This window comes from Rhineura floridana, chromosome 13 (assembly GCF_030035675.1).
Source record: "Rhineura floridana isolate rRhiFlo1 chromosome 13, rRhiFlo1.hap2, whole genome shotgun sequence".
NCBI classification, from domain to species: Eukaryota; Metazoa; Chordata; class Lepidosauria; order Squamata; family Rhineuridae; genus Rhineura; species Rhineura floridana.
Genome location: NC_084492.1, coordinates 10,241,727 through 10,365,568, shown reverse-complemented (window position 1 = coordinate 10,365,568; position 123,842 = coordinate 10,241,727). Strand labels below are relative to the sequence as shown.

Sequence of the window (123,842 nt, the reverse complement as noted above, 5' to 3'; positions counted from 1 at the left end):
TCTATGCTCAGTGCTTCTGTTGGTAAACATACTACATTTACCGTGCATTAATTCAAATCCTCCTCTCCTGCCCACAGCTAAGCTGGGCAGCATTATGCATTAAAAAGCTCTGCTCAACTCTTTGTTGGAATTGTTTTTTTAACAAGATGTTTTTAAAGATATTTTGTTTTAATATATTTTAAGGTCTGTTTTTATGAAGTTTTAGAGTGTTTTAGTTTGCTGCCCTGGGCTCCTATAGAGAGGAAGGGCAGGTATAAATTTAATAAATAAACTTCCATGCAGTGCTAGGAAAACTGAGGCCCAGTTCTCACAAACAGCTGAGCCTTCCCCCCCCCTCAAAAGCACCCTTCCATATGTTCTCTGAATGTATGGAGTGGAGCTGCCCCCACCCCCAGCATCAACATGCCTGCCAACTTCACCCCCTCACCCTTTGCATTCAGCAGAAAGTCTCAACTATCAGTACACATGTGAGTAGCAGTATGTGCAATCGGAGTTCCTGATTGTAAGATCTTCCACTAAACATGAGATGGTCAGGGGGGAGTTGGCAAACATGCTGGCATTGGGAGTAAGGTCATGGTGACTCACTAGCCCCACCTCCAACATCAGTGTGCCTGACAACGCTGTCACCTGACTTCCATATGCCACTTCTAAAAAAAGACATCTAAGCTGTACACTTCTGACTGCAGATAAAAGAGCATATGAATGTCCCTCCATACTAAAACATCCACTTTATATAGTGATACAAAGATATCTAGTGATATAAACTAGATGGCCTGCGGAGGGTTTTAGTATCACCTTCTCCCTGATATGGTAGTATTTTATGTGCAGGATCCCCCGCCGTCAATGGAGGATCATTCCATTGTAACTGAAGTTAGCAAATGTGATTACCAAACAGATTTAGCTATTGTATAGTACAGCTTTCTTCAAATCGGTGGTCAAGGTTTCTTTCCAGCTACTTATTTACTTAAATTACTCTAATTTATTTATAAAAAGATATTTCTTTACTCTGGCTTTAGGGTTTTTTTTTTTTTGTTTCTACTTAATTTTCATCAGTTTTAAGACATGTACTTCCTTATAAGCAATCCTTCCAAAGTTGGAAGCCCCCTCCCCCTGTAGCAAGTCAAGCTGACCCCCCCTTCTCCTTTCATCTCATTTTGGAGTTAATTTAACATAGTTATTTTAACCAAGCTGTGCCTCTGTGTATGTGTTACAAGTATCATGAAAAAATGGAAATGGACTGCCTTTAAGTCAATCCCGGCTTATGGCGACCCTATGAATAGGGTTTTCATGGTAAGCGGTATTCAGAGGGGTTTTACTATTGCCTTCCCCTGAGGCTGAGAGGCTGTGACTGGCTCAAGATCACCCAGTGAGCTTTATGGCTGTGTGGGGATTCAAACCCTGGTCTCCCAGGTCATAGTCCAACACCTTAACCACTACACCACTCTGACTCTCACAAGTATCATACACTGTGTAAAATATATTTTGCTTGCTTATTATGTACTGTTTACTAAATGAAAATGTATTTGTAAAAGTCTTGTTTTGTATTAATATATGAAACAAGTTTTATGCAATATATAAAGGTGTGTGTGTGTGTTGGGAATGAGAAAAATAGTTACACGAGCTCTCTTATGAACTCTTTTATGCATAATGATACAATGAAAGGTTATTTTAATGAGTTCATCAAAGTCTCAGATGACTGCAGAAGTACTTAGCTGTGCTGGCTTATGTCAACAAATGGTCTGAATCATCACCTGTATAACTTGGTAGAAAACAAATATATAAAGCTCTCAAGAGGTGGAGGAAAACAGGAACTCAAGCCATTCTTCTACCAAGGTTTGAAACACAGCATAGATATCTGCATGGATAAACAGGATTACGTGACTCCAAGGATAAAGCAAGACAATACAAATAATCATGTCAAAACTGTTAAAAGGTGGCAGTCTTCCTCGAATAATGGGTGCAATCTATTTGGAAGTTTTTGCATTACTTGGGGACACCACAAATTTAGATCCATTGCAAAATGCCTTCAGAATAAACAGTTTTCAAACAAAATTTTAAATAGTTGCATGAAAATGTGCAGATGGATCCTATGTATATTTACTTGGAAAGATATCAGTGGTCAAGGCTGAGGTTGGACTATCTTCAGTCCCTAGCCATCATCTAGAGCAGATGTGGGGGAACCTCAGGCCCAGGGGTCAAATGTAGCCCTCCAAGCCTCTCCAGCCCTTGGAACTCTTCCCAGACCATGCTCCTTTCCCAGGCCAAACTCCTTACTTGTCCTGCTGTGCACCATTTGCAAATACTTTTGACTGACTTGAATATGTCCTTGAATGATGTAGTAGTAGTAGTAGTAGTAGTAGTAGTAGTGAAGTTTAATACGGTCACAGACCAAACAGCATTAATATAATTACACAGACAACATCTGTCATTAAAATACAGTTTTAAAAGACCCAGTATGTCTAATAAACTTACGATTAACATTTCAACAAGGTAAAAATTTGTAGACTGAGTAGGACTCAGTAGAAGCAAACGTTTTACGGATAGTTTTAAGAGCCCCAGGAGCTTGAAAGAGTTACAGTCTAAATTAGGAAAGGACAGTGTACATCTTGAATAAGTTAGGGAGATAGCAACAACTTTCTAGAACGGATGGCGGCTGTGCAAAAGCTGGCTACCTTAGCTGTTATAAGGGAAATATGGTCAGACAAGAGGAGAATGATAAGAATGGCTCCTGCTTGCCTGATGGAGGATGGAGATGGTACAGTGATACCTCACTTAACAAAGTACATGTGGCCCTAGACATTACTTCTTTAACAGAAACTTTAGTACCAGAATACGAATAACATGGAAAGGAATAACATGGAAAAAATAGGGATAGGTTCCCTCGCCACAAAAAGGAAGAGTAGTTCAACATCTTTCAGCAAACTTTTTATTCAAAACTAACAATACACATGTCTGAAATCAGGGCCAGCACCAGAAGGCAGCCAGGTCAGGCCCTCGCTGAGGGTCCCTGCAGCCCAGAGGGGCCCCTGAAGGGCCCATCTAAAGGTGGAAGCGTGGTGCTCCCTTTCTGCAATCTGCGGCAGAGGTGACTCCAGACCCTGGCACGGATCGACTAGAGGCAGCTCCCAGGCACACACACCCATACAGATAGCATAGGCTTCAATAAGGCTGCACACACCCCCATCTACATCTTCTGTCGCTGTGAATGTCATATGCACTCCACGCACATGCCTCCCATCAACCAAGATGGTGGCAGGGACCACTCTAAGGGACTGACACCCCCCCCACCATCTGGGTTGATCGTAGACATATGTGTGCATCGCAAACAGCATTCACAGTGATGGGAGAGGTAGGTGGGACATGTGGGCGGGTGCCACGGGCCCATGGCAGGCTAGTGCCCAAGGGCCCAGTCATGCTTGGCACCAGCCCTGTCTGAAATGAAACAACCAGGTCAGGTAAGCGTTGCATATAGACCACTTGAAGGCTTCTTCGAAAATGCATCCAGGGATGCCTGCCTTGCCTTTTTTATCATGTAGCATATTGCTATAGCAGTCTAAAGCTTTGAGGACAGATCTCTTCTTCGTATACTCAAACAGGCAGGCAAAAGGCAGCCACTGCCACCGCCACCACCCTGTGCTTGCTCTCCTTCTCTGTGTGCCATCCTCCCCTCCACTCGAGCAGATGCATCTGCACTGAACTGTTCTTCCAGGGCACCCAAAGCACTGTTTACTGTGCCTGTGCCACCTGGCGCCATTTCAGCCGTGCGTGAGAGAGCGGCCTGCAGCAGCTGCAGTCTAGTAGACATGGAGCCACATTCTGACTATGTCAGAGGGTGTGCTGTGATGTTCCTATATTAATGTATATATGGTAAGTGTTGTTGTTTTAGAAGATACATGGTAAGTGGAGTGAAAGAGGAGGGGGAGTGAATGGGCAGTAGAATGCTAGATGATTGGCTGAGTGTTTAAAATGGCTGAATGTATAAAAGGAAGAGTGAGAGTGGAATCGGGGGGGGGGGAGAAGACAAAGAGTGGATTGCTTGGTGGGGTTTAGAGAGTTGTTTACCAGGAGGGAGGTGGAGTTCGGATTAGGATTGAGTAAAACCATATGCTTATGTGCCTTAAGAAGAAATCTTGTTAATCTTGTTAGCTTTGTTATCTTTAATAAATACTTAATTTGGTTTACCAAAGGCCTGATCCTTGGCTGGGGTTTCACAGACCAGAAGGGAGGGTAAGGTAATGACCAAGGCTGAAGGGGAACTGTAACAAATGGTGGCAGCAGTGAAGAGAATAACAATACCAGTATTCAGAGTCTCTGGGAATACTAGTATTGGGACGTTACTGGTGGTTGCCTAGCAGGGGGATCTGTTGAGATCTGTGCTAGAGCGGATAGGTAAACCATAAGAGAGTGCGGTCCGGACTGGTGGAGTCCCTGGAGGTGCCTAGTGACAGGCAGTAGCCACGCGCAGGTAGGAACCTGACAGGGAGAGCCAGGGAAGGACGCATCACATGTGCCCCCCCCCATACTCCCCGCACCCAAAAAATATTTTGTTAAAAGGGGATTCTTCCTGGAGAATTTGTTAACTGAGGTATTACTGTGTGTGTGTAGAAGCCTCTCACTTTTGCCTGGCTGGAGTGTACCCTACTTTAAAAGGTGTGAGTCACATCCATTGCTGTGTCCACGTTTGCCTCTGTCCTCACTCACCACTAGTATGCAGCCCCAAGGGGAAGGTTGCCTATGAGGGAATGTGACCCTCTGGCTGAAAAAGGTTTCCCAGCCCTGATCTAGAGACGGAGCTGAACAATGGACGCTTTTACATTTTTCAAAGGAACATCAACCATTTGTGCTACTAGGCATGGTATAAGCTAAAGTGTGCCCCGCTCCTAAACATTTTAAGATGGACAGCTTTCAGTATCTACAGGGATTTTATATTGTTTTATTTGTTCTAACTTGCTCATGCTTTTATAAAATTGATAATGGTGATGCTATTGTTTATTTAATTGTGTTTTTATGCTGTGTAAGCCACTTTGAGTGGGCTATGTAGGAACATAGAAACATAGGAAGCTGATGTATACAAAGACAGACTAGAGGTCCACTGAGCTCAGTATTGTCTACACTGACTGGCAGCAGCACTCCACGGTTTCAAGCAGGAACATTTTTCAGTCCTACCCGGAGATGCCAGGGATTGAACCTGGGACCTTCTGCATGCAAATCAGATGCTCTAGCACTGAGCCATGGCTATTGTCCATGTTTTAAAAGGCAGCCAGTGCATTATTTTTTAATTCCAATATAAATAAAATGTTCACTTGGAAGTAAGTCCCACTGAGAACAATAGGGCACTGAGTTCAATACTATATGCATAGTATTGAACCCCAAATCTGTGACGCACCCCCTTCATTTCATCTTAAGACTCACTCAATCTGCCGACTGAGTGCTTTTCCATCCACCTGCATCCTTTTTCTTACCCCTATTTTTCTTTGCTTATCATCAAACCTGAAAAAGAGTTCTGTGAACTCAAATGTTTGCTCACTTCTTTGTGTCATTCCAGTTGGCCCTAACAATTGTATTGCTGTTGTGAATAGGGCATTCCGGGTTAAGCAACACGTTCTGTTAAGTATGCTTTTAGGAAAAAAAGAGGAAGAGCAGTCCTTTACACTAACACTTCTGTTCCTATCTTTTCTACTTTTGAGCTCTGCTTAAGAAATGTCACTGACTTACTTCTTACCTCTTGCATTTCATGGCCTTTGGCCCTCCTCTGCTCCTCCCCCAAAAAACTGATAAAGTAGGTTTCAACAGTCCATGGACACTTTTGCCACAATATGAAGGTGTTGGCCTTTAAAATGCCTCAAGGCTCTTTGTTGGGTTTTGCCACAACAGATTCGTGTGGCTACCACCTTATGAGAATTTGTCACCATTCCATATAGGTGTGTGCTGTTGTTGTTGTTTTGTTTTAATCTGGACCTGGCAATTATTCAAAAACTTTGTTTCTCAGGAGAGAAGAACATTGAGGCCCATGAGAAGTTGCCTTAAATGGAATCAGACCCTTGATCAATCTAATCCAGCAGTGTCTGCACCAACTGGCAGTGGATCTCCAAGGTTTCAGGCAGAAATCTTTCCCATTCTTACCTGGAGATTGCAGGGATTGAACCTGGGGCTTTCTGCATGTTCTACTGCTGAACTAATGCCCTCCTCCACCTCCAATAAAGTAACATTCTAATCCTCAGGGTTCTGAATAAAGGGCTGACTTACACAGGAACACAGCAATCAGTTAGGGATGGAAGAATCAGTCAATTTGGGTTCTTTCTGTCTTTCATTTTTACAATCTTAACTTTGATTCTTCACATTTCTGCACGAATTTGCAATTTTTTTAAAATTAAAATCCTCATGAGAATTCTCCAGCATTTTAGTGAGAATTTTCCTACATTTTTATTATTATTATTATCTAAAATTTATTAGACGCCTATCTGGCAGGTAAGACCTGTCACTCTAGGCGACGTACAATAAAATACATATCGAAATACAAATTACAGCATACTAAAACAAATTACAGCATATAAGTAAAACAAAAACAACATAAAAATCAGAATGAAATTATGACAGCCAGTCCACAGCCTACACTGAATGGCTATAAGAGAATATCCCCACCAACTTAATCAAAAAGCCAGGTTTTCAGCTGCTTCCAAAAACACAAAAGTGATGGAGCTAGGCGAATGGCCACTGGCAGGGTATTCCAAAGTAGGGGAGCCGCAATAGAAAAAGCTTTAGACCTAGTGCCGGCTAGTTTAGCCACTCTAATTGAGGGAACCAGGAGAGATCTAGCTGCTGAAGATCTGGTACGACCACCTTCTCTGAGAAGAGAAAGTTTATTCTTCAAGTAAATCGGACCAGCATCACAAAAAGACTTAAAGGTTATAACCAGTATTTTGAACTTCACCCTTGACACTATCGGGAGCCAATGTAGTTCCCGAAGGATTGGAGTGATATGTTCTCTCCAATGGCAACCCTTAATGAGTCGTGCTGCCGCATTCTGGACAAGTTGAAGTTTACGCACGGATCTCAAAGGTAAACCTACGTACAAAGCATTGCAATAGTCCAGGCGTGAAAGAACCAAGGCACTAACAACCGTCGGTAGAAGATGCAGTTTTGACTATTGTACACGTTTTTGCAAGCAATGCCTCCTAACGTAGTGCATGTTTGTATGCTATTTTCACTCATATATTCATTTTATGCACACTTTCCCCTAATAGATGCATTTTTGCAAACAATGCTTAGCTGGAGAACTGCACTGCAAAATTCTGACAAGTGCAAATTTTGACAGATGGCTGCGTTTCGATTCTCAAGTTGTTTTGGGAAGTGCAGATTTGATAAATTCAGCAATTTCTCTCCCATCCCTACCTTATATCAAGTAAGACCGGGGGTATTGTTAGGAGATGCCCCTCTGATCCACAACAGGGCCCTAATCTGGCCCAGTTTGGTCCCAAGTCTATTGCAGGAAACAAAAACAACGGGCAAAACAATCCTATGGATGTTGGGGCAGGGGAGATAGTCTCTGGTGGAGGAACTGCCACTTCCAAAGCCCTACTGGGCTTGCACCAGTGAGGGAGTAAGGTGAGGGGAGTGGCTTTTTCTTTTTTCCTGTCACAGTCAGTTTTTTTTAAAATTCCTCCCATTGTCCACAGAATGTGATGATGGAATTAATCCCATCATCTCCAGAACTGGCATAGTTTTGCACCCGAAGCTGCAAAGTTGGAAGTATGTCTTGGGAGCAGAGGGCTTTGGATCCTGTGGCTTCCGCCCAGGTGCCTCAGACATCACCCTCCCCAACATGCTCCCTGCCTTCCCCTACTGCTGTTGGATCATCAGTGGCAGAGGAGCAATGGCAGCAGAGCTTTTTGTTGGAGGCAGAGGTTATTTCCATTCCGTATAGTTATGCTTGGTTACAGACAGTAGGTAATGGGGCTGTGCCAAATGTTTCACGGAATTGCCCCATCAAGCAAGCCACTGCAGATTAGTTAAAGGCTACCGTGAATAGCCTAAGTTATGCAATATCCACACTAGTATGAAAAGACATCAAACGCTCCATAGCCCCTGACCGTGGAGAGTCATACATCAAGTGTTCAGCGTTCTCAAAGCTCTGCAGTGTGTACTACCTAGTGCAGTTTTGTCAAAAGGGGAAAGAGTCTGCTGGGGCGACGACTACTAATCTTGCATTAATCCACAGCAAATATATCGAATGCTGCTTTGCAAGAATAGTTGGACGTAAGTTTCGTTAGCAGTACTGATAGAAAAAGAACAGCGATAAAATGTCAAAGTGGAGATGCTTGCTAACAGTCTAATTTGATTTAATCTTTTTGGGCTACAAAGGGCATGGGGGAGGGGGGAAGGAGAGTCCACCTAGACCATATCTGTCCTGAGTAGCTAAAAGCAGCAAACCAAGGACATAATTTAGTGGGGGAGATGCCTTGTTTAATTGTTTAATTACAGGATTGGAAATAGAAAAAGAACTGCAAAGCACAATGTGTTCCTCTGCCCTCACTTCCACCTTGCCTCGAAAGCTCAGCAGGGTGATGTTGGATAAGGTAGGTGAATCATCTTCGCCTTTTCCCTGGCCTTCAGATTGCATGAATTGTCTGCAACCCTATTGTGAGGTGGTGGGGAGAGATTTCATAGTGGTTACTCCACCACATCTATAGCCCCTCCAACTTCTTCCAGCCAAATTAACGATACCAGCTCCAGGCTTCTGTAATTTTGGGCTTAATTTAATGGGTGTGTCAGGAGTAGGGATGGGGGAGAAATTTGATTCTGTTCACATTGGTACATGAACCGATAACTCACATTTTCTGAATCAATCTGCCAACTGGAACACAGCCATCCTGCAAAATTCATACTACTCTGAATTTTGCAGTCAAGTAATATGCACCAAAATGCATATATTAGTGCAAATCACATGGAAAAATGAAAATTGCTCTATAAAAATGTGTATATTAAGCAACATTGTACACAAAGATGTATATATTAGCAAAAATTCACACTAAAATGCTGCTGAATTTTCATTAGGACCTGCTTTTTTAAACAAAATCACAAACTGATGTGGAAATGTAGAGTCCTGAACTTAAGAGTGGAAAAAATGAGAAACGGAGAGGACCAAATTTAACAGATTTGCCCATCCCTAGTCAGGGGAGTGATGGGACTTCAGATCTTGCAGATCCAAGGCCACCCCCATTCTCTTCCATTTCAAGCCTACTGCTGGTGTACATTTGCTTTGATGGAGTTTTCCAATGGCATTCTGTGGGCTGTTCTACAGAAATTAGTGCTGTCCCATGGATGGAGCTATTGACTGGTGGTGTGGCCCTCATACCACTTCCAGTGGCCCCTCAGCAGGCTTTTGGATTGCTCTGCCTGCAGCCAGAAGAATATTGATTCAGAGCAGCAGGCCCCCTACTCTCCAGCCTCCAAAAGTGCCACCCAAAGTAGGGTGTGGCATCTTGCAGCAACCTTCAGAAGAACAAAGGAGAGGAAATAGATCTGACAGCAACAGGCAACTTGTTCATTAATGACCTAGAAGTAGGAGTGAGCAGTGAAGTGGCCAAGTTTGCTGATGACACTAAATTGTTCAGGGTTGTTAAAACAAAAAGGGATTGTGAAGAGCTCCAAAAAGATCTCTCCAAACTGAGTGAATGGGCGGAAAAATGGCAAATGCAATTCAATATAAACAAGTGTAAAATTATGCATATTGGAGCAAAAAATCTTAATTTCACATATATGCTCATGGGGTCTGAACTGGCGGTGACCGACCAGGAGAGAGACCTCGGTGTTGTAGTGGACAGCACAATGAAAATGTCGACCCAGTGTGCAGCAGCTGTGAAAAAGGCAAATTCCATGCTAGCGATAATTAGGAAAGGTATTGAAAATAAAACAGCCGATATCATAATGCCGTTGTATAAATCTATGGTGTGGCCGCATTTGGAATACTGTGTACAGTTCTGGTCACCTCATCTCAAAAAGGATATTATAGAGTTGGAAAGGGTTCAGAAGAGGGCAACCAGAATGATCAAGGGGATGGAGCGACTCCCTTACGAGGAAAGGTTGCAGCATTTGGGGCTTTTTAGTTTAGAGAAAAGGCGGGTCAGAGGAGACATGATAGAAGTGTATAAAATTATGCATGGCATTGAGAAAGTGGATAGAGAAAAGTTCTTCTCCCTCTCTCATAATACTAGAACTCGTGGACATTCAAAGAAGCTGAATGTTGGAAGATTCAGGACAGACAAAAGGAAGTACTTCTTTACTCAGCGCATAGTTAAACTATGGAATTTGCTCCCACAAGATGCAGTAATGGCCACCAGCTTGGACGGCTTTAAAAGAAGATTAGACCAATTCATGGAGGACAGGGCTATCAATGGCTACTAGCCGTGATGGCTGTGCTGTGCCACCCTAGTCAGAGGCAGCATGCTTCTGAAAACCAGTTGCCAGAAGCCTCAGGAGGGGAGAGTGTTCTTGCACTTGGGTCCTGCTTGCGGGCTTCCCCCAGGCACCTGGTTGGCCACTGTGAGAACAGGATGCTGGACTAGATGGGCCACTGGCCTGATCCAGCAGGCTCTTCTTATGTTCTTATGTTCTTATGAAGAAGAACCGTGTATGCCATCCTGAGTTCCTTAAAGGATGAAATATAGCATAATATATAAATAAGTGATAAATATTTTTTTCGGTACCTGCCTGTGTCACGTTCTCTCTGTCCATGATCCTCCTTAGGCTCAGAGGCAGGGGATATGGCCTTGCCTCCAGGCATTTTTAAGTAATAGTTGTGTGTCCAAATGGACACCCAGTCTTAGCTTTTGGACACCCAATGGACACAACTGAACACATAAAATTTAATAAATGAACCAAGAACCCAAATACAGATTGAAAGCTACTGAAACACTGACTGGAGGTATGAAACGTCAGTGAAATTGAATAGAAACAGTAGAATACAGGGGCACATTACACAATTAGGGTTTACAAACAACCAGACTGTCAGAAAAACTTCTTAACAAAATCTCTCTCCCTGTACACTGTGATGTCTGGTTCTCTACATCTTTTTTTTTTTTTTGGTAAGAATTTTGCTGCAGCAGGGTGTGAATCATTATCAGAAGTTTTTAATTTTAATTTGCTTTTTAATGGATATATTTATTTTACTAGGCCAGTAACTTGTGTAAATGCTGTATTCACTCCCTGTGCCTTTTTTTTTTGTTTGAACCACTTCCACATCAATCCAAATATCAGGGCTTGTACATGGTAGAGAGACTTCCACATGCAAACCATTTGGATGAAAAAATGGACACCTAGTAACAATCCCTTTAAAAATGCCCCGCCTTGCCTGGCTTCTCTGGCTCAGAGGACACCACTACAATGCAGTCCTCACCAGCTCCAAGCCTGAAGTTACAGAATAGGGCAATGGCCATTTAAACGAACAGACAACACCTCCAAGGATGCAGAGCTAATAGGAGGTATCTGGCCAGCCAGTATTCATAAGGACTCAGAAGCCTTTAGCGTCTGGCTGAAGCAATAGCTCCCCATGGGAGAGGTCGTGTCAACATTAGCTGTAGGGCCTTGCCCTCCTGTCTGACTTTTGACAGCCAGTACCTCGACTGGACTACCAGATGTAGCATAGCACGAGACTTGAGTATCAGCCTTGCCTTGCCTTGTCCAGTCCCAGCTAACTGAAGTGAGGTGCAACAGCTTTGTCTTTGTCCTAACGCGAGTGTGCAGATAACTGTCGATAACTACAGTGCAGAAGGGACTGGAAGGACAGAGAGGAAATTAAACCTGATGTTTGCATCCAAGGCTCAATCTTCCAAAGCAGTTTAAAAATTAACTATCGCATTATCAAAGGAGGGAGAAGAGTCAAAAGCCATTCTCTTTCGAGAAGTATGCCAGAACCACAAATAGACCATTCTAACAAACACTGTTATCTTGCACATAGTGTAAATGCAACCCAGCATGACAATACATTGTAAAGACGAATGGCCAATATACAAAGAAGAATGCCCCCAACTGACATCATAAGACAAATGAAGTCATAATTGTTACCCAGATGAACAACAATAAAGCTGGGCAGGTTTATATCCACAATGAGGCTTTCCTTCCAATTTAGAGCTCGAGTATGTATTAAAAGCCAACTTTATCCGTAAGTGACCTGTGCGTTAAGAACCATCTGGTTCCAAGGAGGTGAAAGGAAGTGGAGAAGCAGGAAAGTATGCTCACTATGAGCAAAATAGATTTTGTTTATATCTTTGTACACATCCTGAAGTCTGTGCTTAAAGAAAAGGGCATTGTCAATCCTTATATATGTTATAATTTTCCACATGTCCCAGTGAGGAAAAAGTTACAGAGGGGTACCCTCATTAGCTCATTATAGTAATGACAACAAGGAGTGTTGTGGCACCTTTAGAGATGTGTAGGTAACTCGTGGCTGCAGTGCTTCTGCCTATTTCCTGCTTGCCCTGTTGATATCAATGGTTTTACTTATCTCTGTATTGAATGTTGTATAAAAAACCTCTGCATGAGATTTTATAAACTCCCAGTTCTTCCAAAAAGGACCAACTCTCCTCTTTCATTTTGACTTTAAATCTGCTGCCATTCATAATAAAATTATTATTTTAACTAAAGTTCTACCCAAGAGAAGACCTATTGAAATTCATGGACCTAAGTAAGTCATGTCCATGAATTTCAATAGGCCTACTCTGAGTATAACTAGAATGCAACCTATTTATTTAAAGTATTTTGCATGCTCTTTAGTTTTTTGTTTTTTAGAAAAGGCTGTCAGAGTAACAAGACAGTCCCTGTCCTAAGAATTGCATAAGGAAAAGGGTTTGGGAGGGAGGAGGAAAAAAGCAAAGTCAAGCACTAGTTCTTGGAGTTCTTAAGTGTTCTTTCTGACAGGGCGAAGGAGGCAAACTCCCTGCACCTGCGCCTCCTTTAATGGATGGGGCAAGGCTGATCACCTCTTTGCCATAGTATCCCCTCTGCAGCTGCAGAGCCAAAGAGACCAGTGAGGAAGTAGGCACAGGGGTTTTGGCTCAGCCCCTCACTACTCTGGCATTCTCATTGGCCTTGTGATCCCAAACGTGACATCTGATTGGCTGAGCTCGCTGCCATTGTCACTCTGGGGTCAGATAGCTGCAGCATCAGAGGATTTGGCCGTTGTAGTGCTTTGCTTTGCAGTGCATGCTGGCAAACAGCTGTACCCTCACCACCATTCCTGCCTGCTTGCTACCCACCCACCGAGCCCTGCCTGCTTGCTTGCTTGCTGCTACCTGCCCAACCCACCCAGGTAGCCAGGCAGGAGGAGAAAGAGATAGAGTAGCACAGCTGCCAGGTGACCACGGATGATTGAAAAACAACAATAAAGCAGTGGTGGAGAGGGAGAAGAGTAGGGTAGCCAGAGTGTGGGGAGGCCCGGAAAGCACCTCGTCCAAGAAGGGGGTGTCAAACCTGTTAACACTTCAGTATGCACCCTAACTGTAATTATGCACATTTGCAACAGGCTACAGATGCATTTGTTCTGAGGTAGCTCCAGTAAGTCACATCATGTTGCCTAATGGCACGTCAAGCAAGTTTGTCAGAGTGTGAAAAAGATTCTGCAAAAGATTGACGATAAGTAGAAAGTATGCAGGTTTGCACTGATGTAACTGATTCCTTGGGGTGTTCAGAAGATATCTTTCCTTGCTCCCAAAGGGCTGGGCAACACTGCTATCTGGAGAGTACAACTCTGGCAGGTCCGGCTAGTTGAGAGCACCAGGTTGACCACTGCAGTAGTAACTGTGTCCTGATGTGGGATGCTGTGCCAGAGCGAATAGGTTTACTGATGTTGTTGTTTCTATCCCACCTCATCAAAACAAAAGAAAACACAACCTTTTCCAAGGTGGGTCACACATAACCATTTAGAGCGAGACTATTTTATTTGAACTTAGCCCCCAACCCCAAAATCCAATGGGACAAGTTAATTTATTTCAATGGGTATTAAGTGGATCCAACTCAGTAAAAAAACAATAATAATCTAATCATCAAAACTAAGCAAAACCAAAATAGACCAGCAAGGTAAAACAGCAATTTTAAAACACTCCGAAGTTAGAAGAACTTAAGTCTGAAAATGGTCACCAATAATTTGTCACTTATATCATATTTTTGAGTGGTCAGCGCTATTATCTTTCAGTAATTCTTACAACAATATTATTGAATGGGTCAGTATAGTTATTCAGCCCTCAGCCTTGCATTTGCAAAATGGAAATTTATTTTATAATTAATTAATTAATGATAAACTAAAATAAATCCCCATTTTCCAAACAAAGGGCTGAGGCCAGGAGCTTGTGACTTGCATAAAGTCACCTAGCAAGTGGTAAAATTTGATCTGGGAATGACTTGACTTGCAGATCTCTTACAGCACCATTTTATGTGTTTCATTCACTCAGAGGTACAAGTCCCTCTGTATATCATAGCATCCTTCACCAACAAGTCCCATTGGCATCAGTCAGTATGGCAGTTGTGCCTGGGGCTGATGAGTGTTGTACATCTGGAGGGCATCACATTGGTGAAGGCTGGTGTAGGATTGTGGCCTCGGCCTCTATGGTATAGCAACTCTGTAAAGGATTCTCAATGAGCAGCTGTGTTGAGGAACAAGCTCAAGCATGCACTATTAGATTGTTTCCTCACTAGGCAAAACAGTTAGGCAGAAGATTGTCTCAAAGATCCATCCACAGTTCATGAAATTTTGGAAATCTTTCATTACCACCAATTTTTAAGTTGTGAGCAAAGTTTAGTATTTTCCTCTAAAACAAGTGCTTAGGTGACATTTTTACAAACAGGCTTTTAATTAAGGAAGGATTCCATTGGAATTAAACATTTTACAAGTACAGTGAAGAGGATTCGGGTTTTGCTCATGTGACACCATCCTTATAAAGAACAAGGAATGGACAGTTCTTTCCTTAGCCAAAAATCAACCAAGAATGATAACCAAGCCAAAGTTTCTTATCAGCCTCAAATAAGAATTCTTCAACACACTTATTTGCAAGGAACTGAAATAAACTCTGTGCAGACAGTCAAAGTGAGTAGAGAGGGAGATCAGGATTGTGCCATCTTGGCCCATCCTCCATGCTTTATGAATTAATTGGAACTTATGCACAGGGACCTATCTGTGTACACCTCAATACATACAGGCTTTGCATACATGATCTATACTTTGCAAAAGAAGAGGGGACAGATCATAAAAATATCAAAACAACTGGCATGTCTTGGTGTGTATGCGTGCAAGTATCCATGCAGAAATTAAAACCAATTGTGTGAAGGCTGTGAGACCAGCAGGTGCAAGCCTGAGCCTCCTCCACTCCAGTTTGACCATCTATATAGGGGTCTAATCAAGGGCAGAAAAAAAATGAAGCTGTTGTCCCAAAAGGATAGAGAACCTGTGGCCCTCAAGATGTTGCTGGACTGTAAGTCCCATCATCCTTGACCATTGGCCATGCTGCATCGGGCTGATGGAAGTTGGGAGTCCAACAATAATCCGGAGCAGATTATAAAGAGGTCAGTCTGTAAGCACCTTGAAAACAATGCAGTGGTTACTAGAAGCCAACATGGATTTATCAAGAACAAATCCTGCCAGACTAATCTTATCTCATTTTTTGGATCAGGTAACTTCTCTTGTAGACTGTGGGAATGTTGTGGACATAATATATCTCAACTTCAGCAAAGCTTTTGACAAAGTGCCACATGATATTCTGATTAGCAAGCTAGCTGAATATGGGCTGGATGGTGGATCCACAGTTGGCTACGGAATCATACTCAAAGAGTACTTATCAATGGTTCCTTCTCAAACTGGGGGGAGGTAATGAGTGGGATACCACTGGGCTTGGTCCTGGGCCCAGTGCTGTTCAACATTTTTATTAATGACGTGGATGAAGAGGTGCAGCAAATGTTTATCAGATTTGCAGATGATACAAAATTGGGAGGGATAGCTAATGCAGTGGAAGACAGAAACAAAATTCAAAGGGATCTTGATAGGCTGAAGCACTGGACTAAAAACAACAGAATGAAATTTAACAGGGAGAATGCAAAGTTCTACACCTAGGAAAAAGAATGTACAGTTATAAGATAGGGGCAGAGCTTGGAAAATTTACTTTTTTGAACTACAACTCCCATCGGCCCAATTCAGTGGCCATGCTGGCTGGGGCTGATGGGAGTTGTAGTTCAAAAAAAGTAACTTTTCCAAGCTCTGGATAGGGGATACTTGGCTCAGCAATACTACATGCAAGAAGGATCTTGGGATTGTTGTTGATCACAAGCTGAATGTGAGGCAACAGTGCGATGTGGCTGCAAAAAAGGCAAATGCTATTTTAGGCTGCATTAACAGAAATATAGTTTCTAAATCACGTGAAGTATTAGTTCCCCTCTATTTGGCAATGGTTAGGCCTCATCTTGAGTACTGTGTCTAGTTCTGGTCTCCACACTTCAAGAAGGATTCAGACAAACTAGAACAGGTTCAGAGGAGGGCAACAAGGATAATCAAGGGACTGGAAACCAAGCCCTACGAGGAGAGACTGAAAGAACTGGGCATATTTAGCCTTGAGAAGAGAAGACTGAGGGGAGATAGGATAGCACTCTTCAAGTACTTGAAAGGTTGCCACACAGAGGAGGGCCAGGATCTCTTCACTTCCCACTGTGCAGAACATGGAATAATGGGCTCAAGTTGCAGGAAGCCAGATTTCGACTGAACACCAGGAAAAACGTCCTAACTGTTAGAGCCATACGACAATGGAACCAATTACCTAGAGAGGTGGTGGGCTCTCCAGCACTGGAGGCATTCAAGAGGCAGCTGGACAGCCACTTGTTGGGTATGCTTTCAGTTGGATTCCTGCGTTGAGCAGGGGGATGGCCTCGATGGCCTCATAGGCCCCTTCCAACTCTATGATTCTATTAATATGTGGCTACAGGTTCCCTATCCCTGTTGTACAGGCATGTATGAACAAGGCTTATTTAGAATAATCTCAGAAGACTGGGAAGACTAGTTGACTGCTGCCACCCCAATTCCCTCAATGAACTTTACGCAATCCAGGCAGCCAAGTAAAGCTTTGGCACTTCCAAGAATTTGGGAACGCAAGGAGAGGGACGCAGTTGCTTCACTGTGCCTAAGGCTGGCTTCACCGCAAATCCCAGAAGAGATGTCGTTGGTGCAACAACTCTTTGTAGCAGTGAGAGAGGTATTTGAGTACTCAGAAGCTGGCTTACGACAATGTTGTTCATGGTTGTTTTATGCAGCAGGCTATTTTCTGAGAGACACCATGAGTTCAAACCTACTACTTCTTGACTGATGCAACTTCTGGTGTTGTGACATGTTTCACTTGGGTAGGAAAGTGTCCACTTCTCAAATCAGTTGCAATGTTGGTCTCTCAACTGGAATGATGAGCTTCTCAAGCTGCTTTACATAGGGAGCTGTGTGGAAACTGAATGTTATTCTGGAAACTCAGAGTGAGTGAGTGGCAGTATAATCTCCCACCCAGGACTGCTGCTACTTGAGGTGACAGAGGTCTTGCTCATGGGTCACCACAGATTAATGGTGGCAAGACACTGTGGAGGGGCTGTAACATAATGGACAAGCGCATGCTTTGCTTCAAGGCCGGCCCTACCATTAGGTAGAGAGAGTCGGTGGTTGCCAGAATCATCCCTTGTTAACTTTGTCTGTCTCAGATCTCCTCTTACATGCACCCTTCCTCCACTGCCTGCATGGCAGATGGAGACAAGAGAGTTCACACAGGCTGAAATTCCAATCCAGTTTAACTTCCAATGTCAGACAAGCTGTCAATATATATATAAGTCCTCCTGACCTTCCGGTCTTGAGCTAAACCTGGAGAACCGGCCTATGTTTGACATAGCAGGACTACAGATTTGGATCAGAAGTTGTGCAACTAACAGATGTTCTGCTCTAAGGAATTTTAACAAGTTCATGCAACAACTGCTGTAATGGTTTTGGCCTTTTGGTTGTACCCTCCTCTCTTTTCTGAAATATTTGGAAGTTTTTATGCCCAAACAGAGCAATCAATTAGACTCACGGTTTTGGCCGTTGACTCCAGCAAGATGTGGCCTGCACATAACAAGGCATGTTGCCAGAGAAATGCCAGAGAACTGCTGGCAGCTGTTCTGGCAACAGTAGAGTGGAATTTTTTCCAAAAAAGAGAAGCAGGATTTTGTACTTTTCCTAATAGTCTTCTTTACAACCCTGCACATAATCATTAAACTTGCACAAGTGATATTTTATTTATATTTATTTAGACCATTTTATACTGCTATAAAATGTATCTAATTAGTACACAGAAAACTTAAACAACAACTAGGCACCAAACAACTCAGAGCGCACCCCAAAAATCTCACAAAAAAGAGTGTTCCTGGAAACTGCTGACATCACCCTAGTCTTGCACTCTAGGCCAGGTGGGGAACCAGATGTCGCTGAACTACAACTCCCATAATTCCTGGCCATTTACTATGTTTGCTGGGGCTGATAGGAGTTGTAGGTCAGCAACATCTGGCAGTCCGAGGGTTCTCCAAACTTGCTCTTGGCTTAGTTTTATGAGCAGGCACCAAGGTGGATGGAGCTGCCACAGGCTGCCCACAGCTGTGTCCTATTCAGCAGTTAGCTGCAGGCCACATACCCCGTTCCAGGCTACAGCAAGTTTAGGTTAGTACTGAGGGCCAAACACTACCTTGTGTGGAGTCTGATATGCACCCCATCACATTTTTTTTAAAAGAAATGATTGCTGGAAGTTGTAGTCAGTGAAAAAAGCTGCTTGAATGGGGCAGGACTTGAGGTATTTCCTTCCGCACCCCTCCTTTTCTTGGTTTCTGATTGCGGCTTCCAGCAGGTACTTAATGCTCCCTTCCAAACACACACAGACAACCAACCAATCAGAGGAAAGTTACATGGGTGTTTTACCTTTAGTTCTGAATTTACAAAGTCAGTGACAGATTGTTATAGTACTGGGAGCAGAGCATGGTTTCTGCACTTATTTATTATTTGATTTATGTCCCGCCCTTCCTCTCAGTAGTCCAAAGACATTTTATGAATTCAACAGATCCTCGTCCTTTATGTGCAAACCGACACCGACCTGGTTTAACAACCCAATTCCATCCTTCAACTACAGAAAAGTTCTCTCCAAACAACTATTCACCTTCGATAGCCTCCCAGTTTAATATCACAAGTAGTGACATGGTTGTCTTGGATAGTTATAGTGATCCTGCTAGCCCGTTAGTACTGAACACTCATGTTCAACCACCATTAGAAACACCTATGCGTTTAGACCTTGGAGACATATTATCTATATCCTCGTATGATGGAACAGAGGAATTATTGTCTAACTTCACCAGCTTTTCTGACAATGCCCAGCAAGATATTATTAATAACTTGCAAAAATTGCTTTCTAATCTACAGGATAAGAGGTATAGGTCAGTTCGATCCTACACTGACCTTGGATCAGAGTCGCCATATAATACCCACATACCAGAGATACCAAGGAATGCTTTAGTGGATAATGTTCACCACAGTTTACACAATGTAGTTCTAGTCCATCAAGAGGATTCTGGATCTCACTGATGTCATAAGATTCAGTCAATTAGCTCACCTTCTCCCTCAGAAATGATGTTAGGGATTACCAATGAGGATGCTCTATTGACCCCAAGGGTCCTTGCTGATGGGGAAGTGATATCAACTTTACTCGGGAGAGGGAGATATGACACAAATAAAATCTCTTATCCCCTCAACAGGAATTATCGCCACCGTTGTTTATCGATCCCTACACGACTACCTCGGGCAAATAGACGGGTGTACTTGAACGACAATTCCCCTGGTCTATCAGTTTTGCTTCTTAACGCCAGGTCGGTTAATGGTAAAACTGCGACCATCCACGATCTTATCGTGGATGAGCATGCCGACCTGGCGTGCATTACAGAAACATGGTTGGATGAATTAGGTGGGGTGACTCTCACTGGTCTTTGCCCTCCACGTTTCTGTGTGCAACATCAAGCCAGACCAGGGGGTCAGGGTGGGGGAGTCGCAATAGTCTATCATGATTCTAACCCCATGACCAGAGGCCCTGTACCGTAATTGCCTGGGGTCGAGTGTCTTTACCTTAAACTTGGGGGTCGAGAGAGAATTGGGATTTTACTGGTCTATCGCCCTCCCCGTTGTCTGGTGGCCTCCTTATCCGAACTTACGAAGCTGATTGCTGAGTTGCTGTTGGAGTCCCCCAGACTTTTAGTTCTCGGTGACTTCAACGTCCACGCAGAATCTGTACTTCGTGGAGATGCCCGTGATTTTATGGCTGCTATGACAACCATGGGGATGATCCAATTAATATCGGGTCCCACCCATTCAGCTGGTCATACCCTTGACCTTGTCTTTTATGCGGGAAGGGATGATAATGACCATGGAGTGTTGGATCCTTCAATAGTGTCGTTGTCTTGGACTGACCATTACCTGGTCAAATTTAGATTAATTGCAACTCGTAACCGCCCCAGGGAAAAGGGTCCTATTAGAATGGTCCGCTCCAGGAGATTAATGGATCCGATTGGTTTCCTGAACGCTCTTGGGGAGCTTCCTGTCGTTCAAGTAAACGACCCTATCGATGCCCTGGTCAACCTTTGGAACAGCTCGATGAGCAGGGCATTAGATACAATTGTTCCTGAGTGGCCCCTCAGGCGCAACAGAGCAAAATCGGTTCCTTGGTTTTCTGATGAACTGATGGCGATGAAGCGTACTCGTAGGGGTCTAGAGCGTCGTTGGCGGAAAACTCGGAGCCGTTAATCAACCAGCGGAACTTTTCCGAGTGGTTAAGGGCCTGCTTAGTCCTGATCATCTGGATACTAATATGGACGCATCTCCATCTCGCTGTCAAGAATTTGCTTCTTACTTTGCAAACAAGGTCGATCAGATCCGTTCCGACTTAGAGGCCAATTTTGATGCAGTCTCTAAGGATGTACCTCGGGCTTCTGTCTGTCCTATTAAGATGGATTCCTTTCAACTTGTTCAATATGCAGATATAGAGAAATTACTAGGAGAGATGAGACCTACCACCTGCCCACTTGACCCTTGTCCATCGTGGCTTGTAAAACAAGCGAGAGGGACTTTGGCTACTTGGGTCTGCGGAATAGTTAATGCCTCCTTGCAACAGAGTTTCTTCCCAAGTTGCCTTAAAGAGGCATGTGTAAGACCTTTATTGAAAAAACCCTCCCTAGACCCTTTATGTTTGAACAATTATCGGCCAGTCTCCAATCTGCCATTTCTGGGTAAAATAGTGGAGCGTATGGTGGCTACTCAACTCCAACGGTTGCTAATCGAAACGGACTACCTTGATCCATTCCAATCTGGTTTCAGGCCTGGCCACGGGACTGAAACGGCTTTGGTCGCCTTGGTTGATGACCTTCGGAGAGAACTAGACAGGGGGAGTGTGTCCCTGTTGGTTCTCTTGGATCTTTCTGCGGCCTTTGATACCATCGACCATGGTATCCTTCTGGACTGTCTATCCAGGTTAGGACTGGAGGGTACTGTTTTGTGCTGGCTTCACTCCTTCCTGGAGGACCGGTTCCAGAGAGTAAGACTAGGAGATTCCTGCTCACCCCCTTGGCCTTTGACCTGTGGGGTTCCACAGGGTTCTGTCCTATCTCCACTGTTATTTAATATCTATGTAAAGCCGCTGGGTGATGTCATCTGGGGATATGGAGTTCGTTATCTCCAATATGCTGATGACACTCAGCTTTATTTCTCCTTCCCGCCTGATGCCAAGGAAGCCATCCTTCCCCTGAACCAATGTCTGTCTGCGGTGATGGATTGGATGAAGGCAAACAAGTTGAAATTAAATCCAGATAAGACAGAAATGCTCTACATCAATTGTGGGACTAATCTGGCAACGGGGAATTTACCTATGTTGGATGGGGTTACACTCCCCCTGAAGACCCAGGTTAGCAGCTTGGGAGTGCTCCTGGACTCTGCCTTGAATCTGGAAGCCCAGGTCTCGGCGGTCTCCAGAAGTGCCTTCGCCCAGCTAAGGCTGGTCCGCCAGCTGTGTCCGTTTCTGGAGACGCCTGAATTGACTAAGGTGGCACACGCCCCGGTTACATCCCGGTTGGACTACTGCAACACACTCTATGTTGGGCTGCCCTTGAAGACTGTTCGGAAGCTAAAATTGGTTCAACGTGCTACAGCTAGGTTGCTGACCGGGGCTAGTTTTCGTGTTCACACGACTCCCCTGTTACAGCAACTTCATTGGTTGCCGATTAGCTTCCGGACCCAATTCAAGGTGCTGATGATGTCCTTGGGCCCTGTCTATCTGTCTGATCGATTGTCTGTTTACAACCCCCCCCGTCCCTTGAGATCCATTAATGATTTTCTTCTTACAATTCCGCCAGTTTCACTAGTTCATCTTTCAGGGACTAGAGATAGAGCATTCTCACCTGTTGCTCCTAGACTCTGGAACTCGTTACCTGTGGACATACGTTCTGCCTCTTCGCTTTTGTCATTTCGCTGCCTGGTTAAAACGTTTTTATTCCGGGTTGCATTTAATTTAAATTAATAATTAGAGTTTTTAAGTATTGGATTGGGCTTACTGTGACCTCTAAATATAGAGATTGTAATTTTATTGTTGTATTTGTGCTTTTATCTACATGTTTTATTATGTTGTTCGTCGCTCTGAGTTTCTGTGAAAATAGAGCGGCTTATAAATATTTTTAATAAATAAATAAATAATAAATAGTTCTATAGTTCTAGATCCTGCTTGTGAGCATTTGAGGAGAGGTTCTCATCCATGGCAAGCACCCCCAATGATTACATCGGGATAACTTGACCACAGTTGTCCACACATTGATAACATCCAGCAATATGCCTATGTGGGGACTACCCTTAGGGTTGGTCCAGAAGCTGCAACTGGTGCTGAACACTGTGGCTTAGTTGCTTGTGTGGATAAACTACCTCCAGTATATCACACCTTGCTTACAGGATGTGTGCTACCTGGCCAAATTGAAGATGTTGGTGCTAACATATAAGGTCCTCTTCAGCTCAGGATCCTTTATATACCCAGTAGGTCACTGCAGTCTTTAGGAGTTTCTCCAGCAGGGTTCCAAAGATATCAGAAGTCCGGTCCGCAATAACTCAGAGCATGGCTTTAGTGTGGTTGCCCCTGCTCAGTGGAAGAGCATTCCTGCTGAGATACAACAGGCTCCTACTACCTGCATTTTCTGGCAACAACTGAAGACATTTATGTTCCAACAAGCTTTTCAGTTGGCTGAATAGATCTCTGCCAAGGGTGTCTACTTTGTGTTGCTTTTAAATTTATCTGATGTTATTTTTGGTGTTTTTAGCTGTGTTTGTTTTCTAATTTTGTTCATCACTTTGAGACATATGCATGGAAAACAATTAACAACAATTTTAAAATGCTCATGTCATCCCTAGTTCTTGTAAAAGAAGCCTCTGTAATTCTATTTTTAGTGTGTGTGCTAAAAAAACCCTCTCCTTTCCTTGCTTAATGGAATGTGAAATTCTACAAAACTTAGACCACCCATCGATTTCACGCTCCCCCAAAAGACACAGAGTCACTGAGGTGTTTCTTGCAACAGCCTGAGATGTTCCATCTCAACAGAAATATGTAGGTTACAGTTTTGGCACTAGTGCGATGATGCCTAGTTGTCCTAAGGGAGTTTAGAAGCAGAACATTAAACTGGGGCAAATTGTTGAGCAAGAGGAAAGTTTTACATATCCATTCTGCACTGATCCAGAGATACCTCACAGGTGTGAGTGCTCCAATGTGTATGTGGAGCTCCCCCTGCCTACTGCTTATTTAGCATCCATTCAGATCTATTATGTATCCATTTCTGATCAATCTCCATTGAATCCGCAGTATTTTGTAGCGTGGGTGTTCTAATCCATATGTGGAGTGCTGCGTGCCTGCAAGTAGGATTGCCAATTTATTCTGCTGTATAACATTGAGCCAACAACATCTTACAATGTGGGTGATCTTATGTGTATGTGGAATGTGTATGCTGAAATTCAACATCGTCTGAGCTCCTTGAGTGCCGCATTCTCCTGAATGAAGCGTAGAGTGTTTGAGGATCGGGATATTCGCAGGGAGACCAAAATGCTTATTTACAAAGCCATTGTACTACAGACCTTACTGTGAAACATGGACCATTTATAAATGGCACTCCCACCTTCTTGAAAGCTTCCACCAACGCTGCCTCTGGAAAATTCTGCAAATTACTTGGGAACACAGACGGACTAATGTTAGCGTTTTGGAAGAAGCAAAGACTACCAGTGTGGAAACAATGATCCTTCAACATCAACTTTGCTGGACCGGCCATGTTGTTCGAATGTCTGATCACCGTCTTCCAAAGCAGCTACTGTACTCCCAACTTAAGGATGGAAGACGGAATATCGGTGGACAGCAAAAGAAGTTTAAAGATGTTCTTAAAGCAAATCTAAAAAAAATGTAACATGAACATCGGCAACTGGGAAGTCTTGGCCCGTGAACGTCCCAAATGGAGGTTGGCTATTATCAAAGGTGCCATGGACTTCGAAGAAGCATGAAAACAAGGCGAACGGGACAAACTGGCTAAGCGGAAGGCATGTCAAACAAATCCTCATTGTGACCATCTTCCATCTGGAAACCTATGTCCTCACTGTGGGAGACTGTGTGGATCCAGAACTGGCCTCCACAGTCACTTATGGACCGACTGTTAAAGACCTTATCTTGGAAGACAATCTTACTCAGCCACGAGTGATCGCCAATGAATGAATGATTGAATGTGGAGCCCCCAATGCCTGTAAGTAAGATTGCTTTTTTAAAAAATCTGGTAGGGATCTTCTGACTCAATGTAGCTGGTGAAGTTTTTGCAGCCATGGATGACAAGTGATGAGAAAAGCATCACTTGCTGAACATTGATGTGTTGGACAATTGTTAAAAGCAGAAGAGTCCCTCCAGAGTGGGGGGGGAGGTTCAAGGGCTGACCCATTCATTTCAACAGTGCCTTCTAATCCACATACAGCTCTTGAGATCTCTTCATGGGATTGGATTAGGCAGCACATATGTGCAAATGGGCACCCAGGTCTCTGAAGCAGAGTGTCAGACTGTGCAGAGCATGTCTCAAGAAAATTAGGCATATCTACAAAAATAAGGGAAAGGACATCCCATTGGGCTGTTTTTGAAAATGGTTCAGAAGTTTCAATTAGTGCACAGTGAGGCTGCCCAATTGTTGACAAGTTCAAGGCGAACAGATAATATAATACCAATTCTGTTCTAATTACGCTGGCTGCCTGTACACTTCTAAGCCCGATTCAAAGTGCTGGTTTTGACCTATAAAGCTCTTTACGGCTCTGGACCCCAATATCTTCTGCAGTGATGGCAGCAGACACCCAACAGCACGTGTCACCTCTGCTGAAACATCTGCACTGGCTGCCCATATCCTACCAGGCCACATTCCAGGCTTTTGTGTTGATATACAAAGCCCTGAACAACTTGGGTCCAGGGTACCTTAAGGGCCACCTGAACCTTTTATATCCCAAGCCCAATCACTGAGATCATCCAAAGGAGCAGTGTTAGCTGTCCACTGTGTTAGGGGCCTGACTGGCCTCAACCAGAATTCAGGCATTTAGTGGCACTGGTCCCATGCTGTGGAACACTCTTGCAGCACAGATTCGGCAGGCATCCTCACGTTTGACTTTCAGGGATCTCTTGAAGACTTGTTCATGCCAACAGGCATATGCAGTTGTTTAAACATTTTCTTGAGCAGCCAGTCATTTTAATTATTGTTTTCTATTTTGCTTTTCTGTATATTGCTTTTCAAGTTTTTTATGTTGCTATACACTGCCCTGATATTTCACAAGAGGGCAGTATATAAGTACTTTTATAAATAAATAAGTTTAATGCTGAATTGTCCTATGCATCAACTTAAAAATCTACAAATAAGGGGAGGGATCTAAGTTCTACTCAGAGTAGACCCATTAAAATTAAGAGAGCTATGATACTCATGCCAATTAATTTCAATGGGTGTACTCAGAGTAGAACTGATGAACGCAACCCAGTGATTCTTAATGTTACAGCTAGAACCTTTATGCCCCACTCTTCCTAAAACAGGTACAGTGGGCCTTTTTCCTACTCCCTCTAATTGTGAGCTCAGGTCTTGCATGCCAACAGATGAAGAGCCCAAATGGGGTGACTGAGAAACCCGAGGGAGGTATCAGCACGCTCAGGGGAACCCCAAGGTTTGCAGAAGTGTTTTAAAAATATATATTAAAGGGGAAAAGCAAAGGGGAAACTACAAGCCCCAAAGAGTCCAATGAGAACTGAGCATGCTCATCTGCCACAGAATACTGTCTTTTGGGATGGGGTGTTTTGTAATGGAGTATTCTGGAAAAGAGCGTGTTTGGCTGGCTGGCTCCTAGAACAGAAGCACTTTACACTGCAACATTTTATTGTAAGTCCCACTTGTACAGTATTCTTATTTACACATTATTTTTTGAAGTAAATTTACATTGCTGTTATGGTTGGGGAAGAGCTACAGGTGGTAGCAGAGCACACGCCTTGCACGCAGAAGGTCCCAGGTTTAATCCCAGCATCATTCCTAGACTGGGCTAGGAAATGTTCCTAGTTGAAACCCCGAGAGAGCTTTGCCAGTCACATTCCTGAACCAACGGCCTGACTTCGCATAACGCAACTTCTGATGTTGATGCATTCATTGCGGAAAGGAGGGACGTAAATTTTAACAATGTGTATGCGTAATTTGCCCTAATCACTGTTGAAAAACTAAGCTTATTATTATTAATTACATTTGTTACTACATGTCTTGAAGCAACATTACCCTTAAAACATGAGTTAAGCTAGGGTTTAAACAACCATTTCATCACACGTTTATTAAGTTCCGTTATGATTTTACGTCATTCATGCTGCACGCTGTTTATCTACTCACACAGATTTGTTATGTGTACGGTCAAACCATAACACTTATTTAAAAATAGTTTAATGCAATCGTACATAAAATAGCCTCATTTTTACACAAACCATCCATTTAACAGTTCAGAAGGTTTTCCCACATCACATACGAGATTATATCTCTCTCCATATATCTGCACATATTTTTAAAAAACTAACCATTCCAAGTCAGGCGCCAAATATTTAGAAGGTTTCTATTTACATTATTAGAAATCACACAAAGAATGGGTTCAAATCCATTTTGTTCCACCCTGTCACTGGTCCCTCTTCTAATTTATCCATGTTGGAGCCTTTGGAAAGTTATCTTTATTGGTAATAATAATAAAATAATAAAATTTTATTTGTTAGTCGCCTATCTGTCCGAACTAACGGACACTCTAGGCGACGTATTTGCATGCATATTTTTAAAGCGATTGATGGCCGATCTCAATGCATGTTTAGTTATTGCTTGTTTCAAAAACTGCATGACTTTTTAAAATATCATTTTGTACACCATTGTGATATGTACTGGAAGGTGGTAAATCAATATTTTAAATAATTATATATGAACCAGCCTAGCCTCAGTAGCAGGTTGATCAAGGTGCCTTTAGGTGCCTTCCTTTTCATTCTCTTGGTCGCTGCATATGACCAAGTAAACAACACCCACCGCTAATATTAGCAGACACAGTTAGCTATAGAATGCTAAAATTCTTCACACTGGCATGTTCAAAAGCATTATTTCAGAACATTTACACAGCTGAAATTTCACCAAAAATAATTCGTTCAAGAAGACTTGAGCAAAATGCCTCATTGATTGCTGGAAAGCCTACCTGAACCTCAACCATGAATGAAAATGTCGCTTTAAATAAGGCACCTGCTGTGATGATGGTTCAGTTGTATTTTATTCTGCTCCCTTCAGCACCCTTTTCTCCATGTTTCATTGGGGCAGCAGCACTGCCTTTAAATGTCCTTTCCTTTTTTATTTACCAAGTTTTGGCAATCCCCTCTCGCACAGTATGAAAACAAGGGGTGCTGCAGTCTGTTCTCTTCAAGTAAGAACAAGGAGCTTAAGAGCCTAAACTTGACCAGCCACACCATAATTCCAGTACTGGGTGACCATCAGTATTAAAAGGATGCTGATGTTCCTGCTGCAGGCAATAGGCAACTTGATCTCTTAATCTAGCTCATGCTTCTTCTTTAAGCGAATAAGAGTCTCTGAAGTAATGCAAGACTCTCATCCATGCCAGAAAGTAACGAAGGCACGATTCAAGCCTATTGCAAATGACCAGTTCACAGACATTGTTTAATTAAAAAAAAATGCTGTGAGATAAATGATTTAATTCACTGCATTTGTCTGGATTCTTCGCAGCAAAGGGCTGCCTTTGCTGGCAGACAACACGGCCACCACAGTCTGGGCTGCCTTCTCCCCAAGGCCAAGGCAAGTGTCGAGCAAAGCACGGGCCCGGCCAGTCAGGGTAGGGAATGAAGTGATTGCTTCATAGTCCATCCTGGATAAGAGTTGCTGGGAGCGCAAGATGTCCAAGAGGTGATTCAAGCGCCCTTCCGTCATATAGTTCAAGATAGTTTCTCGCCCACAGGCTAGGATGGAGCAGTTCCTCTCTTTGCAGTAAGGACCTGGTTCACAAAGAAGTTATGATCATTTGATTTGTTGTTCATCTAATACAACAGTTACACCTTTGTCATTTTTCTAGCTTCAATAAGCTCCCCCCCAAACCCTTTGTGTGTGTGATAACTAACTCTAATGGGGTATTATTTATAGATAAAGCCCCTGCTCCCAACCCATGCCACTTCACACAGGTAGGCTAGGCTGAGAAGCACTGACTAGCCCAAGGTGAGCTTCATGTCTGAGTTGGGAATTGAACCCTGCTCTCTCAGGCCCTAGTCCAATACTCTAACCACTATACAACACAGACTCTGTACAGTTACAAATCACAGTAAGGCCACATTCACACCAGACATTTATTCTACTTTTCTTCCACTTTAAACAGTCATGGCTTCCCGCAAAGAATCCTGGAAAGGGTAGTTTGTGAAGGGGGCTGAGAGTTGTTAGGAGACTCCTATTCTCCTCATAGAGCTACGGTTGCAGAGTGGTTTAACAGGCAGTCCCTCTTCCCAGAGAATTCTGGAAATTGTAGCTCTGTGAAGAGAATAGGGGTCTCCTAACAGTTTTTAGTATCCTTCACAAACTACCCTTCCCAGAATGACCTGGGCATCAGTATTTTCCTCATTTATGATTCCCAATAACTGGTATTCAGAAGCATACTGCCTCCAACGGTGGAGGTACAACATAGCCATCATGACTGATAGCCACTGACAGCCTTATTCTCCACCAGTCTCACCTGTTCCTGGGCTTTCAGGCCAATTGTTCTGAAGGTTGCTGTATGGAGGGCTGTAATCAGGTCTTTGCACTAGTTGTGATAGTGGTGGCTGCAAGCCCTGTGACTCTTTGCCACACGGAGAAGTGCTTTTTACGCCTGTGCTTGAATCAGGCATAAGGCAAGTGGAAAAGGAATGTGGAGCACCTGAAGACCTTTTACTGCCACAGGTTGAATGGCCTACAGAAACAAGTACAAAATAATAAAAGTTACAACTAGTAATGGAAGGATTGGTCAGTTTCAGTTCTCCCAGTTTCTCATTTTGTCAATCCTGAAATTCTGTTCTCCAGATTTCTGCAGCAAAAAAAAAAAATCCTTATGAAAATTCTTCAGCATTTCAGTGCGAATTTCTCCTTAACACACTTTTGTTTGCAGTTTTGACTAACACACACATTTTTGAAAGCAATTTCTCCTAACTTCATGCATTTTTGTATATTTTCACTATTCATTTTTATACACATTTCTGGGCTCCTACTGGGAGAAACGGCGCAATATAAATCTAATAAATAAATAAATAATTTCCCCCTAATATATACATTTTTGTAAACAGACATTGTAGAACTGCATTGCAAACTTTGGATAAGTGAGCATTTTGAAGAATGCCTGTGTTTCAGTTCTTCTGCTGTTTCAGAATGTGAACATTTGATAAATTCAACTTTAAATGCAACCTGAATCAACTGTCCCCCACCCCTAGTTGCAGCATGAGGATCAGGAGAATCAAGAGACTAATGGGCAATGTATAAGTTTCACGTACAACAGACTCTAGAGCAGGGATGGGGAATCTTTTGCCCCTCCAGATGTGGCTGAATTACAATTCCCATCAGCCCTAGTAAGCATGGCCAATGGGCAGGGATGATGAGAGTGGTAGTCCAGCAACTTCTGGAGGACCAAAGGCTCCCCTAACCTGCCTAGAGACTACTTTATTAGCTATACTAGCGTGAGGTGATGCTGAAGCTATTCGTCTCACCACACCCATGGAATGAAACCCAGGTGTACTGCAGGAGGGTGGGGTTGGAAGGACAGAGGCATGGGGTGGAGCTGTTTCTGCTCTATAAGCCACAGAGAAAGGAGGACAGAGCAAAGAGAGAAGCAGAAAAATACTGATAAGAAAGTGTGTGAGAATGGTTCATGTTTTTAGTAGGGGGACTGGGAAGATCTGCAACAAAACGTGCTCCTGTTCAGATTTCCAGTCTCTTTCCCTCCCCTTCTGCCCTCTAACCCCGCAGTCATTGGGCTGTTTTAAGTTTCCCCATTGGGGGGGGGGTTGTATATGGGTGGTGCTATTTTAGCTACAAAGGGACCAGCATCGCAAAATTGAGTTTGCTATGAGTAAATGTAATTTATATAGTCAGGTGGAAGAATAAGGAATTACACAGAATGCCAACACCCTGTTCCCAGACTAAACCTTTAGCTACCCCACTTTTTTTAGATTTCTGCATCTGCTGCTAGTGCAGTCACAAGACTAGAAACTTGCATTTTATTAAAAAAAATTAAAGGTAGTATTCTCAGGAAGTGAAATTATGCATCCAATATCAATTTCTGTGCTCCTGTACAAAGCAACCCTGTTTAAGGTCCTCAGTGCCAATACATTTATTTTCCTGAATGCTATTAAAAAAGAACACTTTAGTTTCCTAAAGTACTTCTATCATTTTAATAGTGTGGAAGAAATGTTCCATTTCAGAATAAGAGCGGCTTCACACATCGTCTAATGACATCCTTAAGATGTATGAAGTGCAGGGAGAGGTTTCCTGCATGCACTTTGTTTTGCATATTTACATAAAGATGTGCTTCTTTGCCTGTTTCCCAAGCACTTCCCAATGTGTCTTAAAAACAGAGTAGAGGAGAAGTCAGATGGGAAGTGACTCTAAGATGACCTTCAAACTTTAGTCTTGTTTGTTCAGACTAGTTTTATATCCTGCTGAAATGTTGGGATCCTGTTAGAAAAATACTGCTATGGGACAAGCCAGGTGGATTTCAGCTACACCTAGTTGTTGGCTGTATAGCTAGACTTTGACTGGATTTAGTCATGTTGATAGATGCCTCTCCTTTCTCAGATCAACAGAACCAATTAAAGAGGAGCTGTCAGTGTTTGGTCAGCCAGAGGAAGGATGTGGCAGGTTGCAGCCATCCTTTTTGTTAGAGTTCCATAGGATATGCTGCCGTAGTAGCATTTGCTTTCTGGATACCAGCCTGGCCTGTGATTCTCAAGTTGTTTTTGGAAATGCATCTAACTGCAAATCTACAAACAGAGCTGGGATATCCCGCCCACTGTAGTTCTCCAATTGAGTTTTGAATGCAGCTCTTTTGCTTGCCAAGTCACCCCAGGAGATCTAATCACACTGGTGGCATCAAGCAGTCTCGGAAAAATTGTCTGAACTGCAAAACCGAGCAACTGGACCCTGTAACTGTGGTTGTTTCAGCAAATGAAAGTAGATGATGCACTATCAAGATATGGTGTGTCACAAACCAAGAAGAGGATTATTTTCACTAAAGACAATCTGGGATTCACAGAGGGCAGTCTTTCAAGCCACAGTAATGGGCAGAGCTTGGAAAAGTTACTTTTTTGAACTACAACTCCCATCAGCCCCAGCCAGCATGGCCACTGGATTGGGCTGATGGGAGTTGTAGTTCCAAAAAGTAACTTTTCCAAGCTCTGGTAATGGGCCTCCCCCCCAGTTTAGTAGGGGCCTAGGACCCATGGCCATTTGGCTCCTCCCATCTCAGGACAGCTTCCTGCAGTGGCCATTGCACTTGGGTCATTATGTGACTTCATTATCTGACAAAATGAAATGTGCTTATTTTCCTCTTTCCCCCTTGTTCCTTTTTTTTTTTTAAATCATGTCTCTTTGTAAAATTAGGGTGGGGAAACCTTTTGGCCTGACAGGCCAGATCTCTAATGGGCAGGACAACCACTGGTCAATCACCTGATGCCATTATGACATCATAATGTGTCCTGCCCACCAGTCAAAGGCCCATATACAGCACTTCCCAAGCACCCAACAGTCAGCTGGTTATCTGGGCACTTGGGAAACACAGTGAAAGGAACTTTGCGGCCCTGTGCTCAGTACAGTGCCAAACACAGGTCTGGCAAAGCTGCTTTTGGCAGGGATCAACTGCATGACCAACTTCCCCACGGAGAACTCGGTCGTGCAGCCAAGCCAGCATGGTTAAACTCACCACCCATCAGCCCGCTGAGCCCTAGCAAGCATGGCTAATGGCCAGGGATGATAGGAGTTGTCGTTCAGCAACTTCTGGAAAGCCAAGCGTTCCCCACACCTGGCCTAGATAAACATGTCAAAGGTGAGCAAAGAGAACAGGATGTTGGCTAGACATAAACAATTTGTATTTGGAATCCACCATTAGGGATGAATGAATCTGTCAATTTTGGTTGCTCAGTTTCTCATTTTCCCCCAGTCTTGAATTCAGTTGTCCATATTTCCACATCAGTTTGTGAAAGTTTTTCTTTAAAAATGAAAAAATAAGGCCTCATAAAAATTCATCAGCCTTTTAGTCCTAATTTCTTCCGTTATACATATTTTTGTATGCAGCTTTGACTAATATACACAATTTTGCAAGCAGCCCCCCCCCAATATAATGCACCTTTGTACATATTGTTTGATTGGAGAATTGCATCAAAACACTCAGAGAAAGGTAAATTTTGAAGAATAGCTGTGTTTCAATTCGCCTACCGATTCAAGAAGTGCCAATTAGGTAATTTCTCATTAAAATGCAAAGTCAAACTTCTCCCGCCATCCCTATTCATAGTTACGGTGGGTTTAAGAGCTCATAAAAATGCTACCTCTTTCTAATACTGTGTTATGAGTAGTACTGTTGGCAAAGACTGGCTGGCTGGCTTCTTTTCCTGCCCTTGCGGCAGCACTCTCAAGGTGAAGGCTCGACAAGCTTTGTGATTTTAGAGTCACTTCCTTGTTCGGCCTATTGTTGTTCTGAGGACAGACAACCTGCAACAAAAAAGAAACAGTAAAACTACTTCAAATAAGAATGCTAGTAAATGTGCTGCCTTTCAACAGCAGTACTCAGAGCACTGAATAAATTAAAGAGAGAATAACTAAAATAATTATGGGTTGGATCCAAACTTCCGCTGGTTGGGGGGGGAGAGGCAGTTTTTGCTGATTCCACCCTCCCTATGGAGCCTCCACAGCCTTCCATGGGCAGCAGGAGCCTTTCCATCTATGAATCCACCCAACCCCATGTTTGTAACTGATAGTATGTACACACACATGCACGTGCGTATGCAGAATGACAAGGGATGGGAAGGCTCTCCTCTGACTTTTTCTAGTGGAGAAAGTTCTTACAATTCACTGTAAGAATTGTTTTCTTTTAAAAGTAAACAAAGATAGCAGTCGGAAGTTTCTAAACATACTTTCCTAGGTGTTAAATCCCGAGAAGAGCAAAATTACCACAGGCCAAACCACAAGTGCCAAAGACACTTGAAGAGAGACACTGCTTACAAGTGCCTGTACGCTAATGCTAGGAGCCTCCGAACCAAGATGGGAGAACTGGAGTGCTTGGTCTTAGAGGCGAGCATTGATATAGTGAGCATAACGGAGACCTGGTGGAATGGAGAAAACCAGTGGGATACGGTTATCCCTGGATATAAACTATATCGGAAGGACAGGGAAGGACGTATTGGTGGCGGAGTCGCTCTATACGTGAAAGAAGGCATTGAATCCAGCAAGCTCGAAACCCCAAAAGAGGCAGACTCCTCCACAGAATTGTTGTGGGTGGTGATACCATGCCCCAGGAGGGACTTAATACTGGGAACGATGCTCAGGGAGACCTTGAGATGAGATATGAAATTGAGGAAGCATCCAAACTAGGAAATGTGGTAGTAATGGGTGACTTCAACTACCCGGACATAGACTGGCCGCATATGTGTTCCAGTCATGACAAAGAAGCAAAGTTTCTAGATATTCTAAATGACTATTCCCTAGACCAGTTGGTCATGGAACCGACCAGAGGGACGGCAACCCTGGACTTAATCCTCAGTGGGGACCAGGACCTGGTGCGAGATGTAAGTGTTGTTGAACCGACTGGGAGCAGTGACCACAGTGCTATTAAATTAAACATACATGTAACTGGCCAATTGCCAAGAAAATCCAACACGGTCACATTTGACTTCAAAAGAGGAAACTTCACAAAAATGAGGGGATTGGTAAAAAGAAAGCTGAAAAACAAAGTCCAGAGGGTCACATCACTCGAAAATGCTTGGAAGTTGTTTAAAAACACTATATTAGAAGCTCAACTGGAGTGCATACTGCAGATTAGAAAATGTACCGCCAGGGCCAAGAAGATGCCAGCATGGTTAACGAGCAAAGTCAAGGAAGCTCTTACAGGCAAAAAGTCTTCCTTCAGAAAATGGAAGTCTTGTCCGAATGAAGAAAATAAAAAAGAACACAAACTCTGGCAAAAGAAATGCAAGAAGACAATAAGGGATGCTAAAAAAGAATTTGAGGAGCACATTGCTAAGAACATAAAAACCAACAACAAAAAATTCTATAAATACATTCAAAGCAGGAGGCCATCTAGGGAGGCGATTGGACCCTTGGATGATAAGGGAGTCAAAGGTGTACTAAAGAACGATAAGGAGATTGCAGAGAAGCTAAATGAATTCTTTGCATCTGTCTTCACAATGGAAGATATAGGGCAGATCCCTGAACCTGAACTAACATTTGCAGGAAGGGATTCTGAGGAACTGAGACAAATAGTGGTAACGAGAGAGGAAGTTCTAGGCTTAATGGACAATATAAAAACTGACAAATCACCGGGCCCGTATGGCATCCACCCGAGAGTTCTCAAAGAACTCAAATGTGAAATTGCTGATCTGCTAACTAAAATATGTAACTTGTCCCTTGGGTCCTCCTCCGTGCCTGAGGACTGGAAAGTGGCAAATGTAACGCCAATCTTCAAAAAGGGATCCAGAGGGGATCCTGGAAATTACAGGCCAGTTAGCTTAACTTCTGTCCCTGGAAAACTGGTAGAAAGTATTATTAAAGCTAGATTAACTAAGCACATAGAAGAACAAGCCTTGCTGAAGCAGAGCCAGCATGGCTTCTGCAAGGGAAAGTCCTGTCTCAGTAACCTATTAGAATTCTTTGAGAGTGTCAACAAGCATATAGATAGAGGTGATCCAGTGGACATAGTGTACTTAGACTTTCAAAAAGCGTTTGACAAGGTACCTCACCAAAGACTTCTGAGGAAGCTTAGCAGTCATGGAATAGGAGGAGAGGTCCTCTTGTGGATAAGGAATTGGTTAAGAAGCAGAAAGCAGAGAGTAGGAATAAACGGACAGTTCTCCCAATGGAGGGCTGTAGAAAGTGGAGTCCCTCAAGGATCGGTATTGGGACCTGTACTTTTCAACTTGTTCATTAATGACCTAGAATTAGGAGTGAGCAGTGAAGTGGCCAAGTTTGCTGATGACACTAAATTGTTCAGGGTTGTTAAAACAAAAAGGGATTGTGAAGAGCTCCAAAAAGATCTCTCCAAACTGAGTGAATGGGCGGAAAAATGGCAAATGCAATTCAATATAAACAAGTGTAAAATTATGCATATTGGAGCAAAAAATCTTAATTTCACATATACGCTCATGGGGTCTGAACTGGCGGTGACCAACCAGGAGAGAGACCTCGGGGTTGTAGTGGACAGCACGATGAAAATGTTGACCCAGTGTGTGGCAGCTGTGAAAAAGGCAAATTCCATGCTAGCGATAATTAGGAAAGGTATTGAAAATAAAACAGCCGATATCATAATGCCGTTGTATAAATCTATGGTGCGGCCGCATTTGGAATACTGTGTACAGTTCTGGTCGCCTCATCTCAAAAAGGATATTATAGAGTTGGAAAAGGTTCAGAAGAGGGCAACCAGAATGATCAAGGGGATGGAGCGACTCCCTTATGAGGAAAGGTTGCAGCATTTGGGGCTTTTTAGTTTAGAGAAAAGGCAGGTCAGAGGAGACATGATAGAAGTGTATAAAATTATGCATGGCATTGAGAAAGTGGATAGAGAAAAGTTCTTCTCCCTCTCTCATAATACTAGAACTCGTGGACATTCAAAGAAGCTGAATGTTGGAAGATTCAGGACAGACAAAAGGAAGTACTTCTTTACTCAGCGCATAGTTAAACTATGGAATTTGCTCCCACAAGATGCAGTAATGGCCACCAGCTTGGACGGCTTTAAAAGAAGATTAGACAAATTCATGGAGGACAGGGCTATCAATGGCTACTAGCCTGTGCTGTGCCACCCTAGTCAGAGGCAGCATGCTTCTGAAAACCAGTTGCTGGAAGCCTCAGGAGGGGAGAGTGTTCTTGCACTCGGGTCCTGCTTGCGGGCTTCCCCCAGGCACCTGGTTGGCCACTGTGAGAACAGGATGCTGGACTAGATGGGCCACTGGCCTGATCCAGCAGGCTCTTCTTATGTTCTTATGTTCTTATGAACTGAATGGGCATACTTCCAATTAGACATGCATAGGAATGTGCTGTGAATGTGTTTTGAGAAGTCTCAGGTTTTTCTAAATTTAAAGAAAAATCTGAGTCTTGTTTTAGTGACGTATTTAAAAACTGCAGAAGTCACATCAAAAAGAGTGGGAGATGCACAACAGCACAGCTCCCAACCATTCAGCAGGTTTGCAGGAGAACTTCGCAGTGGATTATCTCACCCTTGCACCCATGTAAGTAAGAAAACTGGTGTTAAAATTTGAGATGTTTACATGTAATTATTTTATAAATCACTAGAGCCACCTTTTCTATTGATACGAGCATACATTTGTATTATGCTGGCTGCATCTGTCTCCTGCAAGGCTGCAGAATATCTATCCTTGGTAGATACTATAAATTAGGGCTGAGTGCAAATGGCCTCCCAAAATTCTCCATGGGATTTGTGGGTAGCAAAATTGGGGGGGGGAGGTAAATTAATTTCTCCAACAGATCCCTCCTGGCCCCCCTCAAAAAACCCTCTTGTCTTGTCTGAGAAATTTCAGCTTCATCCATGAAAGGAGGAGGGAAAAACTCACTGCTTCCTTCAACAATATTATTAGAATTGGATCTATAGTCTTTTGGTACTCATAGTGGTGGTGGTGGGGACGTAATGAATACTTGCACCCTCACTCCCCAACTCCTCACTGCTTCAACACAACAGAATGCACACCGATTCATCTGAACTATCCCACTCCTTTTTTAAGGAGGAATTATTTTGTGAATTGTGTATACATAACATCCAAAGTGCATATCATGATTTTATCTGCCTTTTTCTTTTTTTGGAGGCGGCGTATTTTTTCTATGATGTACACTACCCAGACATTGGCTCAAATGAAGGGCAACAAAAAACTCATTTCAAATAAAGTAAAATATTACGCTGCAGATGCATGAGTGTTTCCTGATCCCCAATACATGTTCCAAAGGTTGTGTGAGACCACCCTTGTATAAGGACTGGGTTAGAATAACTTTGAGCTAATAACTTATTTTAAACAAAATAGAAGTACTTATTATATCCTTACTAAATCTAGATTTATTCTCATATCATGTTATTATACAGCCATGAGAGTGTTTTGTCTCAAAACAAAACCCTACAAAACTTATAGTCCTGAACTCAAAAACGCTTGCTTGAACAACCCTCTAAATTTTCATGGCAATTCACAAAACAGCCAGAGTGAATTGAGAGTTCAAAGTATAAAAAGAGATAAAAAAAATCCAGACCCCTGATAGACTTTTTTCTGTCAGTGTTCTCATAATTTGTTGAAAAAAATCAACCATGTTCACAGAGTACCTGTAATCCTATTACTGACTTTGCCCCATACACTGACCTTCATCTGCTGCACTTTAAAAATTGAAAAAAATTCCTGGCTGATTTTTAATTAATTTAAGAAATCTAGCATTGAACTCAATGATAACGCCAGGCATGCTCAGTAAGAACCAACTGTCAGTGTTCCAAAAGCTAGACTCACAGCTGTTTCACTTGCCTAATCAGGGGGCCACACCTACACCAGACCTTTATTTCACTTGAGACAATCATGGCTTCCCCCAAAGAATCCTGGGAAGTATAGTTTGTGAAGGGTGCTGAGTGGAGACTCCTATTTCCCTGACAGATCTCCAGTGGCCAGAGTGATTTAACAGTCAGCTGCTCTGATTGAAACTCTGTGAGGGGAACAGGGCATCTCCTAGCAACTCTCAGCACCCTTCACTAACTATGATTGTCTAAAGTGAAATAATGGTCTGGTGTGGATGTGGCCAGGGACAGCTTTGGTTTAAATTTGGGTGGGAGATTATATGTGCCTGCTGTAGAATAAAAAGGTGGGGGAAAGGCTGAAAAACAATGATACTGTTCCACAATGTTTTCCTTTTGGAAGGGGCTTTCTCTCTGCTCAGTGCCCACCTACCTAATCTTCTCCCCTCCCCCTCCCTCCCTCCTTCTCCTCCCTCCCCACCCCTTCCCCATGGTCAGTTTTACCTATCTTAAGCATGATTGCATGATTGCATAAATCCCATGGAACTCAATAAGCATGCAAATGATCAAACCTGCCCTCCCCTCCTCCTGCCTCCCATCACCTCCCTTTTGCCCCTTCCCTCCCTTTGCCCCTCCCCCCTCCCTTACCAATTCTCTCCTTCCCCCTCCCCTTCTTTCTACTCCCCTCTCCCCTCCCCCTTCTCCTCCCACATGGTCTGTGAAAGACCAACCCAAATTGTGTTTGCATTTTTACAAATTTGTAGGGCAGTACAATATCTCAGAGAAGAGGTCAGGTCTCCTGCTCCCCTGGTGCATTCACTATAGCTGCCCAATTTCCCTGCTTTTTAAAGTTTGATAGAAATATCTGTTGGGTATAGGTGCATTCTTAAACTGCAAGGGTTTTTTTGCCCATTAGTGAATATAGATAACACAGTGAGGAGAGCCTGGCTGTGAGTCCAGAGTCCATAAGTTCAAATCCCCACTTGTGTCTCCTGGGTGTAAAGGGCCAGCTAAAGATCACCCCACAGTGAGTGGCTCACAGGTTACGTGCCCTGCCACCTGTGCAGCCGTGGGCAAGCTGCAGAGTCCCAAGGAGCCCAGTTGCCCTCCAGCTGGCAGTTGCGGACAAGGAAGGGGCTGGCTTGTGCAGCTGTGGCAAGCTGAGCAGGCCCTAGCCAGCTGGGAAGGACTAGCCTCTGAGGGAGGCAATGGTCAACCCCCTCTGAATACCGCTTACCATGAAATCCCTATTCATAGGGTCGCCATAAGTCGGGATCGACTTGAAGGCAGCCCATTTCCATTTTTTTCATTCTCCTCAGAGGGCTACAATTTCCAGAGTGGTTTAACAATAAATCTTCCCCTGGGAACTATGGGAATTGTAGCTCTGTGAGGGCATTAAGGGTCACCTGCCACTGTGGTGTAGTGGTTAAGGTGTTGGACTATGACCTAGGAGACCAGGGTTCGAATCTCCACACAGCCATGAAGCTCACTGGGTGACCTTGGGCCAGTCACTGCCTCTCAGCCTCAGAGGAAGGCAATGGTAACTCTCCTCTGAATACCGCTTACCATGGAAACCCTCTTCGTAGGGTCGCCATAAGTCGGGATCGACTTGAAGGCAGTCCATTTTCCATAATGTGACTCTCCCTCCCTCAGTTTTCCTTATTCATTTTTTTCAGCATTGCCTTATTTCTCTCTCTCTCCTGTTTTATAACACATAGATAGAACAAAACAAAACCTCCCTTTTCATCCTTACACAATGAGATCCAGGTAAGAGATAGCCCACATTAGTAGCTTTTTCAAAATATTGCAACACGTCTGGAAATCAGTGCTTTGACCTGCACCCCTTCTGCAGAATAGCCAATCCCTGGCATCTCCAGGCAGGCGAAAGACCCTTGTCTGAAACCTTGGAGAGCCGCCGCCAGTCGCTATCAGCAACACTGATGGACCAATGTGTCTGATTATTAAGCCACTGCCTACGTTCTAAGGCTCACCTCTAAATTGCGCATATCGGTTTCAAGTGCACGAGAAATTGGGCTTTTGGCAGAATCAATTGCACAGTCCTACAAGAGAAAGACAGCATGGAATTGAATTGCAGAAAGTGTGGCTGTGTCATACTCATACTGGAAAATATCACCTTGAAAATTATCAGTACTAGGTAATTCAGCGTTCTCTGCTTTCATGGGATTAACTCCTGCTCTGCAGTTTCATTACTTGCATCCTTGTCTGTAAATTTAAATTTACTACAAAGTTCATTCAAACTTGTATACACTTTTGGAGAAGCTAACCCTCCCACATTCTCAGCTGATGAGCAGAGGGTTCAGTCCTGCTCTCTGCAGGGGTCTGCTTCACCAGCACTTTCCCCACAGGGAATTCCCTGATGAAACAGCACCCAGCAGGACTGAACCCTTTCCCCCACCAGTGACATCAGCTGATTGGCAAGTGGGTGTGGTTTGGGGGGGAATGGCATCACAGGCCTAAATAGATCCCCTAGTGGGCCAAGACTGGCATGCGGACCAAAGGTTCCCCATCCCTGAATTACACTGAGAGCTTTTGAGCATCCCCTCATGTCTTAAAAATATATTAGATCTCGTCAGTATTATAAACATATACATTAGATTCAATGCTTCTCTCTACCTAGAATTATATGAATAAAATGTAGAATGTTTATACATATCAAGACAGGGTTAGATTCACATCTCAGTAAAATAAATGCACCTCACTGATATGTCTATATCTTTTTAAAAAATCTATTGTTTTTATTATAAATCTATTGGCAGACTTTATTCTATGCATGCCAAAGTAGCCACAGTACAGTAGGTTGTAAGGTGGACCGAGAGCTGGCTTCGGGTTCTGTCACACTGTATGGTCCTGGGCCAGTTACTATTTCTTATCCACATCACCATCTACAAAAAGGAAATAGCAGCAGTCTGAGGGCAAACATGCTAAAGATTGTAAAGCGTGCTGTGCATTAAAAGTGCTTTAAGTATTTGAGTGTTTGGGGGGGAAGGAGAGAGAGAGAGAAGATTGCATGAATCACCATAAAGGCATCCAAACACATCACTTACACCCTCCCCAAAATCCATATTTTAATAAGCAGCAATTTGCAACTAAGCCTTTTAATGTGATATTGAAACAGATAACCCTTGTCAAAGCAAAATTGGCACATTGGCTCAAACTGCAACAGGTAAAACAATCAGGTCTTGCAACAAAATGTTGCATCATGCAATGCTTTCTGTTCAGGATTCCAGCTACTGCATTCTGTACCCCCCCAAATCTCAATTTCCACCCAACGGTCAATTTAGCACATTCAAGTCCTCATTGGGTCATTTTGGGGGAAGGAGTCTTCTGGACTTTTTTTTCTTATAAACACTACTACAAACCTCTGGCTTTTTTTGTTGTGTGTGTGTGTGTGTGTGGTGCTGTTTTGGCTACATAGCAGACAGTATTTGGAGAACTGATGTCACTGTTGGGATGGACAACCCACCTTTGCATGAATCAAATTGTATATTGCATCAGAAATCATCTCCTTCCTAAATGTGGCAAGTATATCCTGTAGAAGTACTAAGCATTCTGTAAAAGGAAAAACATACGAATATTTATGTGTCTATATGTATACACACAAAAGAATGCGAGTTTTTGTACAATCACTGGTGAGAATCTTTCAGTTGCTAGCTTACATTTATTTTATTTTATTTTATTGGTCCTTTAAAAGACCAAAGCCCCTTTGGTATGTAAAATGGGTGCTTCTTCTAAGCAAACTCCCAAGTATACATAGTCTTCCACCCACATGGCTTGTACAAACACAATTTTCACATACCACATAGTTTCATTAAGGGCTACAGACAGCTGCTTCAAAATCAGCCAGAATGTTTTCTGTGGCTTCAGTTTAAAATGCATTGAAAATGCATTTGCCCATGGCTGGACACATCTCCCTGCCCCACCACTGATTAGGACTGCCTACAGCAAAGTGTTGGGCCAATCATTGTGTCTGCCTGAGTCTACAGAAAAGTGTTTTCATTGGACAAATATGGAGTGAAAAAGGGTTGATGGCCAATCAGTTTTGAAGTCTGTGTGAAGCTGACTTCATGATAAAACACACTGGAGCTGCAACTTTGGAGGTTTGGGAGTAAAGTGGGTGGCGTTTTACTAGCGTTGTGCATCCCAGCATTCGGGAAATGGAGGTAAAAATGCACTGAAGCCAGCAAAATGGCAAATGGGTCTATACCCTAGAACTCAGACAGCCCCTGTTTTAATACAGCTCCACTGGTTGCCAGTTCATTTCCGCACCCAATTCAAGGTGTTCACATTAGCGTTTAAAGCCCTAAACTTCTTACATGTCAAATATCCAAAAGGCTACCTCCTTCTCTACCGACCTTCTTGGGCGTTAAGGTTGGCAGACGGGACCCTCTTGATAGTTCCACCACCCTCTGTAGTTTGGGGAGGAGGTGGCGGAGAGGGCATTTTCTGTGGCAGCCCTTAAGATGTGGAAATCCCTTCCCAACAGTGGTACATCTGGCACCTGCATTATATAGCTTTCATCGTATGCAGAAGATGCATCTTTCTACCCTGGCCTTTGACATCAGAGATTTCTTTTTTGTAAGGATCCAGCCGGTTCTTCCGACTGTAAATTATTTTAACTGATTTTAATCTTGTGTTTTTATATTGTTGCAACCAGCCCTGGGAACGTAAGGTGAAGGGTGGATGATGATGATGATGATAATAATAATGATAATGGGCTCCCCCAAAACTGGGTGTAGTTTGTAAACATGCAGTCAGAAAGGAACCCTATCAGAAAGGGACCTTGTACATTGCCCTGGACCCCTGCAGGAGCGATTGCAGAGGAAGTGGCAGCCACATATGTAAGATTGACACGTATTTTAGTATGTTATTTTATCATGCTTATTTTTAACTGCTGTATATATATACACACACACACACACACACACACACTGCATATATATATGCCAACTTGCTTTTAACTTCTGCCTTTTATTGATAATTTAAATGTATATTTTATATTTTATGTCAACTGCTTGGAGGGTTACACAATCGGGCTCTGTGCTTAATTTGTGTTATTTTATTTAACCAATTCTGTTAAATAAAAACAAAAAATGGGCAAAGATACGTGTAACTGGTAGTGGGGATAAAATGACGGGAGGCTGTAGGTGCATTAGACTGAACAGGGTTCGCCTAACTGATAGCTTCACTTATTTCAGCTAGAAATATCTTACAAGTCCTATGACTCACTGCACCTAGAAGACAAAGGCTACGCATGAAGTGTGCCAGCTGAAGTGGCACCATCCAGATCCAGGTTTACTACTCAAGTGAGAATCAGGCCTAAATGAGGGCTCACGGAACAGGCTGTCATGGTTAGTTCTCAGAGCACAAGGAGGAATGAATGATAGAGATGCTCTTTTGGGTTTGTTAAGGTAAAAATCAGAACCTTACATTGAACCTGGAAGCAGACCGGCAGCCAGTGCAGCTGAACAAAGTACGGGAATAATACTCTCCCAATAGCAGACTCCACCAACAATCAGTCAACCATATTCAGTATCAGACATGGCTTCTGAACAGACGGCAGGGGCAGCTACATTTCAATGCTCCAACCTGGAGGTTTACCAGCATATGGAATCCTGCTCCTCAAGGAAGGAGGCACAGTTACCTTTGCAGCTGTAGCTAACAGGAGCAGAGGAAGCTGCCTTATGCCAAGTCAGACCACAGGTCCACCTAGCTCAGTGCTGTCTGTGCTGACTGGTAGCAGCCACCCAGGTTTTCAGATAAGGGACATTCCCATCCCTACCTGAAAATGCTGGGGATTGAACCTGGGACGTTCTGTATGCAAAGTAGATTGAGCTATAGCCCCTTTCCAAGAAAGCATTTCAAGCCACAGCTGCTAGTTAGGCAAGGAAGAAGAAAGCCAAATCCAGAAGTGTACTAGACTGTGTCCTTTTAGATCAAATGTGATCCCATCTAGAGATGGAGAACCCAGAGTCTGCCCCCAAATCCAGGAGGTTTACGCTTTGTTGCTGTCTCTACTTTTCTTCAATTGCCACATCTCTTTTCGGATCTGACCTATGAAACAGCACCCAGATATTTCGCAGAGGTGAGAAAATGCTAAATCTTACCTGCAGTGTGCGGCCTGTAGCTGGGTTCTTCATGCCAGCACAGAGCAATGAGCTGTAGCAATTTGTTGCGTTGTGGCAGACTGTTTGGTATGAGCTCCGTTTCAATCCCAGGGCGCATGCCGCTGCAGACTCCTGTCACAGCTTCAAGCAAAGACGTTTTGCCTAGAGCGGGAAAAGAAAAATATTCCTTTACAAAAGAAGCAGGAAGACCTGCAATTTGTATGGAACATCAGCTGACTTCCACATCAAATCATACTCCTGCAGCACACCAAAGAAAGCGAGAAAACAGGAGCCACTAGATGGCAGCATCGAACTAAAAGCAACTGTAGTTACTTGTTTTCCATTCGGATTTTCAGTTCTTGGCAGCTGGCTAGTCTTGGTTGTAGATACAATTCATATAACGTAGGAAGCTGCCGTACTGGGATCAGACCGTTGGCCCATCTAGTTCAGTACTGTCTACACTGACTGGCAGTGGCTGTCCAGGGTTTCAGATGGGGGGGGCTTTCCCAGCCCTACGTGGAGATGCCAAGGATTGAACTGGGAACCTTCTGCATGCAAAGCAGGTGTTCTGTCACTGAGCTGTGCCCTTCTCCAATATCAGAGAGCATTTTGACAATGTTTGAAGACAATCTGTATTGTGAAAAGCACTGTAGCTGTGCCACCCATCTCTGGTAAGGGCATGTAATTCCAAAGGCACTTGCGTAACCTCTTCTACCCGACTGTTGGTGCCAAGAATGAATGGAAGCCGCTGAGAACAGGTGCAGCAATCTGGAAGCCACCCAAGTCTCAATAATTATCACCTGTGAGCAGAGCTTGGAAAAGTTACTTTTTTAAACTACAACTCCCATCAGCCCCAGTCAGCATGGCCACTGGATTGGGCTGATGGGAGTTGTAGTTCAAAAAAGTAACTTTTCCAAGCTCTGCTTGTGAGATGTATTTAACAGAAATGATCCAAGGCGCCCCTTATCTCTGAGAAAGTCCTATCGAATTCAACAGGAATTCAATAGAATCCCACTCCTGAGTAGATGTGCATAGGGTGGGGTGTTACAGGGTATATCAGCTTTAGTATACGTTTTCTATTTCTCACGTAGTATGATGCATGCTGAACAAACACAGAGCCATCTATGTACTGGACACAAGCATATCTTTCTTGCATCGCTACACACAGTGATTCTGTGGAGGAATCTGCCCTCTTTGGGATCTCTAGCTTGGTGGACTCTTATGTCCTCCTTGATGTACAGAGTGATACCACCCTTCCCAGACCTTCTTATAGAGCAGGGGTGGCAACATTTTTCAGGCCAAGGGACAGATTTATGGTCGGCCACCCCCTCCACAGGCCACATACCAGCTGTGGGATGGCCAATGTACTGTGTATATGCACATGCACTACAGGCACAACCCATGTACAGATCTCTCTCTTGCACACAAACATTCTCCACACACACACCCAACAGGACACACACGCAGTCACATATTCATACATACACTCTCAGAAGAGTATGCACAGTAGGGATGGGATCCGTTGGCTGGTGCCAGTTAGAAACCTGTCAGTCAACCTAACAGGCTGATATCGATTTGAGTTTGCTCTTTGTTCACAAGCTACTGCTTTTACCGATTCGTTTTTTCCCTCTTGGAAAAATATTGATATTAATATCAATATTTTAAAGGAAATATAAAGTGCAGGAAATATTGATAAAAATATCAATAATATCAATATTTTAGACCAAAAAATACATAGACTGATCTGTTAACCCCTATGGCATATATATTTTATACAATAAGTTATGTTATAACATAAGGGTGATGTGGGCCCCTGCTGTGGGAGAGAAACAATGAAGGCCCCTTGATCTATGGGTTCCATGGGACCTAGATCTCAAATGTGAGTCCCAGTTACCACCACGATCAATAGGAGTCCAGTAGGTTTGACTTTATTGAGGCTTTAGCCCTCGCTACAGACTCCTACTCCCTTCCCCCAGGCACCACAAGCCTAAATAGTGTCACAATAGCAATAACAAGTTCTACTCAAGGCCGTCTGCCTGTAGTTGCACTTTACTGGGTCCTTTCCTGAGAAGGTTGGTGTAGAAGCCCAAAGTTCTGCCTGTTCCTAGTGTCCTTGGTGGGTTGGGCCTAGGATCTCCTTCACTTCTGAGTCCTGTGGCTTCACAAAAGCCCCTTTCTCTGGGGGTTATGGAGTTTGGGAAAGAATAGGTCCAGAGGTCCTCTCGCTGGCTCCTTTACAGGATACTCTAGGGACACCCCTGGTGAGCCAGTCCCACAGTATATTTGCCCCCAGAGGGTTTGGGTGGCCAGGGAAGCCTCTTCTCCAAGCTCCCCATACCTCCCAGTTGGCAGAGGAAGAAGCTACAGTAGATTCCTAGTCTAGTAGTTCCTCAGGTCTCTGCTCACTTGCTTCTTCCTTCCTGCCACTCACACGCACAACTGCTAGCTCTGGGCTGTTTATGACCTTGATCAATCCCAGCAGATGCTCCCTGCCCCACTCATCTCTAGGGACGGCTGATTGAGATGCTGCCCTGGCCACTACAGAAGCATGGCCTTCTTAAGGTGCCATGATGGTAGGAGCCCTTTGGCTCAAGGCGATCCCCTGTGGACCTTCACAGGCGAGGAGGCAGCAGACTAATGGATCCTTCAGATACCTCCAAAAAGTTATAGAAATGCAGAAGAGTGTGGGTTGTATCCTATGCAGTCCTACTCAGAGTACATCCATTGAAATGAATGGACCTAACTAAGAAATGTCCATTAATTTCAGTGGGTCTAACTCTGAGTATGACTAATGTTAAATACAACCCTATGTTTTACTAAAGCAGGGAAGTCAAATAGGATGGAGACATCTCTTACAGATGTTTGATGTACATTTGTAACCATCAGTTTTTTTCAAGGGAAGAATGAGCAGCAGTAGCAGCAGGTATGGCACTTCAAGGACCTGGGACAAGTCTAAAGATGTTCCTTCACATGACAGCCAGAAGAAAAAGATTTCAGCATGATTATATTTAGGGAAGGACCAAGTCAAAGAAGCAGATGTTGAACACAGCGCTTCTTCTGAAAGCTATATGGGGTTGGGGGGACAACTAAGGAGAAATACAGTGAAAGGCACATAGCTACCTACCTTTCAGTGGCTTCTGTCTGCCTAGGGTTTCCCAACACACCATTCCAAAGCTAGGCACAAATGTCAGAAGAAAGGCAAGCGTTACTTTGGAATATCTACTCTCTAAACCAGCAAGTTCATAAGAAATCTTTACATAAAAATCCATCAATATATTTCTCTACATTAACAGCATTCCTCTTTGAACTGCTTTGGAAACTTGAGCTTCCCCATGCATTGATTCAAACCAGAGTCTCCCCAGTCTGTAATAGCATGACACTTCTGTAGTCAAGAAAAAAGAAGTTTGAGCCCTTCCAAATCTCAATGTGGAAACAGAGAACAACAAAAATGTCTATAACTGAAAAGACCAGTAGGTCCATATAGATAAAGTATACATCTGCATGGAGGCTTTGGAAGGGCTCTAGGATGCTGCCTTATCACCCCAGCCCTGCCTTAAAAACAGAAGGGTTCTTCACACAACTATCTAGAGTGACAAAATCACGTCTTGGTATTTCTAACAAAACTTTACTACGAAATTCCAGCTAACCCACAGACTTCTTGGCAGCCATTTTGGCAAGTATGTGGTATATAAATTAACTGATAATTTATCAACAGCAGCAACAACAGGAATGATAAGAAGTCACATTACTCCCAAGTAAATGGCTACGGGACTGCAGCATTTAAAACATTTAAAACCCATTCCAACTTCAGTAGAGAACTTTCAGGAAGTCTTAAAATAACTTTTAAAAAAGAAAATCACAAAAAACGTAAACATAAGCAAGCTACAGGCAAAAACAGCCACTTCAATTAAAAGGTGGAGCATTATATGGTAGCAATAATCGAGCAAATTAAGATACCAGAATAAATTAAAAAGATTGCCGTGTACTGAAAGGATGCAAACCTCAGAGCCAAGAGAGATGCTCTGAGGAGACAGTTTCACAGACTGGATGTTAACAACCACGGGCCCATCTAGGTGTCTCAAGTGATGAGATTCTATTTTTGAAAGAAAAACCCACCTGTAAACATCACCTTCTTGTGAAAAGCTACCTCCTTGAAGTATTTCAGGGGACAGGTAAAGCAAATCCCAACAGCTTCTGTTGTTACAATTCTGCAGGACGGATCGTAGTTGCTGCCTTCTCCAGCTGGCTAGGCCATAATCTGATATCTGAAAGAAGGAAGTGAAGCTTAAGATATAGGCCAAGTTAACTGAGCCTTTCCTAATGCTGTGCCCTCCAGATGTTTTGGCCTACAACACCCATCAGTCCCAGCCAATGCTACCAGGCTGGGTATGGCTGAGTCAACTCAACAAGCTAGTTGTGCAAATTATTCTCATTATATCCTATCATCTTGTTCACAGAGCTGTTGCTTGTTTTGGAAAAAATAGTTTTAACATAAGGTAGAAGAAAACAAAGAGGATAGTAAATGTTTAAAGAGACCCACCTTAGCACTGTATTCTAGATCTAGCAGGACATTTGAGGGTTTCAGGCTATAGTGAAGGATGGGAGGCTCCAAACTGTGTAGGTAATTTAGACCCTCTGCCACATCTGATAGGATTCTCATGCAGAGAGGAAAAGGCAATTCTGGGTACAGTTCATGCTAAAAAAAATGAGGACAGGGACCACAGAAACATTATGTTAGTGTTCAGTTCTATCACTACCCTAGTAGTATCACTACTTAATTTTCTATCTTGCCATATCCTAAATTTATACTAAATGAATTATCCTTAAAAAGGCTCAGTTTACAATAATACCTATTACCTAAAACAGGTGGTTAAAGTGATGCACTCCAGACATTATATGGATTACAGGTTCCATCATCCCTGACAGTCATGCTAGTTTGGGATTATGGGAGTTGGAGTCCAAAACATCAAGGCGGCACCACATTGGCCACTCATTCCCCACCCAGCCATACCATACATTGAAAACATTCATTTCTGATCCAATCCAAAGTGCTGGTTAACTCATAAAGCCTTACATGGCTCAGGACTCCAGTATCTTATGGAATGTTGCTTCCTGCATGAACCTATCTAGAGTCTAGACACAGAGAACATCACTGGAGTGGGAACAAGGGGAGAGGACCTTTGAAGTGGTAGCCCTCCACTTGTGTAAAGCAGACTCATCTGGTGTAGACACAGGGTAGAGACACACTAAGTGGTGAGTGGGCTTGCGTGTTCCAATGAACCCTATGAGCAACGCCGTCGGGAGTCATGTGCTCCCAGCAGAGTCACCCATGGCAGTAAGGTCAAGGGAGAGGAACCAGACAAAGAACAATCCAAGAAAGTCCTCAACGGCAGAACAGGTGGAGGATAACAATGTGTATATTACAACAGCTGTGAAGGCGGATGAAGGCTGCAGCAGATAAAGGACTTCCAATCGTCATGGTACCCATGCCATTGGATCAAAGCCTTAAGATTGTGTGTTGATCATCATGCACCAATCTCCCCACATAAAACAAATTCACGCATAGGCGTCTTCCACAACAAAAGTCCCATGGTGATTGGCAAATGGCGACGGGTGCAGGACTGTGAAATCCAGAGGCCCCTAGTCATGGTCTGGTACATCGGCGGTGGATACAGATTCAGACGGATCCATTGTTAAAGACTATATTTTGGAAGACAATCTTACTCGGTCACAAGTGATCGCCAAGAGAGAGAGACACACTTACTGTTCTCCACCACCCGTTTTCTGAAAACGGGCACACAACACTAGTCAAACCCTGTCCCATTTTACTGTAAAACCTGGTGGGAGAAGCTTGAGTGCTTTTATTTTTTTAATTCAGCTTCAAAGAGATTTTGCAGCTAATCAGCAGATCAAGCCATTCCCCCTTCAGGTGCGGCTAATGGACATGCTTTGCTGTAGGCGACTAGTGTGTTTACAGCCATTGTGGCTCCTGCAGACATTTTAGCTGGGCATTTTTTTGGTGATCATGCTTACATTGTGTGTGGGAGACATATTTATTAATTATAATTAGGGGACGATTACTTTCAACGTGTTTGGTTTTAAATTCTGTTTTTTTAATGGATTTTATGGTGGTAAATTCTTTGGATACTCTTTTGTGGAAAGTGGATAATTAAAAAAACAACAAACTTGTTATTATATGCCCCCATATGTTTTTATATGTAAACAGAATTGGCCATGCAGCCCTCTAATTGTCTACTCGGAAGTAAGCCCCACTGAGTTCAGTGGGACTGACTCACAGGTTAAATATGTATATAGATTGTAGCCTAAAACGCCCACTGAAAAAACCCAGAGATTCTAGCCCAAAACTTTCCCACTTCATATTCCAGTTGTTCACTCCCCACTCACAACTAAGACAGCCCTGGTCTCATTGACAGTTAATTCACGATGAGCAAAGCCGAAGTATTCCTTTCCACAATGCATAATTAGCTGATGGAATCTGATATCATTTGGCTTAAAAAAACCCACCTCTTTCCCTGTTATATTTATTTGGATAGATAATGGAAGAAGAATGAAGGCAGAAATGAATTGTGCCCTGTATAAACAACATACAAGTGTTCTATATTAACCTTAAATGGATACTTCCAAACTGCTAAAAGAGGATCTGACAGGAAGACACCTTTGCCTCTTACATACCTCATGGATGAGCAAATTCAGAGATCCATTGGGCATCCATTCAGTGGCCACCCCAAGGAGTCCTTGGAACTGGTAGATGACAACAGGAGGCATGAGCTTGTCACACTGTAGGCCTTGGGTGCTGGCCACCTCTTGAAGCAGTGCCTTTAAATCTCTGCATACACATTAAGAATGAGAAAATGATTTTGCAATGACTGTTTCATTGATGAAATGAGTAAAAGAAGATAATTGTTACTGCAAAAGTACATATCAAAATTACCTGTGTGGTGCATAGCAATTAAACCCCAAAGTCTCCAGTTAACCATGTTTCACCCAAACCAGGGAATATCTGGTTACCAGGATTAGAACAAGCCACGATCTTAAGCCAAATTCAAGGCATAGTTTAAGAGCCTGGTTTGTTTCAAACCTGGTAACCATAGTTTGTGTAGTTTGGGTAAGATGTGAAATTATGCTGAATTGGAGACTTCCAGGCTTATCTTGCCGTGTTGCGAAAAGAGGAGGAAAGAGTTGTATGTGCGGGGTTGTTCCATTTTTCTTCATTTGTACAATGTAAGTGGTCACAAAATGTGCTTTGTCTTGAACGTTGGGATCTTTTCTGAACTACTGACTGCCTCCAGAAGGTAGTGAGGTCACATATTTGCCAGGACCCCAAGGCTGGCAAAGACATCCCATATACACATTTTGCATGGGTCCACCTCATTATTTCCTTGTGTCTTGGACCTCCCTTACTGAATCCAGGCCCTAAACAGGTGTTCGTAACTTAAACTTTATTTATAAAGTTATATGCAAGCTTTTAACAGGGCTCTCTTAGCGTAAATCTGCAGCAGGGTTTCTCCAAGTCTTAAGGGATAACAGACAGAGGAAGTTTAGAGGCTGGGATGTACCGAAAGAACACTGTTAAATAGTGGCTGAACACGCTGGGAAAGGAGATACCAATTACGGCTGCCTTGCAAAGGACCCTAGAAACCCCTGGAGCAGATATTGAAAATAACCTATAATCGATATTTGGAAACCCCTACCTATTTCTAAAGCCTTTTTATACTGTAAGTCAAGTATGGGGAACTGTCTGGCCCTTGGGACTCTGCTCAGTCCATGCTCCCTTTATAGGCCACACCTCTCATTCGACATGCACCACAATCTCCTTGAGTGCTTCTGCCTGGTTGGAATATGTTCTTGAACTATGATGTCTATTACTGTCCTGGATTTAGGATGGAGAGATTCGTATGTGGGTGTGTGAGCATAGAAGCTCTGCCTAAATGTAGCCTATTGTACTAAGATAAGAGTCACATATGTTGTTCTGCTCATTTTTGCCTCTGGCCCCACCTGCACTGGCATCCGAGCCCCAAAAGGTCACCCACAAGGGCCCTTCAGGTGAAAGAGGGTCCCTACCCCTGATGTAAGTGAACCAGGGTAGAACCCATAATTCAGAGTTTAAGGAGTTCTGAACTCAGACTCTCAAAGTAAACCATTTTTATGGGCTCCTAACTGGCATCTGCTTGATCAGAGATGCATGTTCTACAACTGACCATGAACCTGTTTCACTTGCCTAACACAATCACATCCTGTCTCTCTGGAGACTGGACCAAAAGTTAATTCCATGACTTTTGCCTACTGACTACCACAGGATTCTGAATTATGATTTCAAGAAGGAGGGTAACTTTAATTTCTTAATTGGGCCATTACTTAATGATAGAGCACATGTTTTGCTTGCAGAAGGTCCCAGGTTCAAATCCTGACATCTCTTCCAAGTAGGATTTTGGAAAGACCCCTGTCTTATACCAGTAATCCACACTTTACTGTACTGCTTCCTTTCACCACTTCAGTGTTACATTTTTGTGTATTTTACTGACCACTTTAATCTACTGCTGTACAATTCCCACTCATTTCAAACTCAACAGCAGGAATTACTGCCCTCTCTAGGAAACAAACAAACAAACAAATGGGAAACCCACCTCTCTGTTGCATTCCGGCTAGTCAATAGCTTCAAGGCGACATCTATATTCCGAGGTGCATGGAAGGCTTTGAGAGCAAATCCAAATCCTGTCCTAGTTAGGCAGACACTCTCCAGATCTTTATGGGAAAGGATGGCCATCAGGCTGGACATTTTGTGATGTTTAACAAAGAACTGAAATAGAGATGTGAAGCATTTTGTGTTTGCTTGTTTTTTAAAATCACTATCACCAGCAGGTCACACTGCAATACAAATAACCCCAAATTGCTTTCAAAAGAGCAAATCACCATAACTCTAGAGTCAGGGGAGTAAGTTGTGTGCAAATGATCGTCCCATGTAGTGCAAGACTCTTAGCTGAAGCAACATGATTTTTTGTTTCTGATGTTGCAGATGAAGAGGTTATACATAGGGTTACCAGGTCTCTCATTTTTATCCAGAGACTCTGGATTTTGGGGTCCTCTCTGGGTGACTCATCTTAATCTCCAGACTCTCAGCTTTCATTTTGTTAAAAATTAAGTTTCTAGGTGGCCTAGTTCACGAGATATACACCAAAATGTCAGCCACCCCCCGCAACTTCTGTTAAATGAGCGTGTAGCTGGTTGCTCCAACCCCGCCCTTTCAGGTTTGTAGCAAATAAGTGAAGCCAGGGTTGTGATTGACAATGGATTTGTTGACCTCCAGGACCAGGCAGTAGCTAGACCCCATTGCAAGGCCAGAAAACTGTTCTTTTTTTCCTGTTTATATGAAAATCTCATAAATTGAGAAGGTTTATAGCTTTCAGCAGTAGCAAAAGTCTTTTTCTCTCTTGTGTGCAAGAGTCAAACAAGTTTAATTTTTCCTGGGCTGTTGAAAAGGGCAGTGTTTTGAAAACTTTCCCATTATGAAGCTTTAATCCAATACTTGCTTTTTTGGGAGTACAGCTGCAATGCTAATCCCACACACCCAGAGTAAACCCTATTGAATTCAGTAGGACTTAATTTTGAGTAGACATGGTTAGGATTGTGCTGTAAACTTTTGAATGAACATAGCAAAGATTGTGTTTGTGTTGTAAATCTTTCTCTCCCCTCCAATCCTATTTTCAAAGCGATTAGGCAGGGCCTACATAGGTATCTCTACTTTTATTATGTAGGAAACTAATACTGGATTTATTTTTTAAAAAAATGTTCTGCAATGACCAACTGGTTTTGACAATAAACTATTATATGGGGTGTATGTATCTTTACACCTCCAGTGTGTGTGTATATGGAGTCTTCCCAAAAAGACTCCCCCAAACCCTGTGAAGTAGGGTTGGTGATTGGAAACCAAGGCAGCTCACAAAAAGAAATCCCTTTAAAATCCAATAACCATAAAAACAAGTATAAACAGTTGCAAAATAGCTTAGCGTGGCATGATTCTGAATTTTGTGTTGGGTGAGTGAAATTCCTTATCACTTGGGGTTGCAGTTCTGTGCATGCTTCCGTTTGAGTAAGCCCCATTGAATACATTGGGACTTGCTTCTGAGTAAACATACATAGGATTGCACTATAAATATCTTTACAGGTTGTGTAAATAATAAACATCTTTGACAGTCATGCTTATTTAAATATTTCTTCATACTATGTCCCGATAACTATCTGATTTCACACTATGGTTGTACATCATTATTTCCTCTGCATTTCAAGTGTGCCCTTCTTCCTTGGGGTGGTCATGGTTCTCCTCTGTTGTTTTCATCCTGAGGGGCAGATTAGCCTGAGAGATGGTGAGTAGCCCATTGACACCCAGTAAACTTTATAGCTCATTTCCATTTCAAAAAATTAATTAAAACAATTTACATGAAGGCAAAGTTTGTGAAGTAGATCCACACAATACATTTAAAGCACATCCAACTCACATTTAAAATGCATCACTTCCCCTAAAGAATCCTGGGAAGTGTAGTTTCCCCCTCACAGTTATAGTTCCCACCACCCTCTACGGTTCCCATGATTCTGTGGTGTGAATCATATGCTTCAAATGTGTTTTGAATGTGATTTAAATGAATGGTATAGATCTGCCCTAGGTATGATGTGCATTCATTAGTGAATTGAAAAGAACAATTTTAAAAGATACTTTTTTTAAAGCAGGGGAAGGGCTGTAGCTCAGTGGTAGGGCATATGCTTTGCATGCAAAGGTCCAAAATTCAATTTCTGGAAAAGACTATTGCCTGGAATCCTGGAGAACCAACGCTAGTCCATGTCATCAGTATTGAGCTAGATGGTACCAAATGGCCTGAGTCAGTATAAGGCAGTTTCTTTTGTCCCTAAAAGAGGAAAGAGACCCAAGGGCCACAGTGACCAACATTTATTTATGTATTTTATTTACATTTATATATCACTTTATTGTAAAAAATATGAAAGCAGTTTACAGAAGGAATTAAAACAATAAGATTATTGGCAAAATCAGACAGGTATTTAAAAACATTCAAAATAATAAAACCAATGAGTTAAAAACAGGAAAAAAAGACATTAGCTTCTATATGCCTCAGTAGGCTTGACTGAACAAAAATGTTTTTAGCAGGTGCTGAAAAGAGTACAATGAAGGCATCTGCCTAATGTCAATAGGCAGGGAATTCCAAAGCATAGCTGCTGCAACACTAAAAGATTGATTTCTTACAAGAGCAGAACAAGTACTATGTGGCACCCATAACATGGAAAGCATACCTTGAACTTGACCAGGGTATTATGTGCTGATAGGGTCTCACTCATGCCAGCAATCGTGCCACAGCATTCTGAACTAACTGCAGCCCACGGGTCAGGTTGTGCTGCATGTGGATTTCTGTGATGTTAGCTGACTGGCTGCCAGGATTTTTTTTTAGTTTTGGTTTTTGGTTAGCAATCCTGACTGGTTGCGGGATGCTGAGTGTCCTGCCTTACCCATAGGAATCTTGTTGTGGTTGGTATGGTATTGCATTTAGGAAATCATCACTGTGTTTTCTTTTTCTTTTTCTATTTGCATTTCATTTACTTTTAACCTCACTCCCTTACATCCATAGAAGCAACAGCAGTGGTTCCATATGCTCAGCTCAATCCCCTTAAACCCACTGATGATGCACCTTGTTGTTTGCATGATGGTTTGTTTCTTGCCCAATAGTGGTAGAAGAGAATTCACATCCTGGGAAGTGTGGCTGCAATTGTTGTTGTTCCCAAGCTGTTGCCTGTGAAGGTTTTCTCTCTGTCAATTATTAATCACTGGAATTGGCTTGGCTGTCAAAGTGAGTTCATAGCAGCCCACAGGGTAGACAGAAAAGGGCAGAGAATCTTCTTACTCATTTCTCAAACCTCTTTCTGAAGTGAAGGGTCAAATCTGTAAAGACGTTTGGAGCAGCCATGTTAAAATGTAGGGGGAGGGCATTCCAGGCAGGGGGTTCCCAACCCTACTTGTTCATGGATATCTTTGCATAGGATCTCTAGTCAAGCTTTACCAACAGCACAATCCAAACCATATCTACTCAGACATAAGTCCTGTTGAGTTCTATGGGGCTTAGAACTGCAGCCTTCAGGGTCATCCATCTTTACTCCTGAGTGTTCCCATCTAACATTTCCACAACGCTAGGCTCCTTTCTTCCTACAATGGCCTTCTGGTGATTGGCCTGGCCTGAGGGCACCTAAATCCTTCTTGCCAGAAGCAAATAGGCTAGATTAAATGTCCCCTACCCAGGCTCCATCTTTTAGCCAAGATTTCTATCTTAATTTCCAATCAGAGAAATGTTTTTGTTTGAATTGTATGCTCCAAGCAACTGTGGCTGATGCTTAATGTATGATGCTTAATGACATCACTCGGGCCCGCCCCTGTGACATCATGTGGGGCCCGCCCCAGAAATCTCAGGGTTTGGGATGCTTCTGACCTGGCAACCCTAGTTGTACAGGAGCAAGCTGGCTACACTTGCCATAATTTGCTCATCATGAAATTATTTGCTGAGATGCTCTGCATCAACCAAAGGAGAAACTAGGGACACCTCATCTTCTGCAGCATATATCTGGATGCAGAATTGTCTTGGAACTGGGCATCCAATTAGAGAAGGCAAGTCATCTCTTACAAATTGGGAATGTGGAAACAGGCATGTGAATTAGAGGAGTGCCACATGTTATGGCACAACAAACTCCCACACAGTACCTCTGGGTTATGTAAGAGATTGCATCAATAAATGTAGGACGGTGTTCTAAAAATAGAAAGGGACTTCAGCACCATTATGCACAATGTTAATCCATAAATACATTCCATCAGACATGCCTGAGTGACTTAGGAAAAGCAGGCTGAAGTTAAATATTCTTCAAAATAGAGAATCTAAGTCTGGTTTTCAAGCAGTGTCCAGGAGAAGTCTGGGGCTCCTTGGAAGCTTTGCAAAATCAACCTATTCCTTAATGAGAATGAATACGATCAACAGCAGCAATGACACTTCCATGAAAGGCACTTAGCCCACCACTGCTGATCTTCCTCTACTGTTATTTACATTTTTGTCCCATGTTTCTGCACTTAATAGCTCAAGGTGGCTCACAACTATAAAACATACAATTTACAATACAATAAAAAAGGAATACAACAGAACAGAGTGGGATATATTTTAGGGTGCACTGCACAGAGCAACACTGAAGCCCAATATGTCTGCCCAGCACTCAAAATCCTTTCCATATTGACGTATCTGCCAAGGAATCCATGTGCATTGCAGAGGATTGCACAGGACATGTCCTAGGGTGCATACTGGTTTAAGCAGAATGCTGGGCAGATCTACCAGGCAGCTCTTAAGAGCTGCTTCACACAAAGCAAAATGCCCTAACAAAGATTCATAGAAGAGAGTGTGTTATATACCCCATGTATACCTATTTAATGTCATGCATGTGCAGCAGGAAGCCTCAAATGGAGGTGAATCCCTGTGGCATATACTGTATATGTAGCACAACAGACCTGTGTATGCTTACCACTTTGCATTTACCCACATGTAATTTTTCCCATTCCAAAGAGTAGCCTCCATTAGCTGGTAGCCATGTTTATTGCACACCCTTCCTTTTACCTTTTCTCTTTCAGGCTGCATTTTGTCAGGCATTCTAGAAGCAGCGGTAGGCTGAATGTGGCTAATAGATGTTAAGGGCATTTGCAGCATTCCAAAGAGTTTTATATGGAAGTGATGTGCATGTGAAATGGCCTCATCTACTGAACTGGGTGCTACAATTCTATGACAGACCCATTCCTTGATCCAGATCAGGATCCCAGAATGCTCTGGCCTAAACATAGGCTAATCCACCCACCCCAGGATTTACAGAGAATTCTGGAAGGAAGAACACCTGTCTGTATGTAACTGTGAGCAAGGAAACAAACATTTTCACCAACAAGCATAGCTTGAGTCCAAGTTCTCATTTCTAAGAGTCCCGGGCCTCTAAATATAACAGGTGCTCTCCGCAGGGAGGAAGGAAGGGAGGGAGGGATAGATCAATAGATACCAAACTGGAACATTGGAAAGCAATGTTCAGTTCCAAGTTCTGCAGAGATAATCCTGGGTGACCTACCTAGATCACACCATCCATGACATGTCTACACTCCCAATTTGTACAGCTGGGATGATGACACACTGTTCTTCCTTCAGTTTACAAGCTTTTTAACCCAAGCTTTGTCATTGCAAGTATTTATAGGACCTTGGAAACCAGTGCCTAAATCTGGACTGAAACCTCCAGGCTTTTATTCTCATACAAATAATACCAATTCCAGTACCTTAGCCTTGTTAGTCTATTACAATAAAGAGTCTTCTGGCATCCTAGCAAAGCAAAGGCACAGGCTTGAAAGTTTATCCATAGCTAAGCTAAGCTGATTAGTTTTACCTTTAAAAAAGCCTGTGTTAAAAGGAGCTCACTTCCTGGAGGATTCCTTAACTGAGATTAGAGTTGTTTCTGTTGATGCAGAGTCTGAGAAGTTCCTTGTAAAGAAGGCTGCTGCTTCATCCGTTGAAAACGAGATTCCTGAGAAGAAGAGTTTCCAGACATCTTATACCAGCCAGAAAGAAGCTGATTTCTATGAGAAAAGTCTGCCATCTTATGAACAGATACAGATGAAGGTGGCAAGTACGGAGTGCTTGGGTGTTCTGTCTGCCCCAGTCCCACCAGCCAGAGTGGGAGGAAGTATCCAACCTGTTGTACAGGCCAGAGCAGAGGTCCACAGGGATTCAGAGAGTGATGGAGATGCCTCTAAGGATCCACCATCCCAGGGGGAAGCCGCAAGTTTGTCCTGGACAATACTGAATCTAGACTACGTACCCAAAGATACAACCATCAACCATTTTCATCACAGAGATATAACTCTGTTAACTTACAAGCGGTTATTGACAGTGAAAGGAGCATTATCCATCTTAAACAGGACATGAACAACATTATCAAGGTAAAACCAAAACCAAGAAAATGATTCTACTTTGAAGAACAATGCCACATAGATGTGTCTCTCTTTGCATCTGTAGTTTGGCGACAGCAATAAAGAAATGTAAAACAAGATCATCATCCCTCCCTGTTGGATTGCTGTTGTTTGATTTGCACTATATCCTGCAGGATTGGGTCCCAGGAACCTTAGCCAGCCATGGTTTATTTTTTCCATCTACCCTTTGGAGGGATATGTTGACTGCGGACTGAGGGACGTGTGGAGACCTTTTTGCCTACAGGAAGAGGAACATTGTTGTTGCTTAGAGAAAGAGAGCAGCTGTGGCTGCTACTTTGGTTCTTACACACAGCATTTGTTCCAGCTGCCCAGGGAGTGAGAGCTATTATTGCTGTTTGCTCCTGTCTTCTTTTGATTGTCATCATTGCTGCGCTTCTCATTGAACTGCTTGTACTGGGAAGATCTGCTGCTGGGCATAATGAAGATGGCGGCGTAAGAGCTCGCTACTGCTGGAGCTCCGCCACCATATGTTTCTTTTAACACCTTTTAATCACCTTTTAGCGTTATTTTGGGGATCAGGAACGCCTCCCCTCCGTTTTATAACTTGCAATAAGTTTGGCTGTATTTTAATTTGTTTGTTTGTTTGTTTGTCTGTCTGTTGTTGTGTGAATGAGATTGAGTGAATGTGTGTTTGTGTTTATGTTGTTTAAGTGTTTTGCTGTATTAGATTTATTTTAAGATGTGCCTGGGAGAACATGCCTTGGGCCTCGCAGGGAGATTTTCGGGGGCCCCAATTAACGTTGTGACGGGTAATGGGAGGTATGGCATTGGGAGGAGAACGTGCCAGGTAAGGGGAACTCATCCCAGACAAGTTGTGTCTGTGCCTTGTTCCGGTTCTCCTCCTATCCACAGGACTGTTGGTTGTACTGTCAGCCAGCTCTCGGATCTCCAGGTGCTGCGGTCTTGTCCTTCATTGTTGGATGAGTTTCAGTTGGTGCAGCTCGAGGAAGTGGACAAGGTGCTTGGAATGGTGCGGACGACCACGTCTGCCCTTGATCCTTGCCCATCTTGGCTGGTGAAGGCCAGCAGGGCTGTAACCACCGGCTGGGCCAAAGAGGTTATAAACGCCTCCTTGAGAGAGGGAGTAGTCCCTGGTAGTCTCAAGGAGGCAGTAGTGAGACCTCTTCTAAAGAAACCTTCTTTGGACCCAGATATTTTGAACAACTATAGACCGGTGGCGAATGTCCCTTTTTTGGGCAAGGTCCTGGAGCGGGTGGTCGCCGGCCAGCTCCAGGCGCTCTTGGATGAAACCGATTATCTGGATCCATTTCAATCCGGTTTTAGGCCTGGTTTTGGCACTGAAACAGCCTTGGTCGCCCTGTATGATGACCTTTGTCGGGAGAGGGACAGGGGGAGTGTGACCCTGTTGATTCTCCTTGATCTCTCAGCGGCGTTTGATACCATCGACCATGGTATCCTTCTGGGGAGGCTCGCGGAGTTGGGAGTTGGGGGCACTGCTTGGCAGTGGCTCTGCTCCTACTTAGCGGATCGTCGCCAGAAGGTAGTGCTTGGGGAACATTGCTCGACACCCTGGACTCTCCATTGTGGAGTCCCTCAGGGGTCGGTCTTGTCCCCCATGCTCTTTAACATCTACATGCAGCCTCTGGGTGCGGTCATCAGGAGTTTTGGAGTGCGTTGCCATCAGTACGCTGATGACACGCAACTCTACTTCTCCTTTTCACCTTCTTCAGGTGAGGCTGTTGATGTGCTGAACCGTTGCCTAACTGCGATAATGGACTGGATGAGAGCTAATAAACTGAAACTTAATCCAGACAAGACTGAGACACTGTTGGTGAGCTCTTTACCTGCCCAGATGGTGGATGTTCATCCTGTTCTAGATGGGGTTACACTCCCCTTGAAGGAACAGGTTCGTAGCTTGGGGGTCCTTTTTGACCCTTCCTTGTCGCTTGAGGCTCAAGTGGCCTCGGTGGCACGGAATGCGTTTTACCATCTTCGCTTAGTAGCCCAACTACGCCCTTATCTGGACAGTGACGATCTCGCCTCAGTTGTTCACGCTCTGGTAACCTCTAGACTGGACTACTGTAATGCGCTCTACGTAGGGCTGCCCTTGAAGACCATTCGGAAACTTCAGCTAGTGCAAAATGCGGCAGCCAGGTTGTTAACGAGGACCCGCTGGTCTGCGCATATAACACCTGTCCTGGCCCGCCTGCACTGGCTGCCTATTTGTTTCCGAGCCAGATTCAAGGTGCTGGTTTTGACCTATAAAGCCTTACACGGTGTGGGACCACAATACCTTGTGGAACGCCTCTCCCGCTATGAACCTACCTGTTCACTTCGTTCAATATCCAAGGCCCTCCTCCGGGTACCAACTCATCAGGATGCCCGGAGGATTGTTATTAGATCTAGGGCCTCTTCTGTAGTGGCCCCTGAACTGTGGAACAGTCTACCTGTGGAGATACGCCTGGCGCCTTCGGTACTTTCTTTTAGGTGCCAGGTTAAGACCTGGCTATACTCCCAGGCATTTTAATGTTCAATGTGTTTCATTTAATTTTTTTTCCGTTTAACTTGTTGCTGATTTTATTGTAATTTTATTGTAATATTGTATTTTAATCTTGTTTTGTTCACCGCCCAGAGAGCTATTCGCTATGGGCGGTTTAAAAATGAAATAAATAAATAAATAAATAAATAAATCTTAAAGATAAATAGATGTGTTGTGGCATCAGCTTTCATGGACTGGAACAGGGATGGGAACCTGTGGCTCTCCAGAAGTTATTGGACTACAACTCACATCATCCCTGAGCATTGGCCATGCTGGCTGGGGCTGATGGGTGTTGAAGTCCAACAATGTCCAGAGGGCCACAGGTTCCCCAGCCCTGGACTGGAGCTAACAATAAAGTCTGAAGTCACAAAAATAGCCACAGAATGCAACCAGTCTCATACACAACTGGACAATTATCCTTTGGCTTGTTATATTTCAATTTAACATTGAAGAACCTGACTACAAGTTTCCTTCTCAGAATATTTATCCAGAGATAGCAACCCTTCATCTAATCATGTGAGGATTTCACAGCTTTTGTTCATTTCAGGGTGAGGGTTTAGCAAAACTGACCAATGAAAGATTTGGATGATCTGCATCTAAATGGTAGATCATAACTGTATTATGGTTTATTTGTGTATATTGTTGTAAACCTTTTAGGAAACATTCTGTTTGAAAAGTAGTTTATAAGTTTTTAAAAAATACAATAATAAAATTATTTCTCCAAAGCTTGATTTCTTTTCCTGCTGATCTTGCCTGGTGCCTTCATAGCTTGACACATGTTTGGGGTGGGGGACGCCAAACAAATCATGGCCAAGAAAGGCTGTTGGGTTTGAACATAATACCAAACCATAGTTAAAGCAAGCCATAGTTTGTAAGTCAACAACAAACCATCACGGTTAGTCTGCTTGGCTAAACCACACTTGGCTAAAAAAAACCAATGGTGTTATGTGTGAAGTAGACCACTGGAAGGTAAGCGGGATAACAGATTAGAGACAGATTTGGAGGGAATCTGGCAATGAAAAGACTCGGCACATATTAAACATGCTCAGGAATATGATCTAGTAGGCTTCACTGAAAACTGGTCAAAAGATACACCCCAAATGAGGGATGTGAGAGCTGTGCTGAAATTGGAGAACTTAGCAGGGGTTGGGAACAAGTAGCTGAAGCAATGGATAAGGTGAAGGTGGGGATCCACAGCAAGGAAACAAGTGAAATGGTGGGGTGGGTGGGAATAATGGATTCGTAGGCAGGATCTCTTCATGAAGCAGGGACCTGGTACTTTTACATGTTGGGCCAAGTTGGCCCCAAGTTGGCGAGACATGAAATCGAGCCTTCAGTGTCATCAGCCCAGTTCTCTGGAATCCTCTGTCAAAAGAGATTCAGCAGGTGCCTTCTGTTTTAACTTTTAAGCACCTGCTGAAAACCTTTCTGTTCCGCCAGGCTTATGCAGGCAGTTTAGATGCATTTTTTGCAAGGGTTGACCTTTGTTTTTATTGTATTTTTAATTTTTTTATTCTGTGGTGGTAGTTGGTTTTTAATGTGTTGTAAACTGCCTTGAAGGCTTTAACGAAATAGCAGTATACAAATATTCTTATAAATAATAAAATAAATAAATTCAGGACTAACACACTGGCTACCTATTTTTCTACTGTCTTTCTGTTCAGAAATGCACAAAGCGGGGTTTGGCAACTGAACTGCAAAAAACAACAATAGTTAACAGCAATTTAAATATACAAATTGGCAACAAAAGCAGATAAAATAATCCAAGACCATATCCTTCACAGTATTCACAGAAGATCCTGACCGCCTAGATTTCCCTGATGGCTTGCTAGGCTAAGTCCTAGTCTGAGCCCCCACAATCCTCTGTTCTAGTTAGATTCTAATCCCAGGCCATCTTGTTGAATAAGCCTGACTAAGAGAGGGTGGAGCAGGTTATCATTCTACTTAATTTCTCGTGCCTTCTGGGAAATAAGGCTGTCTGTTTCTAAACATGAATTGCACAGGAATGATTTCTAGCAGTAGTTAAGATTTTTGAAGAGTGAAGGGAAAAAGAAGCAGTGCAATCGGAAAGCCAATGACTGTCATTGTTCATGTCATCTGTTTCGCCTTGCTGAAGAAGCCCATAGCTTTGGCTCTATCTTTCATTCACACATTCAATCTGCAACCAAGAGATGCTGCTTCTCCCTTTACAACACAGCAAAAATATGGTCTTTCCTCTGTCCCCTCAGCAATCCCCCAGTTCGTGTTCTAGTCACCTCTTGCCTACACTACTCCACTGTTCTCTCTGTTGCCTCTTTGTGGTCCCTTCACATTTTATCCTGCACTCTGCTGCCAAAATCATTCACCTCTCTTGTCATCCTGATCACGTGACACCCCCTTAAACCCCTGCACTGGCTTCCTGGCTGCTCCCAGATACAGCACAAACTCTATGCCCTTCCCTTTGATGCCTGCTATGGTTTTGCTTCCTCCTTATCTCTCTGTTCTTAAACCCCAAAGCATCCCTGCCCATGATGGCTGCATCTCCAGCTCCAATGCCCGCCACCATCCAAAGGTCCCTGCCTCCCTTACAACACTTCCTTTCTTGGGATGCTTGGGACTGCCTCCCAGATCACCTCTCTGATACCACCTCTCATTTCCTTTAAATCCCTCTTCAAAACCCACTTTTTCTGTGATGCTTTTGGCTGAACCCCCTAGTTCCCACGTCCTCCTGCAACTAAGCCTAACCATGTGCAGCTGAAACAATTGCATGCTGCTTCCCTATGTACCCCTGCCTCTATTTCTCTCTCCTTGTTCTGTGGCTCCTCCTGTGTCATATTCAGATGGTAGGCACCTTGGGGCAGAGAGATGTCCTTTGGTACTCTGTAAAGCTGATGGTGCTACATTTGTATTATTAATAATAATATTTGTAAGATGTTTAAAAGTTTTTAAAACCCATAAAAATACATAAGGCAAGCTGGACACAGGAAAAAATCCACAAACATCTTGATCTGTCCAATGAAGCTGAACAAACAGAAACTAATCAGAACAGAAAGTGTTACTGGCAACTCTCATGATACGGCTGAAAAGAACATTTGTAGCTGATCTAACTCAAGACCTCAAACCCCAACCCTGACCATAAGATGGCTTAGCAAACCACAGCAGCCTTTATTTTCCCCTTCTAACTATCCCAAGCCATCACTTGACTTTTCTCTTCAAAAGGAATGATCAGCGGGAAGCAGAACTTGTTGACTTTCTATTTCAAAATGCACGGCTAGAATATTTAGCTTGTTTAAAATCAGCAGCTATGCAACCAACCCCTTAAAAATAAAAGTGGAGGATCTAGTTCTGCTACTTGCAGTCATCTACAGTGTGCCATTCCACAAACAACAAACTGAAATAACAATAAAATATAATAAAACCAGTCCCTGACAGCACAGTCCTTTTCATGTCCACTCAGAAGTGAATCCCATTTAGTCCAGTTACTTCCAAGTTTTGGCCGATTCCGTTTCAACATCACTGCTTTACAGGATATAGACTTTCTTTTCCGTTAGTTTAGGAATTGGGATAGAGGGTGGTGGATGGTCTGGGCAGGATTAAGTTACAGCTTGATAGTGTAGTGTAATGTCATATTGTGTCAGAGCTTACTTCTGTTTGTAAGGTTCAAAAATTATCATATGAAAATAATAAAGTATCATTTTGTTTTTTTATTGTTCCACACTCTCGCCTATGCCTGGTTACTGCCATAAGTAAATATGAGCCAGGATGGTGGTGGATGAACAAATAGTACTGAAATTAAAACTCTTAATTTACAGTGTCCCTTGGCAAATACTATCAAATACTATATGGCATCGGACCGCAATACCTGATGGAGCGCCTCTCTCGCTATGTACCTACCCGTTCACTACGCTCGACGTCGAAGGCCCTTCTCCGGGTCCCAACCCATAAAGAGGCCCGGAGATCAACAACTAGATCTAGGGCCTTCTCGGTGGTGGCCCCCGAACTATGGAATGCCCTCCCAGACGAGATACGCCTGGCGCCTTCTCTGTTATCTTTTCGGCGCCAGGTAAAAACTTACCTTTTCGCCCAGGCTTTTTAAATTTTGTAAATTTTTAAATATTTTAAATTTAACATTCTAAATTTAATATGATCTTAATTTATAAATCTCAATGGCAATTTTATTAATGTTTTATAATTGTACTATATATATATTTTTTTTCCACATTTGCTCATATTTTAATTGTGATTTTATTTGTTGTACACCGCCCTGAGAGCTTTCTGCTATAGGGCGGTCTAGAAATGTAATTAAATAAATAAATAAATAAATATCAAGGTGTTTCATTCTGAAACTGGTGGCAGCATTGCACCATAAGGGTATCCCTTGAAGGAAAGGACTGCCTCACATACAACATAGCAATGACTACATCCACAGTGGGTATAGATATCCCAGAGATAAGGGTTGGATACTGTGGAGTGCCTAGGCTGTGAGTGAAAATATTTAACACAAAGGCTGGGAAGTGTTGAATAGCCTCTGTACATATGTAAAGGTAGGTAATACATTGTATAGAGACAGTCATCCCCCTCATCTGCTGAAGGAAGGCAGGGATGGTTGGGTGTGGACGTCGCCATGTGCTGTCCTTTTGGATCACAAAATGTTTCATTACCATCTGACCAATGAGCATTCAAGAACTTGACCTACATTACACATTTTTGCTCATTGTTTATGCTTCAAAAGTATCTCTTACACAGTCACGAAAGCTTGCAAACCCATTAAGTTGGTAAAACAAAACAAAGACTTCTTCAGATTCATTTGCCACCTCCTTTGTTGTGGGGTGATGCTCACTTCAACAACCTTCTGCTAAAATAAGGCAAAAAATCTGTTCAGCACAATCCACTTTCCCCTGTAATTGGGTTGAGATGGAAAAGAGAACGCTTACAAGAAAGTATTGAAACTTACCTCAAAGGACGTGAGAGCTGAAAATATGCAGGATTGATAGTGTCCAACTGTTCTGGAGAACAGAAGAGAAACTCTCCAACACACAGTTCTGCAATGCAGTCTTGAGCTCAGCTGATTATGAGTCAGCTGTATTGACAAACTCCTCCTCCGTTGGCTGCTGACAGAGCCCAAAATTTCCCCAGGCTGTCTAAAGCTACGGCTGTAACTCTTTCGTGCCCACAGATGGCTTCACTTTACACCACGATAAAGGACTTGCATGTACCAATTGCACCTATGTTCCTAGGATCATATATCACAATATCCCCAATGTTTCCTCATGTGGACCAACACGACTATTTTTGCTTCTTCTTTTTTTAAAGTCCCTAAGTAACTGTAAGGTAATATCCTTTACAACAGGGATGGGGAATCTGTGGCCCTACAGACATTTTTGGACTATAATTCCCAGCTGGAATGGCCAATGGTCAGAGATGATGGGAGGTGTGGTCCAACAACAATGAAGGGCCACCATTTCCCATTCTTGCCTTTCAAGGATCAACTAAAAAACCACCAAGTAATGAGTAAGCTTTTTGAGACACCCAAACTCAGACTGGGCATTAAGCAAAAAGGAGAGCAGAGGGTGGTTGAAGGAAAAGGATGTTCCAGAAAACAGTAACCTTCGCTTGAATAAGAACTCTGGAGACATCGAAAGCTTGCTTACCACTTTTGGACTTTTGAGTTGGTCACAAAAAGGATGTTACCTTACTGTTAATTTTAATTTCCCTTTCCATATGGACCAGCAGTTCTTACAGCAATCTTTTATTGTTCTCAAAGAAATTATGTGGTGAAAAATGCATTGTTTCAGCAAGAAGATATGGGCTACCTCTGCTGCCAGATGTGAAAATTACTTTTGCTGCACCTTGAATAGGGGGTAATTGTATTCCTTTTTCAGGGGTCTTCCCAACTCCAGGAACATAGGAAGCTTCCTTATACCAGCTAGGGATGGAAGGATCTGTCAATTTCAGTTCTCTCAGTTTCTCATTTTTCCAGTCTTGAATTCAGTTTCTCATATTTCTGCAGTAATTTGTTAATTTTAAAAAAAAAATCTCATGAAAAATGTTCAGCATTTTTGGTTTATTTATCCTAATTCACACATTGTATGCAATTTTGACCAATGTACCCATTTTGCAAGCAGTTTCTCCTAATATAATGCATTTTGTATGCTATTTTCACTTATATTCATTTGTAAGCACACTTTCCCCCTAATATATGCATTTTTGCAAACGTTCTTTGGTAGGAGAGCTATATTCTAATAAGTGCAAATCTAAGGATGGCTGTTTCGGTTCTCATATTGTTTTGGAAAGTGTGAATTTAATAGATTTGGCTTTAAATGTGAATTGAGTCAAAATTCTCTCCCATCCCTAATAACAAGTCAAACTCTTGGTCCATCTAGCTCAGTATTGTCAATACTGACTGGCGATAGTTCTCCAGTATTTCAGACAGGGGACATTCCCAGCCCTATCTAAGATGCCGGGGATTGAACCTGGGACCTTCTGCATGCAATTCAGGTGCTCTACCATTGAGCTACGATCCATACCCCTAAATGGAGTAATGAACATTACAAGCAGCAGCTTTGAATGTAAACATGAATGAAGACAATTACAGAATGGCAAAACAGGGGAAAAAGGAGAACTAATGAACATGAACCCTCACATTACATGGGGGCCTGTTTTAAACATGCATTTGCTTTCCATTTCTGCAAAGGCATCACACTAAGAGAATGTGAGAAACTCTGGATTGCAGGCAAAGGAAACAAGGCAGGCAGCATAGCGTCAGCATGTGGCATCCCTGGGCAAACACTGGGGCTTCGCCAAGAGATCTACCAGTAGATTCTGAATTACCTTCTGCCCAGCTCTGATGTCAAGCTACACCTGTAGGCTAAAAACGCTGACCAGCTACCTGCAGGCTGGCTAGTAGCGACAGCTTTGCCAGTTATTTAACAATTTTTATTTATTCATTTATTCTATTTATATCCCGTCCTTCCTCCTGAAGGGAAAATTGTACTGCTTACTAGAATTTATATATACTGTTCACAAGAACAAAAAGACCTCTGTGCAGTATACAATAGTCTAAAATAATAATTGAAATAACAATAAAAACCAAACAAAACAGGTTACATAAAAAAATTAAAATAACATCAGTAATTTCAAAACATTTACAGTATACCTACCAAAATCACATGTCAAAATTACATGCTAAGGCTTGCTGGGGTGGGGAAAGGTTTTTGCAGGCCCCAAAAACAATTCAGTGAAGGTGCCTGCCTAATATCAACAGGCAGCGAGTTCCAAAGTGTAGAGGCTGCCACATTGCCACATTGAAGGATTGATTTCTTGCACGTTCAGAACAAAAATTCCACAGTTCCAACAGATCTAAGTGGTTGAGTGAGCACATGTGTAGTAAGGTCATCCTTCACTTAAACCGATTCCAAGCTGTTGAGGGTTTTAAATACCAATAGTAAGCATCAGCATCAGCTCCTGGCTAGGTCAGGGGGCATAAAAGCCCAACTGCCTTTGGGGAGCCCCTTAAGTAGTTCCAAGGGAGAGGGTGCTACCCCTTCTGTTTTTTAAAAACCAATCTACCAATCTAGATTGGTAGTGGGGAGGGCATGCAGCATATGGATCGTTCTTGCGCAGGGTGAGAGCCCATGCAGTGAACTGAACGATAGGAGAGAGTCACCAGATGCCTTCAGAATGAGAGTCTGCAACTGGCAAAAGGCTGGCCCTCCCTGGATGTGAGACAAGGGGAGTACATGTGCACTGTGTGGAAGTTATCGAGTGGGTCTGACTATTCCCAATTCTCCCAGAGGCCAACTGGGATAACTGGGTCAGGTAGGCTTTGTTGGTGGGCTCTTGTTGGTCCATATTAGGTGATTAGGAGAAGTCTTAGTAAGGAGGAACATGGGTGACGCCACCCCAATTCCAGTGATCATGGGTAGAGGGAGGTATGGCCATGGGGAGGTAGTGAAGTATCATAGAAGATGAGGGCAAGGCTATCTATGCCTTGTGCCTCTCTCCCACTCCTCTCATGGACAGGTTCCTTGTTGTTCATCTGCTGGGCCCATTAGCCTGTGTGTGCTGTTATTTAACACCAGATCGGTACACAATAAGACTACACTCATCCATTATTTGATCGTGAATGAAGGTGCTGATTTGGTGTGCATTACTGAGACCTGGGTGGATGAGCTGGGAGGAATTGATCTCCCCCAGCTTCCCCCCCCCCCGGATACTCGGCACAACACCAGCACAGGCAGCAGGGATGGGGGTGGGAGTTGCTGTGGTCTACAGAATTTCCATCCCTGTCACCAGGAAACCACTCTGTCTTGGAGCTGGCTGTGAGGGCTTGCACCTGGTGTCAGGCCAAGGAGAGAGTAAACTAGGGTTGCTGCTGGTGTACCGTCCGCCCTGCTGCCCGGCAGCTTCTCTGACTGAGCTGGCAAAGGCTGTCTCAGCTGTGGTATTGGAGGAGCCCAGAACGTTAATCCTTGGTGATTTCAGCGTCCATACTGAGGCTGCTGCTAGTGTTGCACCATGGGACTTCATAGATTCCATGATGACCATGGGGCTGTCTCAAGTTGTCACCGACCTGATGCATAGAGCAGGGCACACCCACGACTTGGCTCTTCCTCCAGATGGAGGAAAGGATGATCTAGAGAAAGAGGGGTGGATGCCACTTCCTGGTGAAGTTTAGACTTAAGGCTCCGATCCTCCCCTGCAGGGGTGATGGACAGATTAAGATGATACGCTCCCAGAGATGAATGGAATCCACAGGATTCCTGAATGCCCTGGGGGAGTTCCCAGTAGACAGAGCAGGTGCCCCAGATGAAGCCCTTGTCACTCTGTGGAGCAGCGAGTCATGTCGGGCTTTTGACATGGTTGCCCCTGAGTGCCCTCTCCAGCATTGTGGAGCCCAATTTGCACCTTGGTACACCAGTGAGCTAAGGGCAATTAAACAGGCTGGATGACAGCTAGAATGTAAGTGGTGAAAGACATGCTGTGAAGCTGATTGGGCATGAGGAAAACATAACCATGCCTACCCTCGACTTGTTTTTTGCTCCAGATGGTGGAAGGGGTAGAGATGACGGGATGGATGTCACCCCATTTTCATGGTCAGACCACTTCCTGGTGCAGTTTAGCCTTATGGCTCCAATCCTCCCCTGCAGGGGTGGTGGATGGATTAAGATGGTCCACCCTGGAGACTAATAGAATCCACTGGATTCCTGAGTGCCCTGGGGGAGTTTCCAGTAGATAGAGCAGGTGACCCTGTTGAAGCCCTTGTCATGCTGTGGAACAGTGAGGTGCATTGGGCTTTTAACACAGTTGCCCCTGAGCGCCTTCTCCAGCATTGTGGAGCCCAGTTTGCTCCTTGGCACACCAGTGAGTTCAGGGCAATGAAATAGGCTGGACAACAGCTAGACCATACATGACGACAGACATGCTGTGAGGCTGATCGGGCACAAGTAAAACATAACCGTGCCTACTGTGTGGTGGTGAGAGCAACAAAGAAGGCCCACTTCTCTAACCATCACATCCTCAAGTAGCCGTCCAGTGGAGCTTTTCCTTACTGTCAGGGGTCTGTTGACATCAACTCCAGGAAATGGAGTTTTAGACCCTTTGAAGGCCCACTGTGAATTGTTTGCAAGGCACTTTGAGGGTAAAGTTGCTTGCCTCTGTTACAATCTTGATGCTGCATCCACATCTACTGTAGTCCCCAATGAGGTGTCCAGTGCAACATCTGCTGCAACTTCTTGGGATCTGTTTCAATTGATGAGGCCTGATAACGTGGACAAGGTGCTTGCGATGATGTGGCCAGCAACGTGTCCTCTTGACCCTTGCCCTTCTTGGCTTATTAAAGCTTGCCAAGGTGGGTTGACCGAGTGGATCCAGAGTGCAGTTAACGCATTGTTGCAGGAGGGAGTGGTTCCAGCTGCCCTGAAAGAGGCAGTGATATGACCACCCTTGAAAAAGCCCACCCTGGTCCCGTTGGCTTGTGACAATCACTGTCCAGTTGCAAATACCCCTTTTTAGGGAAGGTGATTGAGAGGGTTGTGGCACAGCAATTGCAAGTACTTTTGGATGAAGCAGATTATCTTGACCCATTCCAGTCTGGGTTCAGGCCTGGTTATGGGACTGAATCAGCCTTGGTCACCCTGATGGATGACCTTTACTGGGAAAAGGACAGGGGGAGTGCAACCGTTATTCTTACTTGATATCTTGGCAGCTTTCTATACCATTGGGCAAGGTGTCCTTCTCGGCCAACTTGGTGAGATGGGTATCAGAGGCACTGTTTTACAGTGGTTCTGATTATATCTCCAGGAACATTTTCAGAGAATAGTATTGGATGATTGTCTCTTGGCCCCCTGGCAGTTGTGCTGTGGGGTGCTACAGGGTACCATCTTGTCCCCCATGCTGTTTAACATCTATATGAAGTCCTTGGGAGCAGTCATCAGATTTGAGGCGAGGTGTCAGCAGTACGCTGACAATACCCAGCTCTATTTCTCTGTAACATCTGAATCTGGGGAGGCCATGCAAGCCCTGTACTGCTGCTTGGACTCAGTGATGGGCTGGATGAAGGCCAATAAACCAAGTCTGAATCCTCGCAAGACAGAGGTGCTGTGGGGTGGTGGTTCCCAAGTTTGGGTAATTTGTTAGTTGCCTGCTTTGGATGGGGTCGTATTCACTCTGAAAGAGCAGGTCTATAGTCGGGGGATGCTCCTGGATCCAACTTTGTTGCTAGAGGCCCAGGTGACCTCAGTGGCTAGGAGTACCTTTTACCAGCTTTGGCTGGTAAGACAGCTGCGGCTGTTTCTGGACTGGGATAGCCTGACCACTGTTGTCCACACACTGGTAACCTCCAGGCTGGTTTACTGTAATGCACTGTATGTGGAGCTGTCCTTGAGGTTGGTCCAGATGCTGCAGCTGGTGCAAAATGTACTGGTGAGATTGCTCACTGGGGCAGGGTATTGGCAACATTCACCCCATTGCTGAAAGAATTGCACTGGTTACCTATTAGCTACCAGGGTACGTTCAAGGTGCTAGTTTTGGTGTACAAAGCCCTTAAAAAGCTTGGGACCAGTATACCCGAAAGACCGTCTTACCACTTACATACCCAGTCTTTTGCTGCACTCTGGAGGTGAGGGCCTCCTGAAGATACCATCTTAACAGGAGGTCTGATCCGCACAACATAGGAAGTGTACCTTTAGTGTAGTGGTACCTACCCTTTGGAATTCCCTCCCCTTAAATATTACACAGGTGCCATCTGTTATCTTTTCGGCTCCTTCCTCGGAGGACCTCCTCTTTCAACAAGCCTTTTAGGTAGAGACCTTATCCCAGTCTTGTTTCTGCACTGGAAATGCTTTTTAATACATTTTAAAGCTTTTTAAAAAATATTTTTCATATGTTTGTAAAGGATGTTTTGTTTTAATATATTTTAAAGTCTGTTTTTATGACGTTTTAGAATGTTTTTAGTGCTTTTGTTTGCCACCCTGGGCTCCTACCAGGAGGAAGGGTGGGATATAATAAATCAAATAAATAGTAACTTTGAATTTGGCCGGTTGAGGGCTTTATATATCAACAGTAACACTTTGAATTCGGAAATCAGCAACAGGCGCACGTCTCAGAGCAAGAGTGTTACAGGCTGTATAGACATCTGATTCCACTGAATGTATAAACTGCATTGATTTTATATGTTGCTCTGGAATCTATAGGATTTAAAAATAACTTCAATTTTAGAGTATAATTCTTGTGGAAATCTAAGTTGCTCAAGTAAGAACTCATCTCATGCCAATTAAGTATTGCACACCCTCCAATATTTCATCAATGATCACAGAGATGGTACTTTTAATATCCCTATCCAGTTCATGCCACTCAAATGCTCCAGCTCATCCTTCGTTACAGGTTACTGCACAGCTGCTCAGTTCTATTAATTTTCTCTACAATAGCTAGTCTTGCACTAGCTTCAGAAGCAGGGTGTGTACATTGAGGAGTATAATGAAAAATTGCTCTATCCTGTTCTTTCCCAAAGAGCTCGCCTCCCCCCCCCTTTTGTAGCTTTTCAACATTAATGTGATTGGCAGAAGCCACATTTTATATTTATAAAATAAGAATTTATATAGAATTTATATCATGTCATGTGCCAGGGTTCTAAATAAGGTCACAAAAGTTACTAACCTGAAAAACAGACAAGTAAACAAATAATGCAAAATTGCTAACCTGCTAAAAAGCTAGAAGTCTGTGTTTCTGTGTGGGACATGGAGGAGTGGAAGCCCCTCTTAGGAGGGCAATGAAAAAAAACTGCCTTTCACAATGCAGGCTGACAAAGGACAGGTGGAACAATCTACCCTTCCTTTGCAAAACTACTGTTTCTTCCTCTGGAGCTAGCACAGAAACCAAGTGGGCTGGGGAAAGGGGAACCACAGGAAAGGCCTGTAGCTCAGTAGCAGAGCATCAGCTTTGCACAGAGAAGGTCCCAGGTTCAGTCCCTGCCATCTCCAGGTAGACCGGGGGAGAAGCCTGTCTGAAACCCTGGAGAGCCACTGCCAGTTAGTGTACACAATACTAAGCTAGATGGACCCATGGGCTGACTCAGTATAAGGCAGCTTCCTAGGTTCCATCACTCCTCTGCCAACCCACTCATTCACCTGCATGGAATTCCTTCTCACCTACCAGGTGAATTGTGAAGTACAAGCTGCTGTATGCAAGGTGACCTACGTGAACAGCAAGGCCACAAATTTACATGGCTGAAAAAAAAAAAACCCATCATAATACCAAAATATAATGTCTCAAACTGGGATTTGGCAAGGATACCAGAAATCAGTAGCACACTTCACTATTGTAAATAGGTCTGCAATTCCTAAAAACCTTAACAACCAAGTGTTAAATCTTTAATAAAGGATGCAGCTTTTTGTGCATTAGATCCAATGAAATTCATGTACCCAAGTTATTCAAGTCCATCAACTTCAATGGGTCTACACTGAGCTGGACTAGCATAAGATACAACCCAAACTCTTTTTACCCTCACAACAATTCTGTGAGGTAGGTTAGGCTGAGACAAAGTGTCTGGCCCAAGACTACCAAGGAAGCTTCATGGCTGAGTGGGGATTTGAACCCAGGTCTCCTAAGTCCTAGTCCAACAACCTAACCATTACACCACACTGGCTCACTTAATACCTTCATGACTACAGGAATAAAATGGGGTTTGCTTCTCCTGTCCTGATACTAAACATATTTGCTAGTGAATAACCACTAGACCACACAGGCTCTATAAACAATTATATAAATAATGTTGCTACAGCGCTATAACCCCTTTCCCCTTTAATGCACATTATTTTGAGAAAACAATGCAGCTTTTAACTGCACCTTCGGGCAAATTGTTTATAGCAAAAGTCCCAAATGTTTTCATTGCTAAATGAGCTTTCATTCACCTCCTGCTGTAATTAACTCAAAATAATCCTCCTGGAATGTAGAATTGCCTCATAGTCCGGAGTGATATTCTTCCTTCACTTTTATAGAAAAGCAAAAGGTGCAAAACCTGGACAAGAAAATCAAGGAGGGGAAAAGCTGCTAGTACTCCTGCAACAGCTCCCCACTACAAATGAAACCAGAATTTTTGTTGCACCACTTAGGAACACTGCCTTCTACAGGAGTTAAAGAGGTGTAGATGGTTCTCTCCCTTCCCATTTTTCTTTACAACAACCTTTGAGGTAGGTTAGACTGAGAAACAGAGACAGACCCAAGGCCCAGGGACACCCAGTGAACTTAATGGCTGAGTGGGGATTTAAACCCTAGTCCAACAACCACTATACCACACTGGCTTCAGTTGTGCTTATTCTCAGCTAAACTGACATTTCCAAGCAGGTATATATAGCACTGCACTGTGAGTCACTTTCTGCTCTACAATATACTGAGCTTCAGTGGCATTTCAGAATAAATGACGTTGGATTGGATCAGGTCACAAGTGCCAATTCCAGTGAGCTGTTTCCCATTCATACAATGGATTTTTGAAGTGATTCTGCAAATTCATACACACATGGCAAAGTTACACTGACACGAGTTTTCCATAACATTTTTCAAAGGGTAATTCCATGGCAGAGTTCAAAACAGGAATCCTGGTTTCTACTTTTGCACATGCAGTAACTCATCAACAGGAAACATTACAACAGACTCAACCCTAAACTTCCTTGTGAGACATGCCTTCTTCAGTTGCAGGAAGCTTTATATATGATACCAACTTTTAAAGAAAAAAAACTTTGCAAGAGTCACATATCCAATTGGCTGGATAGAGGATAAAGACAGTGAAAGGCCATAGCTGAATGGTAGAGCACAAGCTCTGCATGCATGCATGCATGCAAAAGGTGCCAGATTCAATATCCAACATCTCCATGCAAGCCTGAGAGAGAACTCCTGCCAATCAGTATAGATCAGGGTTGGGTAGGCTGGGATCTCTGGCTAATTTGCTGTAGACTGGCAAAGAAGTGCACTTTTTTAACAAGAGCAACAACCAAACAACATTTCCCACCGAAATTAGGCTGCTAAAATGAAGTCAGCTAACCAACCAGGTATATACTTTTGTACTGTGAGCTAAGTTTAATTCTGGTACTGAAAAGAAATTCGGCAGAGGCACAGTTATTTAATTCTCACTGTGTGTCTTTTGCACATGGCTGTGGTCAGTAGATTTTGAGTTGTAGTAAAAAAAGAAGATCCGACCAGCCTGAAGTCTGTCTACCCTGGTGTAGATAATACAGAGCTAGATGGGTCAATGGTCTAAGACTGCTTCCTGTATTACAAAAAGCGATGCTTTAAAATTAATATAGCTCAGTGGTAACAACACAGTAGCAACAATAGCAAAAAAACTTGATGGGTGACTAGCTACACGGAAACATTGCCTCCTGTTGGCTATAGAGACCATTTCTCTTTGGGGAAACGCCATATCCCAGGGGCAGAGCATCAGCTTTTACATGCCGAACATCCCAGGTCCCTCTATTTATTTATCTGAAGGCATCTGAGGCCACCATCCAGATCAGGTGTGGGGAACCTTTGTTCCTCTAAATGTTGCTATACAACTCCTATCACCCCCAGCCATGGGCCATGCTTGGTGGGGCTCATGGCTCTTGTAATTCGGCAACATCTAAAGGGCCAAAGTTTCCCCATGCCTGATGTAGGTAAACCAAAGCAGGTTTGGATTTGGTCAGTGTCTGGATAGGAGACATTTTGGGAACCACGCGTATGCTACCTTGGGGTCCGTCGTAGAAGAAAGGTGGTTCATAAACGTATGGAAATAAACAAATAGTTCAAGTCTCTTCAGAAGCTTTTTGGTTTTATTTCAACTTTCTTCTCAGGTATGAGTTATTAAATGATGCTTATTTATTTAAAATATTTATGTGCTGCTTTTGAGAGGAAACTCTTTAAAACATACATGAACATATTAAACATGCATACGAACAGCAATGACAAAAAACAGCCACACTCTTGAGAGACACTAATGGAGTTGTGTGACAGAAGCCCAGAGTAAGCTACTTCTTCATTATTAATTCACTATTAACTTGATCTGAAAAGTGGATTTCTGATTGGCTTGTGAAAGTCACTGATGTTTTCTTAATAGCATGCTTGTAATTTCCTGTAAGGCAGAAGAGATAAGAATAAGGAAACAACAGGGGGAGGAGTTGTCAGGCTTTTCAAACCTCTTCCCGATACAGAACCTACAACCACAATCCTTAGATCACTTTCCTCTTTCAACAAGCTTTTTAAGCTGAGACCTATCCCAGTCTGCATCTGTGTCAGAATTGTTTAATATGATTTTAAATGTTTTAACCCTTTTTAAAGCTGTTTTTTTAAAAAAATGTTTTTAATGCTGTTTTGTTTTAATGCATTTTAAGATCTGTTTTTATGTTATTTTAAAGTGTTTTAGTGCTTTGTTTGCTGCCCTGGGCTCCTGCTGGGAGGAAGGGCGGGATACAAATTAAATAAATAAATAAATAGAATGATGCCATTAAGTTTGCATATACACCATACCATTAAAGCACACGGCCTTCACCCCCTTACAAAGGTTTAACAAGTACACAGCACAATACATCATTTAAAGATCTTTCATGTTCTGTCGAGCTGGCTTAGTTGATACAGGTCTAGTTAGTATGAGTTATCCTACAAAGTGTCTTTTACTGTGAGAGTGAGGAGAACCAGCTTAAAACATTCCGGCATTCATGTGTTACAGTCCCCTAGGGTACCTGAAAGAATCGGGGCATTCTGAGATGGTACAGTCATGTGATGGGACTATGGCAGCCTTTCCCAACTAGTGGGCCACCAGATGTTGTTGGACCACAATTCCCATCTTTCCTGACCATTGGCAATGCTGGCTGAGGCTGATGGGAGCTGTGATCCAACAACATCTGGTGGCCCACTAATTGGGAAAGGCTGGACTATGGCATAGGAGTCCCAACTGCTAAGCTGCCTCTCCCGGGATTTCAGCAATGCTACTGATGTTAATGTGCCAGCTCTTCCTATTCAGGATTATAAATTTATTTCATCTATTCATTTAAATAAAGGATATGGAACATCTGTGGCCTTCTAGATGTTGCTGGATTCCCAGCAGCCAGCATGGCCAACTGTCAGGGGCGACAAGAGCTGGAGTCCAGCACCATTTGGAGGGCCAGGGATGTTCCCCACCCCTAGTTTTAAAGTCTTCAGAATGTTTTTAAGAGTCAACCTCCATGTCTTCCTGAAACAGAACAGAAATGGCCAAAGTGGTTTAACAGTTGGCCCCTCTTCCCAGAGAATTCTGTAGCTCTGTGGTGTGGATGTGGCCAAAGGCTTCCTTCCTCCATTTGTGATTGCTCTCACATCAACACAAGAAACATTTTAAATGTCTGCACATCAGGCTGAATTTTATAGCAAAGATAGTGAACCTGTGGGCCCTCCAGAAGATCTTGGGACCACAAGCACCCAAAGACCTGAACAGGGCTACTTAGAGAGAATTCTAGGGTGGGAAAGGACTCCCACTCAGGCGCCAGTCAAGACCCCAGTTCGGAACTCCTAAGAAGTGTGAGGTGACCAACAGTGCAATGTGAATTCATATGTCTCCTCTTCAGAAATAAGCCTCACTGACAGGAGTGTAGTTGTCCAGGGTCTTAGACCCCTAACTTGTTTGGGAGCAGGGTCCCTGCAGGGTCCCTATGTCTCCAACTTTCTGTGAGCCAATCAGCATGAAAAGGGAGCTTGTTAGCCACTGAGAAGAGTCCTGTAACATGTTTCCTTGTCCTCTCCTGTTGAAGGGAGCCAATCAGAGTGTACAAAGGTGAGTCCGCCTCAGAGAAGACTCTATTCAGTAGCTAATATGAAGCCCCAACTAAGTGGGAATGACTCAGCTCCTCTGAGTGAGCCTGAGGAGATGGAAGTTAGGAAATACAGAATATGTCAGTGTTGGTAGCCTCCTCCTGCTCCCGCCGTTGGTGCTGCCTCTGGCGCTGGTGCATCTTTGGGGCCACGACCTAGAGTTTGTGATGCAGTGGGTGGCGGTGATGATGGGCCGTGGCTCCTTACAGGACTCTGAGGACTTCAACATGGACACTCCAGCTTCTTCTTGCGCCAGCACCTGGAGCTTGCCTTCTGCACCCCATACTTCTACTTACGCTGCCTTGTCAAGATCAAAGTCCTGGTCAACTGTGCCTTCCAGCACAGGGGCGGCTGGGGCCTCCAGCTGCTCCTGCATCATTCCGTTTGGCAGTTTTGGGATCCCATGGGAAGCTTGTGAGACTTTGGGGCTGATATGTATGTGTTGGACCTTGGGCGAGAGCCAGGGTGGATGGGTGGAGTTCTGGGTGAGTAGAGAAGTGCAAGGCAATTGTTTTAATATTTATTTGTTAATTTGTATTATGTATGCATTTGTATTGTGGCTCTATTGTATATTTTTATAAGATTTGCTGTTGTTTTATCTTCTGTACACCGCTTAGAGATTTTTATATATATTAAGCAGTATAGAAATTGCTTAAATAAATAAATAAATAAATAATACTCTTCCCTTTCGTGCTTATTGGTTCCTGGGGAATTGTTGTTATTGTGGGAGAAGATCTCATTCTCAACCCAGCAGCAAAAAAACGAAAAGGGGAAAAAAAGGATGGGCTGTGACTGTCACAAAGGGACTCTGCACTTCTAAATTTGCCATTACGGTACTCTACTGCTGACTGAGCCCAACGAGGCTTACTCGCTCCCTAGGTAATGAGGAACAGAAGCGCAGCCTGAAGGTTGGATGGCTCTGCCTCAGCGCGCGTTCCTACCTGAACGGCGCCAGCACCGCAGTCCCGGCGAGGCGGGACAAAGAAACTGGAACTGGTGGTGGTGGAGGAGAAGAGCCGCCGCTTTCCGACGGGCCAAATCACCACAGGTAGGTTAGAACGGGCAGGCGGGCGGACCAGCGCGATCTGCTACCTGTGCTCGGATAGGCTGAGCGAGGAGGGGCTTGCGCTCCCCGCCCCCCCGGGCCAAACGCGGTTGGGGCTGGCCAGGCGCGCGCGCGCCTTCACCTGTAACCTGGGCTGTGCGCCCCGCCCCGCCATACGTGGCCAGGTTAACGTGCTGCGCACGCCGCTCACCTGGGTTGCAAAGAAAGCGAGCGAACGCCGGCGAAGACCCGGGTGCACCCAGCGGCTCCGCCAGGCAGCGGCGGGGCGAGCGAGCGAGGTTGGCGCGTTTATTATTCCCCTCGCCCCTTACAAGCAGGTAAAGCTCTCGTTGTTCCTGTCGCCTACTGCTGCTGAGGTAGCCCTCCGCGCTGACATCCTCATGGCCTCGGGTTCCTACGACGTCGGCGGCAGCAGCGCTGACCCCGCCCCCGCCCCCGCCCCCGCCCCAACGGCGCTCAACAAGCCGGACAACACGGCGTTCACGCAGCAGCGCCTCCCGGCCTGGCAGCCTCTGCTGTCGGTGGGCACGGTGCTGCCGCTCTTCTTCTGCTTGGGCGTAGTCTTCCTGGCCCTGGGGCTGGGGCTCTATTTCTCCTCGCAGGAGATCCACGAGTTGGAGCTGGACTACACCGGCGCGGCGGCGGGCACCAACTGCTCCGCTTGCGCCAACCTGAGCAGCCTTCCCAACCATGGGCCTTGCATCTGCGCGCTGCGCTTCGAACTGCCGGTGGATTTCCCTGCCCCCGTCTGCCTCTACTACCAGCTGTCCAGCTACTACCAAAACTACCGGGGCTACAGCGTCTCCCGTGACGACATGCAGCTCAGCGGGGACACCTGGGCGCTGACCCACCCCATCGACGACTGCGTGCCTTACCAGTACCAAAAGACCACCCCCATTGCGCCGTGTGGCTCCGTTGCCAACAGCCTCTTCAATGACTCCTTCGCCCTCTACCATGTGCTCGGCAATGGCTCAATGGTCCCTGTGCCCTTGGACAAGAGGGGCATCTCCTGGTGGACTGACACCAACGTCAAGTTCCGGAACCCAGATTCAGTCAATGGGAGTCTGGCTCTGGCCTTCAAGGGCACTGCCAAGCCCCCCAACTGGCCGTACCCAGTCTATGACTTGGGCAAAGGCAACCCCAACAACACTGGCTTCACCAACGAGGACTTTGTTGTCTGGATGCGCATTGCTGCCCTGCCCACCTTCCGCAAGCTCTACTCCCGCATCCGTCAGGGTAATTTCTCTGTGGGGCTGTCCCGTGGCACCTACTACCTCAATATCACTTACAATTACCCTGTCGTCTCTTTCCACGGCACTAAGAAGGTCATCTTCAGCACACTGTCCTGGATGGGGGGCAAGAATCCCTTCTTGGGCATTGCTTACCTTGTCTTCGGTTCTGCTTGCATCCTCACTGGCATTGTCATGCTGGTTGTGTATTTCAAATATCGGCAGCAGGATTATGAAGATTAAAAGACAACAAGTGATTGTCAACAGTTCAGGGGAGATGTCCGGCCAGATTCTGCCTCATGTTAGAATTATCCCTGGTTTGTAACTTAAAAAAACCAAAAACCTCTAGAGTCTTCAGGGAAAGGAACATAAGAAGAGCCTGCTGGATCAGGCCAGTGGCCCAACTAGTCCAGCATTCCGTTCTTATAGTCGCTAGTCATATGCCTGCAAGCAGGACCTGAGTGCAAGAGCACTCTCCCCTCCTGCGGTTTTCAGCAACTGGTTTTCAGCAACACACTGCATCTGACTATGGTGGCAGAGCACAGCCATCATGGCTAGTAGCCACTGATACCCTTATCCTCCACGAATTTGTCTAATATTCTAAAGCCATCTAAGTTTTTGGCCATCACTGCCCCCTCTGGCAGTGAATTCCATAGTTTAACTGTGCGCTGCGTGAAGTGCTTTCTTTTGTTTGTCCTGAATCTTCAAACATTCAGCTTTATTGAAGGTCCACAAGTTCTATTGTTATGAGAGAGGGAGAGAAGCTTTAAATGCAGATGATCTTGGGTTCAATCCATGGTCACTTGAGTGGACATTGGAAGGCACTCAGGTGTGCCCATAATCATAAGCCAACAGGGCTTACTTATGTGCAGTAAGTTTGAGGATTGTGCCCGCAAGCCTTGGGTAAGGGCACCTTCAGGCAGGGCTGAGAAACTCACCCTCCCTAAAGTTGCTATCAGCTCTTCAAGTGGAAAAAACAACAGCAACAGGTGCACTTAAAATGTATGCGTTTTTCTGTGGCTTCAGAGGGTGACTTGCAGTGCAATTCTATGTATGTCTGCTTAGGTGTAAATCCCTTTGAGTGGGACTTACTCCCAGGTTAGCGGGCATTAGATTACAGCCTTGGATGTGGAAAATGGCAGAGAGTTACCCTTCTAACAGAATCTGGGGTGGCGTCAGGTCTGATCGTGATTGAAACAGCAGCACAGGTAATATTTAGAACACCTGAGAGACTTTATTTCAAATCTCCTGAATTATGTCTGTTTTGGCTTTTGGCAGACTGGGCAGACATTGGAAGACACTCAAGTTGACCTGGGCCTTACTTGTTCATAAGCAGTTTAGGACTGTGCCTGCAAGCCTTTATTATTATTTTTTTAGTGTCTTCCCCCCTCATTTTGGCCGCTGTTACCTAAACCCCGACATGAACGGGGCCTTGCCACTGTCTGGTAGCTTTTTGAAAATACTGAGTTTGTCTTTGATCCTCTGTGGCTCACACTTCTGCACAAAGTTTCTCTCTGCATGGTTGTATAAATTAGCCTCTGGCTCCTTCAGGACAAAGGGCAGGATATAACTTCAGTTCATCATCGTCAGTGTCGATTCCTCTCTCACTCCCCATGTGCACTAAAACCAGTGAAATGTCACATACACGAGTGGATGCTTGCTCATGAGGGCAAATGGGGCACTGTCCTACCAACTTCAGTCTACCTTCAGCCAGCCCACGCCTGCCTGCTTTCTTACTTACAACCAGTTCCAGGGGGTGGCACTGGCTTCTCGGCTTCCTCCTCCTCCTCTTCAGTCTCGGTGTTGTCCTTTGTAGAATTCAGCAGGGCAGAGAATGGGGACAAAACTAGGTTCCAATACAGGGCCAGCTCCAGGAATGCCAGGGCCCTTGGGCATCAGCTTGCCCTGGGCCCCGGCGTGTGTGTGGGTGCGCGTTTGCATTCGCACTCGCAGTCCACCCCACCCCCACCTACCTGTCTCCTGTCTTTTACTATTGCCATTAACCAAAATAGTGGCCGCGGTTTCCCTAAGGGGATGAAGCCTCCGCTGCCATCTTTGTTGATGGCATGCATGCGTGCTATGTACACGCATCTCTGCCATCAACTAAGATGGCGGCAGGGGCTTCAGTACCTTTGGGAAACTGCGGCCGCCATCTTTGTTAAGGGCAACGTTAAAAGACAGCAGGCAGGTAAGTGGGGAGACGTGGGGGGACCGCGGATCACGGAAGGGGAGCGGAGGGGCGGCTGAGGGCCCCCCTGCAGCTCCAGGGGCTGTTGGGCCAGTGCCCAACCTGGTTGCCCTTTAGAACCGGCCCTGCTCCAATAGTTGGCTCTGGCTCCACCTGTGTTGGTGCTCCCTGCCTCCTGCCCCACCATTCCAATGGCACTGCCTTACAATAGTATGTTTCACAGTTAGTGTAGAATTAAAGCACTTGTGCAATAACAACTTTAGCCATGTTTTTATTTGGATGTCTTTCCCTCCTTGTTCTGTATAGAAACAAGTTCTATGTACAGTGTTTATAATACCCACAATAACTCACTATGTTTTTTTTTCCATTATAAAAGAGTTGCTTATTAGGAAACTGTCCTCATGCAAGACTCGTGCACCAACGTGATGCCTGTTCACTGAATACTTCAGGGGAAATAACTTTTCATAATCACACAGTGTCTTGAAAAGAAAAAAACTCCAAAGTCCACAGCTAGGTAATTCCCAACAATTGGGAGCAACCAAAAGTCACAAAAATGTGGCAAGCTTTTGAGTCCTTCAGTTTGTTAAAGGAAGCTTAATAAAGTGTTCTGGAGAACTCAAAATGGTGCCACATTTTTGTGGCTTTTTGGGTGAACCTAATAACTACATCTTGGAGATTTTTCTTAAGGAACAACAAAGTTACCTTTAAAAGGGGGGATTAAAGGCTGGTGATTTCTATGAATCATTTGTGGCTCACTTGATTCTTAATATCTTTTTTGGTGAGATATGTTTCAGTTGTGTGTTTTCAGGCAAATGTTTAATATCTTGCATTAAATAATGCAGCAGAATTAAAAATAAAAGTTAAAAGCATAAGTATACAGTTCTGCAGTTTTTTATGTTTCCAAACCTTTCAAATGTTTGTAGCATGAGTGCACCCCGTCTTTATAATAAAATATTTTACTTTAATTTTATCTGTGTGAAGTTTTTAATTCGTAATTAAAGTTAATGAGTAAAAAGGTGCTATGTGACCATTTTATTTTTATTCTAAAGTGTCTGTGACTTACAGCAATTTCTAAAATAACAAGAGTCTATTGGCATTTTAAAGACTAGCAAATTTTATTACGGCATAAGCCAGCCTTCACCAATCTGGTGTCCTCCAGATGTTTTGGACTGTATCTCCCATCTGGAGGACACCAGGTTGGCAAAGGCCAGCAAAAGCTTTTGTGGACTTGAGCCAGCTTCATCAAATGCATCTGATGAAGTGGACGCTAGTCCATGAAAGCTTATACCTTAATAAAATTTATTAGCCTTTAAGGTACCACAACTCATCATTTTTTTCTGCAACAAGCTAACTTTGGAAACAGTTCTAAAACAGGGATAGGGAACCTGTGGCCTTCTAGATTTGGTTGGGCTCCAGCTTCCATCAGCTCTGGTCACCATGATTTATTTATTTATTTATTATTTCTATACCGCCCCATAGCCGAAGCTCTCTGGGCGGTTTACAGCATAAAAACATCCAATATACAATAAAAAACATATATCAAACACATTAAAACAATATAACAAAATAACTAAACATAGTTAAACATACAGACAACGACAGACACACTCCTAAAATGTTAAGTATAAAAATGTATTAAATCAGTTAAAATATTAAGCTGTTTAAGATGTTAATGTTAAAATTACTAAAATATTAAGATTGTGAGTGATAGATGTAGGTGTTAAAAGTAGATATTAAATGTTAAAATGATTGTTGATCAAGAATGTTGTGAGTTGTCCAACATCTGGAAGGCCACAGGTTTTCCATCCCAGTTGTAAAATGTCCTTTGTGGGACTGGTATACAGGTACATTAAGAACCATTCTAAAGAATTTAAAAACATGTCTTAGCTTTGTATCCAGGCTTGCCATAGGCCACAAAAGTAGCAAGAGTGGGCCAGAGGGGCTAGCCATAAATCTGTTGTCCTCTGTTGAAATATTGTTGTGCTCTTTTGCTGCAAAGTTTATTCAAGGTGGAATTCAGCCTTCAAAGCATGAAATAAAAAAAATCTAAAAGAGTTAATGAAATTGCAGGCTATTCCCAGAGTGGTGGAAATAAGAGCTTTGCCCCTTTTTTAAAAAAAAATGGTGAGGGACAGAACAGGGGGCAGAAAGTAGATCATTGGATGATTTTCAGTACATCAGCAAGTATTTCTGACACCCAATAGTTCATTTATGTAAAGCTTTTTTTACCCCACTTTTCAACTGAAAAAATTCCTAGAGTGAGTTTGCATACATACAATCAAGAATGTTTCTGCCCACAGGTTTATTCACTAATAGGCAAAAAAGTTTGCGGTTTAAGAATGTACCTATACCCCACAGATATGTCTATCAAACTTTAAAAAGCAGGGAAATTGGGCAGCTATAGTGAATACACCAGGGGAGCAGGAGACCTGACCTCCTCTCTGAGATATTGTACTGCCCTACCAATTTGTCAAAATGCAAACACAATTTGGGTTGGTCTTTCACAGTCCAATCCACTTCCTGTGTAGCTTGGAAGAATTTGGTATGTGCCTCTGAGCATATAGTGAGTTGTGGCTACAACTGCCATCTCCAAAGATGGAGAATTACATTTTTGTATGTTTGTTGGTGTTCTTCTTACTTTGCTTCTTTCCTGTGTTACTATTGTTTCTACAGAGAATCTAACCTAGAAAATTTTATTTCCCTCATTGTTCATCCTAGAAACCTGTATCAAATTTATTTATATTAATTTCAAACCCTTTTTATTCGTCAATGTCATATGGTGAAGACAGCCTTTTGTGTTTCAAATTGGAGGTTATATTCTATTTCTATTTTGGGTGCATTAACGGTTGAATCTGAAACTGCAGTTTGATGCAAAATCAGATTGATTACAATATGTTGCTACTTAAGCAATGTCTCTAGCTGGAAAAAACAAACTTGGCCTACCCAAGATGCATGTTTTCAACCTGCTATGTTTAAACCACTTCATTTAAGGAAAGGTGGGCATGGTCAATGAAAAACAGCACACCTAGAAATTTGCTAGAATATATTTCACCTCCCACTGTTTTATCTTGTGCAAACTGAGACACTCCCCATGTACACTGGAGACTATTCTGCAGAATAGACACCATCATTATTCCACAATTGTTTTTGCAGTCTTTTAGTGTATATTTTGCAAAGTGTTGCTGTTCTTCACATATTAACAGAAACAAGCAAATTTACTATAGGAAACTTCACTAAAATTGCAAAGTAAATCAAACATATTTAAAGTTACTATCTGAACTATACTGTTTTAATATTGTTGCTTCCTCCCTGCTAAAACAAGATCAGCACAGCACAGGGTGGAGGGAGGGAGCGGAGGAAGGGCAGAGGGGAGGAGGGGGAAGGGAGCAGGCAGGAGAGGGAGGGGGAAGAAGGGCAGGTTTGATCATTTGCATGTTTATTGCATTCAGCAGGATTTACTCCTATGCAATCATGCTTAGGATAGGTAAAACTGACCAGGGGGGAGGGAAGGAGGGATGGAGTGGGCATGGGAGGAGAAAGAAGGAATAGGGGAGGGGAGAAGAAAGGGGAAGGAGTGCTAGAGTGGGCAGGGGAGAAGGAAGAAGGGAGGGGAGGAGGAAGGGAGAGGAGAGGGAAAGGGGAAAGGCAGGTCTGATTATTTGCATGCTTATTGAGTTTAATGGGATTTACTCCCATGCAATCATGGTTAGAATAAGTAAAACTGACCATGGGGGAGGAGTAGGAGGAGGGAAAGGAAGGAGAAAGGGAGGGGATAGGGGAGGGGGAGGGGGAAGGAGGGGATTGGAAACATTTTTTCTGATCTTGATTTAAATTTGAGATTTTAAATTTTTGAGGTTTAAAATGTTTGAGGTTTAATTTATGTTTGAAATGTTGTATATTGCATATTTTTATCGTAAGCCACTTTGAGACCCAAAGGTGAGAAGTAGGATGTAAACTTTTTAAATAAATAAATAAATAAATAAATAAATAAATAATCTGGCCACTATAAGGAACAGACTGCTGAACTAAATAGGTCATTGATATGATCTAGTACAACTCTGAAACTCTTGAATCAAAACCATTAAAAAAAACCACACACCCCACATGCTTTGTGTCCAGGACTACCCTGCTTGGGCAACAGTCAAAACAGTTCCTTTATAATAGGTTATTTTGAAAGAATATATAAAATTTAGAAAGGTGAACAGCACATAACCTACACAGTGTTTGCTCAAGATGCGCATGAAAGACTTCTTGAGTGGAGAATAGCGTTTTGTTATTTCTTTTCTAATGCTGGAAAAAACCTTTGCAGTCACCTACTCCAAATAGCACAGAAGCCTGTTGTTCATGCAACTTGGGAATTTTTCCTGCTTATAAAAACCTCCCCCTTATCTGATCTTTACTGATCTACCAGATAATGTTCTCATTCCTTTGTGCTTCTGTGGAAACAGAAGCCTCTGTGCACCTCTGACCTACAAATAAAATGCAGATTAGGTCTCTTTTTCAAACTCATTTTTTTTCTTTTGTTTTATTTTCCTTAGTATAGCAGTATCCAGAAATTATTTATGACCATGGGACTGACAGCAGAATGAACTCCTTTGAATAGCTAGAAGAGGAAAGGTTGAAGGAACTTGGCATGTTCAGTCTGGTGAAGAGAAGGCTGAGGGGTGACATGAGTGCACTCTTTAAGTAGCTGAAGGGCTGTCACATAGAGGAGGGTACAGATTTGTTCTCTGCTGCCCCAGAGGGTAGGACTAGGTCTAATGGTTTTAAGTTGCAGGAGCGTAGATTCAGATTGGACATTAGAGGGAACTTCTTGACAGTAAGGGCAGGTCGGCAATGGAACCGACTGCCTAGGGAGGTGGTGGGATCCCCTTTGCTGGATGTCTTCAAGCAGAGGCTGGACAGCTATCTGCGGGAGATGCTCTAGCTGTGGAATTCCTACAAGGCCCCTTCCAACTCTATGATTCTAAGAATGTGTGTGTGTGTGTGTGTGTGTGTGTGTGTAAGAATGTGTGTGTGTGTGTGTGTGTGTGTGTGTGTGTGTGTGTGTGTGTTACAAAACTTCTGGGCATTTCCCTTTTTTCCCCTAAGGCAAAATGACCAAGGGACTTTTCTTGTTTTATTTTTAGAAATACTTTCACCAGCTGGAAGAATAAGAGGCTGTCGCAACCTCCGCTTGCGATGAAAGAACTACATCACACAGATAAACAATCAGATTAAGAGAAAATGAGGCATAGGATCATGTGATGTAACTGCTTTTACGTTCCCTCCCTTCCTTTTGTTGTTGTGTCTGAAAGTCAGAAGACTCTTTGCATAAAAATTCCAGATACAGACATGTGTACTACTTTACTTCAGAAAAAGTAGTTGCAGTCTCTTAAGAACAGGTAGCAATTACATGAATTTATTAATTTGTTTATATCCCACCCTTCCTCCGGAAGAAGCCCAGGGTGGCAAACACATCAATCATAAATCAATTTTCAAAAAAGCATTCTAAAAGCAGTTTAAAATATTGTTAACATTCTCCAAACAGAAGCATCTCAACCAGTCATCTCAGGGTTGTCTCGAACGTTGTCTTTCAGCCATCAAACGCCTGGGCTAACAGGAATCTTCTTAAATGCTGATTCAATAGAAGTTTTGAAGGGCTGGTCAGAGTTCACAAAGTTTTTTAAAAAAAACACATTCTAGAGAAGGGCAGTGAGAGTAAGCATGGGTTTTACAAAGACACTGTGATTGCAGGGAGTCGCGTGCCCACCAGATTCTGCTCTGAGAAGCTACTTGAAGACATTCTGCTCTGCCAATTTTCTGGATTGTCACAGAGTTGGAAGGAGCCTCAAAGGCAATATAGCCCACCTTCATGGTAATGCAGGAAATCTGCTGCTAAACCATCCATGATAGGATTCCTCTTGGTCCAGCCTCCACTTGTAAACCTGTCCTGAAGGAAAGTCCTATACCGGTATTACAGAGCTTGGAAAAGTTACTTTTTTTGAACTACAACTCCCATCAGCCCCAGCCAGCATGGCCACTGGATTGGGCTGATGGGAGTTGTAGTCCAAAAAAGTAACTTTTCCAAGCTCTGCATAAGACTGCTCTGAATGGGCTAGAGTAGCAGGTCTCTCTCGAGTCATGCTCAAGATCCTAGAGTGCACACAGAGTAGAGGGTGAGATTGCCACCAATCCCCCAGAATGCTAGAGGTCATATACAATTTTATTTATTTACTGGGGGCTGCTGCCCCTGCTCACTTCACTCGCCAACCCTGCCTACACCCCACCCCCTCTGCCAAGCACACCCTAGCCCTCCCTCCATCCCTCTGCCTCCTCACCACCCCCACCACCCCTTGGGTCTCCGGAGCTTCCCGCACCCACACGGAGTGCTGAGCTCGCCCGACCCCCTTCTCCCCCATGGGTCATGAAAACTCTCCACCTCCTGCATGGCTTGCCAAACCTCCTCAAGTCCTCCCCCCACAGATCGCCAAACCTCTTCCCGCTCCCAAGCAGCTCCTTAAACCACTACCAAGCACTTGCTGCAGCTCTGCCTCCACTGCTTACCTTACTGCTGCTGCTGCTGCCGCTGGCCAAACCAACGCTGGCCTGGCCACTGTCACCATCGCTACTGCGGTTTGTCTCATCTTGCCCACCTTGCCTGCAAGCATCATGCTACCTGTGAATGCTTCAGCACGGCCATGCACCTGCTCAGAAGCCTTCACAGGTAAAGTAACACTTACAAAAATGTAATATAGCAAGATTAATTTATGTTTTGTCCTTCCTCCAAAAAGTAGCCCATGGGAGCAAACAATAACCGATAAAACAATAAAAAGCATCTTTAAAAGCATTTTAAGTAGATAACCTCATCCAGTCTGCATCTGTGTTGGAATTGCTTTTTAAGATATGATTAAGATGTTTTTAGTGCTTTATCATCTGTTTGCCACCCAGGGCTCCCTTTGGGAGGAAGGGTGGGATCTAAATTTAACAATAACAACAACAAATTTCAACACAGATGAAGACTGGGAAAGATCTCTACTTAAAAATCTGGTTGGAAGAGAGTTCTTTAGTAGGCGCCAAAAAGACAACAGAGACGGTGCCTGTCTAATATTTAAAGGGAAGGAATTGCAAAGGGTAGGTGCCACAACACTAACTGCTCGATTCCATTGTGTGGAACAGACTTTCTGATAACATGGTATCTGCAGGAGGCCGTCACCTGCACAGTACAGAGGTTGACTAGGTATATAAGGGGCGAGACAGTCTTTCTTATGAGGCAAGGCTCAGCTTATCACAAGGCAGGGATCCTCTCTCAGCCTGACCCTGATGAGGCAGAGGTGTGCCTGTCTGCAGGCCAACCTTCTCCATATATAAGGCTGAATTGGAGCGACAGCCCTAGGCTCCTTCTGGGAGGAAGGGCGGGATATTAATGTAATTAACAAATTAATTTCATAATGACATGTTTTACAGCAGGGGTGGGCAGACTTCATGCTTGTGGGATCTACTTTGTGTTTGTTTGCTAGACCCCCAAAATCCACCAACTGGAGCCAGGTGCCAAATTGTGGTAAAGAAACACTCTTGGTTCTCCTCTCAAGACTTCATCTCATCAGCATGATTTAGAAGAGAAAGGGTCCTCCCCTTGGGGAAGAACCATAGTTCAGTGGCAGAATATCTGCCTTGGATGCTGAAGGTCCCCAGTTCAATCCGCAGCATCTCCAGGTAGGGCTGGGAGAGACTCCCTGCCTGAAACTCTGGAGAGCCACTGCCAGTCAGTGTAGACAAACTGAACTACCTGGACTATCTGAACACATTGGATTTGCCTTGCCCGCCACCGCCGGAGCCCAGTCCGAAGCCCAGCTGCCTCAAGCTGCGGAGCCTCCCTGCTGCCAGCAGCAGCAACAGCGGCAGCATCTTCTGCTCCTCCTCCAGCGCTCCTTGCCACCATTGCCTAGAGTAGGGGCCTCCTGGTCAACAACAATAGCCGCTGCCGTGCCCACCTCCTCTTCCAGGCAAGGCCTAGGCCCCCAAGCCTGAGCTGCTGCTGCCGCCCAACATGTACCACCACCACCACCACCACCAGCAGCAGCAGCAGAGGCCTGGGGAGCAGTGGATGAGTGAGCCCGAGGACGTGGAGATGGAAGCAGGCCTATCTGGACACTGGAGGAAGACACTGCTTCCAAGGAATCTGTTACAGCCTCCTTTGAAGGAGATGGACTGTTGTACAATGATGGGACTTTACTGTACATTTGTTTTTTTCTCTCTCTTTTGCAGACTAGATTGGTTTGAGATTTCAGTCTGTTTTGTGATATTTTGTGGTGATATTTATTGATACTGTTGTAGTTTTTTGTGCTTGCTATGGAAGCCGCTTTGAGGTCACCTGGTGATGAAAAGTGGCATAGAAATATACTAAATAAATAAACTGGATGGACCAATGGTCTGACTCAGTATAAGGCAGGTTCCTAGGCTCCTATGTTGTTGATGACACTATCAAACAATTGAGAGTCAGAATCCTTGCTGGTCTACTGCATATCACTCGAGAGATCTGCCAGTGTATCCTGAGTCTGACCTACCTTCCGTCAACCCTTGCTTCACAGAGTCCTTTCTCCTTGCTGTATTCTGTTTATTGTCTCACACAGCTTGATTTTCTGTATGTTTTACTTGACAGTCCCACACTGGGTCAATGCGAGCTATGCCCAAATAAAAGTGCATAGGATGATAGCCCTAGGAGCACAGAAACATAGCTGTACTATGTTCCCAGTTCTTACTTTTCTAACATAAAAATATGGCATCGCACTATTTGACACTCTTTCAAAAATGTTTGAAAATGTTCATATAACCAACTGAGTCTGCATTTTATTTGAGGATTTTTTTTTATTGGCACTTTTAAATTTAGTGCTTCGGTTTCCTCTACATATGCTATCGTTTTGAATGGTGATGGTCCCTGCTTATAATAAATAAGCTTGACTTGAAGGATCCAGATCCCACTTAGAGCTGTTCATTTTGCTGGCGATGTTTCAATGAGACCTTAAAGTGAGATGGGGACAGCGTGATGCCATATTGGGGTGTCAAGTCTGGTGCCTTTGACTCATCAGGCCATGACAGCTGGAAGCTTCTCAGAATGGTTGCGAGGAAGAGAAACAACTCCATCCGAGCCATATTCTCTCCTAAGCAGACTCTTGGGCCTAAAAATGAAAAGATGAAGAAGGTAGCTATTAGTAAGACTTATAATCACCACCATCTATGGCAGGGGTGGGGAGGCCCTTCTGGCTGACAGGTATGTGCCATCTTCAGGGAGGCCTTAGGAATATAGTGAGTCAAAGACCATTGGTCCATCTAGTTCAATATTGTCTACACTGACTGGCAGGGGCTCTCCAGGATTTCAGGCAGGGGATGTTCCCAGCCTTACCTGGAGATGCCGAGGATTGAACCTGGGACCTTCTGCATGCAAGACAGATGCTCTGTCACTGAGCTATGGCCCCTCCACGAAGGCCTGGATTTTGCCACAAAGCAACTGGTGAACGTCTAGGGTCACCTGACCCTTTACAAACCTTTGACATTCAACCACTGTCTTATCGTCTTCTGCTTCTCTTATAATATGTGAGGGTCTCACAGGCTCACTCTCTGTTCTGTCCTGTGTCCCTTTGCCATTTCAAGGAGTGATGTTTGGGGGAACTACCCAAGACAAGCAATGCTCTTTTTTTGCTTTGCTTTTGCCTTCTGTTCATCTGGACCTGCAGATACAATGAATGTATGCTTTGCATAAAATGCCTGATTATACTGCATTTTGTTGGAACCTTTTTGACAGGCTAGATCCTTTTTTCCCCTGGCAGGCCAAGGTTGCAGTTGCCCACCTGCCAGTCCTCTAACATTACAATGACATTAGGTGATGCCATGCTTTGAAGCCTTGGTTTTGGTGGTTAAGGTGTTGGACTACGACCTGGGAGACCAAGGTTCGAATCCCCACATAGCCATGAAGCTCACTGGGTGACCTTGGGCCAGTGACTGCCTCTCAGCCTCAGAGGAAGGCAATGGTAACTCTCCTCTGAATACAACTTACCATGAAAACCCTATTCATAGGGTCGCCATAAGTTGGGATCGACTTGAAGGCAGTCCATTTCCATTTCCAAAGAGCAGTGCAGGACCATTTGAAAGCCCTTTTGCAAAGAACCCCGTGCTGCTCTTTGAACCTCCTGTTTTCCAGGTGCGAGGGCACCTTGCTTCAGCAAAGGAACAATCAGGAGCTCATTTTAAGCTCCCAGTTGTTCCTTTGAGGCTATGTCAGTACCTGCCCTATCCAACTTCACATCAAACGGGTGGGCATGGTTTGAGGGAAATGGTCTCACTGGGTAAACCGGGACCTCTGGTGGGTATGTAAGGCCCACAGGCTCACCACCCCTGTTCTATGGAATTAGAGAATAGTTGCCTCTATCAGGTATGGCAAAGAAATAGACGGGCTGTCTGTTTTACTTTTACCATTTAAAGTCCTAAACAACTTGGGACCAGATTACCTAAAGGACTGTCTTGCCCCATATATCCCTGGCTGGCACTCCACAAATAGGGAACTGCTGAGAGTGCTGCATGCCCCAGAGGTGTGCTTACTTTGTACTAGAAACAGGGCTTTTAGTGTTGCAGCTCCAGCCGCCTGGTAAATAGCAATATCAGTAAATAGCTGAAATTAGACAGATGCCTAGTGTCATATTAAGGTGGCTATTGAAGCATTTTTGTTTAAGAAGGCTGTCACTGAAGTATGACATAATAGCTTAGGGAATACTGTTTGTACAATTGTGGAAATGATTTTATTGCTTCCAGTTAATAACAAGTCCATAAGGTTTTGTATTTTATCGTATTTTTTATCTCACCGTCCACCGCTTTTGGTTGCTGTTGGTTGTGAAGCTGTTTATAAGTATGCAGATGCATAAGAAATAAAATAGAAAGAATTTTAATTTCGACATTGTTTCATTTTAAAACTTTTTGTTTGTTTCGTATTGCTTGTGAGCCACTTTGGAAGCCTCACCAAGGAAAAGTCCACCCAGAAAAATATAGCAGGAATAAAGAAATAGAAATAAAATTTCACCACAGGGCTGGCTCAGATGGTTATAGTTTTCTCTGGCTGTCTTGTGCCCACTGACACATTCATTCATGCAAAGAACTGAAAACACACACCTGAGTGCTTTTTAGACCTTGGGCACTTCTCTTTCCTCTGCTGCTGGTTTTACTTGGATGTTTATTTCAATAATTTATATATCGCTTAATGCCGCAATATCTAAGCGGTGTACAATAAAAATAAGCAATGGTTTGTTTGAATTGTTTTTTTATTTTTATGATCATACTCTATTTTTATATTTTATGGTGTGGGTATGTTTTACAGAACATTACCCAAAGAGTTTATTGTTAATGGGCAGTATAAAAATGGTGGTTTGAGCAGCCAAACTAAGCAGGATTTAACTCCCTGTGAGTGGGGGGTTAAATCCTGCTCAGTTTGGCTGCATGAGCCATTCTCTGCAGGTAATTGGTATGCACAGCTAATGTAGAATTCAACACCTCCCGCCCATCACCTGATGCCACCTACCTAGAATCAGCTGCTGGACAAGTGGGCATGATTTTGGAAAACGAAATGGCTTTGCTTGCCAAATTAGAACCCCTGGCAGGCCAGGGTTTGTTGTGGAAGGCTAGGACATGTTTGTTCACCCCTGCTGTAAACAAACTTGTCCCAGCTGTTCTGCAAATGCAGATATGACATCCCAGAGTTGAATTCTGTGATCATGGGGGCATGTTTTTCAGCCACCACTGATGAAGTGTTCCATCAGGTTAGAAAAAGAGACAATTTTTACCTGCTGAGAAAGGCAGAAAGGCTTCCGGCTTCATAAACTCTCCCTGTTCATTCAGAAAGTTGGAGGGGTTGAACTCAGATGGGTACTTCCACTGAGATTTGTCACAAAGGATGGAAGCAAAGTTGATTATAACGGTGGTTCCCTGCAAAAAACCAAGAGGACCACACAACATGATGATGGAAGGAAGCAGTAATGCTGAGGCAGATTTATTAATGCCATGGTGCCCATGAAGACTTCCCCTGGCACCGGCAAAACCTCTGAGCTCCCCCCCATGCCCTCTTCATCATTAGCTAGGTGGCAAGAGAAGGTTTACTCCTCCCCCCTTGAAGGATACATAGACCTGAAGGAGGACGTTCAAAGGGCGATGAACTTTCCTCTGTCTTTCAGCTTTCCATGCTTTTCAAGGCTCAGATTGGCAGCAGAGAAACAGAAAGGGTAGGAGAGAAGGGGGAGCAATCTGGGAAACTGGGGGGAGGGAAATGGAGTGGCCATGGGGGAGGCAAAGGGAGAATGTGGGGTGCCACAGAGGGTCAGGGGAGAGAGAGAAAGCAGGGGGGAGAGAGAATGGATTTCTCCTTGAAACTGCATGATTTTTTCACAGGTTTCACAGATCTAGTGCTTTCTTCTATTCTGCATCTGCTTAATACTTTTTTTGTTTTGGCAGGCCTATCCAGACACATAGATGCTGATGTGATTTAAACATTTCAGTCTGTTGCTGTTTTACTTGTTTTAAAAATGTTTTTAATTACTTCTTTTTACCTTTTTTGTCAACGACTTTTTTGTAAACCGCCTTAGAGGGTTCTTTTTACCACCAGGAGGCATATAAATGTTGTTAAATAAATAAATAGATTTTTTTTTAAAAAAATGCAACACTGCCACAGTGCAGACATGATTAAAGAGCATCAGTTATCATTCTCCTAGATCAGGCTTTTTACCCAAACCCGATGGAAAAGCAAAGTGCATGTGTCTGTGCATGCATGTCATGCACACATTTTGTCTCTATTTTTCTAGGTGATTTTTGAGTGGGGAAAACATGGCGTGCAAGGAAGGGGTTCAGCAGCCACGGCTGTGGTTCATACCACTTAAGATTCCAGGCTCCTGCAATTGCTTTCTGTTAGATAAATTGTTCAAATACTCCATCAGTTACACAGAAGCCTACATAAATGGGTCTTGAGACCTCAGCCGCTGAAGGAAAAGTTTCAGAATGTAATAATGAGGTATGGGCCGGAGGGGGGACCCTAAACAACAACATTGGTTTAGCACTTCCAAGCGATCAAAGCACGTTGCACGCATTTCCCTTACAAACAGCCATGTAAAGTAAGGCAGCATTATCTCCCTCATACTGCAGATTTGGGAAATGAAGCTGAAAGGCTGTGGCTTACTAAGCTGCTTAGTAAGTTTAGGGGAAAGGCAGAATTTAAACCCAGGACCCCCAATTTAGAGCTCATTGTCTTAGCTGCTGTGCTACAGTAAAAATGCACCCTGCAGATAGAAAGCAGCTGCCTGCATGTTGGCCTTTTAATCTTGAAGTGTTTCAATATAAAATATGTTGTTTTCCCCAAGAGGAGAACTCCCATATTTAAACGCAACATGGACTGCTAACATATCCCTTATAGGTACAGCTAACTCAAAAAAACAGACAATGAGTGGGAAAAGAAAGGTTTTGGAAACATGCTGTCCAACACAGCCCTCAAGGAAGTTAGTGGAGCTAGCAAAGTGCTCACGACTACTTGTTTCGTCTAAATACTATCCAAAGCTATATTCAAAGATCAGCTCCAATTATTACTTCATCAACCAGCATCCGCCTTTGATGTCACAGACAGGACAGAATACCCACCCACCCCATCACATGCACACAAGCTTGGGTTTCAAAACAGCTTTTCCTTCACATGCATGGAGTCACCAGTACTTGGTATTATGGTTCACACTTGAATGTTTCAGATTTTACCTTGGAAATTGTATACCCCGAAAGCTGTGTGTCTTTGATGGGTGCGTGGCCTATTCCCAGGGCTGGTACACTGGAAAAGCGCTGGATTTCATGAATGACTGCATTTGTGTAGGGCAGCTTCTCTTGATCTTCATACTTCAAGCATGCACCATTTCCAAGAACCATGTCCATTTCACTTTGGCAGTTCTCTGAGGACCAAAAGTCTCAGTTACCATGTAGATAGACAGTGTCATTGGCATTATGTGCATTGGTTGTGCTCACTTCAGCTCTCCTCCCCACATCTTAAAAGAACATTCTGAGATCAGACCAAAGATTCATCTTAATCCATCTTTCCCACAGCAGCTAGCCAGATTCTTTTTAATCAAAAGACAAAAAATCAGAACAACAAACTATAGGCAAACATCTTTTTGCAGAGTAGCTTACGGTCAAAATGAATATAGTAAAGAAACATTTTTCTTACATTTCATATTATAGCATACAAATATTGGGGGTGATTGCCAGATGTTTAACCACATTCTGACCTTCAGTTACCCAACATCATTGGGTGGTAGTTATTTATTTATTTAATTCAATTTTTATACCGCCCAAAGCCAAAGGCTCTCTGGGCGGTGCACAGCATAAAGTAAATACAATACAATAAAATACAATAAAATGACAACAGAAACACTAAAAGCATACATTTTAAATATTTAGCAGCCTGGTATATATTAACAACAATAAAATATGTTAAAATGCCTGGGAAAATAAAAAGGTTTTAACCTGGCGCCGAAAAGATAGAAGTGTAGGCGCCAGGCGCACCTCGTCGGGTAGACTATTCCATAGTTCGGGGGCCACCACTGAAAATGCCCTAGATCTCGTTACAACCCTCCGAGCTTCTCTGTGAGTCGGAACTCGGAGGAGGGCCTTTGATGTTGAACATAGTGAGCGGGTAGGTTCATATCGGGAGAGGCCAGGTATTGTGGTCCCGCACCGTGTAAGGCTTTATAAGTCAAAACTAGCACTTTGAATTTGGCCCGGAAACAGATAGGTAGCCAGTGTAAACGCGCCAGAACAGGTGTTATATGTGCGGACCGTCTGGTCCTCGTCAACAGTCTGGCTGCTGCGTTTTGCACTAGCTGTAGTTTCCGAACTGTTTTCAAAGGCAGCCCCACGTAGAGCGCATTGCAGTAATCCAATCTTGAGGTTACTGAGGTGAAGTCGTCACTGTCCAGATAGGGACGTAGCTGGGCTACCAACCAAAGGTGGTAGAACACATTCCGTGCCACCGAGGCTACCTGAGCCTCAAGAGAAAGGAATGGATCGAGAAGAACCCCCAAGCTATGAACCTGTTCCTTCAAGGGGAGTGTAACCCCATCCAGAACAGGTTGAACATCCACCGTCTGGGCCGAGAAGGCACCCACCAGCAGCGTCTCAGTCTTGTCAGGATTGAGCCTCAGTTTATTAGCTCTCATCCAGTCCATTATCGTGGCCAGGCAACGGTTCAGCACATTAACAGCCTCACCTGAGGAGGATGAAAAGGAGAAATAGAGTTGCGTGTCATCAGCATACTGGTGACAACGCACTCCAAAACTCCTGATGACCGCGCCCAGCGGCTTCATGTAGATGTTAAAAAGCATGGGGGACAGAACCGATCCCTGCGGGACTCCACAATAGAGAGTCCAGGGTATCGAGCAGTGCTCCCCAAGCCCTACCTTCTGGAGACGGTCCACCAAGTAGGAGCGGAGCCACTGCCAAGCAGTACCTCCAACTCCCAACTCCATGAGTCTCCCCAGAAGGATACCATGGTCGATGGTATCAAAAGCCGCTGACAGATCAAGGAGAGTTAGTGCTAGTTCTACTCAGAGTAGACCCATCAAAATTAATAGACATGACTAACTAAGGCTCATCAATTTCAAGGAGTCTCCTTGGAGAAGAACTTCGTTGAATACAGCCCATTATGACATATGGTGATTGACAGGTGGGCAATCCTGCCTGCTTGTCAAAGTGGAGGGATTAGGATACCGGCCAATTTCCCACCTATGAACTCTACCTATGGATATTGTAGAGAAGCACATATTTATTCTCAACAATCTTACAAAACAAGCATATGGAATCCATCTTCCTGTTCTGACCTTGAACATGGCTAGAATCCTCCTGTACAATCAGGGTTCCTGATCAAAATAAGGATTCTAACCACGTTTAGCTGAATGAAGCTAAAGTCTTCCTTTATGCTCAGGGCTGACACCAGACTGCAGCAGGCCCTCAAAGGTAGAGGACGCGACACACTGGCACTACCACCACCGGGGGCTTAAATAAGTCTGGTGCGTCAGCATGCTGTGCACACACACCTGCCATCACCAAAGATGGCGGGGTGCATGCTGATGCACCCACCGCTATTTTGGGTGATAGGAAGCATGCGTGCACAGTGTGCTGATGCGGCAACCTGGGAAGTGGTGTGGCCAGCCTGTGCTACTGGCAGCAGGGGTGTGGCCTGGGAGGGTGGCTCCTGCTCCACAATCTGTGCCAACATCAGGTTGCAGGGCATACGCTCAATGCTATCATGGATCTCAGAGTGGGAGCTACATCCACCCAGCCCAACAGCAGGGCCCCCGGTCAGCTGCAAGGATCCTCAGCCAGTGCCCAGCCTGGCCACCTGCTGGTGCTGGGCCTGTTTATACTCAAACATTAGCAGAGAAGAGCCCAGTGTTCTCTACCCCAGTTTGAGCCTTGACATTCTTTTGATGACCCAAAGAGGGCTGCATCCACAACACAGGCGCATGAGTTCCAAAACTGTTTAGCAGGAGATAGCTTTTTTAAAAAAAATCACAGCCATGAACTTATTTCTTAGAAACCAGATCAGCCCATACCCAAATGGAAATTCTTTAGAAGGACTTTGACATCCAGGCTCAGGCCCATTTCTCATTTTTGATGATTTACTAAAGCTGCTATCATGGTTTGTCATGAATGTACTTTTGTATTTACCTACCTTGGATATCTGGAAAGGTTACCAAGTAGAGCAAACCCCATTGAATTGTTCTTGCTGTTGTCTCCGATCCAGCAGCGAACAGATCAAACATAACAATAAACATGTTCTCTTCTTCAAAACTTGATCCTTTATTCTCTGGCTTGTGTTCATTTTTAAAAAAGGAAAGGACAGAAAGGAAAACTGGAAACATCATTTTACAGTCCACCATTCCCAACAGCCGTGTTGTAAGGCCTACTGAAGGACACAAAGAATCACTGGAAAAGTTGGTGTGAAGCTGCGAAGTTTTTGAAAATGCATAAGCAGAAATATATATATATACCATTCGGACATCTCTTAATTATTTGAAGGAAAGAAAGAAAAGAAGTTTATGGAGGAAAGTGAATTCCTTTTACTGCCCCTTCATCAAACACCTCTGGACACATTTGTCCGCAATTTGGCATGCTTAATCCATTCCAGAGGAGCTCCTGTGCCTGTGAATTTCATCCACTTTGGCCAAAAGGGGAACACATTATAGCCCAGGGGCGTCACTACCGGGGTGCGGGGGATGCAGATCGCACCCAGGTGACACCATGAGGGGGGTGACACCGAGAGCCACCCTGCCCCATGCTGTTGCCCAGCAAAGGAGCCGAGAAGCGCGCCAGGTCCTCCTCGGAGGCACGCAGGGTGGCGGGCAAGACCAGGAGCAGCGTCGGCAGGGCGAGGGAGGTGCGCTGGCGTTCCCAAGCCTGCTTCTCTGGCTGGGTGCCCCTCTGGCGTGCGCCCTCCCAGGAGCATGGTTGGGGGTGGCTGGCCTTGCGTATATGCATGCACTCAGCACAAGATTTGGGGGCTCACCAAGGGACCCCGGGGCCCGGTCCAGTGCGTGCCGAAAGCAAGCGCCCGCTCGCTGGTGGTGAAGCCTGGACGGGCCTTCCACCATCAGCCTGGAGCGTGTGGTGAGTGCATGTGTGAGACCAGCCACCCCTGTCCATGCCCCTGGGAGGGCGCGCGCTGGAGGTCCGCACCCCCCCCGCACTCCCGCTAGTGACGCCGCTGTTATAGCCATCTTTTGGTTCCTCATTGAAGTGCATGGGGAACACCAAGATTCATATTAAACAGAGTGACTCAGAACCCAGAGCACAGTTCAAAGCAGAGAGAGCACAAAGTGACTCAAAAACATATCAGAATTTAAAAACACACACAGAAAGAGATAGCAGGCAAATATTTGGGTCTGTGAATGCCTCTGCTCTGAATCTGCCTTTAGTGACTTTGGGCTGGTTCACACTGGACTGAAATTTTGGATTAAATACGAAGCTTTTCTCATCGTGATAGAGTTTAGCGGTTCACACTTCTTGCCTTATATGAGCCCTCAATCCGCTGTTCTGCATTCACATTGAAGGGAAAGGGTTAATTTTGCAGCTTCCTAATTACCATACCCTCTTAAGGTCAAACTATCTCTTCCTCTGGTTACCTTGGCAACCAAGCACACTCAGTTTGTTCCAGAGTAAGTTTCATTTAAAAAATGAAATAAACAAAGGGAGGAGGAGGGAGTCGGCGTGGACTCACCCAAGCATTGGAGCTAAGCATCTGCAAAGCCCTAGAGATGCGAAGCACAGACAGTTTTTCCTTCACTTTTCGGATTAAAATTGGAATGATTTGCTTCAGATTAAAAGGGGAAAGCAGAGGGACGCCTTCCCTTTGCCTCCTACGTCTTGTGATTGCTGCGAACTAAACAGGTATGCAGGGAGGCTCGATCTCACAATAAACTGCTGTGTAAACGAGCCCTTCCAGGTTCAGTCCAATTATTTTTAATCTAGTGAATGCAAATCAGAAAGTTGAGGAGACCCATATTAAACTCAATTGTGCATTAGTGAAAGTAACATTTGCATTTTATTTGCAGACACAGAAAATAAAAATAAACAAATGCAACCACATGCTATTTGTGCTAGTGGCCTTTTGGTTGCATATAGACCATGGCTTCAAAGCAAAACATGGAAGACAGTGCCCGCTCCAGGTTTTGAGAGTCCTTGCACAAGATGACCTCTTTGAAGGCACCAATCTTCTTGCCACTGTCACCACTCCTGCAAAATCTGGTTCTCAGCTCTTTGGTATCTTACTTCCACTTTGCTTGGGTGGGTGGGTGGGGGGCTGAATTGAGTCCAGCAACAAAGGCGTCTGTTGCTGAAAGTATACATTCCACTTATTTGGGGGGGGTCCTAGTGAGGTATGGAGGAGGCCTTAATGGAGGGTGCTCTTTGTGAGAAGTAGGGAACAAGGCAGCCCAGGTAAGAGATGGGCTGCCCAACCATTGCATTCAATAGCAGCCTATTTTGGCATTAACCTGTTTATAAATTAATTAAACAATAATAAGACCTATACACTGATGTTTTATTTACTGTTTCTTTGCAGATTAGGCCACATCCAGACCATACATTTACTATACTGTGATACCACATCATGGCTTCCCCAAAGAATCCTGAGAACTGTTGTTTATTAAGGGTGCTGAGAGTTGTTAGGGAACCCCTATTCCCCTCCCAGAGCTAAAATTCTTCCTGTAAAGTTCCCTGTAAAGAGAGATTGATTATTAAGTCACTGTTGGAACTGCGGCTTTGTGACTACAACTCTTTTGGGCTACAACCCCCATCATCCCAGGCATGAGTACGGCTGTGCATGAGTCCCAGCATCATACAGCTGTGCCATCTGGGGCTGATAGGAACTGTAGTCCAAAACACGTGAAAGGCACTAGATTGGCAAAAGCTGATTCATTATAATGTACCACAGGGCTATTTGTTGTACCAGCACAAGACACGAGTCCCGTTGCATCACCTATGGGGAAGTGTAAAATTAGGGCACAAAAAGGGAAAGAGGACGGAAATACCTTCTCTATTTCTTCTAAGTATGCATCAATGAAATCTCGGGGTTTTCCGGGATTGAGGTTTGCCTTGTGTTCCTCCAGTTCCCTTCTGAAGAAAGCAAAGATCTTCTCGCTGTTGGAGAATATTGTCCGGTGAGGGAGAGGAAGTCCTCTCACAAGCGGCAGTATATTGTAAAGCTACCAACAAGCAGGGGGTGGGAACACAAAAAAGCGAGTCAATATCCCCAAAGGATCCGTAATCACAATGTGGTGTGCCCTCAAGGACATAAGGGGCACATGTCATTGACTTCAGGGAGATGTCATTGTGGACAGTTACATCCTCCCCTCTCTCGCCCATTTTTACAGGGAGGCCAATTGTCCAAATAGGTCAGGGTAACCAACATGGTGCCCTCCAGATGTTGGACTCCAATTCCCATCAGCCACAGACAGCAAGGCCAATGGTCAAGGATAATGGGGTTTTTTTTTGCAGTGCAGCGACATCTGGAGTGCACTGAGGATGCATACACACCATACCATTAAAGCCCTCAAGCAGAATCTGAGCACAACCCACACTCTCCCCACATGCATTTCCCAGCAGCTGGTATTCAGAAGCATACTGCCTCTAGCTGTGGAGGTAGAACATAGCCATTATGGCTAGCAGCCTTTGACAACCTTATTCTCCATGAATTTATCTAAACCCCTTTTAAAGCCATAGAAGCTGGTGGGCATCACTACCTCTTGCGGGATCACTCCTTTGTGATGTCTTTCCTGGGGAAGGATTCAGGTCCTGGAACACATAGGCTGTGTATAGAGCTCCCTCCAAAGAACCCTAGGAATTGTAATTTGTTAGGGGTGCTGGGAATTATAGCTCTATGATGGTTAAACTACAGTTCTCAGGATTCTTGGGGGGGGGGATGTGCTTTAAATGTATTGTTTGTATGACGCCTGCTGGGTAGAAATAACCAAACTGCATTTTCTATCATCCCAAATTAAGTTTTCTATAATCCTGTTAGTCATACCCATGCCCAGGGCCCGATTATCATAGCCGTGTTCTGATGTATCAGATCTACCACGTTTGTCAGGGAGCTATTGTTGTATTGAAAACGCTTCCCAAATACAAGAGTAGAAATTATATTGCCAACTGCATTGTCAATGAGACAAAAGGGGTCGAAGGGCATACCTGTGGCATAAAACAAGAGAAAAAAAGTCTGTTATTGATTCTCCCTCTGCCATGCATTTTCTCCACAGCCAAGAGTCACACAGTACAAGTCTAGCCTGCTTTGAAAGGGTGCCTACACTTTCTCGATCGCACCACAGCTTTTGGTTACACCTGTTATATATTTTGGAAAGTTGTTTGCCTCTTCGCTGTGCATTTGGACATCTCTTTAGATACCGCAAACACATTTTGCAGGATGGTTCCTGAGATCAAGGAGCAGGTTTTCATCTACGACTGGATACAGCTGGATGCCATTTTGAATCAAGAGGGTGGACTGAACCTTTCAAAGCTGCACTGATCTTTTGGGTTTCTTAGAATGCCAGGTATGAGGCTACTAGTCTTCAGTGAGCCAGGAAGCGGAGAATGGACTTGGATAATCCCATCTGGTTTAGAATACTGCTCTTCCACCTTGGGTCCCCAGATGTTGTTGGACTACAGCTCCCATTATCCTTGACCATTGGCTAAATTGTGCTCTAGTTTAGGGTTCTAGCCAGTGAAGGCTGGTCCATTTGGGGAGAGGGAGCACTGCCCCACCAACCTCAGTCTGCCCTTAGCCAGCCCCTATCTGCCTGTCTTCTTTCTGACAAGCAGTCCAGGGGTTGTCACTGGGTGTCAGCTTTCTCCTCTTTAATCTCAATGTTGCTTTTGTAAAACTCATCAATGATGAGGAGGGGGAGAAAACCAGAATTAGTTGCCTCTGCTTTGTCATTGGCTCCACCTCTGCCCATCATTGGCTCTGGCTTCATTCATCATTGGCCCCCCTGTTTTCTGCCCTACCAATCCCAACAGGCACAGCCCATCACTGGTTGTAGTCAGCCTGGTACGGGAGCCTTGAAGCTCATAGAGGAAGTGGAGGTTTTTTGGGGGGGCACTCCTTTTTTGCCTCCAGCTTCCAGGGGGTTGGACTGAATTGCCTTACAAGCCCCTTCCAGCTCTACTATTCTAAGGCTGTGGGCACAGCAGTCAGTTCAAAAGCAGCCACAATGTTTGTTCTGGCTGCATTTTGAAGTGACTCTGCCCTCTGCTGGCCACACCTTCCTTCCCCGCCACTGACTTCAGATCTTTTGTGACTGCCCACAGCATAGTGTTGAGCCAATCACTATCTCTGCCTGAGCCTGCAGCAAAGTGTGTCTATTGGCCACACCTGGAATACAAATGGGTTGATCTACCAATCAGTTGTGAAATCCCTCTGAAGCTATTTTTTTTAAAAAATGCACTCAAGTAAATCTGATGAGGCTTTAAGAGTAAAAAGGGGCAGAGTTTGACTAGTGTCGTGTGCCCCTCTTTTTAGAAAAGAGGTAGAGATGCACTGGAATTGGCACAACAGTAAGTGTGTCTCTACCCTATGATTCTGTGATTCCTGAAACTTCTCCTACAGTGCAATACAATGATGAAGGAATGCAGCTTACTGCTCTAACCACCTAGTCCAAGATGGAGTAGCTCCTGAACCAGTCAGAAAATCTCCAGTGGATGACACTTTGAGGATGCACTGGTGGAGAACAAGAATGGAAGGATCTGTCAGTTTTGGTTCTCTCAGTTTCCCATTTTTCCAATTTTAATTTATTTAATTTATTTATTTTATTTAATTTAATTGATTTAATTTAATTTATATACCGCCCTAAGCCCGAGGGCTCTCTGGGCGGTGTATATAACAATAAAACAATCAGAAAATATATAAATACAATAATACAATGGAATCAAATCAAACAGACGTAAACAAAAATCAAAGCAGCAGCGAAATACATCAGTAAATATTAATAGTACACATTAAAATGCCTGGGAATATAAAAAGGTTTTCACCTGGCGCCGAAAAGATAGCAGCGTCGGCGCCAGGCGCACCTCATCAGGAAGACCATTCCACAGTTCGGGGGCCACAACCGAAAAGGCCCTATTTCTAGTCACCATCCTCCGAGCTTCTCGATGGGATGGTACTCGGAGGAGGGCCTTAGATGTTGAGCGCAGTGTACGGGTAGTTTCATATTGGGAGAGGCGCTCCACCAGGTATTGTGGTCCCATGCCGTGTAAGGCTTTATAGGTCAAAACCAGCACTTTGAATTTAGCCCGGAAACAAATAGGAAGCCAGTGCAGACGGGCCAGAACAGGTGTTATATGAGCGGACCTTCTGGTCCGCGTCAACAATCTGGCCGCTGCATTCTGGACTAACTGTAGTTTCCGAACTGTAGAGCGCATTGCAGTAGTCCAATCTAGAAGTTACCAGAGCATGAACAACTGAGGCGAGGTCATCACTGTCCAGATAGGGACGTAGCTGGGCTACCAATCGAAGGTGGTAGAAAGCATTCCGTGCCACTGAGGCTACCTGAGCCTCAAGAGACAGGGAAGGGTCGAAAAGAACTCCCAAGCTACGAACCTGTTCTTTCAAGGGGAGTGTAACCCCATCCAGAACAGGGTGAACATCCACCATCTGGGCAGAGAAGGCACTCACTAACAGCGTCTCGGTCTTGTCTGGATTAAGCTTCAGTCTGTTAGGTCCCATCCAATCCATTATCGCGGCCAGGCAACGGTTTAGTACGTTAACAGCCTCACCTGAGGAAGATGAAAAGGAGAAATAAAGTTGCGTGTCATCAGCATACTGGTGACAACGCACTCCAAAACTCCTGATGACCGCACCCAGCGGCTTCATATAGATGTTAAAAAGCATGGGGGACAGTACCGATCCCTGTGGGACTCCACAATGGAGAGTCCAGGGTGTCGAGCAGTGTTCCCCAAGCCCTACCTTCTGTTGACGACCCACCAAGTAGGAGCGGAGCCAATGCCAAGCATTACCCCCAACTCCCAACTCCGTGAGTCTTCCCAGAAGGATACCATGGTCGATGGTATCAAAAGCAGCTGAGAGATGAAGGAGAATCAACAGGGTCACACTCCCCTTGTCCCTCTCCCGACAAAGGTCATTGTACCAAGGCTGTTTCGGTACCAAACCCATTAAATTCAGTTCTCTACATTTCTGCAGCAATCTGTGAATTTTTTTAAAATCCTCATGAGAATTAATCAGCATTTCAGTGCAAATTTCTCCTAATAAACACATTTTTGTACGTTTTAACTAATGTCCTCATTGTTGAAAGCAATTTCTTGTCATATAATGTCACATCATTTTATATGCCATTTTTGCTAATATATTTATTGCTGTGCACACTTTCCCCTAATCTATGCATTTTTGTAAACACTGAATGGCGAACTGTATCGAAAAATTCAGGAAAGTGCAAATTTCGAAGGATGGCTGTGCTTCGGTCCTCATATTGTTTTAGAAAGTGTGAATTTGATAGATTCAGCTTACAATGTAAACTGAATTAAATTTCTTCCCCTTCCCTAGCAGAGAAGTATGGCTCATCCCATACCATTGCCAGCTAGAGTGTCCTTGCATCTGAGTTGTATGGCACCTGTGCATTCTAATCTCCCAGCACCCTGGTAAACAAGGGGGCTAACTAAGCACCATTTTATAAAAGAGAAAGGAATAACAATGTTAGGTTTCCCATCCATCCCTTCCCCTGTGGTGCTTACTAGTGATGGGCTCCTTTTCTGCAATAATTGGATTTGCCATCGGATTAATTATTATTTCTAATATTCTCTATCTTTGCGGAGAGAATTTTGAAGTAGCAACTCTCCAAGCCTGGTTTCCGATTCATACTTCTTTTTTTTCCAATTCTTTTTTTAAAAATTCACTTTGAAATCGATAGTGTGGGTGATACTTGTATTGATCTACTTTCTACATGAACTCTTCAAATGTGTATTCCCTTTCACTGATGTCAATGAAGTGTTGATTGTAACTGACAGACAGAAAGCAGCAGGGAGAATGATGCCTTGATTGTAGCAGCAGGGGGGGAAGACACTGACTTGATTATCTTCCTTAATCTGTCTGCACTGCAGTGCACTTGAAAAGGAATGTAAACAGGGAATCATTACAGAGTTCAGAGTAAAGATTGATACCAGTGGAGACTCGTGAATAAATAGAAATTATAATATTGATAATTCTCTGCAAAGATATATATGAGATCGAAAAAATGAAAAGATATTGGAGGAAAAAGGAATCAGATTGTTAACAACCACTGGGGGCCACACATAAAGAAACGTAAATAAGGAGACGATTCCATCCCTATTGCTTACTCAAGTTTTCTGTAAATGCTTGACTCAAATAGGTAGCCTCTTCCAGGATCCTTTCCTCCAGTGATCTCTTGCCCAGTCCAAAATTCCTGAGAACCATCAGTGAAAACTTTTTTTGTTCCTTCCAAGCTTGGCCATAATGTGCCATGATTATACCTGCAGGAGTGAAAGGCGAAGGATTGCAAGGGGGCATAAAATTATGCTCATCTGTATTTTGCTAATGAGTGGCCAGTTTCCAAATCTGCTTGCCAAAGAATTTGGAAAGGATTTAGAAACAAGGGAAATCCCCATCTTCCTGGGCCCTAAGGGAGAGGCTGTAGTGAGGGGAAGGGCTCAGTGGCAGAGCATCTGCTTTGCCTGAAGAAGGTCCCAGGTTCAATCTCCAGCATCTCCAGGTAGGGCTGGGAGAGAACCCTGTCTGAAATCCTGGAGAGTTGCTGCCAGTCAGTGTGGATAATACTGAGCTTAATGGACCAATGGTCTGACTCACTATATGGCAGCTTCCTGTGCTGCTGTGTTCCTAGTGCATTTCATTATGTCCCCTCTACCCGGGATCCTGGAAGGGAGATGGATACTAGGATAACATATTGGGTAACTGCAATGGACAGGCTTTATAGATTCTGCTTCCTTTGCTGAGAAATGCCCTTTGTGTAATTTACACAGGAGTAGCACTGAGCACTTTCACATTTTAATACCTTCTTAGACTGAACGCATGGGAATTCAAACCTATGGCATCTTAAAATGAAGATGCCTAGATATTAAGTAGACAGGACAGGTGAGATTGTCTAAGGCTCTCAACATACTAGTTGCCAGATCAAAGCATTTCCATTGACCACACCTGCAGGGGGAACAGATTTATCTGCCAATCAGTTGCAAAATATCTTTGAAGCTGAATTTTAAAAATAAACACTCACTCAAGTGGCTCCCGCTAGGATTTACAATAAAAAGCGGTGGGGTTTGCCTAGTGTTGTGTTTTCAGAAAAGAGAGGTGGAGACACATTGGAACTGGCAGAATAGTAAGCAGTTTCTACCCTAAGTCATGTGTTCACAAATTGTGGTCCATAGACCACCAGTGGTCCACAAGCTTCATTCAAGAGGTCCCTGATGCCGCTGTGTATTTAAGAACATAAGAACATAAGAAGAGCCTGCTGGATCAGGCCAGTGGCCCATCTAGTCCAGCATCCTGTTCTCACAGTGGCCAACCAGGTGCCTGGGGGAAGCCCGCAAGCAGGACCTGAGTGCAAGAACACTCTCCCCTCCTGAGGCTTCCGGCAACTGGTTTTCTGAAGCATGCTGCCTCTGACTAGGGTGGCAGAGCACAGCCATCATGGCTAGTAGCCATTGATAGCCCTGTCCTCCATGAATTTGTCTAATCTTCCTTTAAAGCCATCCAAGCTGGTGGCCATTACTGCATCCTGTGGGAGCAAATTCCATAGTTTAACTATGCACTGAGTAAAGAAGTACTTCCTTTTGTCTGTCCTGAATCTTCCAACATTCAGCTTCTTTGAATGTCCACGAGTTCTAGTATTATGAGAGAGGGAGAAGAACTTTTCTCTATCCACTTTCTCAATGCCATGCATAATTTTATACACTTCTATCATGTCTCCTCTGACCCGTCTTTTCTCTAAACTAAAAAGCCCCGAATACTGCAACCTTTCCTCGTAAGCGAGTCGCTCCATCCCCTTGATCATTCTGGTTGCCCTCTTCTGAACCCTTTCCAACTCTATAATATCCTTTTTGAGATGAGGCAACCAGAACTGTACACAGTATTCCAAATGCGGCCGCACCATAGATTTATACAACGGCATTATGATATCGGCTGTTTTATTTTCAATACCTTTCCTAATTATCGCTAGCATGGAATTTGCCTTTTTCACAGCTGCCACACACTGGGTCAACATTTTCATCGTGCTGTCCACTACAACCCCGAGGTCTCTCTCCTGGTCGGTCACCGCCAGTTCAGACCCCATGAGCGTATATGTGAAATTAAGATTTTTTGCTCCAATATGCATAATTTTACACTTATTTATATTGAATTGCATTTGCCATTTTTCCGCCCATTCACTCAGTTTGGAGAGGTCTTTTTGGAGCTCTTCGCAATCCCTTTTTGTTTTAACAACCCTGAACAATTTAGTGTCATCAGCAAACTTGGCCACTTCACTGCTCACTCCTAATTCTAGGTCATTAATGAACAAGTTGAAAAGTACAGGTCCCAATACCGATCCTTGAGGGACCCCACTTTCTACAGCCCTCCATTGGGAGAACTGTCCGTTTATTCCTACTCTCTGCTTTCTGCTTCTTAACCAATTCCTTATCCACAAGAGGACCTCTCCTCTTATTCCATGACTGCTAAGCTTCGTCAGAAGTCTTTGGTGAGGTACCTTGTCAAACGCTTTTTGAAAGTCTAAGTACACTATGTCCACTGGATCACCTCTATCTATATGCTTGTTGACACTATCAAAGAATTCTAATAGGTTACTGAGACAGGACTTTCCCTTGCAGAAGCCATGCTGGCTCTGCTTCAGCAAGGCTTGTTCTTCTATGTGCTTAGTTAATCTACCTTTAATAATACTTTCTACCAGTTTTCCAGGGACAGAAGTTAAGCTAACTGGCCTGTAATTTCCGGGATCCCCTCTGGATCCCTTTTTGAATATTGGCGTTACATTTGCCACTTTCCAGTCCTCAGGCACGGAGGAGGACCCGAGGGACAAGTTACATATTTTAGGTAGCAGATCAGCAATTTCACATTTCAGTTCTTTGAGAACTCTCGGGTGGATGCCATACGGGCCCGGTGATTTGTCAGTTTTTATATTGTCCATTAAGCCTAGAACTTCCTCTCTCGTTACCACTATTTGTCTCAGTTCCTCAGAATCCCTTCCTGCAAATGTTAGTTCAGGTTCAGGGATCTGCCCTATATCTTCCACTGTGAGACAGATGCAAAGAATTCATTTAGCTTCTCTGCAATCTTCTTATCGTTGTTTAGTACACCTTGACTCCCTTATCATCCAAGGGTCCAATCGCCTCCCTAGATGGTCTCCTGCTTTGAATGTATTTATAGAATTTTTTGTTGTTGGTTTTTATGTTCTTAGCAATGTGCTCCTCAAATTCTTTTTTAGCATCCCTTATTGTCTTCTTGCATTTCTTTTGCCAGAGTTTGTGTTCTTTTTTATTTTCTTCATTCGGACAAGACTTCTATTTTCTGAAGGAAGACTTTTTGCCTCTAAGAGCTTCCTTGACTTTGCTCGTTAACCATGCTGGCATCTTCTTGGCCATGGCGGTACCTTTTCTGATCTGCGGTATGCACTCCAGTTGAGCTTCTAATATAGTGTTTTTAAACAACTTCCAAGCATTTTCAAGTGATGTGACCCTCTAGACTTTGTTTTTCAGCTTTCTTTTTACCAATCCCCTCATTTTCCTCTTTTGAAGTCAAATGTGACCGTGTTGGATTTTCTTGGCAATTGGCCAGTTACATGTATGTTTAATTTAATAGCACTGTGGTCACTGCTCCCAATCGGTTCAACAACACTTACATCTCGCACCAGGTCCCGGTCCCCACTGAGGATTAAGTCCAAGGTTGCCGTCCCTCTGGTCGGTTCCATGACCAACTGGTCTAGGGAATAGTCATTTAGAATATCTAGAAACTTTGCTTCTTTGTCATGACTGGAACACATATGCAGCCAGTCTATGTCCGGGTAGTTGAAGTCACCCATTACTACCACATTTCCTAGTTTGGATGCTTCCTCAATTTCATATCTCATCTCAAGGTCTCCCTGAGCATTTTGATCAGGGGGACGATAGATCGTTCCCAGTATTAAGTCCCTCCTGGGGCACGGTATCACCACCCACAACGATTCTGTGGAGGAGTCTGCCTCTTTTGGGGTTTCGAGCTTGCTGGATTCAATGCCTTCTTTCACGTATAGAGCGACTCCGCCACCAATACGTCCTTCCCTGTCCTTCCGATATAGTTTATATCCAGGGATAACCGTATCCCACTGGTTTTCTCCATTCCACCAGGTCTCCGTTATGCTCATTATATCAATGCTCTCCTCTAAGACCAAGCACTCCAGTTCTCCCATCTTGGTTCGCAGGCTCCTAGCATTACCGTACAGGCACTTGTAAGCAGTGTCTCTCTTCAAGTGTCTTTGGCACTTGTGGTTAGGCCTGTGGTAATTTTGCTCTTCTGAATTTATATCCTGTGCCCTTGCTCTCACAATGCCTACTTCTAGGCCTACCCCTTTTAAAAATTCATCATTTCTTTGGTTTTTATCCGAGGGGGGAGGTTTATTCCGAACTGGACCTTTCTCAGCTCCTGTCGGGTTTCCCCCCTCAGTCAGTTTAAAAGCTGCTCTGCTACCTTTTTAATTTTAAGTGCTAGCAGTCTGGTTCCATTCTGGTTCAAGTGGAGCCCGTCCCTTTTGTACAGGCCCGGCTTGTCCCAAAATGATCCCCAGTGCCTAACAAATCCAAACCCTTCCACCCGACACCATCGTCTCATCCACGCATTGAGACTGCGAAGCTGGGCCTGTCTGGCTGGTCCTGCGCGTGGAACCGGTAGCATTTCAGAGAAAGCCACCTTGGAGGTCCTGGCTTTCAGCATCCTACCTAGCAACCTAAATTGTGCTTCCAGGACCTCACGGCTGCATTTCCCCATGTCGTTGGTGCCAACGTGCACCACGACCACTGACTCCTCCCCAGCACTGTCTACCAAAGTATCTAAACGGTTTGTGGTTGATGATGGAAGATGTAGCCATCGCATCAAAATCTCATGTTGCCTATTATTTGTTTTTTATTGCTGCTTTTATTTCTTATATTCCACCAAATTCAAACTGTAATACAATAAAATACTACCTATATAAAAAAAGTAGAAATAAAAATACAATTAAAATTCATATAGAATCTAGTGGAATACATTACAATTGCTGCAACAGCCAGAAAAATCATTAAATGACTCCCCAAGACCCTCAGCAATTTTCAAGTGGTCAATGGGGAATAAAAAGTTTGGGAACCACATGAAATATATTAAGAGCAAAGTGTTTGCTCCAGGAAAGGTGCATGTGGCTGGCATGGGGAAACAATCAACATCCATTCAAACAATATTCTGGGTTTCTTAAATTTTGCACGTGCTTGGGATATTGATGCTGATCTAATTTTTTTGCCCATGGAAGAAACTATGGAGGTCCAAACCTTTCTCCATCCTAGATAGCATCTCCCAAGGAAGCCATCATCATCTGGAATTAGAGAAAGGCAAGCTGACATGCCTCAGCCGCCTTGCCGTTATGGAGGGGCAGGTTCCTTGGCAACTATAGTGACGAGGGGTGAGGCTGTCAATTCCCTTGCAGTATTATTAGGGTCATACAACAAAGAAAGAGGCACAATCATTTTAATCAAAGGGAAAATAATTTGTAAATTATATCCAGATACCTTTTTTCTTATGGATGGTGTTTATAAAAGTGTTGTTCGGCCGTCCAGCAAATTCTGTTCCTTTCACCACTAGGACCTCTTTTATCAATGGAAGCCCATGAACAAAGACAATAGGTATTCCTCCTATGTACAAACTGAAGACAGGGCCATATTTTTTGGCAAACTGAAATGAAAGAGCCAGCAGTTAGTATGAGGGGCATTAGCAGAGGTGCTAGAGCAAGTTGTTGCAATTGTGTGATGTGGAAGCATCAAGGAAAAGGCTGAGAGGGATCGGTATCTGCATGAGGATGCAATCAACACCATTATCCAGTTCCCAAAAGCTGATCCAGTTCCCTTCCTGACCAAACACAGACCAAACAATACTCATTCTTTGTGGTCCCGCTGGTGCTAGATGATGCAGTGATGGTCATCACCTTGGATGACTTTAAAAGAGGATTAGACAAATTCATGGAGGATAAGGCTATCAATGGCTACGAGTCACGCAATGGCTATGTGCTACCTCCACTGTCGGAGACAGTATGCCTCTGGATGCCAAGTTGCTGGGAATCACAAGGGGGGCTTCCCATAACAGGTATCTGGTGGGTCACTTTGAGAACAGAGTGCGGGACTAGATGGACCTTTGGCCAGATCCAGCAGTCAGGCTCTTCTTATGTCCTTAGACAGGACTATGCAAAAATGGAGACTGAAAGAACAGGACGCCAGTGTGACCATTTTAAAAAGGATCTCACTGTAGAGCGAAATTGCATGATTTCTAAACTGCTTGTCCAGATATCACAGTATTCTAAGAACCAGCAGTTGCTACTTTTAACCTGGTGCAAATGGGCAGCAGTCTGGCCATTTGACACATCAGTAGGACCAGCTGAGTAGGGCATCAAGGGATCAGGTGCACCTACAAGATAATGAATATCAAGTGGCCTAATTTTAATTATTAATCATGGAATCGGAAGATGGCACCCATGACTAAATTTCCATTTTAGCTTCATGTTTATATATTTATATACCAAAATCTCTACCAGACAATCCTTTCCTTATTCGTTTAAGTATACTTGGTGTTAGTCTTTCATGACTCCAGAAGCCCTCGAAGTTCAAATACACATTTTTGAAACTGATGGACACATTGGATATTATTGTTGTTGTAGTTGTTGTTGTTATGATGATGATGTGAGAACTATGTGCTATGCATAGTTATTCAATGTGATAATCTAGTAAATAAAATAAAATATTAGAGTATTATGATTAACATTGTGATCAAAGTAAATATCCCAGGTCCAAAGCAGTGAACCTTTTTGTCTTCTTTGAATTGGACCAAATTTGTAAATTTAATCATACATTATTTTTTAATTATTTATTTATTTATGTACTGCTTATGTGCCAAAAGGGCATATTCTCCAAGTTTCTTAATCCACCGGCCATCAGATATACTGAAACTTGAACAAGGCTAGAAATGTTACAGTGGTCACTTGAGGAAAGAATCACCTTGTCTGGAAGTTAAGGCTTCTGGTTAAAGATGGGCAAATAAGTCAGTTCAGTTCCTCGTCTTTCCATTTTTTCCCTAAACAAACAAGTAAATAAACACCCCGCTGTGTATGTGTGATGTGCCTTCAAGTCGATTTTGACTTATGGCGACCCGATGAATCAGTGACCTCCAATAGCATCTGCTACAAACCACCCTGTCAGATCTTGTAAGTTCAGGTCTGTGGCTTCCTTTATGGAATCAATCCATCTCTTGTTTGGTCTTCCTCTTTTTCTACTCCCTTCTGTTTTCCCCAGCATTATTGTCTTTTCTAGTGAATCATGTCTTCTCATGATGTGTCCAAAGTATGATAACCTCAGTTTCATCATTTTAGCTTCTAGGGACAGTTCTGGTTTAATTTGTTCTAACACCCAATTATTGGGCTTTTTCGCGGTCCATGGTACCTGCAAAGCTCTCCTCCAACACCACACTTCAAATGAGTTGATTTTTCTTTTATCCCCTTTTTTCACTGTCCAACTTTCACATCCATCCATAGAGATCGGGAATACCATGGTCTGAATGATCCTGACTTAAGTGTTCGGTGATACATCTTTGCATTTGAAGTCCTTTTCTACTCCCAAACTGTGATGCTTGGACCACCAGTGCTCCATGAGCTTTATTCAGGTGGCCTGCGGTATGTCCATGTTAAATATTCATGTTAATTTTTCATTGTATTTTAATTGCTTCTTTTATTTCTTATATTGTGTTTTCTGTATTGCAATTGGAATTCTATGGAATACAAATTGTGATACAATAAAATACAATATTAAAATATACAATTAAAATACAATATAAAAAGATACAATTAAAAAATCCTACAGCATTGTTGAGCCTCTGCTCACCCGCGAGGGCTTGGGAGAGGGAAGACATGAGCTTCAGGCTCCCCAGCTGCCAGGAGGCGCGGAAGATGCGGGAGTGGTGGAGTCTCAACAAGACCTTGGGAGGGAGAGTGAGGTTGAGTTTGGGCCAGTTCCCACGGATGGCGCGATATCCGAAGAAGAGAGTGCACTGCCCCCAGACAGATCAGAGGAGCCATTGGATGTTGCCTCTGAGCGCGCGTTGACTCCCCCTTCACCGAGCGGCTCAAGACAGCCTCCAAGTGCATCTCTGCCACCCGACCTAGAGCCTGTTGCTAAGGTGCTGGTTCTTTCGGATGAGCCTCTGGAGGCACACCCCCCGTCACCCCGCTCTCGACGCCACGAGAAATGGACAGGAGAGAGGTTGGACTTGCGAAGGAGTCAGAGATTACGATCAAAGACTTTTCCTACTTAAGACTGCAGCTTTCTGGTTCAAGCTGCTGAGTCAACTTTCTTCACACGTTGCAGAGCATGTCTAGAGTGTAGTTAGGGAATTCTAGTGAGCTAGCATTCTATGAAGCACACTGCTTTTGATGCATCCATTACTTTAATAAAACAAGATTTAATTGCACCTGCGTCTCAGCCTCATGGATCCCGCTCTGAATGGGACAAGCATCCAGCACCAGCACATTACAATTGCTACAACAGCAGAAAAGTCATTAAGTGGTCCACCAAGACCGTCAGTGATTTTCAGGTAGTCCATGGGGGAAAACATTTGGAAACCACTATCCTAATGCATGCCATTTTTGTATGCAATTTGGCCTAGTATTTCTGCAAGCATTCCCCCCCCTATAATGCAATTTTGTAAATGAAGTTTGCTAAGAGGTGCTTTGTTTGGAGAACTGTGTCACAAAATTCGGAGAAGGGCACATTTCCAAAGATAGCTGTGTTTCGGTCCACTTATTGGTTCCAGAAGTGCAAATTACCGCAGGTTTGCACTAAAATGTGTACTAAAGACAGTTCTCCCTCATCCGACCTTCCAGTGCAGACAGATTCTGAATAATGATCTTGAGTCATATTCATATGTTATATGACTTAACAGGTACTAAAATGGCACCTATTATAACTATACATGGAAAGAAAAAATTTAGTCTCACACAAAAAGGTAAACTCCCGAAACACACCTTCCAGGTATGCCTTTTCTTTGAATCGCACTTCCTCCGGCAGCTGTCTGATTAAACTATGGCAATCAAACCTCCCTTTGTTCTCTGTCAATGATTCTTGATTAGTTCACAGTGAGGGGCTTGAAAGTGAGGGTGGTAAAAAGGACCTTACCTTTTCTAAGTCCTTCAAAGGATTCAATTTATTGAGCTGCAGCACGTTTCCAAGGAACGGCAGAGCCCATGGTCCTGGGGGGAAATTTTTGGGACGGAAACTCTTCCAGAAACCATATAGTAGGAAAGAAATGATCAGCAGCCAGCTGAAAAGTGCCATGGTGGAAGTGAGGGGACAGCTGCTGTGGATTAAACTTTCTACTGTTGTTTATGGTAGTGAGCCAAAGAAGGGGTCAAGAACCGAATTCCTTGTTTGGATGGGAAAACTCCCAAAATGGAGTTGTCTGTGTGGTGGGCAGAAAAGGTTGCACTTACTTAAATTTTGCAAAGCACTTCACCAACCAAACAACATTAAGGGAAAGCGTGCATAAAAATGAATGTATAAGTGAAAATAACACAAAAATGCATTATATGACAAGAAATGTTTTGCAAAACTGTGTACTTTGATCAAAACTGCCTACAAAAAATGTGTTCATTAGCAGAAATTTGCACTGAAATGCTGGAGAATTTTCATGAGGATCTTTTTTAAAAAAATAGTTGAAAATTGCTGCATAAATGTGGAGAACTGAATTTATGATTGGAAAAAATGAGAAACTGAGAGAACTGAAATTCACAGATCTTTCCATCCCGAGCAGTGTCCCATTTGCCCTAATGGACCAGCCTCCACTGCAACAACCCATATTCTCCCAGAAGAACTAACACTATAGCACTCATTCTCCCAAATCCTTCATCCCTTTCCATCCTTCTCTCCCAACTATCTACTTTTAACTGTACTCTCCAGCACACTTACTGTAGTTATTAGGAGACCCCTCACCCCCTCACAGAGCTTCAATTCCCAGACGGGTTTACCAATCAATCCCTCTTCCCAGGGAACTCTGAGAACGGCAGGTCTGTGAGGGGAAGAGAGAGTCTCCTAACAACTCACAGCACCCATAACAAATTACAACTCCCAGGAGTCTTTGTGGGAAGCTATAACTGTTGAAGTGGTATCATAGTGCTTTAAATGTATGGTGCAGATGTGGCCTCAGTTTGGATTCAGGTGGCTACAGCAGCAGTGATTGTGGATCTTAAGTGTACATCTTAGCAACCAGAACATTAAGTGCATTATGAATGGGAAACCAGGTGCTTGCATGAGGTCATAAATGGTGTCTGCTTGGTCAACATTGTGGAGGGCCGGTGTGGAGTGATACATACTGTCTAGATGGCTTGGGACAACATGTACAAGTAGACAAGGGGATGTAGCTCGATAGAGCATCTGCTTTGTATGCTGAAGGACCCAGGTTCAATTCCTAGCATCTCCCTGTAGAGCTGAGAAAGACCAGCGGAAACCCTGAAGAGCCATTACCAATCTGTCTTGACAATGCTGAGTAATATGGACTGATGTTCTAACTCAAGATAAAGGGACTTTGGAGGGAAACCAAAATATAAGCACAATAAATGTGTATAAAAATGGCTTGGTATGAGATGGTCTCTACTCTTTAATTAAAATAGGTCAGTCGACTGTGCCACATAACTAAGCAACCAGGAAACCCTGTCAACAGGGCTTTTAAAACTGTAGATTCAGCACATTGCATTCAAAAACTGCTGGCAAAATCCTGCCATTTCCAATCTTTTATTGTTATTTTTAAAATCAGAACATTTCCTAGCTCTAAGAGCTGCAGTGAAATATGGCACAGCAAAAAAGAAGGATGCTGAAAGGAGAAATGGTAAGCAAAACTTAACCCAATGCTTATGTATTTTATTCAAAATGTCTCCATTTCCATGCACTCCCCACTTTCCCAATGGTAAGAAATTCCAGGGGGTAATGATGCCAGGATTTGGCTTACTTTTGGAGGAGAGATCACTGAAGGGTTATGGTGTTTTGCAATGTTTGATTCATTTTTAAGTGGAAGCAATGGAGGCTCTCCATTAGAGTGAATGGGGCACCTCCCCACCAGTCTCAACCAGCTCTCACTTGCTTGCCTTCTTGCTTATAACCAACCTAAGGAACAGTAGTGTAGTGGTGAATTCAGAAGTGCACGGACCCTTCATGATAGTCACGCCATACACCCCTCACAACCACGCCCCTTTTCCCCCTTTCCCTCATCTCCCTGTTATCTCACAAGTCCATACTCCACTACAACAGACGTCCCTAGCAGCCAACAAGTATAAAAGCAGAGGCTGTTAGCTACTGAGAAGAGTCTTCTCATTGGCTGACTCACCTCCTTTCACTCTCATTGGCTCCAATCAGCATAAAAGAACAAGGACTTTCCTCAGTGGCTAACATGCTCCCCTTTCATGCTGGTTGGCTCATACATAGGAACCTGGCCTAGACACTGCCAAAAAAGTAACTGGTCTACGACCCCGAGCAACCTCAGATGACTACACCTCAGATGACTACATTGCCTGCCAGCTTCCTCCCCAGTGTTGTACCTTTAGAACTCAGCAGAGAGGACGATGAATAAGTTGGCTCCACCTGTCAATGGCTCTGGCTCCGCCTACTGTTGGTCCTAATACACACATTTTTATACACAGGTTTGCCTAATATACATATTTTTGCAAAGCAGTTTTCCTGAATATTCATATTTATATGTTATTTTCACTAACATATGCATTTACATTAACGCTACTACGTGCATTTTGGTACGCGTTGCTTGGCCTCCATTGCAACATTTATTTAGTGGTTAATTGTATTTTATAGAATGTAGATATTTTCCAGTATTTTTTGTACTTGTTTATTTAAGTTGCGCACCATTAAGTATGAGCAGTATATAAATTGTCCACAAATAAATAAATATTCCAGCCAGGCAAAAGCGCTTGAGGGGGGGCTTATGTAAATGTGACCAGAGTCATGCTGGCTGCCCAGGAAGTACTTTGCGTCAGTGTCTCTGACGTTGAAATCTGCTGCTATTGTTTTGCCTAGAAGCAAGGGTTGGATTATCTGGGGGGCAGTGGACAGATCTGGAATTTTGAGAAAGTGTTGTGGCTGTCAGTCACAAAAATGGCTGCTGTGGGGGCATGATAGAACGACTTCAAAGTAGGAGAAGCCAAGCCAATGCAAACAGAAACTGAGCAGGCAGAGTAAAATGTCTCATGTGTGGTGGATTTTTGAGAGGATATTTAGTGAGGCAAGGGATGGGCAAGAATTTCAATTCAGTTTGCATATCAAGCCGAACCTATCATATTGGCACTTTCTGAAACAATATGAAAACTAAAATACAGCCATCCTTCAAAATTCACACTTTTTTGAACTTTGCAATGCAATGGTTTGCCAACCAACCAAATTTACAAAAATGCATGCATTAGGGAAAGCTATTCACAAGATGAATATATTGGTGAAAATAACATGCAAAAATGCATTATATCACAAGAAATGTGTATGTTAGTCAAAACTCCCTACAAAAACGCCAGAGAATTTTCATGAGGATTTTTTTTTTAATTGCAGATTTCCACAGAAACCTGAAGAACTGAATTTAAGATTGGAAAAATGTGAAAGTGGGAGAACCGAAATTATCAGATTGTCCAATCCGTAACAGACCTTTCCCAGGTACTGATGGACACATTGGCACCTACAGACACTAGGGATGGGGTTTGCTCTTTGGTTCTGGTCCATGGTTTGTTTTTCACAACTGGCTTGTGCCAATCCACAACATTTCCCCCCTCCCCATTCTTTTTGCTGTTTCCGATCTGCTTGTAATAGCTAACGAAATCGCTGCAACCCTACCTTCCTGTTCACCTGCTCCCATGGGTGATGCCCTGGTCTCCTCTCGCTTAGACTACTGTAATGCGCTCTATGTGGGGTTACCCTTGAAGACAGTCCGGAAATTACAGCTGATACAGAATGCAGCGGCACGCTTGATTAAGAATAGCCATCACCGTGATCATATCACCCCGGTATTAGTAGATCTACACTGGTTACCAGTTGTCTACCGGGCCCAATTCAAGGTGTTGGTGTTGACCTTTAAAGCCCTATACGGTTCTGGCCCAGTTTATCTGAAGGAGCACCTCCAGCATCACCAATTATGCCGCCTGACAAGATCAGCCACACAAGACCTTCTCTCGGTTCCATCAGCTAAAACAGCTAGGCTGGTGCGGACCAGAGAGAGGGCATTTTCTATTGTGGCCCCCACCCTCTGGAATTCCCTTCCTTTCGAACTTCGCCATACCCCCTCCCTGACAGGTTTCCGCCGGGCCTTGAAGACCTGGCTATTCAGGCAGGCCTATGGGGTCTCCGGGGATGGGTCAGCTTTTAATGTTGTTTAGTTTAATGCTGTTTAATTTTAATTGTTGTATTTTGGGTTTTATATTGTATTTTATTGTGGTAATGTACGTCGCCTAGAGTGGCCGTTCAGTCGGCCAGATAGGCGACTCACAAATAAAATTTTATTATTATTTATTACTAATGCTGTTGGCAATCTTTCTACGATGGTCTCTTGGATTTTCTATTTAAATTTAAATTAAGCAGATCATCGCCTGTGAATTCTGCCTATTGCCTCAGGTTACTGTGGTGCTGACCAAAGACTGTCAATCCCCCACCCCCACCCCCATTAAGCAGCCACAAATAGGCTCACAGCTAGAGGGGGGGCTCATTCCCTCTTTCATCATTAAAACATCCATGTGTGTGGATAGTAGGCTTAGCTAAATAGCTTCCTCTGCTTATGTCCTCCCCGCAAAAAAAACAACCTCACTCAGTAAAGCAGGCTGGAGGAGCTAAGAACTCTTTATCAATGAAAAGCTGCTGCAGTAATCTACCGGAGAACAGATGCTGCTGCAATCTACCCAAGAGGGATGAAAGTTAATGGATGTTAATGGCAATTAATATCACCTCATTGAGACAGAACGTCAAAGCAATACACGTTGCAGTACTTCAGGGCAAAGCTGTTTTAGTTAGTAACAATATTGAATTAGCTGCAGATTTGTTTTTTTAAAAAGTCGGTGTCACTGACAGTCACAAGCATTAGCAAGGAGTCAAACCCAATTTGAAGACATATGGGATTTGCGGATTCTGACAGAATTTGGTAACAAGTCCGAAAATGTGGAAATTCACCCCATCTCTAATAGATACCTTGTTGGAACCTCCGGGATGACTGCTTTCCCTAGCTGCTTCTGCTGTGCTCATATCCGCAACAGTCAGATGACATATATTCAGCCAGGATGGTGAAGTAATTAGTGTAGGATGTAGGACCAGGGAAACCTGGCTTCCTATCCTACTCAACCATGAAGCTCACTGGGTGGCCTTGGCTCAGTCACTCTCATCCTAGCTTACCTCAACAGGGTTGTTAGGAGGATAAAATGGCAAGGGAGAACTATTCATGCTACTCTGAGCTGCTTGAAGAAAGGGCAGGACAGAGATATACTAACTCAGTTTAAAAGCTTTGGTCATAATGTTTTGCAGCTTTCCTTTATGCTGCGTCACTGGATATGTCTTCATATTACAAACAGAGTTGGTTTTTTTGTTAACTGTCAAACAATTTTATTTTATTTAGTAAATAGTTATTCTCTTATATTATTCATGCATACTTAGAAGACAAACCCACTGAGTTGAATGGCATTTACTCTCAAGCAAGTATGCATTGCATTTTAACTTTAAAGTGTCTTGGCTGAATATAGTTGGTAATGCAATAACCTGGGATTCAACCTTTGCCTGGGTCTGAGGGTCAAAGGGAGCTTCATATCCACTGAGCACCTTGCACTATCCTCTTTGTTATGTCTGTTCATTATGTACTGATAGCCAGAGGAGTATTTTGATCTCTGCATTTCTGAGTCATTGTGAGATTACGCAATAAAAAAGCAATTAAAAACTGTCAGAGGTAATATTCCTCTAAATGCACGTTGTTGGGGAACACAAGTGGGGAGAGTGCTGTTGTGCTCAGATTCTGCTTGTGGACTTCCTGCTGGCATTTGGTTGGCCACTGTGAGAACAGGATGCTGGGCTAGATGGGCCTGATCCAGTTACAGGGCGCTTCTTATTTTCTTAAGAAAAAAGAAGAAAAACATCCATAAGCCCTGCAGAAACTCACTCACTTCATGAAACTGGTACAATGGCGATCAAAAGAATCTCACCTCTGCCACTTCTTTCACAAGAAACCAATTGGCTTTTCTTGTTTTCTGTGAGAC

At 43.7% G+C, this 123,842-nt stretch overlaps 3 protein-coding genes and 1 long non-coding RNA gene across 10 annotated transcripts; 2 read left to right on the top strand and 2 right to left on the bottom strand.

The window, feature by feature from the left end:
• Positions 1-26,884: 26,884 nt before the first annotated feature.
• On the bottom strand, positions 26,885-80,393 carry LOC133369155 (receptor-interacting serine/threonine-protein kinase 2-like). Of its 5 annotated transcripts, none has more exons than XM_061594101.1 (13): positions 80,255-80,304; positions 58,918-59,055; positions 53,094-53,266; positions 51,142-51,295; positions 48,989-49,144; positions 48,565-48,713; positions 47,573-47,622; positions 44,449-44,610; positions 41,808-41,893; positions 40,315-40,383; positions 33,165-33,327; positions 29,330-29,545; positions 26,885-28,604 (listed from the first exon to the last, which is right to left on the bottom strand). In XM_061594101.1, the coding sequence occupies exons 3-13, from the start codon at positions 53,243-53,245 to the stop codon at positions 28,306-28,308; spliced, it is 1,656 nt and encodes a 551-aa protein (XP_061450085.1). In that variant the 5' UTR covers positions 53,246-53,266; positions 58,918-59,055; positions 80,255-80,304; the 3' UTR covers positions 26,885-28,305. The 5 variants fall into 5 exon arrangements, with proteins under 5 accessions (XP_061450085.1, XP_061450086.1, XP_061450089.1 ...); XM_061594102.1 differs by lacking the exon at positions 80,255-80,304 and adding an exon at positions 66,955-67,044; XM_061594105.1 differs by lacking the exon at positions 58,918-59,055 and having other exon boundaries at positions 80,255-80,393.
• Positions 80,343-84,728, top strand: TMEM30B (transmembrane protein 30B). The gene has a single exon (XM_061594106.1). It carries the CDS (start codon positions 80,760-80,762, stop codon positions 81,849-81,851), a length of 1,092 nt encoding a protein of 363 aa, XP_061450090.1. The 5' UTR covers positions 80,343-80,759; the 3' UTR covers positions 81,852-84,728.
• A 7,895-nt stretch (positions 84,729-92,623) lies between these two features.
• On the bottom strand, positions 92,624-117,936 carry LOC133369108 (cytochrome P450 2J2-like). Of its 3 annotated transcripts, XM_061594016.1 has the most exons (9): positions 117,748-117,936; positions 114,103-114,265; positions 108,685-108,837; positions 104,369-104,529; positions 103,374-103,547; positions 100,517-100,655; positions 97,552-97,739; positions 95,604-95,745; positions 92,624-92,954 (listed from the first exon to the last, which is right to left on the bottom strand). In XM_061594016.1, exons 1-9 carry the CDS (start codon positions 117,904-117,906, stop codon positions 92,758-92,760), a joined length of 1,476 nt encoding a protein of 491 aa, XP_061450000.1. In that variant the 5' UTR covers positions 117,907-117,936; the 3' UTR covers positions 92,624-92,757. The 3 variants fall into 3 exon arrangements, with proteins under 3 accessions (XP_061450000.1, XP_061450002.1, XP_061450001.1); XM_061594018.1 differs by lacking the exon at positions 103,374-103,547; XM_061594017.1 differs by lacking the exon at positions 108,685-108,837.
• LOC133369110 (uncharacterized) lies at positions 116,760-122,042 on the top strand. The gene is made up of 3 exons (XR_009758823.1): positions 116,760-117,166; positions 119,381-119,452; positions 121,171-122,042. It is a non-coding gene; the product is annotated as an uncharacterized LOC133369110 (long non-coding RNA).
• The last annotated feature ends 1,800 nt before the right edge of the window (positions 122,043-123,842 follow it).

Coding starts and splice junctions, on each gene's coding strand:
- LOC133369155 (XM_061594105.1), bottom strand. CDS start 53,245: ATGTCCAGCCTGATGGCCATCCTTTCCCATAAAGATCTGGAGAGTGTC. Junction 47,623..48,564: donor CAAGAAGGTGATGTTTACAG/GTGGGTTTTTCT, acceptor ATTTGTGCCTAG/CTTTGGAATGGTGTGTTGGG. Junction 29,546..33,164: donor TAACACAGTATTAGAAAGAG/GTAGCATTTTTA, acceptor TTGTTTCTGTAG/GCCATTCAACCTGTGGCAGT.
- TMEM30B (XM_061594106.1), top strand. CDS start 80,760: ATGGCCTCGGGTTCCTACGACGTCGGCGGCAGCAGCGCTGACCCCGCC.
- LOC133369108 (XM_061594016.1), bottom strand. CDS start 117,906: ATGGCACTTTTCAGCTGGCTGCTGATCATTTCTTTCCTACTATATGGT. Junction 97,740..100,516: donor AACCTTTCCAGATATCCAAG/GTAGGTAAATAC, acceptor TTTGGTCCTCAG/AGAACTGCCAAAGTGAAATG. Junction 92,955..95,603: donor CTTTCTGCCTTTCTCAGCAG/GTAAAAATTGTC, acceptor TTTCATTTTTAG/GCCCAAGAGTCTGCTTAGGA.